Source organism: Lynx canadensis, chromosome B3, assembly GCF_007474595.2.
Source record: "Lynx canadensis isolate LIC74 chromosome B3, mLynCan4.pri.v2, whole genome shotgun sequence".
In the NCBI taxonomy this organism is placed as follows: Eukaryota; Metazoa; Chordata; class Mammalia; order Carnivora; family Felidae; genus Lynx; species Lynx canadensis.
The window spans coordinates 31783456-31922858 of record NC_044308.2 but is presented as its reverse complement, the minus strand read 5'-3'; the positions used below and the strand labels follow the sequence as shown (position 1 = coordinate 31922858).

General features: G+C 52.5%; 4 protein-coding genes across 18 annotated transcripts; 3 read left to right on the top strand and 1 right to left on the bottom strand.

The window, feature by feature from the left end:
- Nucleotides 1–16559: 16559 nt before the first annotated feature.
- LOXL1 (lysyl oxidase like 1) lies at nucleotides 16560–38293 on the top strand. Its single transcript, XM_030317748.1, has 6 exons — nucleotides 16560–18090; nucleotides 31852–31960; nucleotides 34838–34975; nucleotides 35456–35612; nucleotides 36420–36515; nucleotides 38174–38293. The coding sequence occupies exons 1-6, from the start codon at nucleotides 16941–16943 to the stop codon at nucleotides 38291–38293; spliced, it is 1770 nt and encodes a 589-aa protein (XP_030173608.1). The 5' UTR covers nucleotides 16560–16940.
- Nucleotides 38294–59284: 20991 nt separating this feature from the next.
- On the bottom strand, nucleotides 59285–71123 carry STOML1 (stomatin like 1). 2 transcript variants are annotated; one of them, XM_030317747.1, is made up of 7 exons: nucleotides 71063–71123; nucleotides 67176–67282; nucleotides 66098–66247; nucleotides 65586–65789; nucleotides 61369–61564; nucleotides 60686–60898; nucleotides 59285–60212 (listed from the first exon to the last, which is right to left on the bottom strand). In XM_030317747.1, exons 3-7 carry the CDS (start codon nucleotides 66224–66226, stop codon nucleotides 60019–60021), a joined length of 936 nt encoding a protein of 311 aa, XP_030173607.1. In that variant the 5' UTR covers nucleotides 66227–66247; nucleotides 67176–67282; nucleotides 71063–71123; the 3' UTR covers nucleotides 59285–60018. The 2 variants fall into 2 exon arrangements, with proteins under 2 accessions (XP_030173607.1, XP_030173606.1); XM_030317746.1 differs by lacking the exon at nucleotides 71063–71123 and adding an exon at nucleotides 68772–68939.
- Nucleotides 64634–110177, top strand: PML (PML nuclear body scaffold). 13 transcript variants are annotated; one of them, XM_030317733.1, is made up of 10 exons: nucleotides 64634–64989; nucleotides 69345–69587; nucleotides 73612–74078; nucleotides 88257–88837; nucleotides 90065–90135; nucleotides 96248–96385; nucleotides 96780–97038; nucleotides 98093–98145; nucleotides 106415–106565; nucleotides 107626–110177. In XM_030317733.1, the coding sequence occupies exons 2-10, from the start codon at nucleotides 69465–69467 to the stop codon at nucleotides 108399–108401; spliced, it is 2619 nt and encodes an 872-aa protein (XP_030173593.1). In that variant the 5' UTR covers nucleotides 64634–64989; nucleotides 69345–69464; the 3' UTR covers nucleotides 108402–110177. The 13 variants fall into 13 exon arrangements, with proteins under 13 accessions (XP_030173593.1, XP_030173604.1, XP_030173603.1 ...); XM_030317732.1 differs by lacking the exons at nucleotides 64634–64989; nucleotides 69345–69587 and adding an exon at nucleotides 71233–71492; XM_030317736.1 differs by lacking the exons at nucleotides 64634–64989; nucleotides 69345–69587 and adding an exon at nucleotides 71237–71492 and having other exon boundaries at nucleotides 107631–107724.
- A 13891-nt stretch (nucleotides 110178–124068) lies between these two features.
- ISLR2 (immunoglobulin superfamily containing leucine rich repeat 2) lies at nucleotides 124069–130413 on the top strand. 2 transcript variants are annotated; one of them, XM_030317726.1, is made up of 3 exons: nucleotides 124069–124521; nucleotides 125126–125232; nucleotides 126685–130413. In XM_030317726.1, exons 2-3 carry the CDS (start codon nucleotides 125136–125138, stop codon nucleotides 128934–128936), a joined length of 2349 nt encoding a protein of 782 aa, XP_030173586.1. In that variant the 5' UTR covers nucleotides 124069–124521; nucleotides 125126–125135; the 3' UTR covers nucleotides 128937–130413. The 2 variants fall into 2 exon arrangements, with proteins under 2 accessions (XP_030173586.1, XP_032449488.1); XM_032593597.1 differs by lacking the exon at nucleotides 124069–124521 and having other exon boundaries at nucleotides 124995–125232.
- Nucleotides 130414–139403: the final 8990 nt, after the last annotated feature.

Here is a 139403-nt window from a genome sequence, read left to right as displayed (position 1 = left end):
TGGGATGGTCAACCAGGATGACAAGGGTGAGCTTATAGCCAAGACCTACCTGGCCAAGACCTCCAGGGTTGGTAACCTCCCTTCCTGCAAAGTCATTCTTTGCCTGCCCCACAGTAGGACAGAAACTAGAATTATACTGCCTGCCCAGAAAATGGCTTTACTGGGATCTGTAAAATCAGTGGATTGTTATGGACAGAGTATCTGTCCCTATACCCTGATTCTGACCTTGGACGCTGCAGGGGCACCCACGAGGGCATTCGCGTATCTGTTAGCTCAGGGTGCGGCTCAGGGTGTAGGGGTGCAGACCTCAGGCTGACTGAAGCAGGAGGAATGGGCAGGGAGCCTCCAGCTGCACGCCCCCCCCCACCCCCCCACCCCCTGCCCTGGGCCAGCCTGCCTCTCTGCTCTCCCCTCCTGCACCAGGCCTGGGCCTTGGGTGTGTGAAGAGGCTTTGGCGCCCTCTGCTGAGGATAGCGCTGCCTGCAGTCTACAAGGGACCCAGCTAGAGCCCTTGTAGCAAACCCAGGTTTGGAGGGGGGGGGGGGGGGGGTGGACAGGGACAAGGAAACCACTCCCTCTAGTGCAGGACGAGGGAAAACCAGAACCTGGGTTCCTTCTACCCTCAAAGCCACCAGGATGGAGGGGCCGGCCACGCAGCCACTCCACCAACCACAGCAGGGGCTTCCCACAGAATCATCTCAGATGCTCCTAACCACCCTCTGAGACCTCACGGTGACGCAGCCAGGTCCCAGGGAGTTTCCCAGGCTCTGGCTGTGATGCCTGTAAGTCCACACAGTGGAACTACACCCCGGATCAGAAAGATTCTCCTTCCTTCTCTGGAAACACCAGGGCCCAGCCGTTCAGTCTGGGAGGCAGGAGAGCTTGACGGTGAAAAAGGGTGGGGTGGGGAGCCAGACAGACACGGGCAGAGTGCCAGGACAGCCCCTCACTAGCCACATGACCTTGGGCTCCTGACCTCTCCAAGCTGCGGGACCCTCATCCTCCGAATGGGTGTAAGTAATAGGGTTTCTGTGAGGAATAAAAGACATTTTTCATCCAGAGCACAGCCCAGGGCCTGGCACACAGTAAGCACACAGTAAACACCAGCTATGATTACTAGTTACATTATTGTTGTTTCCCTTGCCATAGGTCTCATGAGGCTGAAGGGCACAGTGTCATCAGAACCTCTAATGGGAGCCACGTCTTTGCAGGAGGCCAGCGTCAGACTGTCTGACGGACAGCAAGCCTCTTTCTCCCGGGATGGTCCTTCGCTGCTTCTCTGTGGAGCTGCCCTCCTGGGGCCAGGTTAACTGTCCAGGCCTCCTCTGGGGCCACTGGGAGTCAGTCCTGTCTTGTGGCGGAACCTCCAAACTCCAACGCTTGGAAGCTGTCAGTGGTGGTATTTTCTGCCCTGCGAGGAGACCAGTCTACAGTGAGAGGAAACAGCGAGGCTGGCCTGCAGCAGGAAGTAAAAAAGAAGGGGGCGCCTGGACGGTTTAGTGGGACTCTTGGTCAGACTCTTGGTTTCAGCTCGGGTCATGACCTCCCGGTTCAGTTCGTGAGTTCCAGCCCCGCATCGGGCCCCACACTGGGCTCCGGGCTGACACTGGGGAGCCTGCTTGGGATTCTCTAGCTCTCCCTCTCTCTCTGCCCCTCCTGCAGAGAGAGACAGCACTCTCAACTGTCAGACTCTTACTTAGAATCTGTGAGATGCTCCAGGACCCTTCCAATAAATCCCACTTCTGCTGAAGCTAGTGTGAACCAGGCTTCTGTCACTTGCAAGCAAAAGGGCAAGACGTCTCATCCACCCCCTCGGTCCCCTGCTGATGGCCTCTCTCCGTCCTCACTCACAGATGCTCCCATCCCACACCTCTGTGCCTGCCCCACCCTACAAGGTTCCAAAGCTCGGGGTTTTTTGGGTTTTTTTTTTTCCTTTTTATTGTTAAGAATGATTCTGTTCCCGTGTAATACATTTATTTGAGTCGCAGTTTGTTGAGGTATAAAATTGCTTTCTAACAGCCACCCTCCTCACCGCACTCGCACTGGGTCCTGCTCAAATCCCCTCTCCTGCTGGGTGGCAGGGCTCTCAATGACAAGGGCTGAGTGGCACAGCTCCCTGCCATTTTCCCCTATCAGAGCAGTCTGGTTTCTGTAACTGGACCCGAGAGCAGAGCCTGTTCATCCCCTCTAGGCACCCCCGCCTTTGCTCAGACAGAGTGCTGCCCCCCTAGCCGCAGGACCCAGAGCAAGGGGGATCCGGCTACACCCATCCTCCTGCCCTCTCTTCCGGGGATCTCTGGGACAGAGGGATGTGGAAGCAAATCTCACAAGACTGTCCTGTCCTGGGTGGATTGTCCCCTGCGTCTCTGGCTCCTCCAACTCATCCTCTGCTCAAAAGCTGGCTCCCTCTGGAGGGGCTGGGCACACCTTAAAGCCCTGCACGAGGTCTTTCTGGGCTGGGCACCAGCGTGTGGGCTTGAACCCAGCCACCTCACACCGCTCTCTCCACCTGCCATCTGTCTCCTCTTTCCCTTTTCCCTATTCAGCGTCACAGGGTCCGCAGACGCCCTCCGGGGGGGGAAGGACGTGCTGGTCTGCCTTACTCGAAATTCCCTGTGGCTTCAGGGAGAAAAGGCAGCCCTCCCCTCTGAAGAGGGGAGAGAGCAGCCTCTGCTACAAACCTTGCACCCCCCACAAGGCAGATGACTCCCCACCCCCTGCCCCGCCCCTTGCACTGGCTGTGGGAGGAGGTGATGGTTGATGAGAAAAGAGCCAGCACAGCCCCCCCCCCCCGCCCCTGCCCCGGGGCCAGCCCTGCTGAAGGGAGGTGTCCGCTCACTGGCAACGCCCTGAGTGTAAGGACACAGGCTCCCTAGTGTCTTTCATACACAGTTTTGGGTCTTAGCTGCATTCCAGAACAGAAGGAAAAGTCCCACGCAGCATCCTGTTGTGCTGGTGCAGGGCTCTCCTCCTGCCCAAATCCCAGCTGAATTGATCAAAAGAATATAAAGAAGGGAAAGCCTGTGTTGGCCGGGAAGCCAGGGAAGGCGCATCCCTAAGCCAGAGACGCCGGGGATCTGTGGGAAATGGGCAAGGTCCAGACTGAAGGGAGACCCCGAGGGCCGGTTCACAATTCCAGTTTCTGCAAAAGCAAAATTTCCCTCATGAGAAGCAAGTGGATGAGATCCTGACAGCATTGGCTGACTGCCCCTGGCTTCGGAGGGCAGGTGGGAAGCACGGGGATCTACAACGTCTGGGAGAAGCTCACTGAGAGGTCGGTGTGCACAGAGTTGCCAGGCCAAGTAGTTAAGCGGGGCAAGCTCCTCCCTGGATCAGTTTCCCCCGTGTTACCATACCTCTCCTGCCGTGCCAGGGTGGGCTCAAGCCTTGCGTTGGCTTCATCAGTTGCCTAGAAGAGGAGCCTAGCATACAGCTCGCCCTGGTGCACAGGCAAAGTTCCCCACTGCGCCTGCTCCCTGCCATGTCCACCCCTTTCCCTCAGCTAGATCCCTGAGCTCATCATGGCCCTGGGAAGCCTTGACCTGAGTAGGGAAAACCGTGTGTGCATGCACATTCACACACAGACACACATACAAACTCTGCAGCCCCGGAGACCCACATGTCAACTCAGGCAATTGGGGGGGGGGGAGGGACATATGTCACAGGCAATTTGTGTTCCCAGCCACCTGGTGACATGAGTTTGCGTTGACCAGCCCTTCAGCCTAAGCTATGACAAGACAATTGGAAAAATGTCCAGGTGGATGGTGAGCTAAAGACAAACTTCTTTCCCTCCTGTTTTGGGGAAAATAATAAGATTTTACAAAACACTCTTTTTTTAAGGAGGAATGAAAGCAAACACACACCCACACACACACACACACCCACATGCAAACACATGCTTGCAAAGCCTTTGGAAAGATTCTGTATCGTGAAGGGACAAGATCACGTCCCTCAAAAGGCAGAGAAAAATAATTCCTTTGAAAAAGGTTTATCACAGGGGCGCCTGGGTGGCGCAGTCGGTTGAGCGGCCGACTTCAGCCAGGTCACGATCTCGCAGTCCGTGAGTTCGAGCCCCGCGTCGGGCTCTGGGCTGATGGCTCGGAGCCTGGAGCCTGTTTCCGATTCTGTGTCTCCCTCTCTCTCTGCCCCTCCCCCGTTCATGCTCTGTCTCTCTCTGTCCCAAAAATGGATAAACGTTGAAAAAAAAAATTTAAAAAAAAAAAAAAAAAAAGAAAAAGGTTTATCACAGAAACATGAATAACTTTCAGGCCACATTCGCTTTGTACTCAGTTCATTTAATTAAAATGTGAACTCCAAGAAAGGAGAGTTGAAAACATGATGGAAAGAACGACGGGAGAAGGTTTGCGGGCTCAGAAGCAGGTGGAAATCCAAAGCAAACCATACAAGGAAAAGAAAGGCTATAAAGAAACCAAAAAGCAGCAGCGGAATTTAAAATTGCATTTGGATGGTGAAGAACGCACTGACACAGCCGCAAAGAGAATCCGTAAATGTGGCAGATAGGAGCGCTCTGAGAACGCACAGGGAAACCCAAAGGGAGAGACACATGGGAGAGAATGTAACAGACAGTGAGGCTCAAAGAAGAAACCAAACCAAAGCAGGAATCAAAGTAGAAAGGAGACAGCAATGCTCCTGAGCTGATGAAAAGCCTGCGCCTCTAAAGTTAAAAGGTTCCTTTTTATCTAAGTCTAATTAATAAAATGAAAGGCGTCCTTGGAAATACCACGCAGGATTTTGTCCATTTTAAGGGTAAAGAAATAATCCTATAAGCACCCATGTGGAAGGGAAAGATGTGGGGAACACCTACAACATTTCTGAAATTGTATAATCAGAAGAGAGATTCCGTGGAATGTCGGGAAGGACTTCTCTGCTGGAGAAAAGAGCCTTCTGCCATAAAACAAACATGGGAAATGCTGAATGAGACAAAAAAAAAAAGAGAGAGAGAGAAAATCCCAGACTGAGGCTGTCTCAGGGCTTTTAAATTGTTTGTGCATATTATTAGCAAGATTAGCAAGCACAGTTTTTTCACATTTATTTGATGATGAAACCCTTTTCCACTGACCGTGTGGCAAGCTGGACTACACTTCAGGAACTCCTTTTCTACAGAATTTTGAGAGATCACAGCTGTGACCTAAAATTGCAACAACCTGCCAGGGGCATTCGTACGTGAAGACAAGAGAGAAAGACTTTCGTACATACCAGAACTTAGGACACATCGTGGTCACTCGTGGCTTAGGTCACAGAACTTAGGTCACTCGTGGCTCCACCTTCTGTGGGGGAAACATATTCAGCCATGCACTCTTAGCAAGCATGAGAGGATCCAAATAAGCAAAATCATAGTGAACAACAAAAAAATCTGTATGGGGAAGCTGTTGTGTAAAAGACCTGGAAATGGATATTTAAAAGGTGTTAGGCACATGATTCTGCAGGGAAATGTGAGGCTCCAGTCACGGAAACTACATCCTTCCCTGCCTAGCCAATTGCATGCGGTGGGGGTTGGGGGGGGGTGCTGACCACACAAGCTGCATTTATCAGGCCAGGCTCAGGTCCTCCAGCTTTGGGCTGGGTTCTCACAGCAGGAGGCGTGGGCAGGAGCCTGGAGGGTGAGAGGAGACAAGCCTTAGTAGATCCTTCCTGCTCCCTCCCTACTTTAGTGCACTCTCTCTATGCACTGTCACCAGCTTCAGTGCCTGTGTGGATCTATCTCCCACCCTGTCCCCACGGCCCCGGGGATGGCAATGGCTCCTGGTCATTGCTAGTCTCTGGGTGTCTTGCCATCCCTTGTCTGTTCCCTTCACCTGATTCGCACTTCTGTAGGTAGTCCCTTCATTAAAGTCTCTTTATTTAAAACCATTTGGGGAGAATGTTTCATGCCAGGATGCTGACTCACACACTTCTCAATTCTTTTTGTAGAGCCAGAATAACCCTGTTATTAAAACCCAACAGGGTGCCTGGGTGGCTCAGTTGGTTAAGCATCTGACTTCAGCTCAAGTTAGAATCTCGTGGTTCTGTGAGTTCAAGCCCCTTGTTGGGCTCTGTGTTGACAGCTCAGAGCCTGGAGCCTGCTAAGGATTCCGTGTCTCCCCTGCTCCTGTCCTCCCTCTGCCTCTCTCTCAAAAATAAATAAACATTAAAAAAAATTAAAAACCTGACAAATGGCACCAAAGAAAGACAGAATGAATGAATGCATCATATACTAGTCTTATTTATATCAACGTAAAGTCCTAATAAAATTTTAATCAGATTAAGTGGAAAGTTTAAGTCCATGAGCAAACACTCCTGGAATGCATGGATGATGCTATGTTAGAAATGCAGTAGGGGCGCCTTGGTGGCTCAGTTGGTTGAGTGTCTTACTCTTGATTTCGGCTCAGGTCGTGATTTCACTATTTGTGAGATCAAGCCCCACATCAGGCTCCGTGCTGACAGTGCAGGGCCTCCTTGGGATTTTCTCTCTCTCTCTATCTCTCTCTCTCTCCCTCCCTCCCTCCCTCCCTCTTTCTCTGCCCCTCCCCTGCTTGGGCATGTGCTTTTTCTCTCTCTCTCTCAAAATAAATAAACTTAGAAAAAAGTTTAATTAAAAATATGCAGTAAGCTGATTAACCACAGCAATAGGTCAGACAAGAGAAAAATCATTTTATATGCCAAATAAATGTTTGGTAAATGTCAAGATCCATTCCTCATTTTCTTTTTAAAAAGCTCTAGTGAACTGGAAATTGAAGTGTACTTATTTCACATGATAAAAAATACTAACTCTCAAACCCATAGCCCGTGGCAAAAGAGTAGAATTCAAGAAGCATTCTCATTAAATATGGAGACAAGGCAAAGATTTTTACTGTCTTGTTATTCAACATTGTTCTAAAGATCTTAGTTAATGCAATTAGACGGGAAAAAATTATAATATTATTACATATCTGTAGATACAATGATCTTCTTGGAAAAACTAGGAAAAGAAATACAAAATACCAGAATAGAAGGGTGGCCAGACATAAAATAACTACAGAAAAGTTAATGTCTTTTCTACTACTAACCTGTTAGAAAATATGCACAGGGGCGCCTGGGTGGCTCGGTCAGTTAAGCATCTGACTCTTGATTTTGGCTCAGGTCATGATCACACAGTTCATGGGGCCGAGTGCTGCGTCAGGCTCTCTCTGCCCCTCCCCCACTCGTGAACATTCTCTCTCTCTCCCCCTCTCTCTCAAAATAAACCAATAAATATTTTTTTAAAAAGAAAATATGCACAAAAGATACTATATTAATTATCCATTGCTGCATAACAGATTACCCCGAAGCTTAGTGGTTTAAAACATTTAATATCTCGGGGCGCCTGGGTGGCTCAGTCGGTTGGGCGTCCGACTTCGGCTCAGGTCATGATCTCACGGTCTGTGAGTTCAAGCCCCGCATCAGGCTCTGGGCTGACAGCTCAGAGCCTGGAGCCTGTTTCGGATTCTGTGTCTCCCTCTCTCTCTGACCCTCCCCTGCTCATGCTCTGTCTCTCTCTGTCTCAAAGATGAATAAATGTTAAAGAAAATAAAATTAAAAAAAAAACATTTACTATCTCACAGCCACACCACATCTGGGTGTGGCTTAGCTGAGTTCTCGGTCTCAGGGTCTCTCACGAGGCTACAATCAAGTTTTTAGCCAGTGCTGTGGTCTCATCTGAAGGTTCACCTGGGGAAGTGCACTCAGGTGATTGCTGGCAGGATTCCATTCCTCATGGGTTGTTGGACTGAGGGCCTCAGTTCCTTGTTACTTGGTGGTCAGAAGCCACGCTCAGTTCCTTGCCACATGGGCTTCCCCTAAGGTGGCTCACGATGTGGCAGGTGGTTTCATCACAGCAGGCGGGTGAGAGGGCCAGAGAGAGTTGTAGCAAGACAAAGTCACAGTGTTTTATAACATAATCACAGAAGTACATCTCATCACATTTTGCCATGTTCTATTCATTAGAAGGCAGTCACTAGGTGGAACCCACATACAAGGGGAGAAGATCATACACGTGAGGACTTTCAAGGATCCTTGGGAGCCATTTCTGGAGCCACCAACCACAGACACACATTCTATATTTCGTGAAAAGAAGCACCAAACACACTCATCTATAAAATAAAACTTCACTGAAGAATAACAATAAAAGAGACCTTCACAGTAAAAAGAAACGCCATGTTTCTGGATGAAAACACTCAAATGGTACAAAGAAGTTGATCATCATTGAATTAATCTATACATTTTAGCCAATTCCAATTCCCAGAGGGATTGTTTCGTTTCTGTTTACTTTGGCAAAGAAAAAAAAATCTAGAGTTCATATAAATGACAACTGCAAAACATAATTTAAAAAAATAATAAAGGGGACTTGTCATAATTATTGCAATGGACAATATCAGTGCAAGAATGATCTGATAGGCCAATGGAACAGAATGGAAAGCCCAAACACATAAAATATATTCAGCATATGATTAAAAATGGCCTTTAGGGGCGCCTGGGTGGCGCAGTCGGTTAAGCGTCCGACTTCAGCCAGGTCACGATCTCGCGGTCCGTGAGTTCGAGCCCCGCGTCGGGCTCTGGGCTGATGGCTCGGAGCCTGGAGCCTGTTTCCGATTCTGTGTCTCCCTCTCTCTCTGCCGCTCCTCTGTTCATGCTCTGTCTCTCTCTGTCTCAAAAATAAATAAACATTTAAAAAAAAAATGGCCTTTAGATGACTCAAAAATGATTAATTCATTTATGATCCATATTGGGATAGTTGCTTAAGTTGTTTTAAAGCTATGTTCTTACTTCTCACCATACATGAAGACAAAATACACTAAAGGCTTAACAAATGAAATCATAACATCATGAAAGAAATTTTAATTGAAAATGTTTAGAGGGTGCCTGGGTGGCTCAGTCGCTTAAGCGTCCAACTCTTGATCTCAGCTCAGATTTTGATCTCACAATTGTGAATTCAACCCCAGCACTGGGCTCCACACTGGGCATAGAGCCTACTTTAAAAAAAAAAAAAAAAAAAAAAAAAGGATATATGAGACGCCTGGGTGGCTCAGTCGGTTAAGCGTCTGACTTTGGCTCAGGTCATGATCTCATAGTCTGTGAGTTCAAGCCCCATGTCAGGCTCTGTGCTGACAGCTCAGAGCCTGGAGCCTGCTTCGGATTCTGCGTCTCCCTCTCTCTCTGCCCCTCCCTTGCTCACATTCTGCCTCACTCTCTCTCAAAAATAAACATTACAAAAAAATTTTTTTTAATGTATATATTCTTGAAAGCAAAGGCCACACAACAATAAAGTCTGGGATCATAAGGTAAAATTAATAATTTGACAGCTTAAAAATGAAGTGCTTTGGCACATCAGCAAAGTATAAAAAATGCTGATGCAGGGTGCCTGGGTGGCTCAGCCAGTTAAGCATCCGACTCTAGATTTCAGCTCAGGTCATGATCTCACGGTTCGTGGGTTTGAGCTCCACGTAGGGCTCTGTGCTGACAGCTCAGAGCCTGGAGCCTGCTTCGGGTTCTGTGTCTCCCTCTCTCTGCCCCTCCCCCACTCATTCTCTCTCTCTCTCTCTCTCTCTCTCTCTCTCTCTCTGTCTCTCTCTCTCTCTCTCTCTCTCACACACACACACACACACACACATTAAATAAACATTTAAAAAAAGGCTCCCTCTCACAGGTAATCAAAGAAATGCAACTAAAAAAATACATTGATGTGTTTTTAACCTACCCAATGTTTAATGCTCTTTAATAAGATAGTACCCAGTGGCGATAAGAGCCAGGGCACTCTAGAGACAGCTGAGTAACTTGTTTCATAAACCTTAGAAATATTCAAACCCTTTCTCCAGAAATCCAGCTTCTAATAAATGAATCTGAGGAACTAATAATGCCTGATGCTTATTGTTTGTAAGCACCAGACTCTGTACTAAACACACCCTATATGTCACCTCATTTAAGTCCTTACCGTTATTCCCATTTGACAGAAAGAAAAAAGGCATAGTGAGTCCTGCAGCTCACAAAGGAGGGCTGGACCCAAACCCAGGCACTTGAGGCTACTACATAGCAGAGGCAGACAAAGGTTTACGTGCAAGGTTGCTTATTACAGCCTCGTTTATAAGAGCTAAGAAAGTAAAATGAAACCAACAAAGGGAGGTTACTAGTTAAATTATGATCTAAACATAGAATTCAGTCATCAAAAATCTTGTTGAAGAAAAATCATTTTAGATGTAGCCAAGTGCTGACATAAGTAGAACTTCAAGGAGCTTCCTGCCGGAAGTTGCCAGCTGCTGTGATGTTCCATTTCTCGATCTAGGTGGTAGTTCCATGGGTGTCTTCACTCTGGGATCGTTCACCAAACTTAACACTTTGCATGCTTTTCTGTGTGTACATTATAGTAAAAAAAATTTTTTTGAAAATTATTTATTTTGAGAGAGACAGAGAGAGAACAGGGGAGAGGCAGAGAAAAAGGGAGAGAGAGAACCCCAAGCAGGCTCCATGCTGTCAGCACAGAGCCCCATGTGGGGCTCTCATGTTCAGGATCATGACCTGAGCCAAGATCAAGAGTTGGATGCCTAACCAACTGAGCCACCTGGGTTCCCCTATAGTAAAACATTTTTAAGTTATTTTAAAAATGTTGTCAGATGCTTCTCCTCCTGGGGAACCCAGTCACGTCTATGGAGCTAGTCTTCTGGGGTCCCCAGAGTCCCTCTTGGTTCTGCAGGCATAAGGCTGGCAGCCACCAGCCTACTCCCTGGGGAGTTTGCTACCAAAGGAAGGAAGCGGATGGACAGAAGTTATGGCAATCCTTCCATCGGCACTTTACCTTCCATCTTGACCAGTGGGTCAGGATGCCCCAACTTAGACGCGAGTTCCCCCCGCCAGAGTGAAACTGGGGATCTGACTGCAGCCTCAAGATCCAGGTTCAGTCCTGAAGGGGAGGAGGGCTTAACAGGGGAGGCTGGAGCTAGCCCCAAACAGAGGCATCTAGAGGGAACAAAGTCTTGGCCACCTCTTCTTCTGGACAAGGAGGAGCTCCGGGGGTCAGTGTGAATGCTGAAAGGGGAAGCAGGTCGTGACGATTACCCTGACATGAGAAAATGGTCATCCAATATCGTTGCGTAAGCAAAGCAGGTTATAAAGCAATGTGTGCAGCATGATCTCAATTTTTTTAATGAAGGAAAAAGCCTGAAAGAGTGGTCACTCTAAAGAGTGGTTAGAGTGTAAGGTTTTTTTGTTTTTTTTTTTTTGATTTGTCTATATTCTAAATTTCCTGTAACTCATTTCTTTTGTAAACTGAAATAAAAAGCTATAGAATACGTGAAGGAGAGATTGCTAGCACCTTGCCTCCACTCCTCTTTCATAAGCTGTGACCCCTACTTCCAGGCCCCGGGTGGGCAAAACTAAACTCCTGGAGGGCTCCTGGGGTGGGGGGAGGGGTTGGGGGGAAAGGTGGTCCCACACACTAAACTACAGGAAACACCATCAGTGAAGAACCTTGTTTTGTTCAGTCCCGTGGCATACAGTAGGAGCTTAATCCATACCCATGACCACCACTAACCGCCTGCAAAGCTACACCCTTTGAGTAGAATCCCAGGCATCAGACTCACGCCTCAGAAGCGCACTGGAGTGCCGGGCCCTGGACACCTGCCCCAGAACACTGGCCTCCCCCCACCAGAGGGAAATAAGCAAACTGCATGAGCCCTAGGGAAAGCAGAAAGCGAGCCACCTCCCAAGGGTGAAGTCACACACAGAGTCACACATGGACAGAGACCATGGTTGGATGGAGAGACAGAAATTCTCTCGAAGGTCACAGAGAGTTGGCACAACGCCCTCGCCTCCACTGGGGGCTTGTCACTCTGGTCTTGTCTATTGTGTTGCCCTCACTAGATTGCTCTTTGGGGACCAGCCAGGTGAGGCTTCTGTCACCCCTGCCACCAGCCCGGGGCCTGGCCTTCAGCAGGTATGCAGGGGACATGCTGACAGAATGTGAAGATGAAGAGGGGCGCCTGGGTGGCTCAGTCGGTTAAGCATCCGACTTCGGCTCAGGTCATGATCTCACAGTTCGTGGGTTCGAGCCCCGCGTCGGCCTCTGTGCTGACGGCTCAGAGCCTGGTGCCTGCTTCGGATTCTGTGTCTCCCTCTCTCTCTGCCCCTCCCCTGCTCACACTCTGTCTCTCTCTCAAAAATAAAAAACTAAAAAAAAAAATGTGAAGATGAGTAGTTGGGAGACAAACTGGGCAGACAGAGACAGAGTGAGTGGGGAAGACAGACAAAAGGACAGACAGATGGAAGAGACCGCAGGCCACAGAAATGGAGATGGAGAAGGTAAATGAGTGAATGAATGAGTGAACAAATGAATGACAAGATGGGGGAAGGTGTGAAAAAAAAAGAAAAAAGCTAGAGAAACCCAGTGAGACCCAAATGAACAGGGGCAGGAAAATAAAAGCAGGGAGAGGAGAGGAGAGCGACTTCCCTCAGCCTTGCCAGGATGTTATTAGTCAGCATCATTGGGTTCCTTCCTCAGTTTCTCTCCTCAGGGTTTACAGGGCCGTAACCCAGGGGACTGGCACCCTGCTTGGTCTGGCTGGCTCTCTCCTTTGGGCAGGGGACTGTTAACCTCCTTCCCCCCCCCCCACTGCTTCCTGGCTGAGGTCCACCCCCCACCTTGACAGAAGGGGCTCTCCCGCTCAGCAGGCCCCAGACGGCAGTTTCTGCACAATCCCTTCACTGAGGAAGGCCCCGGGATGAGATCCCCTCTCTTCCTTCCTGGACTGAGGATCAGCTGGGCCTCTACCAGCTCCGGAGCCCTGGGCCAGAGGGGTCTGGGTGGGAACAGGCAAGGTTACCCATTCAGCAGGCCGCAGCCCCGCCTGCCTCTTGAGAAGGGGAGAAAGTCAGGAAAACCAGAAGATGGCCAGGCGGGTGGCTGAGGGGGATCTAGGGGGCTTCCTGCCTCCATGGAGACTTGCCTCTGTGCCCAGACTGTTATTTCAGCTCTGGTATTTCCAATTCCCCAGGGAACCACAGGGGAAGGGGCCCAGAGAGCTGGGAGGGAAAACCGAGTGGGAGGCGGCCAGGGCTACTGAATTCCCCTGGGTCCTAGAGAAGGATGGGTTCCTTCCCTCCCCCCACCCCCACCCCATCTGTCCCCCCCCCAAAGGTCCTGACCTCACCTCCCCCCCCCCCCCGCCCCCTGCTTCCGGACTTCTCCAGCGTTCCAGCCCTGAGGAGAGACACTCCAAACCAAAGGGCCCCAGTCCCCACCATGGGCCCCTCCCTTGGCCTGGCTCTGGGGACCAAAGCCCCCCTGCTTCCCCAACCATTGCGCCAGATGTGGCTGCTGGGGAGCGGAGAGCACAGGCCTCAGCTGGCAATGGTCACTCGGTGGTCCTCTCCCTGCAGAGTCAGCAAGTTCCGTGCCAGCTCGCCAGGCCTCCTCGTTCAGCACTTCCTTCAGCCCCCTTTCCAGAGGCAGCGCCATGTAGTTCGTGGTCCAAGGCTGGCTGGGCTGGGCCTTCTGTTCCCGATTCAACACAAATCCCATCAATGCCCTTTCCTGAGCTGCCCGCCCAGGTGCCAGGGCCTGGGCTCAGCAGTCAGGGATCGCAGGGAGGAGGGGGAGACCTGGCCCTGCCCTGTGTGGGACACATCCCTACCCCCCAATCACAGAAACATTCGGACCCACAATGGGCCTCCTCGCCTCTACAAAGCAGTGAGGCGTCCCACACTCCGTCCCTTCTCTGTTCCCCTCTGCTGGTCAGGACTGACACTCTCTCACTCCTGCATGGATTTTCCAGAACCTGGAATTCCATCACAGGATCACGGGACACTAACTGCTCCATGAGAGAGCCCCAGCCACAGAGCAGCCCAACCCAGATCCAAGAGCATAGTAAGTGCTTAGCGAAATCATGCGCTCTCAACAAGCTTTCAGCCCTGCATCGCCAGCCCTCCGAGGTCCCTTGAGACTGGTTCCTAGTGCCAGGGACTGGTAACACGTCTCAACCGTATGGCTAGATCTTAAAAATGTGGGTGTGAATCCCAGCCTGTAAGGACAGGACCTAGACAGGAGCCCCCACCCCACCCCCTCAGGTCCAGACAGCTCAGCCCAGCCCAGCCTGGTGACTCAAGGCCTTCCCTGGAGCCAAGCTCTGCACCCTCTACAGCCCGCCCAGGTCTCTCTCAGAGGGCCACTCTGAAAGTTGCAGTCAAAGGATGCCAGGACACCTCCAGCTACTGAGGCAAGGCCTGGCCCTGGGGCTGGAGAGGGGGAGCCAGGCAGGCTCCCCTGGGCTCCCAGAGCTGCAGGAGATCCAGACAGGAAGGGAGAAGGAGGCTGAGGGAGGGAGTGGAGAGGAGGGAAGAAGAGGGGTGGCACTCAGCCCCAAACTAGGAAGGATGCTGAAGACAGATAAAAACAGGAAAGGGACAGAGAAAATGGGGGGAGGGGGAACACCCTCGGGAGGTGCCGAAGGAAGAAAATGGTGGCCGCGTGCCTGGCACTGTGCCTGGGGGACTTTTCATAATGTCATTTCATCCTACCAAATTGACCACGAGAAAGGTATCGTCACCCCCAAGAGACAGATGAAGGCTGAAGCTCTGAGTTTAACAGGCTTCTCCAGGGAATGGCCGAGGGCCGGGCCAGGTCCCCAGCAGGGTCACCCTAGGGACCCCAGCTCTCTGGTCTCTGCAGAGATGGCCAGCAGGGCCACAGCCCTGGCCCGGAGGACCTACGCAGAGGCCCAAGCTATGTTCCGAGCGGGGTTTATTCCAACAGAGCCTAACAGGAAACTTGGCTCCTCTGACTCACTCTGATCCGACCTTATTAAGAAAAAAAGGATCAGGAGCCAGCACTGGGTAGGGTTTCACGCCAAGAGCTGGCTCCGAGGCAGGGGCCAGCCGAGCACGATAGCCTGTGCCCTGATCTCCCCACAGCCCCCAAACGCCTGAGGCAGCCCCTGCACGCTGCCTGGCTCTAGAAGAGGGGTCCTGCCTTCTCCGCTCTTGGCTAGTGGGGCTCCCCTACCTCACAGCCATCCTCTGTCCACCCTCCATCCTTTCCCTTCCCTTCCCCTCCCTGACTGGGGGTACCCTGAGGCCTGTTTCCACTTCTCCTTCTCCTCCTCCTCTCCTGGCTCTGCTGCCCTTCTGGCTGGCGGGAGGGCCCTACAGGACCCCAGGGATTCCAAGCAGTTGGGGCCAGCACTGCAGGGGGCAGGCAGGAGGCAGGAAAGGCTTAACCCTCCAGGTCCCGGCCCCCAGTGAGCCTGGCTCGGCATCGGCATCATCAGGCTCGGTCCTGTCTGGAGTATGAAACCTAACCCCACGCGGGGTTGCTGAGGGGCCCATGTCCATCGGTTGCTGGCTGGATTAGGAGGGTAAACAGATGCCAGAAGTCACCTGAATCAAGCCCCACTCTGAGGCACAGCACAATGGGTGAATGAATGCTGGGGGCCAGGGCTCCAGGGCCCCCCCAGGAATGTCTACACGGGCCATCTTCCCCCAGGGGGGCTCTAGGAGTTTCCAAAGTAGAGGAGGATCTGCAGGGGCCAAGTTAAGGGCAAGTTCTTCCTAGGTGGTGTATAGGCACAGGAGGGAAATTTCTGCCCTTCAGTTCATGAGCAAAGTTGGAGAAGGCAGCCCAGAGGAGTCTTGCAGAGGGTGACTTCTTGGATGCTAAGACATTCAAACTTCTGGAACCTCCCAGCTCTGCTGTCCTCAGAGAGGACAGAGAAACTCCCAAAGCACTCTTGAGGACCATCTCGTCTCATTCTCCAGAGATCAGATGTGACAACTGGATCAGAATGGAGAAGAGAGAGGTTTGCCCAAGATGACCCAGCAACTTAATCACAGCAACGGGACCGGGCCTAGTTCCCCTGAATCCCTCTTTCTGCTTTTCTATGCTGACAGCACTTAAGGCCTCCTATCTCATGTCAAAGATAGCCCCTGGGTCTCGTTTTTAGCAACGTGCACACTCAGGTTATTGCCAGGCTATGTTGCCTCAAAAGACACAGAACCGAAACTTCGAGTGAGGTGATGCGTGGGAAGCTGACCTCTCCCAGGATTTCACAAGTTCTGCTCACCACAAGGGCATGCCCCCATTCTATAGACTGGGCGGGTAAGGCCCAAGAAGGAAAAAGCTAAAGCTCCAGCCCCTTTGTACTCAGCCCAAGGAACTGAAGTGCACCTGGGGTCCAAAATTCAGCATCTCCCCAAATAGCCCACCAACAAGGAGGGGGTCTCTTAGCACTGACTTCGGAGGAGGGGAGCTCTGGAGGTCCTGGGGAGAGGCTGGAGTGGACAGGAGTCAGGGGCTCAAGCCCAAAGAGACCAGCGATGCTGGGTCCAAAGCAGGGAGAAATGGCCATAGTGGTAGAGACACCCCAGCCTTGCTCCGCCTGCCAGGGCCCCACTTACAGACACACACCCCCAGAGGCTCCTTTCTACTCCCTGCTCCATTCCCTTCCTCAGAGGCAGGTCTGTGGCTTGGCTAGGAGCTCCAGGGACTGAGGGAGCACAGCAGCTGTGGGACAGGCAACATAGCTAAAAGCCGGCGGGCCATAGGGCCCCGCGGAGGAGGCCCCAGCAGGCGGACCAGGCTGCCCGAAACCTCCCAACGCTCCCAGCCTGTTGCTTATTCATTCAGAGTGGGAAAGCGCCAGCCCAGCGGCCAGCCAGTACCGGGCTGGCCATGTAAGGCCCCCAGGCAGTCCTGCCTGTCCGGTGCCCTGCAGAGAGCCTCGTGCAGCCCTGGGCACCGCCCCTGCCCTGCCCTGACCCCTTGGCCTCGAAATGCTGTCATCGGAGGAGCCGTCCCGCTCGGGACAAGGCCAGGATGGACAAAGCTAGAGCTGGGGCAGGCAAGGAGCCGTCCTGTCCTCGAGGCCGTGGGAAGAGAAGCACGTACAGGAGTACACTCCTGAGAGCCTCTCGGTCCACCAGGCCTCTGCAGAGGGGCCACCATGGCTGTAGCCCGAGCATGCTGGCAGCTGGGGGCCCTGGTGTGGGGCGCCTGCCTCTGCGTCCTGGTGCACGGGCAGGAGGCGCGGCAGGGGCAGGGCTCGGACCCGGGGCGCTGGCGGCAGCTGATTCAGTGGGAGAACAACGGGCAGGTGTACAGCCTGCTCAACTCCGGCTCAGAGTACGTGCCGGCCGGGCCCCAGCGCACCGACAGTAGCTCCCGGGTGCTGCTAGCCGGCGCACCCCAGGCCCCGCAGCGGCGCAGCCAAGGAGGCCCCCGGCGTCGGCAAGCCCCGTCGCTGCCCCTGCCAGGGCGCGTCGGCTCGGACACCGTGCGCGGCCAGGCGCGGCACCCGTTCGGCTTCGGCCAGGTGCCCGACAACTGGCGCGAGGTGGCCGTCGGGGACAGCACTGGCATGGCCCGGGTCCGCACCTCCGTCTCCCAGCAACGACACGGGGGCTCCGCCTCCTCGGTCTCGGCCTCGGCCTTCGCCACCACCTACCGCCAGCCGCCCTCCTTCCCTCAGCAGTTCCCCTACCCGCAGGCGCCCTTCGTCAGCCAGTACGAGACCTACGACCCCGCGTCGCGGACCTACGACCAGGGCTACGTGTACTACCGCGGCGGCGGCGGCGGTGGCGCGGGGGCGGCGGCCGTGGCCTCGGCGGGGGTCATCTACCCCTTCCAGCCGCGGGCGCGCTACGAGGAGTACGGCGGAGGCGAGGAGCAGCCCGAGTACCCGCCGCAGGCCTTCTACCCGGCCCCCGAGAGGCCCTACGCGCCGCCCCCGCCGCCGCCGCCGCCGCCGCCCGCCGACGGCCTGGATCGCCGCTACTCGCACAGCCTGTACCACGAGGGCACCGCCGGCTTCGAGCAGCCCTACCCCGACCCGGGCCCCGACGCGCCGCCCGCCGGCGGCGGCGCCTACGCCACCGACCCCCGCCTCGGCTGGTACCCGCCCTACGCCAACGTGCCGCCCGAGGCCTACGTCCCGCCGCGGGCCGTGGAGCCGCAGCCCCCGTTCCGCGTGCTGGAGCCGCCCTACCTGCCGGTGCGCAGCTCCGACGCGCCCCCGCCCGGTGGGGAGCGCGGCGGCGCGCAGCAGGGCCGCCTCAGCGTGGGCAGCGTGTACCGGCCCAACCAGAACGGCCGCGGTGAGTACCGTTCCGCGCCCCGCCGCCCACCCTCCGGGGGCACGATCGGTCACGGTCATGGCCGGCGGAACTGTTCCATGGGCCTCCCCTGAGCTAAGAAAGGAATTCCACAGCCACCGTGCGTCTCACCTCCCAACTTTCCCCGGGTCCTCTCATCGTTAGTGGCAGCATTTGACCAGGGAGGCCTGGGCTCTGACCCTGGCTTGATGGGTAGGGGCTGGAGGCCAGGCTTTGGGAGGAGGCACCTTCCGGACCTGGTTTGGGTCATCTGGGGACAAAGGGAAGGAGCCCTTCTCCCTGGCCCTCCCTCATTTCAATCAGGGCACCCTTGGAGATGCCCCTGGGCCAGCCACACAGGGTGAAGCAGGGAGCATCAACATCAGAAAACTTCGGGGTCAGCAGGGTCCTAGGGGATGCCCCTGGAGGTGTGGCAAGGTCCCAGGCACTAGCATCTGTGAGCTTGGCCTGGTTGAGCAGGAGGTTAGGGAGGAAGCCCTTCCCCTAGGCAAGAGTCCAGACTAGATGACAGGAGTTCCTTCAGAGGGACACAGCCAGGGCCAGACTAGAGAGGTAGTGAGGCATTGGCCTGGGTGCAAAATTTAAGGGGATGTCAAAAAACTCAGTAATCAAGAAAAGTAATATTTTAATGGCATTTTTAGATCAACAATAATGCAAACATTAAAAAAAACCTGTGATGAACAAAATATCCAGCTTTTAAGTAGAGTTAGTGGTGCCATGCCAAGCCCTATTGGAGCCTGAGGCAAACTGAAAGCTCAGAAATACTGATCCTGTCTTTATTTAAACTTTTGATGTTTTGTTCATCACAGATGTTTTGGCACTAGCTTTGGTTTTTAAAAGTATTGCCTCAAATACTACTCATCTTGGTTCCTGAGTGTTTTGGCGCCCAGGCCAGTGTCTCACTCGTTTCGCTCAGCTCACTCTAGTCCTGGGCGTGGGGGAGAGTCCTGGGAGGGAGCTGCCGGCAGGCCTCCCTTTTGGCATCTTTTGGGGGGAGAGGGGACGTGAAGACAGGACCTAGTCCAGGAAAGGCCCAAGCCGTCTGTACGTGAGAACACAGCGAAGGGGCAGATTTCCTTCTTCAGATGGACAACCAACTCCACACATGCTCTTAGCAGGCAGGCTGCTGTGGTGAGGGCCCACTTGTGGTCTGGCCAAGGTTAGCTGACTGTTGGCCCATCTTCTGCTGTCCTAGAATTCCCCCTTTCCGCCTCTGTAGCTGCCAGTCCAAAGTCAGCTTTGGTCAAGGTTTTCCATGCAGTCCCCTGTGTGTCCACATCGCAACCCTGGCCTGCCTCCTTGAGGCGGCAGTCGGTGCCCCGATTCTCTGCTCGGCGCTGAGGTCGCTGCTCGGGACTCACCAGGGGAGGGCTGAGCCCTGCAGGGCCCAGGGGCACAGGTACACCGCCCACCCCCCTCCGCCAGCCTTTGCTACTCTGGCTCTGTCAGCACTGGGACTGCTGTCTTGTCTCCAGCCACACTGACCTGGGTGAGAGGCTGCCTCTTGGGGGTGGAGGTAAGGTTTCTGTCTCCCTAGGGGCAGCTGGAGCCCAAGGCTAGGGGTGAGGAAGGTCCACACTGGTAGCGCCCACTCCTTCACATCCCTGGCATAGCACTCAAGTTGGGTGCTGAATCCCACTTTGAGAACCTGCAGGAGCTCAGGACAGGAGCTGGGGGCGGCGGGGGACTTCTGTGATGACGAACATCCTCCTGCCCAGCGTGGCCTCACACACAGCTGGTCCTCACCAGGACCATCCTGCAGCAGGGTGCTTCATTGTTGTGCCTCATTTGCTCCTAGAGCTCCTTGGAGGAGAGGTCATCCCATCTAGAGGAAGCTAAGCTTTCACGGTGGCTCTTCTTAGAATACACAACCTCAGAGTGGGGCTCAGCCAGAAGTGCCCCACTTTCTGGGCAGGGGAGAAAACTGAGACCTCAGATGCCATACAACTGCTGGCAGAGTCAGGCCTGGGACTCCCATCTGTGCTCCAAGCCAGTGTGTTTTCTAGGGCCCCCTCTTTGGCCTGACAGTTCTTAAAGTTCAGAGGCCACCGGCCAGGGCAAGGCCAAGTCTGGACTGGGGGTGCTTGACGCTTATCAGGGCCTCTGGTCTTGCTCTTGAGCCCCACAGTTCATTTGGGGTTAAAGACATTTCCCCCTGAAGGTAGACTACCAGGCTCCCAGTGTGCTGGTATGCATCCAATCCAGGCCGTGCTCTGGGGGAGGCATAGCATAGGGGACACATCAGTGCTATGGTTGGGCAGGCATTAGAGGGATGAGCTAGGGGGGCCCACACAAGGGGCCTCCCCAGTCAGGGGCTAGGGGCTCAGAGAGGACTTCCCGGAGGAGGAGGTACCCATGCATTGCTGCAAGCGATGGCCATCAGCATCCTCCAGGTGCTCCTTCCCCTAGTCATGGAGGGGATGGTGGGAGGGAGTTGGGGGGGAGGAGGGTACAGGCTAGTTTGGGGATCACTGAGAAGCCAAAGAGAGAACAGTACCTTCTCCCCGATCATTGGTTCCCCCTCCCCACCCTGCTAGGCCCAGACCATGGAAAATCCCAGTTAAGAGAAGGCCAAGCCTTGTGCTTGAGATCAGACCCCCAGGCCCGGTGTGGGAGTCCAGGGCAGATTCTCCGGGACTGACCTCATTCCTCCTGGCCACACACCCAGGGGTCTGAGGCTGGGTGCTGGCAGCCTGTGTGTGTGTGGGCGTGGATGTGTCCTCACAACACCAAACACATGTGCGCACCGCCCACGTCCCTCCATGTTTGGGCAGTTTCCAAGCGCCTGTCCAGAGCCCGGTTTATTCCTCTGGCGCCTTCACCCTCTTCCCTCCCACCCAGGGCTGGGGCTGCCCAGGCCTCCTGCAATCCCATTGTCTCTGACTCTGAAACTTGTAACTGAGAAGAAAACCAGGAAACAGAGGCCCAGAGAGGGTCACATACTTCGCCTGGCTCTCGGCAAATCCACGCAGAGGCCTGGAGGGTGACTGGTGGATTCCCAGGCCCAGCTGTGGCCCCTGCCTTTCCCTCCACCATGGCCAGGCCCTCCTCTCCCAGCCCCTTTTCTCTGCTCCTGCCTCCCCATAGCCTCAGCTTTTCTGAGCTGGTGGTCTTTGGGCTAAGCTGACTCCTGGTCCCAGAAAACCACAACTCTTCTCGCAGGGCTCCCCTTTCCAGTCCCGGCCTCATTCCCCGGCCCTGGCAACCCTGTGAAAGCAACATGGAGCCGCCTCCCTGGCCATTCTCCCGGGGCATCGCTGATGGCTGTGCCAGCCTTGCCTGGCGCCGTCCTCCGTCCCTGTCCTTGCATGGCCAATCAGAGCCCAGGAGGAAGCTGGGGCTGCTCTCAGCCTGTTCCTGGCCAGTCCCTCTACATGTGGGGCGGATAAATCCTTGCAGTGTTGACCATATTATTCTCCCGCTCGAGAGAGTTTTATAACTCCCGAAGGCCTTCAGAATAAAACTTAAATGCCTCAGCCTATTGCTCTAGAACCAGAGGCATCCCTTTCCTTTTCTCCTCCCTGTCTCACATCCCCACAGTCCCATGGGAACTGGGCTGCTCCTCAACCTGGATGTTTCACCTCTCTGCACACCCAGGGATGTTCCTAGGGTACTCCCCTCTCCATCTAGCGTCCTGCACTCAGGAAGCCAGACGGGGCCCCTTAGTCCCTGAGAGCAGCCCCAATGCCTGGCCCAGCCCCTACCCCCTCCCACGCCCCCCAGGCCACCTCCCGATCTCCAGGTCACCTCCCTACTTCCACAGGGCTTGGAGTAAATGCAGGGAAGGACAGAAGCAGACCTCTACCCAGAAAGTGTCCAGAGTTCAGGCCCCAAGGCAGGGAAGATAGTAACAACCCAGCCATTTGCTGAAGGGTACCCGCTGAGCTGGGTGGCTTAAATGTGCAATTTCATTCATTCTCACAGCCTCCTGGAAAGGTAGAGGTTATGCTCCTCTGGCACAGATGAGAAAACTGAGACCTAGGGAGGTCTCACAGCTGTGCCGCTGAGCCAGAATTCAAACCGAGCCCATCATCTCTGCCTTGCACGGAGATGACCCCAGGAGGACCCACACTCCACCTACGAGCGGGGGGTGGGGGTGGGGTGGGGGGCAGGGAGAGAGCCTGGGCCTCCTCCACCAGCTCTCTGGGCCTCAGTTCCTCCAACTGCAACCCGGGGACAGAGAATGGCACTAGCGTTTGTGGGCACTTAAACATCACCCTTCGTCATTCCCGCAGCAGCCCCACCAGCCAGCTACTGCTCTTTGCCCCGTCTCATAGATAAGGTGACAGGCTCATTTGCTAATTATCACACGACCTCTTAGTAGTGAAACCAGGATGGCGGTCCCATCCTGGGTTCTTAACGGCCATACGTAATTTTTTAAAATGTTATGTATTCTTGCTTATCCCGCACTCCTCATTTATCCACTCATTCATTTGGTACTTCAACAGAGATTTGACTGTCTGCTGTGTTCCAGGCACTGTGGTGACAGGGTGAGATGGGACAGTAGATCTGCAAGGCCCTGGACGCAAAGAGTCCCTTCTCGGCGTGGTGTCCACAAAGCCTTGCAATTCTCAGTGCAGATTCCAGGGCATTTATTTCACAAGCACTTCTGTCATGCTCACTAAGTGTCTTATACTCTTCCTGGAGCTTCAGGATTAGAGGCGCTGAATCCTCAGGACAACCCTGGGTATCATTCATCCCCATTTTGTAGATGAGTAAACTGAGGCCCTCAAAGGTTAAGTGACTTGTCCAAGGTCACATCACTGGTGACCGGTAGAGCCGGAATCACGGCTCAGCCTCCCTTCTTCCTTCCCTGAGGTTGCTTTGGGTGCTCCTTCAGGAAGAAATGGAGCCTTCAGGCCGAGGAAGCTGTTGTAAAGGCTCAGGCGAGCTGTGGCAACAGAGGGGCCTGGGTCCTCTTCCTGCTCCCTGTTTGGCAGTTGAAGGTCACTAGTGTCGGAACAAACAAGTTGTGTCCCAGGCAGCCTCGGCTCAGGCAGACTTCCTGTCTCCTCTGTTATCATCCAGTCGTAAGGCCACATCCTTTCTCCCCTGCTCTCAAACCCTCCATCCCTGCAAAAAGAGACAGTTCCTATTCTAAATAATAATAATAGCCGCTGATATTTCTTGAGCGCTGACTATGCCCCAGATACTATGCTAAGCATTTTGTTTCCTTTTTTTTTTTTTTTTTTTTTCTTTTTCATTTAATGCCCCCAGCAACCCTGTGAGGTAGAGAGTATTATCACCGCCATGGTGCAGACCAAGACTAGGCTAGAGAAGTTCACAGTCCCTCATCCAAGGACCCCAGCCGACTCTCTGGGAAGGGTACGGCTCCTTGTCCATTGTTTCTCTCAGGTCTACACCTCCTGGAAAGCCAAAATTTGGACGTCTGCCTCAAGTTCGCAGGCCCCACACAGCCTTCGAGCAGGGTGGGGCGTCATCAGAGCCTTACGGGCACCAGGCTGCGGCCACACTCGACCTGGGAGTTCTGGCCTCTTGTCCCCCCTCCTCCTTCTCCCCTAACCCCGGGGAGCCCCCATCTCAGTGTCCTCTCATCTCTGAAGGGGCCCCCCCACCCCCGCCAGCAGCCCCGGCCTGAGTCCACCCCACTCGTGTCCAAGCCGGGAACACATGGGAAACTCCCCAGGGCAGTGTTGGAATGGCAGGAGAGGAAGGGAGGGAGGAGGCGGGTGGGCCGCCCAGGCAGCCCACACCTGCTTCCAATTCCCGTGCCGGGCATTCCTGCGGAGCGGCAGTCGGCTCAGAGGCCGGAAGGAAAGGCTGGGTCTTGTCGCCTCCCCTGCTCTGACCTAACAGCCTCCTCGCCGCAGGCAGCCGGACCCAGAGGGCCTTTTTGTACGGATTCGGGATCACAGGGCTAGGGTTGGGTCCGGGTCCTCTCCCCCTTGCTGACGGGCACTCCGGAACTGGGCATTTTAGTGCCACCTAGAAATGAGGTGTCGGAACGCCAGAGCAGGAAGGGACTCGGGTGGGGAAGGCTTTGCCATCAGAGCCTCAGGAGACAACCCACCCTTCCTCCTGCTTGTAGACCAACTGGAACCATGAGTTTTCCAACCCCAAAGCTGATCTTTTGTCAAAAGAAAGGACTTTTGGAGTCAGTCCCAGCCTTTGCTTGGTAATGAAGTCTGCTGGTGCAGGCAGATGCTGCCAGACCCTGCAGGTACTGAGGCATGTGCTCGCCAGGGCACACAGGTGCCAGGCCCCGAGCTGGGTACAGAGAAGTCAGGGGTGCGTCAGACCCAGCCCTGTCCCCTCCGAGATCTCGGCCCAGCAGCCAGAAACCAGGCTACGGGGTGCAGGGGCCCAAGCCCACCGCTAGCTCACCCATGTCTGCAGCCCCCACCTGCCGTGCACCCACCCCCGGACCCACAGCTGGGTGGCAGGTTTCTCATGAGGAAACTCATCCATTCGAGAAATATTTATGGGTTGTCTTACTGCATGCTGGGCACGGTCTAGAGCCGGGTCTTCATTAGTGAAATGAAAGAGACAAAACCATTGCCTTTGTGGACATTATATTTTCATGCATGAACATAATAAATAGGTAAAGAATAGAATGTGGTGAGCACTGATAAGATCTGGAGGGGGAGGGGGGATGAGCAGGTTGCTGGTTAAGGTCGGCCTCAGGAAGGTGACTTTGGAGCAGAGACTTGAAAGAGGCGAATGAATGAAACACGCAGCAATCAGGAAGAGCGTTCCAGTAGAAGAAACAGCCAGTACAAAGGCCCTGAGGCAGGAATTCCTGGGGTGGGGGTAGGGGGGTTCAAGTGTGTTCCCGGTTTGCTCACAGCAGAGTAGCCCAGGAGTTAGGGGCGTGATAGGAGGCAGGTCAGAGAGGTAGCAGGACCCTGGAAGACACTGTGAGGACTTGGGCTTTTACTCTCTATCCGCTGGAGAGCTACTGCAGGCTTTGAGCTGATCAGTGACATTTAAACAAGGTCTCTGACCACTAGGCGGGGATGGGCAGTGGGGAGGCCGGCAAGAGGCTGACAGGAGGCTGGTATAGAGATCCGAGGCGGAGGTGACAGCGGCAGGCAGGGCGGGAACGATGGGGGGGGGGCGGGGAGTCAGATTCGGGATCTATTTTGGAGAGGGAGCTGATGGGGTTTCCTGATGGGCCGGATGTGGGGTGTAAGAGAAAGACAGGGGCCAGGCGTAAGACAAAGGCATGTAGCCTGCACAGCAAGGTCGCAGCTGCCATACGCTGAGATGCGAAGGCGGTGGCTGAGCAGGTTTTGTAAGAACGACGAAAGTTCAAGTCCCTGTGAAGGGTCTGAGGGGCAGGGAGGGGCCCAGGGGACAGAAGCACCCACAAAGACTTCTGGAGGTAGGGGCAGGGGGCACCCCGCCGACCTGCAGGGGAAGGGAGCGCAGCAGGGGCGGAGGCTGTGTTCACATGGAGTAGAGTGTGAGGGGGTGAGGCGTGCAGGGAGGCAGCAGAGGGAAAGGCGGCTGACCTCCCCAAAGGTGAATGTCCGCCTCCTGCCAGCTCAGCCCCAGCCCGTTCCCATTGTCACGCATCTGAACGCACAGCCCCAGATCCCCTCCTCGGAGTTGGGCCCTGCGGCAGGGAGGAGTGAGGACTGTCTTCTCCTAGTCGAGTGGGGGGCAGCAGACGTGAGCTGGCAGAGCGGTGGTCAGGACTGACAAGGTAGGCTTTGGGGCCTGAGGACTGTGTGCCCCTGCAAGGCTCTGGGTGCGTGTATAAGCCCGGAATTCCAAGACGAGACACCGTGGTGTCAGAGGCCAGGGGCAGAGGAGGTCAGGTTTGCTAGCGAGTTGCCTCCTGACCCTGCGGGCTATGAGATCTGAAAGGCCGGGTGAAGGCCACACCACAAAGGCCTCAGCTGCCACCCTGAGAAGTCTGGGCTTGATTCTGTAGGCAGTGGGGACCCACTGCAGGCTCTGGGCCTGGCTTTATGGCTCTCATGGCTCCTTCTCCCGGGCCGGGATCGCCCCTTCATGGTAGGATGTGGCGAACCCCACAGCCACCTCGCCGACCTGCTCGCCACACAGGGGTGGCACCACCGGACCAACCCTGACAATTTAATGTCCTGATTGTCAGATGATGATTTCACAGGGCTGGGAGCTGCCCGCCTCCACCCCGGAGGGCCTGTCAGCTCATCTCTGTGTGAGCTTGCTGCTTTCCCTACCTAAGGGCTCCTCTGGAGTCTGGCTGCTGAGCCAAAACATCCTGCTGCACACATATTTCACAACCCACTGACCGGTTCCTGCTGGACATTGTTTATCCTCCAGCCCCAGGCTCAAGAGATTAGGGCTATTTTGCATTCCACTTTCCTTCATCTGCTTCTTGTGAGCGGGAGGCCTGGGGAGGAAAGAGTTCAAAGGAGCTGAGGTTTATGGAACCCACAGAAAGGGGCAAGCCAAGAGGGAAACAGGTGAGGTGTGGGCAAGGGACAGGAATGTAACCACAGGCCCTCTGCACTGGGCAGCCTCCAGGAACCGCTGAGCAGGAGGGAACAGATTTCTCATGAAGCAGGAAGGATTTAGGTCAGACAGTGGGAGAATTTCCTGGCTGCTGAAGTATCGTCTGTAGAGGTTGTGAGAGGTCTTGGGCTCTTGCCCGAGGCTGGGGAATAGACCAAAGAGCTCCTGAAAAGTCTTTTAATCTCCAAGTGTTTTGGGAGCCATCAAACTGCTCATGGGCAGGTTAGGCTAGTGTGTCCATGGTCCAGATGGGGAAACTGAGCCTAAGGAAAGGGAAGGGACTGTACAATGGGGGATGGATGGGACGGCAAACTTGCCTTCGATGTCTTTCCAGAGAAGGTCCCAGCCAAGTCCTGCCAGGGAAGAGGGAGACAGGCCTCAGCTTCCCCCAGGCTGGCACGTAGGTCAGCGTGGGGTGGGGAGCGTGGCCGACTGTCCAGAGCACCTTGTGAAGGGGCCCTGGATGCCCACTCAGAAGAAGCTCCAGGGACGGAGCAGGAATGCAGAAGATCCTTATCCTCGGTTCTGTGTCTTCCCTGCCGTGGAGGGTCTGACGGGGTCCCCTCCAAGGCTGCCTGCAGCATGGCCTTGGGACCTGATTCACCTATGCCCAGCCCCTCCCCGGCCGAGCAGCAGCCCGGCTTCAGCTACCCCAAGGGCCTTTACTGCCCTCTGACTCAGTGTCCCTCTAACCCTGGCCCAGACCCTGGTGCAGCCTGAATCCCTATGTGCCCAACCCCCACAGTCAGCACATTGCTTCTGGGGAAGGGTGCCCAGGACTGGCCCAGAGCTCCAAAAGGCCTTGAGTAGGATGGAGAATGATCAGAGCTGGATAAATGGAGGCAATGAGGCCTGGAGAGGACCCTCGGGTCACGCAGAAAGTCTGTGACAGAATAGGGTAAGAGGCCAAGCTCCTGTCTGCCTCCTGGGAGCGGAAGGCAGGATGCTGTTGGTGACCAGGGACTCCTTGGGTAGCCTGGGCAGACTGTACAGCCACGCTTTCCATGGTTGGCCCCATCTTGGGTGTCCAACCCAGAAGACTGGCCATATTGGCCACGGAGGGTGCACACTGTGGAGTCCTATTTAGCAATGACAAATAATGAGCTAGGTAGATCTTAAAAGTTTATACATTGACTGAAAAATCAAGAAACAGGATGAGACTGTGAAACAATATCATTTATGTACTTTAAGGATACATACCCACCCCCAACACGGTGCAGATTTTATACAGAGACACAGATGTTCAGGGACATATCTGAAGGTCAGGGGTGATGATGAAGGTTAAAAAGAAATGTTATTCTGGGGCACCTGAGTGGCTCAGTCAGTTAAGCATCCAACTTCAGCTCAGGTCATGATCTCACAGCTTATGAGTTTGAGCCCCACCTGGGGCCCTGTGCTGACAGCTCTGAGGCTGGAGCCTGCTTCAGATTGTGTCTCCCTCTCTACTCCTCCCCCACTTGTGCTCTGTCTCTCTCTCTCTCAAAATAAATAACACTAAAAAATGTTATTCCAAAAGGGGGAGCCTTGTGTAACCAGCGATAATGGTTTGTTTGCTCCGAAATGAGAATTATGCTTAATTCAGTCTCTGCATTTAAAGAAATGGGGGTGTCTGGGAGAAGTTCCCACTGGAACCCACTCTATAGAATCTCCAGTGCTGGGTCCAAGGGTTGCATGATTCCATATATTCTGGATAAAAGGTTCCAGGCCCTCCTCAAAATTGTATCTCCACGACTGAGGGTTCTCCTGCCTTCCAAGTAAGCCTTACCCTCTCTCTAGAGACTTCCTTTTAAAACGCACACTTTTGGGGATGGGGGATAAGCACATGGTCCAGTTATAACTGTCTTTCACTCCACATTGGCCACCCTGCCTGGAGGGCCTGGTTGTACCCCATAAGCCAGAAAGGGCAGACCAGTCCCCTATTCCTGCACCCGCGAGCCCCCGCTTAAGCCTTCCCTCACCCCCTTGTGACAACACATGGGCTGCCCCCCAAGTCCCGGCCCTTGGGGGCTGAGATCTCAAGCCTACAGGTCTCACTGCTGATGGAATGCCTCCTGGGAGAGCAGGAGGAGAAGGAGGCATTGTTCCTTCCTAGAGAAACATGCCAGCTGAGGGAAGGGCCTGGGGTTCCCAGGGGATCCCCTCCTCTGAAAGGCATAGGGGGACCAAGCCTGAGCTCCCAAGGCTACTTTATTTTCCAGCAGCTTCCCCCAGTGTGACAGAGGTGGAGTATGGCCAGGGGAAGCCAGTTAGGGGAGTCACAGGACCCCTGTGATGATCAGAGATACAGAACAAAGAAGATAAAAATAATAGGAGTGATTCCATTAAGTTCTAGAAAAGGCATAACTGTCTAAGGTGATTGAAAAGCAGATCAATGGTTACTTGGGGTGGTTGGGGGAGGAAAGAACTTACTGGGAAAGGCAGGACAGAACTTTCAGGGATGATGGAAACAATAATTAGCTTGATGGTCGGGTAGTCACGCTGTGTATACCATTTGTCAAAACTTACCAACTGTGTATCTTAAATCTGCATTGACTGTGTAAGATTATACTTCAAAAAAGTTCATTGTATAAAAACAGTGATAAGTAGAGTCCTAGGAGGGGGTGGGGAGCTCCTCCTAGGGCTGCTGCAACTCACTGTGCCACCATGGGCAAATTCATTGCCCTCTCTGAGCCTTGGTTCCCTCCAGCACCTCCATGTGCCCTGGTGCCTTGCAAGGAACAGGGTAAAATATGAAGTGTTAAGCCACTAATCACTAAAGAAACTTGCCTGACAGAGGCCAATGGGACGGGGCAGTTAGTCAGCCCCAAAGCATGGTGGGTTGCCTGCTTAGGGGGTGAGTGGTACCCAGTGCAGAATCTGGAGGGAAGTAGACACAGTAAATACGATGACATCTAATTATAGATCAATACAGATCCAGCGGGGAGACAGGAGAAGTGTGTGAGCCTGGAATGTCACTGCCAGTCAAGGGAGACTTCTTGGAGCAGAAGGCACCCGTGTGAATCTGAGATTCCTCAACAGTAAGAGGAAGATGGTCACCTGTGGCCAGGGCCAGGGCTCAGATTGTGACCAGCAGCTCTGAGCTGTCTGTCCTTAGTCTTCCTCCGGAATCCCCACATGTAGATGCTACAGGTGCCCCTCCCCCCATGGCTTTGAAGTTTACAAAAAAAAAAAAAAACACCTCCACCCACTCAGTTATAACCAACAAGGATTAATGATGTCAAAGCAATTCCCTAAAAATGGTTGTGAGTACAGAGTTTTTAGTCCATAATCTTGAGGTTCCGAGTTGTTGATAGGTGTCAGACCTCAGTGTGTGGCCAAAATTAGGGCTCAGTCTAGGAGCAGGGTCGGGGCTCAGTCACAGTCCAGGAGTGGCACCAGCCCTCGCTGGCCCTGAGTACTTCTGGCCTCTTCCGTAGCTGGCTTTTCTAACTTCCCTGGACTGCACAGCCACTCCATGGAGTGGCCTAGAGAGGAAGGGTCGGGCCAGAAAAGCTTTGAGGAGCCATCTGTGCATTGTTTATTGAAACCGGGCCTGGGGTGGGGGAGGCAGGCCGTCTGGCGCCAAATACTGGATCTCGTGAGGCTTCAGGCCCAGCTAACCCACCCCCACATGTTGCTATGGGAAAGGCACTTTGATGATGGGGAGAGGGACCATTCCCGACTCCCTCACCTCCCCCGCCCCCCCCACCCCACCAGAGGCTTCCGGGGACCAGAGCGCAAGAACCAGCTTGGCACCGAGGTGGGCCCTCGCTTTGAGGGCCCTAGGATCCCTTGGGAAATGACTGCAGGCATTCCTGGAGCTTGAGTAATGGGACCTAGGCTGGCCAAGACGGCCCCCCCTCAGCCAGGAGCCACCTCATCCTCACCCACCCTTGTGCTCCAAGCTTCCTCTCCATTCCGAGTAGGTGAGATCACGCTGGCTGCCTGGACCAGGCTCCCGCATGAGGCCCAGGCCCAGGGTGAGCGGGGCTGGGGTCTGGAGCCCAAGGGAAGTGTGTGTGTGAGGGTCTGCCTCACCTTCGGGACCTGGAACCTGACAAGAGGGTTTTGGCAGCAAGAAGAGGGGCCGGAATCCGGTCTGTGTGACTCAAGTCCCCGTACCTTACTTGTCCCCCAAGAGCAGAGAGCTTGAAAGAAACTAAGCAACCTGTAGGCTCATGTCATTGCTTATCTGCCAGAATCCCCGAAGCCTGAGGGTGAGGGGACAAAGAGCCCCCGGCTCGCAAACCCTGAAGTCAGTGGCCAAGCTGGGATGGAGCTGAAGGCTTGGAGTGCCCCCTGCCCACCTCCTACCCCGCCCTGCCCCCACCACTCCCGCAGGCCCGGCACCAGATCAGATCTTTGCTTCTTTATTCCAGTGCGGAGATGGTCTAGACACCTGAGTTTGGTTTCTGCTAATTCCTAATTACGCTCCCTGGGACCAAGTTGTGCACAGAGGTGGGGGAGGTGCAGGGTGGACAGATCCCTGGCTGTAGCATGTCCCAGGTACAAGTGATCACAGGAGCTGAGCAGACTCCCGACTCCCTGGGTCCTGCAGGGGAGGAAGCCGGGCCCCTCAGGTTGCAGGCCAGAAGCTGCAGACAGGGGAGGGTGCGGTCAGGTCTGGGGGCCGATGGCAGGAAGAAAGGAATCCTGAAGAAGGTCGGGCTGGGCGCCCAGTCCGAGAATCCTGCCCTGTCAGCAGCTGCTCTGGGGATGGTTTTCCCACTAGCCCTTCCCTTCCTGTCCACCCCACTTGTGCAACCAGCACTTACCTGGCCCTGCCCCATGAGCTCTCTGGGACCCACCAGGGCTCTCCTGGTGGTTCAAGAAGAAAGCTGTCTGCAGACGGGGGCTGGGGTCCGGAGGCCTGGGGAACAAGGACAGGGAGGCAGTGTCCGGAAATTGCTTGCTTCAACTTAGTCCTGCCTCCAGGCCCTTGTTCGTGCTGGTCGCCCTGCCAAGAATACCCTTTCCTCTTCTCTAGCTCACCAAACCTTATCCTGCCTCCCAGACCTTGCTCACGTCCCAGCTCTTCCAGGGGGCGCTCAGAGGCTCCCACAGCATGGAGGTCCCCCACCTCTCTGGCCCACACCTGAGCCCAGGGGAAACAGTTCCAGTCACACCCCTGGCTCAGGTTGGGAGGCTTCCTGGAGGAGGCGACAGCCTGTGCAGAGGAAGGAGAACAGCAAAGGGTGCTTGGGGCTGGGGAGGTCTCTGGGCTTTAGCCATGGCCAGCCTGACACCCCTCGATGCCAACTCTTTCCCCCACCTCCATCTACCCTACTCCATCCCCAGGTCTCCCTGACTTGGTCCCGGACCCCAACTACGTGCAAGCATCCACTTATGTCCAGAGAGCCCACCTGTACTCTCTGCGCTGTGCTGCGGAGGAGAAGTGTCTGGCCAGGTAAGGAGGTGACGATGAAGCATGGAATGTCCGGACAGGCTCTGGGACTCACCCTGAGCCTGTGCTCATGCCAGCCAGGCTGCCTACAGTCTGAATGACCCTGGCCAAGCCTCTGAGCCTCTCAGGACCCTGACCTCTTCATCTGTGAGCCTTGCCTGCCCGCAGGGAGTCAGGAAGAGAAGGGAACAAGTGAGCATTTCTGTATAGGTCACTATACAAGGAACTTTACTGGGGCATTTAATCTTCACTCCAGCCCTGAAAGTATGAAGTCGCCCCAGGCGACTGGGGAGCAAAGAGGAACTAAAACTTTTCCGATCTGAGCTGCCTCACGAGAAGGTGCTCCCACAAGGACCCAGGGAAGTCCAATGGGGGAACGAGCCTTCAGGATAGAGGGCAGGAGTACAGAGCCCTCTCCAAGGAGGACAGGTGTGGCTCTCCAGCAGGGGCAGTGGGCGCGGGTGACAAAGGGGCCCCAGTTATGCGTGGCAGTAGAGAGACCGGGAAAGGAGACCAGTTTGCAAGAACCGGAAGGTGAGCACAGCCAACTCTCCATTATTCCTGGGCGTCTCTGCCTCCTGCAGCCCTTGCTTCTGAGTTTATTAATGGCGAATATTCTGTTCAAATACATACGCTTTGGGGACATCTCCCTGTGCTAAAAGAATCTGTTAGAGATTACATTGTCCTGACTCGTTTGTTGACATCTCTCTATGTTGAGAACATCTATTTTTCTTAATTACTTGCTGCCTCCCCCCCCCTTTGGAGTCTTTATTTACTTTCACTTTTCAGTATCTGGGAAGCCCTTTGGAATTTCCACATTTTCCCACTTACGGACTTGCTAGTGCACTGCCACTCAGTAGCTGACCACAAGGCCTTATCTGTCTGTCACGGGATAAGACGCTTACACCAGATTGTAACTTCACCCACCGCTTCCTAGGTCCAGAATGTCTTGCCCTTGATCGTGGGTGACCAAAAGCACGGAAAAACGAGACTGCGGATAAGGAGGTCCACTGTACCGCTCAGCTGGCCTGCCCAGTCAGGTCTGGTCTCCCCTCAGTTGTCCCTGGGAAGGGAGCATAATGATCGTGTTCCTGCTGTCACCAGTCCCTCCAGCAGTGAGCACCTGACAGCCTGCAAGGCAGTCCACTGAAGCTGAGTTTTGAGGAGTTTGAGTCAAAGCTAAATTATCATCCCATCTTCATGAAGCACCCTGTGGGCCCAGACCCGAGCTCCCAGATGGGCTGGGGAAGAGGCAGCCCGGCCCCCTGTCCTGGGCCACTGGAGAGCGGCCCCTCAGCCGCCCCGATGACAGGACCCAGTCACAGAGAGTGGGAGGAGAGCTGGCATGAGTGGCTCACGGTCAGAGGAGGAGAAAATGGTCAGAGGAGGAAAGGCCAGCAAGGGCCGAGGTGGCAGAGGAAGCTGGGCGCGGGGCACAAAGCTAGAAGAGCCAGCGGAACAGAGGCCTGGGATGGTGGGGCTCTCCGGGATCACGGGCGGGCAGTGTGGGCTGCAGGCAGGGCCCAGACCAGGGAGGGGACGGCTCCAAGTCTCACCGCGAGTTTGTGGCCAAGCCGGCCCTAGAACCTAGACCCTGATGGGTTCCCACGGTGTGCCGGGCTGAACAGAAGGGCAGGATTTAACTGAACAGAGGGAAGGAGGATGTTTTGTTCCAACCCAGACACAGACAGATTCCAAGCCTCCCCCAGACAAGGCCAAGGGCCTTACGTCCTGGCAGACAGGAGCCTGCACCGCCTGTTGTGCAGACATCCTCTCAGAGAGAGCTGATCCCCACAACTGGCCACCTCCTGCCTCTGGCTTTAGGACCCAGACCTTAATGAGTGCCAGGGGAGTGCCCCTGAGGCCGGCCTGGACGATTATCAGCAGTACTCTGACGAAGGGGGGGGAGCTCCAGTCAGCCCTTCTGCACGTGTGTCTCTGTCTGCCTCCCTCCCCTCGCTGCTGTCCCTCACGCCTCTCCTCCCCCTCCCTTTCTCTTTTCACAAAGCCCATGTCAGCTGGGAATTGGGGGTCAGCAAGCAAATTGTGAGCAGGCAGACTGCCTCAGACCTGTGCTCCCCAAACAGAAAAGGGCAGATCGTTGTTCCAGAAGCCACACTGTCAGGGAAAGGACCTAGTCACACCGACCTAGCTCAGAGGAGCATGTGGCATCAGGCTGTGCCATAGGCAGTGCTGTTAGAGCTCACAGGCCATCAAGGGTCTTCTTGGTGGGGCAATCAAGGCAGACTTCCTGGAGGAGGGAGCCTGTGTCACGCTTAGGAGGCTGGGTGAGTTCTGGGTCCGACGAACAGCACGGGCAAAAGTATAGATTAGCATGAGTGAAGTGCGTTTTTGAGAAACAGTGTCTGAAGCTGGAACCCAGGATGTGTGGGGGAGCAGCAGGGCAGACAGGAACGGGAAAGTGAAGAGACTCTGACATGGAAGAGCCCGAGCCTGTGTCTTAGTCCTGCACCTGAGACATGGCGTACCTTGGTCAGCAACCGGGGCCCCATCCAGAGGAGGGACCACTTATCAGAATCTCCTGGATGGGGCCATTCTTAAAAAGCCGTCCAGAGATATCGATAGGTCCCCCCGCCCCCAGAGGCTGTCCCCCACCGAGAGTTACCTGCAGATGAGATTGTCATCGCCAGACCAGACGCTGCTTTAGAAAGACTCCGCTGGCAGCTGCCGGCCACAGGGTGGAAGCCGCAAAGGAGGGTACAGCCAAGCCCGTGTGGTCAGGAGAGACGGGGAGAGACCTGAGCCCCAGCCTCAGTACAGGGAGTCAGTTGTGAGGACGGTCAGGGACGGGTCAGCTGGCTCTGGGCGTTGGTGACACGGCACCCAGCCCCACCCTGGTCCCCCACCCTGTCCCTGCAGCACGGCCTACACTCCCGAGGCCACTGACTACGACGTGCGGGTGCTACTCCGCTTCCCCCAGCGAGTGAAGAACCAGGGCGCCGCGGACTTCCTCCCGCACCGGCCACGGCACGCCTGGGAGTGGCACAGCTGTCACCAGTGAGTGGGGCCCTCTTCTCCCCCATGGGTGCCCGGGGAGGGGCAGGGGCTGGTGGGAGGGCCCGGGTGGGGCCCCTCCTCTCCCCCCCCCCCCCCCTGCATATGTGCTCAGGGAGGGGCAGGCGCTCCCGGGAGACATTTGCTGCCATGGATGCACCACTGGGGCAAGAGTTCCTTAGCAAAAGCTAGACTGCAGGAGGGGGACCTAGGAGGATCCGTCTTAGGGGACAGAAATGTCTAGAGTACGGGGAATTGCCCGAGGGAGGCTGGTACAGGTGGGAGCCCAAGAAGGACGCGAGGAATCCTGAGGGGGTGCCCTCCCAGGGGACCTGGCCAGGTGGGGAGGCCCAGAGACACTGCCCTGAGAGACACGGGGAACCAAGGAGCCCCAGGAGCCCAGACTGGTCAGGAGGCGGTGTCACAGGAAGCCCAGGGGTGACTAGGCCCCCTTCTTTCCCTCCTCTTGTCCTCTGCCCCCAGACATTACCACAGCATGGATGAGTTCAGCCACTACGACCTGCTGGATGCAGCCACAGGCAAGAAGGTAGCCGAGGGCCACAAGGCCAGCTTCTGCCTGGAGGACAGCACCTGTGACTTCGGCAACCTCAAGCGCTACGCATGCACCTCTCACACGCAGGTCTGGCCAGGCGAGGGCACCGCGGTGGGGACACGGGAGCATGGGGGTGAAGCCTGCCCAGGGGAGTGGGGCCAGGGGGGACCAGGGAGCAGAGAGCAATTTCCAGCTGGGCCAGGTTGAAGATGAGTCAGCGCCAAGGCTCCACTCAGCTCCGTCAGCGCAAGGGTCTTCTCACGGGTCATCAGGCCACCACAGGGCCCTGTGGGGGCCGCCCACCCCCCTCCCCTGCCTGGGCCCCTCCCTGCATTGCCTCCCAGGTGTGCTGCCCAAGGAGAGAAAGGAACATTGCAGCGAAACGTAGATGGCGTGGTGTTCCATTGCCTGGTCGTCCACCCAAATCCACCTTTCTATCAGTCTGTCCAAACATCCACCGAGTGTCTATCTGTCCTGCCCCTCTGTCTCTTCATCCAGTCCTCCATCCATCTCTCCAGCCATCCCCCTCCTTCAGTCCCTTCCACCTGGCTATTATACCTCCCTGTTGTCTCTCTGGTCCATCCACCCACTGGCTTCAGAAGGGACACACCCTGGGGCACCTGGGTGGTTAGGTCGGTTGAGCGTCTGACTCTTGATTTCAACACATGTCATGATCTCACGGTTCTTGGGTTTGAGCCCCGCACCCGGCTCTGGGACTCTCTCTTTCCCTCTCTCCCTCTCTCTCAAAAATAAAGAAATAAACTTTAAAAAAATTTAAAAAAAGAAGGGACACACCCACTCTGAACAGCTACCCCGGGCCAGAGGAAGGTGGGGCCAGACTGCTGGAAAGGCACAGGGTGGCACCCCAGCCTTGATCCTGTCCCCTCTTCCCAGGGCCTGAGCCCCGGCTGCTATGACACTTACAACGCGGACATCGATTGCCAGTGGATTGACATAACTGATGTGCAGCCCGGGAACTATGTCCTCAAGGTGGGCCTCCTGGTCTGGGCCACTCCCCCTACTATTGCTTGTGCTCAGTGCCCCTGCCTCTGGGATATGCTTTAGCCACTGGGGCACCCCCTCCTCCCCCAGCTGCTGAGGTGGCATCCTGGACATCAACCTGGAGTGGGGGTCTCCTCTTCCCCCTGGAGGCTCTTAGCCTCAGGCCGACAGAGCCTCTCTTTCCATAGAGACACCAAGGCACCTTTGGCCCAGGTGCGGTGATGCTACAGGAGGCAGTGACACTGTCTTCCCTAAGCGACAGAGGATTTGAAGTGCGGTGCACCCCCCTGTCTGCAGACAGGGCAGGCTTTGTGCCATCTGGAAGGGGACCCTGCCATTCTCTGAAGAGACCCTCCACTCCTCACAGTGACCCCTGCAAAGCCCAGGGCTCCTGTGACCAAGAGTCCCTTCTGGCCTGAACCCCTCCTGCAATGAATGCTACTCCAGAGCCACTTCCCTGGGGGTGGGGTGAGAGTGGGTAGAAAAGCATGTTAAGGACACACAGCCCCATGTGGTACATCCATGCAGGCTGTGCTGGGGCCGGGGCATCGAGGTCTCACCTGGGGAAGTCAAAGGTCAGCCTCCTCTGTGAAGGTGCAAAGCAAAGGTGGGGAACCATTCCACCAGGGCCCCTGGACCCGCAGCTCCACACCCCAGAGCAGCAAAGACAGAGCTGTGAGCAGTGACGATGGGCTTGGGAGGTGCTCTAACCTGCATGAACACAGCCTGCCGGGAAAGCTGCATTCAGAACACAGCAACCCGGAAGCCACTGGTTACAGTCCGGTCCCAAGCACCTCCCAGCAGGCTCAGAGGCCCCTCTGCTCAACTCACCCAGGGGCCAGGGTTCTTCTCTTTCCCTTGGTTCATCCACTCACCAGACATGTACGAAGGACCCTCTGAGTTCCAGGCACTAGGGACTGGAACCGCATAAGTAATGCACAATTCCTGCCCTTGGGGAGTGTAAAGGATTTAAAAGTAACATGTTCTTCCATGTTCTGCAAACATTAGTCTGGGTGTAGCCTACCCCAGTGAAGCGCCCCCTCCCCAGTTAATCCGACATTTAGAAAGCTTCCTATGTCCCAGTGGTTCTTCAGACAAAAGGCACGGGTGGGCCATCATCTCACTGAGCGTCAGGTTCTCCAGCTCCAGGGCGGGAGATGCCACCTGGCAGCAGACAACCCTTCCATCGGTCATGTAGACAGGCATGGGTGGTAACAGGGTGCCAGCCTCAGACTCAGGAGACCAGCCTTGGTATCCCTGCCCAGCCCCTGCCCCCCATTCACTGCTGTGTTCCCTGGGGCAGTGACTCAACCTCTCTGACCCTGAGTGCCCAGTGGAGGGCCCACCTGGCCCAGGCTCTGGCTCCGGGGAAGCTTCCCACATTCCTATAAGGGTGATCTGGCGATGTTTTCTTTGACCACGAGCTGTCTCTTCTTTCTCTCTTTCCATGTCTCTCCACCAGTGTGGCTCTCTCTCCGTATCTCTTGGTCTTGAGGGGTCTTCCTCCATCATCCTATATCCTTCTGTCGTCTGTCTCCTCCACGTCTGTCTGTCTGCGTCTCCGGGGCCGGGGCCTTCCCTAATGACCAGGTGAAATGCAGCCCCCTGACCAGGTCCCTTTGCCCTCTGCTCCCCTTCTTCTTCAGGTTCACGTGAACCCGAAGTATATTGTTTTGGAGTCTGACTTCACCAACAATGTGGTGAGATGCAACATTCACTATACAGGTCGCTATGTTTCTACAACAAACTGCAAGATTGTCCAGTAAGTGCACACCCCACCACCCTCCCCTCCCCAGCCCCTTTTCTACCCTTGAGGTCGGGGGCGGGGCGGGGGGGGGGGTGGCCAGGGAGCGGCAGGCAGGGCTGCATGAAATACACAAGATACCTTGTGCTTTGAGTCACCTTCCTAGCCAAACCCATCTGCGGCTGGGCCCAGCCCACAGGCTAAGCAGGAGGAGCCTCGTCCATGCCAGCCCCAGGCTGAGTGCTCGAGGTGGAAGCCGGGCCCTGGCGTGCTGATCTGGGGCCGGATTGTGTGGCTCCAGGTCGGAACCAGCAGGAGGCAGCATAATTGGGTGGAAGTCTGCAGTCCTGCCTCTGAGGCTTCCTCGCTCTGTGACCATTGGGCAGGTCGCCTCACCTCTCCGAACTACTTTTCGCAACTACAAAATACGCCCTTCCCCTGTAGGCTTGTGAGACTGAAAGATTGAAAGGCCTGATGTCTGCGGGTTGGAGAATCCTTCATAACGGTGCTCAGTGAATCGTTGGTGGCCTTATCAAGTGGATTGAGTTAAACAGCCCCGAGTTAGAACTGATACTGGCTGGAATGAGCTTTCATCCACGCCTGGGCCCAGTCGTAGGGGAAGCTGATGCACTCTGGCCCAAGCCTTTGGCGGGGTCCTCAGTTGCCACTTTGCCGAGGGACCCTCTGCTTACAAACTCACAAAGAAACCCCACCCCACCCATGTGAATTTAAAATGATCAGACCACAGCAACTCTTTTCCACTTAAAAACAAACCAACAAAAAGCCCAGGAGTTGCTTTAGTCCATCAGCTGGGTGACAAATGGCAGAGATTCCAAGGCCCAGAGAGTCAGCATATGCTTATCAATGATTCACAGGTATGAAGTTTAGCCTGTGACCAGGCTCAAGGCTCAGTGTGTGACCAGGGGCAGGGCTCAGTGTGTGACCAGGATTAGGGCTCAGTGTGTGACCAGGATTAGGGCTCAGTGTGTGACCAGGATTAGGGCTCAGTGTGTGACCAGGGTCAGGGCTCAGTGTGTGACCAGGATTAGGGCTCAGTGTGTGATCAGAGTCAGGGCCCATTTAGATACAGCCCTTTTGCCCTTGGCTGCTACCATTAAGCTAACTGTTCACACACACCACCCCCACCCCCACCCCCACTACACCACGTATGCTAAAAATGAGAACAGCAGCCTCTAGTTGAATACAGAGATCAGATTCCTCATAAATTGAATTTGATCAAAATTGTCAAGGTCACAGAGTCTGTCTAAAACAACTGACTCCTGCCCCATCCCTGGCAACTTGGCTCTCTCATAGGCCTGGGTTTCTGACCTCCTTCCTCCTCAGGGCCTCTCTTATTCAGCCATTCCCAGTTCAGGGGCCATCTCAGTGGTAGAGGGCCTCTGGGAAGCAATTCTGGGGAAGGAGAAAGAGGAAGGAAGGAAGGAAGGAAGGAAGGAAGGAAGGAAGGAAGGAAGGAAGGAAGGGGCACATAAGAAAAAAGGGGGTCGAGGGATACGCAGGGAAGCAGGGAGCCTGCATCCCTCTCTTGTCCTGCCTGCTGCTGGGAAAGGTGGATTGAAAAGCATCCCATTTTCCGGTGATGCCATGAGCTAGGCCCCTCAGCAGGGCAGACAGAGAAGCAGCCCCATGCACCCCTCCAGCTCCCCTGGGGCCTGCGGGCCAGGGAAGGCTGAGGCCCTTCTTTCCAAGCCCTTTACATAAGTGCTTGGAAAGGCTCAGGTCTTATTAGAGCGTCTCTGCTACCCTGACCGCAGGCGGGCGGCCGGGCCAGCGCACAGGAAGCCGGACGCAGTGTTCCCAGAAAGGCCATGGGACTGACGCCTGTGGGTTTCACTCATGTTTCTGAAAAGGAAGAAGGAGGCTTTTTTGAAAAGTACTGAGTTAGAAAAAAAAAAAAAAAAAAAAGTGTTTCCAGACAGTAGCAGCTCTACTAATGGCCTAGAAAACACTGTGGAACTCGGGGCATGGGGAGGGGGTGGTGCAGAGACCGCACCCTGGGTGGGTCGGTGAGTCCATGAAGCCCCTCTTCTTGAAGCTGGGGCCTCCCGTCCCAGGGTTCTGGGCTGTGGAAGGGGAGCCCTTAGCTTGGGAGGCAGAGGTGGGCTTGCTGACAGTCGAGTGAGGGGTCCTGCCCTGCAGCCTACCACTGCCCCGTTCTCTTTCTTTCCTTAGATCCTGATCTCGGAGAGGATGGACACATGGCCAATGTCCCCACTTCCCAAAGCCGGCCCGGCTCCCCAGGAAGCCTCCTGCCAGGACAGACCTGGCCCCGAGGGGCCCAGCCCCCACCCACGGGCAGGGGCAGCTGGAAGCCACAGGCATCCCTCCCTGCCGGCCTCAGGGAGCAAACGCAGACCGAAACCACAGGGATTCCGGATGCCAGGCCCAATTTTGTACTTAACTCTTCTCTACAACGTTATTTTGTCGATGGTTGGTTTTTATTTTTTGTATTTTGGCCTTACCACAGAGCAAGATTGCCCAGGCCCCGGGCTGAATAAAACAAGGTTTTTCTACTCTGTGGTTCTGCATGTGGCCTGCCGGCTGGACTGGCCAAAGCAAAGTTGGGCTCAGGGGACATCCTCGGGCTTCTTCCTTTCCCTAGCAGAATGTGGCAATGGCAGCCGCCACCTTCCAGGACCACAGCTTGACCAAGAGGGCATCCAGCCCAGTGTGGAAACCCCGTGGGTTTATCCCAAGGCCAAGCCCACAGTGTGGGAAGGGGCCCACATCCCTGAGAGAGGGGTCCTGGCAGGATGGGGTGGGCAGCTCTAGCCCACTCACCCCTCCTTGGGGTCTCCTTCCTCTGCCTCGCCTCCTCCTGCAGCCTCGCCATCCCCCCCCCCCCACTTTCTCCCACAGTCACTCACTCTTCCAGCCACCTACTGTCTTACTCACATACTGAGTTCCAACTGAATGCCGGGCCTGTGCCGGGGCTGAGCATCAGTCTTGCTCTGGGGCAGTTCACAGGGCAGGGAGGAGAGTGTTCACCACACCTAGTGAGACAGCCCCGGGGAGATGGCAGAAACTTCTGAAGGCAGGTGGCATCTCCCAGGAAGGGAAGGGACAAGAATCTACTTGGCCGAGGGGAGTCCGGGGGGGCAGGAAGAAGCAGAAGGAAGGCACCTCCCCTCTGTCCCTCCCACGAGCCCTTAGGCTGTCTAGGCTGGCCCCTGCCACCTGCTGCTGCTGCCGGCCTCCTTCTTTCCTAGGGGATTAACACTAGTGAGAAAGGGCAGGGCACTTGGTCCAAGAACCAGGGCTCTAGGGTCCAGGGCCAATTCTCCTGCTCACTGGCTGGGTGACATTGTGAAGGACATTGTGGAGAGGGAGGGCTTCTCGGAGCCACACAGTTCTAGAAGGGTCCTGGCCCCAGCCCACTGGAGTCCTTGGACCACTCCCCAGCCCAGTCAGCAGGACGGGGTGAAGCATGGCTGCACCCTCCCACCTTCCCCGACTGAGCCGTGAGAGGCTTCAACTCTCCCCTGGCACAGGGTGGGTGCTGAGACCCTGCCACTCTCGGTGAGGGGCTGGAGAAGCCTGTCATCCAGGGGTCCCCCCATTCTGCTGTATTTCTTGCCCACGTATGCCTCAGGGATGCTGTCTGATTCCAGCCCCACCCCTCTCCTTTCTAGGTGTCCCCAGGAGTGAGCAAGGGAGGTCTCAGACAAGGTCCCCAATTCCAGACAGAAGGACCCTATAAGGTAGAGTCAAAAGGCCCCAATTTCCAGGTCAGACGGCTGAAGTCCAGAATGCGAGCCTGTCTGAGGCCGCGGGTGAGTTCAAACCAGACCCAGTGCCGGAACCCATGCTCTAACCCAGGCCAGGGCCGCATGCCAGGTGTGTTCGGGGGGGGGTATATCTGTGCTTTCAGCTCAAGAAAGGCCCCTGGGATGCACAGTGCTCAGGGGCCGGGGGTTGCTGCTCTCCAGGGACCAGAGGGTTGAGGAGCATCACAGCAAGAGGAGCAGGATTGCCTTCCCCACCTGAGCCCGAAAGGGGTGATTGCCTGGAATCCTTCACATTCCAAGAAAACGCTATGGGGTTTGACCGGTCAGTGAGGTCCTCAGTGCCACACAGGGTCCCTCTTGGTCCCTGGCAATGCTTGCGTGCCCCACCTGAGCTCGGCAGTCAACCCCCTCCCAGGGGGGAAGAAGGGAGACCTGGTGGGTGAGCCATGACTCTCAGCACTTCCCTCCGGGGGTTCACAAAGCCGGAGGGTCTCCACCAGCACATCTAGGCACTCACATGCAGGAAGCCACCTAGGTTGCAAAGGGCGTCCCGGACACCTGCCCAGTACCCCCCACCCTGGGCTTGCTCAGCGCCCATGCAGAGAAGCTTATGACTCTCAGATGACGCTGTTAGAAACATCTCGAGGCACAATGGGCTTCCCTTCAGCCTCCTCTTAGGTCGAGGCCACAGAATGTTAGGTACTAACAATCTGGGATGGGCATGGCCGGAAAGCAGGAAGGACAGAGAGCAGACGCCATGCAAGTGGCAGGGGACCTGCCTGTGGCCCTAACTTTCCCTTCCGGTAGGCCCCCATCTCGCCATCTGTGCCCTAAGGGGCTGGGCTCCTAGGGCTCCAGTGCTGATCCTCATCTGCCAGCAAACTGGGCAGGAGAAGAGAAGAGAGGGGAGGGTGGGGAAGGGGAGGGAGAGGAGGAGAGGAGAGGTGACCCATGCAAAGCCCAGGCTGTGTGGGGACAGGCCTGGAGACTGCTGCTGGGCTCAGAGCAGGGCAGCCAAGGGAGAGATTGCAGCCTGGGGAGGGCCTGGGGCATCACTGGCCATGGGGGACACCACAGACAGAGGCCTGAAGCGGGGGCATCAGATGCCAAACCAGGTTGCATCTGGAACCTTCAGAAAGGCTGGCAGTCCGTAGGCCCTGGGCAGGGGGAGGTGTGGCTGGGTGGACCCTGGCCAGGGACGGGACCTCCGATGAAATCCCGCTAATGGGGCAGCTTGGACCCAGATCCCTCACCACCCCTGCCCCCCGCAACAATGAAATCCCGCTAATGGAGCTGCTCAGGCCCAGATCCCTCTGCTCACTAGTCACAGCCTCCATCCTCTCTCCACTCCCTCCCCAGAGGAACATAGTTCCACACCTGTTCCTTACCCAGGACAGCAGCACCTTTTTCGTTAGGGCAGGGCCTGGGAGAAAACATTACCGGTCCTGGCTCCCCCGGCTCCACAAAATTCCCACCTTTTTTGAGAAGCTACTTAGGCCTGTCTCATGGAAGCATCTGGTAACCACAGTGTGAACGGCAGAGCTGGTTCTGACGTTTAGGCGAGGAGCTTTTCCTCTGTAGAACTGACTCAAGAGAGAGCACTTTCATAGACTGCTCAGCAAGGGGCGGGGGAGGGGTGCTGTGAGGCTATTTACAGATTTCACGGAAAAAAAAAAGCCTCTGAACTTTGACCCTGAAGAGATGGGGCCCGGGGCCCAGCCCCTACCCCTCTGCATCGGAGGTCTCTCAGCCCGATCCGCAGCACCCACGGTGGCCCCAGGCCACATCTTACGCCTGGTGCCACCCCTCAGGCCAGCCTCCTGAGAGAGGTTCCTGTGGGGCCCTGCGGATTCCAGACTGAGTGAGGTTGATAGCACCTACCCCTCCAGCCTGGGGTGGGGGGCCCTACTTCCCAGCTCCCACCAGGTATCTCTTCCCCTTCGTGCCCACAAGAGGCCAAAGCCCCCTGGCTGCCCAACCACAGCTTCTGAGCCCTGTGGCCACTGATAGGGCCGGGCCCTCCCCAGCTGCTCCTCCCTATGGCTGCATCCGGGTACCTACAACAACCAAGGCACTTCTGGAAAGTGCCGCCCAGCATCCCCCAGACTGAATCATGCAGATGGTCCCCGTGGGCAAGGTTGGCACCAGCTGGCCAGGGAGAATGAGTGGTGGCGCCCGCACCCCAGGAAGCTCACTGGGGCCTGGGGGTATGGGTGAGGAGAGCAGCCAGAACCTGAGACCCAAGGGTGCACATGACACACGCCACCCTGGAAACTGTCGCGGAACTTTCTGAGAATGAAAAGGTCCCGAAAAGGCTTTAGCAGTGACACTCAAAATACTCAAGGCAAGGGAAGTAGGTATGGATTTGGGTTTCCATACTCCCTGGCTGTGTGGAATCACTTCTATTTTTTTAATTCTTCAAAATGAAATTTAGTTTTGAGCCGCTGGCTACTGGGTGGGAAATCCGATGTCCTGAGTCGGTTTACTTTAGGGGTTTCAAAAGGCCCAGAACAACAGGGAGGGGCCCTGAGGTCTTCAGTCGGCGGCAGGCAGCACCCGCTGGCCCACTGACAACTCCCCAGGGAGGGCATCCCTGCTTCCTGCAAGGCTGGGCACAAGGACCCCACGCAGCCATGTCCCTTGAGGTCCACCACACCCCCCAGGGCACTGCCCAGGCAGGACACTGTCCTTGCTACTAGCAGAGGGATAGCCCATCTCTCGGTCGTGGGGGAGGGGGTGGGGGAGGGGAGGTCTCCCATCCCCCTTCCTCTGCCGGCTTCCACCATGTCCTCCCTAATCCCTCCCTCTTTTCCTCTTCCTCTTTGGGGCAACCTTCCCTCACCCCCATGGTGTGTGCCTGGGTTCACGAAGCCACTTCGATCACGAAGCCAAGGGCTTGGGGAAGCACAAGCAACTTCTGGGGGTGGGGCAGGGGAGGAGAAAAAGGGCAGGAGGACATCAGTCATGATAATAATGGGGGGGCGCCTGAGTGGCTCAGTTGGTTAAGTGTCCCACCTTGACTCAGGTCATGGTCTCTCCGTCTGTGAGTTCGAGCCCCGCATCGGGCTCTGTGCTGACAGCTCCGAGCCTGGAGCCTGCTTTGGATTCTGTGTCCCCCAATCTCTCTGCCCTTCCCCCTTTTGCACTCTGTCTCTCTAAGATAAACATTAATCAAATAAATTAATAAAAAAATTGAAATGATAATGATGGCTAACGTCTGGAACACAGCCATGTGCCAGGCTCTGCTCTAAATGCTATACAAATGTTAGTCTTTACTCCTCACAATGACCCTATAAAGGCAGCACTGTTATTATTCCCATTCTGCAGATGGGGAAGCTGAGGCATGGAGAGGCCATGTGACTTGTCCCACTGTCCCCCAGCTAGTAAATAAGAGAGCCAGGATTCCAATGCAGGCACATTTCTGGAGATGGGGGCGTGGCTTCCACCAGATCCTCAAAGACATCTGGGACCAGACCCAAAGCCATATGCCTGTGCTTTGAAGCACAGCCAGACCACTGTTCAAACCTTCATCTCCTTCCTCTGCAACTCTCTGGAATCATGACTCCTGGAAACAACAGTTCAAAAAGTGGCTGGGAGAAGGAAAGCAAAATTCCTCTTAGAAGTCGTATAAATCACACTTAGATCGCTCTTTATGGGAAGTGGCACCTGGGTGGCTCAGTCGGTTGAGCGTCCCACTTGGGCTCAGGTCATGATCTCATGGTCTGTGAGTTCAAGCCCTGCATCAGGCTCACCACTCAGTGCGGAGCCCGCTTCGGATCCTCTGTCCCCCTCTCTCTGCCCCTCCCCCCATTCACGCTCTCTGTCTCTCTCTCTCAAAAATAAATAAAAAGCATTAAAAACAAATTTTTTTTAAAGGAGGGTGCCTGGGTGTCTCCGTTGGTTATAAGCATCCGACTTCGGCTCAAAGCCAAACCAGCCGGCGTTGAGCTCTGTGCTGACGGCTCAGAGCCTGGAACCTGCTTCAGATTCTGTGTCTCCCTCTCTCTCTGCCCCTCCCCTGCTCACGCTCTGTCTCTCTCTCTCTCTCAAAAATAAACATTAAAATAAATAAATAAATAAATAAATAAATAAATAGAATGCTTATAAGGTAGGGGCTAATTAAAATAGACAAGTCATTGGGGCGCCTGGGTGGCTCAGTCGGTTGAGCGTCTGACTCTTGATTTTCATCTCAGGTCATAATCCCAGGGTCGTGGAATCGAGCCCTGCGTTGTGCTCTGCACTGAGCGTGGAGCCTGCTTGAGATTCTCTCTCTCTCCCTCTGTCCCTCTCCCTGGCTCATGTGCATTTTCTCTCTCTCTCTCTCTCTCTCTCTCTCTCTCTCTCAAAATAAAAACAAAATACATTTAAGAAAATAAAATAGGCAAGCCATCAACTAGTCCAGTCAAGAAATATAACAACACAAAATACGAGATTAGAAAGGGAATGTTAACACAGCCATGGCGATTATTTTTGAAATTTAAGAGAACAGTACATACAACTCCACGCTTATTAATTAGTGTTTCAACATTGAATAATAATATTCTAGGAATATATTTGCAAGTTGCCAAAATTGGCTCCGTGAGTGAAAGGCCAGTCACCGCAGAAGAAATTTTACAAGCTGTCGTCCCTAAAAAAGACACCACCGGTAGAGCGTTTTAGAATGAGTTATTTCAAACGAGAGGAGGAGGTCATTTCTAGGCTAGACTTTTCCAGAGCATATGGGGGAAACGACAGAGAGATTTTATGCCTCTGAATTGGTTTTATGAAGCTAACATAATCCTGACACAGAAATCTGACAAAGATCACCGTGTCACCCTGCCCGCCCTCATGATGAATAACCACAGACCAGTTTTATTCTTGGCACTGGATACAAAGGTCCTAGAGCAGAACCCCGTATTACCGTGTTCTCTAATGCAGTCAGTGATGCCCACAGTTATCCAACACCGGGTGTTGGGCATGCTTTCCTGCACCCCTGCTCTGTGCTGGGACTAAACTGGACCCTAATATCTGGGTCCAAACAAAAGGGACCCAACATTCCCTTACACTCTTAACTGCCCCTCGCAGGATGCAGAGACAGGATGCAAAGCCCGCAGAAATACAAAAAGGCTACACTTGAATTACTGCTACTTGCTAGAAACTTGTGGTCGGCTGGAATACCCTGTGAGGTTGATAATTTGTCATTTCTTTTTCTTTGCGAGAAGCTCTTAGGTCTTTGCTTGTTTGCTTTTAAATAGGTTACGTCCTCTGCCTTCTCCCTGCTGGGCTTGGTAACATCTGATTAAATAATCAAGTCTTGATGGAATCCCCTCTTTGAGGTATCAATATACATACCCCCAAAAAACTTGGGGACAGTGCCTGTGGTGACTTGGGCAACCAAATCCTGGGCCCAAGGGATTTGATCCAGCTGGCAGTGCACCCACGCTGGACAAGAGGTGCGGGCCTTGGCCTCTGTCTGGGGTCCCAGCTGTCTGGGAGCTTCTTAGCCAGAAAACAAACTGTCACTGTACCTAGAGGCCACCAGAAGCCTGTTTACAGGCTATGTGACATCAAAGGCCACCTTGTTTCTGATTCACAGCAATTGTCTCTTTCACTTTTAAATTAATGCAGATATAGTAAGGAATAATTTACATACAGTGAAATTCACCCACTTTAGGTGTACTGTTTGATAAGTTTTGACAAGTATGTGCAGTTGTAAAACACACACACACACACACAATCAAGATATAAAATATTTCTATCACCTTGAAAGTTCTCTCATGCTTCCGTGTGGCCAATTTTCTACCCCCACCTCCAGCCCCTGGCAACCACTAATCCGTTTTCTGCCCCTATGGTTTTGCCTTTTCTAGAATCTTATATAAATGAAATTATATAGTGTATGGCCTTTTGTATGTCTTCTTTCACATAACATAATGCTTTTTTTTTTAATGTTTATTTATTTTTGAGAGACAGAGACAGAGTGCGAGCGAGGGAGAGACAGAGAGAGAGAGAGACACACACACAGAATCCAAAGCAGTCTCCAGGCTCCGAGCTGTCAGCACAGAGCCCCACGCGGGGCTCGAACTCACCAACCGTGAGATCATGACCTGAGCTGAAGTCTGATGCTCAACCGACTGAGCCACCCAGGTGCCCCAACATAATGCTTTTGAAATTCACCCATGCTGTCGCATGTATCAACAGCTTGGTCCTTTTTACTGCTGAGTGGTATTCCATCCCCTGGACCACAGTTTGTTTTTTCACTTACCAGAAGATGAATATTGGGGTCATTTCTAGTTTGGGGCCGTTATGAAGAAAACTGCTGTTATCATTCACATACGGATCTTTGAGTGGACACACATCTTCAGTTTTCTTGGGTAAACATCTAGGAATGAGGTTACTGAGTCATATGATACATGCGTGTTTGACCGTACAAGAAACTGCCAAACTGCTTTCCGAAGTCACTGTTGCTCTACAAAGTGGCTATTGCCAGAACTTTGTATTGTCTTTTTTTTTTTAAGCCATTCTAGTAGGTATGTAGTTGTATTTGGTATTTCATTGTTTTTAATTTTCCATACCCTAATGGCTAATAATGGTAAGCATCTGTTCATGTACATATTTTCCATCATATCTCATCTTTGATGAAGTCTCTCTTCAAATCCTTTGCCCATTTTTAAATGGCCTGTCTTATTATTGAGTTGGAAGACTTCTTTATCTATTCTGGATACAAGTTCTTTATCAGTTATGTGTTTTGCGAATATTTTCTCCCAATCTGGAGTTTGTATTTTCACTTTCTTCCTAGTACCTTTTGAAAAGCAGAAGTTTTTAATTTTAGTGAAAGCCAATACAATCTTTTTTTTATAAATGGATTGTACTGTTTGTTCTATCTAAGAAATCTCTATCTAAACTAGGTCACCCCAACATATTCTTCTACATTTTCTAATATAAACACGTAATGCTATCATTTCCTTCTAAGCAGTGCTTTAAACTCTGTCCCACAAATTTTGCCAGGTTGTGTGTTTTTTTTTTAATTTAATGAAAATATTTCCAATTACTTTCATGGTTTCTTCTTTGAATTATGAATTATTTAAAAATATATCGTTTAACTTCCAGATATCTGGGTATTTTCCTGGTATCTTTCAGTTATTGATTTATAGTTTTATTATGATGAGAGAACATACTTGTATGATTTTCATTATTTTTAATTTGTTGAGATTTGTTTTATGGCTCAGAATATGATCAATGTTGGTCCAGTTCCACGTGCTTCGAAAAGAATGTGTATTCCACTGTTGTTGGGTGGAGTGTCCTATAAATGTCAGTCGGGTTTAGTTGGTTAACAGTGTTATTTGAGTTATTCACATCCAGACTGATTTTCTGTCTACTCACTCGTTCTTTGAAGTATTCAGAGAGAAGTGGATCTGTCCATTTCTGCTTTCAGTTCTTTCAGTTGTAATTGTATGTATCCTGGGGGTCTGTTCTCCACCCTGAGGTTGGTTTTCCTCTTGATGAACTTGACCCATTTATCATTATGTGTTTTATTCCTGGAATTATTCTCTGTTCTGGGGTCTGCTTTGTCTTAGTATAGGCACTTGATCTTTCTTTGGATTGGTGTTTGCATGGCATGTCTGTTTTTCATTCTTTTGCTTTTAACCTAATATCTAGGTCTGTATATTTAGAGCAGGTTTCTTGGAGGCACAGCCTAGGGTTCGCGAGGGTCCCCCCCCCCCCCCCAGTGGTAGATTGCTGTTACTGTTTCTCCGCTCTCCCGGCCAGCCTCACAGAACCTGTGCACCTGGGACTCAGGGTTGGTCCTGGCAGTGTTCCTGACCCTCACCTCGTGTCTCTCGGTGGGACCTAGAAGAGAGGTTCCTGCACCTCCCAAAAGGCAAGAGGCGGCGTGGACTTTTATCCTCCCCAGAAACAGAGGATCTTAGTTTCTGCCTCTCCTCCAGCAGCCCTGGGATCAGAGTCGGCTGCGCCCCCAACCAGCCCCACCGGAAGTGGTTTATTAGAGACAACCTCCTGGAGAAACAGGAGACGCCGCAGGGACTGCCCTCCAGCCAATCACCTCCTGCACGTGCGGGGGGTGGGTGGGGGGGCGGTGTCTCTCCCCTCTCCTGCTCCTCCCACTCGGCCTTCCATCAGCTTCCTGGGAAAGGCGGGGCGCTCCCCCGCCCCCAACCTGAGCTCCCGAGGCCAACTGTCCTGTCGTTCCTAAGAGGCAATTTTCACTCTTTGGAGTTCAGTTCTCTTGGTCGCTCACAACGACCTCAGCTCTCTGGTGGGTTTTTAAACTTTCAGTTTGCAGATTATCTGGCTCTGTCTTGTTAGAAGTGACGTTCTCTTGTGGCTTTCTGCATCCCGAGAGAAAGCCGAACTCCTCTCTTTCGCTTTTAATACATGCAGATAGTCAAAGGGGTTTCCATGCCCTGAGTGTCCTCTGAGTGACTCCCCGGTGCCCATGGCCTCCAGTATCTCACTTCTCATTTCCCCACAGTGTGCGTTGTGTTTGCTGTCTCTGGCGTAACTGTCATTTAGTTGACATGAGCCCTTACCGCGTCCCAGCACTGCGCTAAGTTTCTTTCAAACCTTCCCTGACTCCTGTCTTTTCTCTCCCACCTACATCCAACCCATCAGGTTGATCCTGTGGCTCTGTCTTCAAAATATAACCAGTTCCTTTCAAAACTAAAAATGAACTTACCGACGGCCTGGCAATTGCATTTATCCTAGAGGCACGAAGACTTATTTTCACGGAGGAACTTGTCCACAAATGTTCCCAAGCAGCTTCATTTGCAATAGTGCAAACCTGGAAACTACCCAGATGTCCAAGCCTGGAAACTACCCAGGTGAGTTGTTAAACATACCCTGGTACCTCCCTGCCGTGGAACACTAGTTGGCAACAAAGGGGAATGAGCTAGTGTTACATGCAGCAATATGGATGAATCTCCAGGGAATTACATGGCATGAAAAAGCTGGTCTCAAAAGAATACATCCTGCATGATCCCACGTATGTAACAATTGTGGGTAACATAATTACAGGGCTGCATATTGGTGGCTGCTGGAGGTCAGGAATGGGAAGGGAGGGATGTGGCTAAAAATGGGTGACACAAGGGACCTCATGGCAATGGTACAGTTGGACATCTTGATTGTTGTGGTGGTTACTCCAGGCTCACACTGTGACAAAAATTAAATAGAGCTACATGCAAACGCACACAAGCGAGTCCACATAGAACCAGTGAAATCTGAGTAAATTACACTATGCCAATGTCAATTTGTTGTTTTTGCTACTGTGCTGGGGTTATGGGAGATGGAGAGGGGGGTGGGGGGACAGGTACATAGGACTTCTTTGTGCATTCCTTTGCAACCTCCTGTGAATCTATAATTACTTCAAAATAAAAAAAAAATACATATAGGGGCACCTGGGTGGCTCAGTGGGTTGAGCGTCCCAGTTCGGCTCAGGTCATGATCTCACAGTTCGTGAGTTTGAGCCCCGCATCAGGCTCTGTGCTGACAGCTTGGAGCCTGGAAACTGCTTTGCATTCTGTCTGTCTCTCTCTCTCTCTCTCTCTCTGCTCCTTCCCTACTCACATGCTGTCTCTCTCTCAAAAATAATTAATTAATTAATTAATTATTAATTAAAAAAACATATAGCCAGAATCCACCCCCTTCCAGTCACTTGCCCTGTTACCAGGTCGGTCCAAACCACTATCATCTCTTGGCTGGATTATTGCAACTGCCTCTTCATGGGTCTTCCCGCTTTTACATACAGCCTGTTCTCAAAAAGAGCAGCTTTTAAAATGGAAGGCGATTTCTGTCGTTTATAGAAATAAATGAAGACCAACCAAAGGAGAAAAGCAAAGGCTATTTATGGGAAGCCAGCTTTGGAAGGGAGTCAGCCACTGTCACTTATGTTCTGGCAGAGATTCAAAGGCAGGCAGGGGAGTGGGAAGGCTTGATGGTGGAAAATGGGGAAGCCTCAGGTGTGCCCCCAGTGAAGGCCATTGGCATAGGCAAGCTACAGGTGGGCTGACCAGAAGTCAGACATCCTGTGTGATTGGTTAGGAGTGCATGCTTGGCTTTTTCTGGTTGACTCTAAGTTGGAAGGAAGGACAAAAAGTAGGGGACCTGTCAGTTATGCATCAAGTTCTGACCATTTGGGGCCAGTTGTTACAGAAGCTATTGTTTGGCTTCCTGGATTGTCACCAGAGATAGCAGTCTGGCGTCTCAAAAACCCGACTCATGGCAGGCTGGCTTCCTGGCCTGGTTATCACAGAAAAGGGGGGTGGTTTCTGCAGGTTGCAGGTCAGACTTCTGTTTTTATATGTAGCCTGGCCATTGTCAGTTTGTAGATTCGGTCTCTCACATTCCTCTGCTAGAATTCTCCGGTGAGTCCCCATTGCACAGAGTCCTCACGATGGCCTACAAGGCCCTACATGACCTGGCCCCATTTTCCCCTCTAGCCTCATCCCCTCCTACTTTCCCCCAGTCTCCACGCCAGCCACACCTGACTGCCTTGCTGTTCTAGAATATCCCAGGCCCTCTCCCAAGGCATGTATGGCCCTTCTCACGTGCTTGGAGACCTGCATAAAAGTTGAAAGCCCTAGAAAAGCCCCAGCTCCCAAATGCAAAACATACAATAGCCCAAATTAATAAATGTTTAATGAAACGTCTACAAAATGTCATCGGTTGTTAATTTATGTCATTAATTCTGTCAACTTCTTTAATTATTAAATGTAGTATTCATAAGTATTTCATTACGTTTCGAAATAATTTGTAGATTAGATTTTTTAAAACTCTTCAAGCACTTCAAGAATGCAAGTGAATGCCCAAAGAGTGGAGAGAATTCACAGATAATTATAGTGTAAATGAATTACTCTTAGCCAAATAATTTCCAAGGCAGAGTTACAAAAATCACTTCGTATTATTTTAATTTTTTTTTTAACATTTATTACTGAGAGAGGAAGAGAGACAGAGCATGAGCATGGTGGGGGGCGGGCAGAGAGAGGAGGAGACACAGAAATCCGGAACAGGCTCCAGGCTCTGAGCTGTTAGCACAGAGCCCGATGCGGGGCTCAAACCCACAAACCTCGAGATCATGACCTGAGCCGAAGTCAGACGCTTAACTGACTGAGCCACCCAGGCGCCCCTCACTTCGTTTTATTTTAGAGTAAATGTGTTATATTTAATGTGGCAATTCTGTGCGTTTTAATAATTGATTTGGGGAGGAACTTTGAAAAGTGATAGTACTTCATCCTAGGAAGTTCTTAAAATGTTTAAGTTCTTAAAATTGTTCTTTGATACAATTAGCCCCATTTTACAGATTTAACTCTATGATCTGCAGTTTCCTGGTCACACTAGTCAACCTCCCCAATTTCTCCTGGCCAAGTCCTCCCCGCTTCCTACTCCAACACCACTCCCCCCACTCCCTACCCACTCTCTCCAACAAACCGACCCTGGCCTTTGGTACACATGATGTGTGTGTGTGTGTGTGTGTGGTCAGGCGAGGTGTACATTTCCCAGGCTCTGGTCCCCTCTTCATTTGCTTTCCACTCAGGTTGCATCACTGCCCCCTAAAATCCCTTTCCCCTTGAAAGCAGCTTCTGGATTAAAGAAACCAGCAATCTCCCAAATCGCCACCAGGTGGTGCCACAAGCTCACGCTTGGGCTTCTGTGGGCTCCCTTCTGAGAGAAGAGACAAGAGAGGCCCCTGGGTGTCGTCCCCAGTCCCCAGGCTTCTTCTCTGGGGTGACTCTGGCCCCTCCAGGGTGATCTGCATGGCTTTGTTTTCACCACTGTGGCAGGGCACAGCAGTTTGACTCCTCCCTCTCTGTCCTGGTCTCCCAACTTTGTTGTCTCTCCTTGTTCTTGTCTCCCTCTCCCTGTCTGTGCCTGTCTGTACCTCTCAGTCCCTTTCTCTCTCTCCCTCTCTCTCTCTCTCTCTTTCTGCCATCCATACCTAATATCTGCCTCAACATATCTAATACTACTCCACCTCATTCAACAAGTTAGTTTATTAAAAGTTTATCTTTGGGGCGCCTGGGTGGCTCAGTCGGTTAAGTGTCCGACTTCAGCTCAGGTCACGATCTCGCGCTCCGTGAGTTTGAGCCCCACATTGGGCTCTGGGCTGATGGCTCAGAGCCTGGAGCCTACTTCTGATTCTGTGTCTGCCCTCTCTCTCTGCCCCTCCCCCATTCATGCTCTGTTTCTCTGTGTCTCAAAAATAAATAAACGTTAAAAAAAAAAAGTTTATTTTTATTTATTTTGAGAGCGATAGAGAGCAAGTAGGATAGGGACAGAAAGAGAGGGTTACAGAATCCCAAGCAGGCTCTGTGCTATCAGCGCAGAGCCTGATGCAGGGCTCAAACTCATGTCGTTGTGAGATCATGACCTGAGCCGAAATCAAGAGTCGGACACTTAACCGACTGAGCTTCCCAGGTGCCCCAACAAGTGAGTTTTAAAAACCAGTGCGGCAGACATTGTCCCAGGCTCTGGAAAGTCAGTGAAGACAAGTCAGAGTCTCAGTCTAGGGGAATAGCTCCCGGTGAAGGAGGACTGTGGTAGCTGACCCCCTTTTATCCTCTGCTTTCTCCCTCCCCCCCCCCTTCCAAGAACTACTTACCGGAATGAGCCAGAAGTATTCTCCTCCCAGCTTTCATCCCTCCCATACACAAGTCTCCCCAAGGCCCACCTCTTCATCATTCTCATTGCAAGGTTTTGGGGGGACCCACCAGGGCCTTGATGTTTCAGCGACTGAGATCTTACCACCAGCCACTCCTACCCACGTGTTAGACCCAGGCTGCACGTGGGGCCAACTAGAGATTCTTTTTCACCTTCACCCAGATAATTACCCCATCCTTACTTTCTCCTTCTTTCTTCAGGGTAAGTGGTCACTCTGTCCACTGCTAATCCCCTCATCAGGCTCAGGTCCCATTCCCTCTCTTCCTCTAGGACCTCCCCGCCCCTCCCTCTTTCTCTCTTCTTACTGGATCTTTCCTCTCAGTGTAATAATCTCTCACTCCCATCTTCAAAGTACTCACCTCCATGCCAGCCAATGCAATTAGACAACAGAAAGCATCTCAAAGCCTTGAAAGGAGGAGATAAAGTTAACACTTGTAGGTGACTGGGTGCTGAAGATGAAGTGATCTAAATAGAAATACAGTTAAGTCAATGAGGCACTAGATTCCTACAGAGTAAATTGCATCCTGATCAGATATTAAAATGGAAGGAAAGACCTTGTTTATAGTAGTATCATAAAAGATAAAGTACTTTGGGATAGACTTAAGAAATGCTCAAGACCAATATGAAGAACATTGTAAAATTCCTGAAGAACACAGAAGACCTAAAAACATGCTGCGGTCATGGGGCAGTAGGCTCAATATCACAAAGATTGTGATTTTTGATGCGTTTCTTCACACATTTAATGCAATTCCAATAAAGATATCAACAAAAGAAGACATGTGCCCAATAAGCATATAAAAAGAGGCTCGACATCATCAGTCACACCCACTAGAATGGCTAACATTAAAAAGATGGACAATACCAAGTGTTGGCATGATCACTCTGGAGTTGGTTTGGCAGTTTCTTGACCCAGAAATTCTACTCCTCAGTGTTTACCCAAGTGAAACATATGTCCATACAGAGGCTTGTATATAGATGTTCAAAGGAGCTTTGTTTGATCATCAAAAATGGAAAACTACAAAGAAGTAAATTGTGCAGTTATCCACACAGTGGAAGGAGCATACAGGAAAAAGGTGCCACCCACAGATAGACATAATACAAATGACTCTCAGCAACACTACGGGGAGAGAAAGAAGCTAGACACGAGAGGGGAACGTGCTGTGTGATTCCATTTTGTATGAAGTTCTAGAAAAGTGGAATTTACTATTATTTTCTTTTAATGTTTATTATTTTTGAGAGAGAGAGAGAGAGGCAGAGTGCAAGCAGGGGAGGGGCAGAGAGAGAGGGAGAGAGAATCCGAAGCAGGCTCCAGGCTCTAGGCTCTGAGCTGTCAGCACAGAGCCCGATGCGGGGCTTGAACTCAGGAACCACGAGATCATGACCTGAGCCAAAGTCAGATGCTCAATGGACTGAGCCACCCAGGGTCCCCTAGAAAAGTGGAATTTAATCCATTGCAATAGAAAAGCAGATCAGTGGTGGCCTGGGAAAGGGATGGGGGAAAGGGGCATGGGGGAATTTGTGAGTTGATGGAAATGTTCTAGATCTTGATTGTGTTGGCTGATGGTTACACGGTGTTCACATTTGTCGAAACACATCAAGCACTACATTTAAAATGGGCGCATTCCATTATATTATACTTTTTTTTAAGTAATTGCTGGAGGAAGACAACAAAAATCCTGTGTTTTTTCTGGGACTGAAAATCCAAGTTAAAGAGCAGTAAACAATTGAACAATAATAAAAACTCCACACTGAGATGCAATATTTCACCTAACCAGATTGTTAAAAAATCCAAAAATTTAATAACACACTGTGTTGGCATGACTATGAGGAAAAGCACACTCTTACTCACTAATGATGAAAGTAAATTGGAACAACCCCTAGCAAGGGCATTTGGGTAATTTTTATTAAACTACAAATGCTTTGACCTAGGAATTTCCCTTCTGGAATTTTATCCTACAGATAAACTCAACCACACGCAAAATAGTGTATGTTAAAGATTATTATCCCAACGTTGTTTGGAATAGAAAAACACACAAAATAATCTAAATGTCCATCAATGTAGACAGATTAAATAAATTATGATACATCCCGTATTACGGAATCATATGTAACTACAAAACCCAGTGGGAAAAGTCTGTGTGTGCTATTATGAAAAGATCCTTAAGGTGTAATGTTAAGTGAATAAAGCAACATTATATTTGATGTTGCCATTTGTATTTTAAAAAGCCAGAGGGGTGCCTGAGTGGCTCAGCCGGTTGAGTGTCTGACTCTTGATTTCAGCTCAGGTCATGATCACAGGGTTGTGGGATAGAGCCCTGCACTGGGTTCCACGCTCAGCGTGGAGCCTGCTTGAGAGTCTCTTTCTCTCTCTCTCTCTCTCTTCTCCCCCACTTGAATTCTCTCTCTGAAATAAATAAATAAATAAATAAATAAATCTAGAGGCTAAAAACTTCTGGAAAAATAACCAAGAAACTAGCATCAGGGGATACCTGTTTGGAGGAAGGTGTGGGACACACATGGATGGAGTCAGGAGTATGAGGGACAATTTTAATAGTGTACCTTTTTAATCCTTAAAAAAATTTGGGGGGTGCCTGGGTGGCTCAGTCGGTTGAGCGTCTCTCAATTTCAGCTCAGGTCATGATCCCTGAGTCATTGGTTCGAGCCCCGCGTCAGGCTCTGCGCTGAGCGTGGAGCCTGCTTGGGATCTTAAGATTTTCTCTCTCCCTCTGCCCCTCTGCCCTGCTCACGATCTCTCGCTTAAAAAAAAAAAAAAAAAAAAAAAAATTTAAAAGTTAAAACGTTTTTTGAACGTGACAGTACTAGCTATTCAAAATTAACTTATTTTTTAAATGACATCAAAATAATACGTCAACATAAGTTATTTTAATTATTATTCACAAGGTTATCTTGAGGGGAAAAATGATATATGGCAAGTGTCTAGTTCAGTGCGGGGACATATTTGGTACAGTGTTACTATTTTTATTCCCCCTGCCCCCAAATCTCTGCACCCACCCACCCCCATACTTTAGGTTCCAGTTCCCCGAATCAGAGGCGCTCAGCTGCCTCCACCATCTGAGTCCTCAAGGGGGCTTTCTCCTCTGTGGAACGCTTTGCCCCTGTCTCTTTTCTTCTCTCACCCCTGCCCTGTGGCTGCAAGGGCATCACCTCCTCAGGGAAGCTTCCTCTGACGACACCTTCTCCCTCCCTCCTCACATCCTCCTCCCTCTCATAAGTGCCCCTTGTTTTCCCCTGGGGACTGGGGACTGTAAGGTCATGTCAGCCCTCTGAAGCCCAGGGTCCTTGAATCCATGGGCTCGCTTTCCTGGAGTGCTACCCTGGCCCAGGAATGAGTTCCCCTCAATAGGGGGAATTAATGGCAGGCCTTACCCCCCACCTATATAGACGTCCAAAAGTTTCTATTTCCTGTAAATGTTTTGTTGATCCTCACACATCCACAAAGAACACCTGAGTTTCAGTTTCTCCTCTAAGCTTTCCTGAGGAAGATGCCTGGGCTTTCCCATAAACTCTTGGTGCACTGTGTGCAGCAGTGGTGGAAGGAATAGGTAAATAGCTCACTCATGAAGCTCAAGGTCCGGCAAGGAGAGCAGGCACTTATGCAAGGGACAGTGACACAGTGGGGAAGGGCCACAATGACGGCCCCGAAGTGGAGAGGGGGCCCAGTCAAGAGCAGAGGCCCATGCCCCACCAGGCCTCAGGGGTGCCAGAAGGGTGGCTGACCGGGAGAGGAAGGATTCGAGGGAAGGCTTCTAACAGAGAGCCTGGCTAGCGGGGTGGCCTCCAGGTGAGGGGCAGCGGCAGAGCGGGGGCAACCAGCGGGGGCTCTGGCTCTCCAGGTTGGGGCCCTGTAGCTAAAACCTGAACCCGAAGGCCACGCAGTCTATGCTGGGAGGACTTACAGGAGGGAAAGGCAGGCACTGGCAGGAACCGAGGGGAAAACTGGATGGAGCCTGGTGCCAGGGGAGCTGGGTAGGGCCCCGAGGGGAAAGGCCTGGTGCCAGAGGACAAGCCTGAGGCTGCTCTCAAAAGGGGAGGTCCGGATTTCTGTGGGTTTTGTTTTTGTTTTTTTTTTTTCATAAGCCTTTCCAGGAAGTGAGATTCATTTCTTAGGGCTGAAGAAGTAAAAGGCCCCTTCTCTGGGGTCCCTGGGGTTTGGGCTGGACCACTGGAGCAGAAAGCCGGGCTGGGCTCCCGGGGCGAAAGCCCAGGCCAGGCCTCCAGGCCCAGTTCCTTCTGTTTCCTTCCTTTGTGCTGGTGGAGAACAGTGACCCGGTGTAACAAGAAGGGGAGCTGACAGGGGCTCCTGAATGTGATCAGAACCCCCACCCTGCCCCTCAGGAGGTTGTTTGCGGCACCAGCTCTGACACACCCATTCACTCTCTTTCCTGGCAAACTTCTACCCTAAAGAGGAACAGAGTGCCCAGCACCTGCCCCAGGGTCTTTGAAACCCTTGGCAGGAAGGGGAACTGTGGGTGGTTCAAGTGTACCTTGAGGGTGTGTCAGCCTCCAAACCCTCGTCCTTGCCCAGGGGGGGCAGCAGGGAAATGGCCTCTGGGAGCCCCCTAGCCCACCCCCGTGCCCCCACTTCTCTCCAATACATTGTAAACAGCACATTTATTGGTGGTTTGCAAACCTCTGGTAAAAAGCACAGAACAGCAGGGCTCTCCAACATGCTGCCCTGGGCCCCAGCCCGTCAAGCATGCAAGACAGAGCTGGTGGATTAGTCAAGACGTCTTCAGGAGCAGGGCCGGCGGCGGAACAGGCCCCAAGCTTTTCCATCCCCACCACCCAGCAGCCTGGGCCTAGGCTGCAACCAGGAAGGCAGGCCCAGCCCAACCCCCAAATCCCCGCCATGCAGTGACCTCTTGATGGCTGCCTTCCTTCTCCCCGACTCCACGTCTCTGATCCCCACTCTGGAGCTGGACCTGAGCCACATGCTTTGCTCCTTCACACTGGGACCAAACCAGTTATGGTCAAACTGTTTCTATGGGCCCTGCCTCTCCACTCAGGTAGCCAGCAGAGCGAAGCAGGCCTGGCTCTCTTGTCATCACACTGTGTACTCAGCTCGGGGCTGGGCACTCAGCAGGGGACCAGGACGGGCAAAGGCTTGTTCAGAAAACCACTGTAGGTGAGCAAGGCAGGGCAGCCTGACTTAGTCTCTCCCAGAGTCTGGTGTCTGCCAGCCTCCATTCATTGGCTCCTGGCTGGGGCTGAAACTTCTCAAGGCTTCAACAATCCAAGGTACAGCACCGGTGCCTCCTCCTCCCAGATGCCCCCCCTGGCTTGATGCCAGACTTGGGGCTGGGCTATGGACAGTCAGCCAAGGCTGCTACTTCAGGGCTCTGAGGACAGCCTCCAGCTTCATGGCCACGGCCAGGTCGCCCTTCACCTTTAGCCGCCCACTCATGTAGGCCCCCAGGGGCCGCAGCTCCCTGCACAGAAGGGCCCGCAGGTCTGCTTCAGCCATCTCCACCACCACATCAGGGATGCCGTCAGGCACCCCGTGTCCTACCCTCCCGTGCCCTGTGCAGGGAAAGAAAACGGAGTATTAGTAGAGGGACAACTATGCAGCAGGGGGAAGACGGGGTTAGCATGTCCCACTGGGGGGAGTGGAAAGTAGTAAAGTGTGCGGGTTCTAAGTGTGTGTGACCACTCAGGGCTTTAGCTTCTAAACTGGTGAAATAGGGATGCTGATCATCCCGAAATCAGAGGTTTGTGGCGAGAAGTAGCTGAGCTCACACGCCGCAATGCTCAGCAGAGAGCCTCATGTGCAGTGGGCCTGCACTGTGTGTGGGGCTCTTGGTGTAGGAAGCTCGGCTGTCTAGGTTGTCCCGCTGACCAGGACAGGGCAGGGAGACAAAGGCCCGGATAATCGCCGTCTGCGCATGGTGTCTGAGCCCCCGACTAAACTGTTGGCAGGAGCAGGGGGCAATTTAAAAAAGGACCACCGGGGTGGGAGGTGGGTGTGAAGGAGAGGGCGGGGAAGGCGGTGGCACCTGTAGTGAGGTCGAGGAAGTAGATGCTCTGGGTCCCGCTGGGCAGGAGGACGTTGAACTGGTAGCAGGCCCCGACCTGGCTGACCAGGGCCTCCGACAGGAAGGGCTGCAGGGCCGTCAGCAGCCCCTCGGCCACAGGCTGCTTCGGGCTGGGCCCGGCGCCGCCGTGAGGGGCAGGCAGCTCGACTTCGCTCACCATCTCCAAGGTGTCCGCTGGGCGTGGCCAACAGGGTTGGGGAAGGAGGCAGAGAGAAGAAAGTCAGTGTGCTGCCAAGGTCGGGACCAGTGTCACCTCTGTACCTCTCGTGGCAGTTTCCTCTTATATGCCCTTCAGGCCTGAGTTCAGCTTCCTCCTCTAAGAAGTAGCCCTTACGTTTTCAGCCTTAATCCCCAGAGCCTGTTTCTCAGCTACTCCAGCCCTGAAAGTCAAATTCTTTCCCAGGTGCGGTCACTTCCTGCCACAGAGGCTCCCGAAGGCCTCTACACACTCAGGTCCCTGGGCTCTTCTTGCTGCTTAGCTCGGTCCGCTTCACCAGCAGGGCTGGCTGAGCAGCTGGGCAGGGGTGCACTGCACACAGGTGCCAAACTCCGTAAGGGAACAAGCAGCCAAGCCGCGCCTGGGCAGGACACCAAGCTGAGAGCCTGGCTGAGCGCCGCCCAGTTCCTCCCCCGGGGCTCCTCACCTGGCCCTGGGGGTGGGGCACCTCCTGCCCCCGAGGACAGGCCTCCTCCCAGGAAGTGGAGGGCCAGCTGCTGGAGGGTGCTGTCTAGGCTGGACCCCGCTGGGCTGTCCTGGGGTGGCTGGAGCACAGCCTCCACTGCCAGTTCCACTCGGTCCACCTCCAGCCCCCAGGCCCTGGTCACATCGTTGATTTCCAGCTGGAAAAAAGTGTGGGCAGAAATGGAATTAAATCAACAAGCCTTTCTGGGAGCACCTTTTTTTTTGGCCCGGAGGCCCCCACAGCCTCCGGGGACAACTCCCTATGGGCCAAGCTCCTCCAGGGGACACAGGCTGAGAGCCGTTACAACCCAGCAGTGTGCAGCTGGTGGTAAGCAACCTGGAGAGGGCCTGAAGCCCTGGAGGTCCAGGGAGGGAGCATGGGTGCTGGTTGGAGGGGAGTCAAACCGGTGAAAGGGCCTAAGGGAAAGGAGGGCTGCAATGTTATGATTTGTAAGAAATATACATTTGATCATTTAAATCATCAAAATATTTCTATACATTTGGCCTGTTCCTGGCTCACAGCTCCTACAACCCTGGGAATTGCCTGTGAGAAAAGTGATAAAGGTGTCTTTGGTTCTGATAGCAAAGGTGATTTTGGACCCCACCCAAAGGTGGGGGCTGGCTGCCAGGAGGACCAACTATGTGACTGGAGAAATTGGAACTTTCAGTCCTCAGAAGCCTCCATAAAATCCCCAAGAGGACTGGGTTCCAGAGCTCCCAGGCTGGTGAACACCAGGAGGGTGGTAAGAATGGTGTGTCTGGGGAGGCCGTGGAAGCTCCATGCCCCTTCCCCAGACCTCACTCCGTGTATCTCTTTGGCTGTTGATTCATATATCTTATCGTATCTTTTAATAAACTGGCAAACATTAAGTGTTTCCCAGAGTTCTGGGAGCCGCTCTAGCAGAAGAACCCAGGAAGGTCACTGGAACCTCCAGTCTGTATCTGGTTGGTCATAAGCACTGTAATGGCCTGGGGCTTATGACTGGCATCTTTAGTGGGGAGTGGGGGGGCAGTCTTGTGGGACTGAGCCCTCAACCCATGGGGTGTGATGATGCTGTCTCCCAGTAGATAGTGTCAGAATTGAGCTGAATTCTTGGACATTCTACTGGTGTCTAAAAATTGCTTGGTGTTGTGTGGGTTCCCCCACATTGGAAATGGGTCCGGGAACCCCAAAAGGACTCTTCCAGGCAATGGGAACAGGATGTACAAAAGCCCAGACTGGAGAACCTGGAATGTGTGAGGAAGTGTGAGTAACCATAGGTGCATTAGGCTGGACCATCAGGTGTGGGCTGGGAGACTGGAGATAGCTGAGGGCTCAGGGTGGATTGCTCCGGTTCACTTGGATTTATTCTGACACGCAAGGAGCCCCAGAGAGGAGTTTAGCAGGGAGGCCATAGACTTGCTTGTTGGGAAGATCCTCCTGGCTGCTGTGTGGACACTGGATTGAAGGGGGCTGAAGGTGGAGGCATGGAGTCCAGGTAAGACATTGTTTCAAATTGCAGGCAGAAGCGATTCGGATCTGCTGTCAGGCAGAGATGTGGCTGTGCAGCCAAGGTACACAGAGGACAGAGCACAACTCTGGAAACTATATAAAGCTACAGCAAGACACTAGAGAAACAACCAGTAAGCTTGGTGGCTGCCTGGATGTGCAATGAGGGAAGGCAGTGAGGAGTCAGATTTCTGGTGTGGGCTCCCGTGTGGATCGTGAGTGTAGGTGTTCACCTAGACAGCAAGCACAGAGGGAGACACAGATTTGGAGGTGGCTAGGGGAGGGATGATAACTATGGAAGAGCCAAGTGTCCAACAGGGGATAAACTGGGGATAAATAGGGTCCCGGGCACAGGAGTAGGGCTAGAGCAGAGGATTGTAAATAGTGTCCAGAGGTAGCACAAAGCCCGGGTGGACGAGCTCTCCCAGGCCGTCCCAGACAAGAGGAGGCCAACGCCAGAAACTTGGAAACTGAAGGGCAGGAGAACAAGGAGTAACGCAGTGAGCTGGAAGCAAGGAGGACAAGCAGACTGTGGAATAGTGGAAGCCAAGGGAAGCAGAGGGTCTGAGAGTGAGAGGAGGAGGGTCCACAGAGTGAAAGGCTACTGCCAGGTGAAGCGAGCATAGGACTGAGAAACTCCCCAGAGCTAGCAGAAGGGGCTGTCTCTTTTAGGGGCCTGGAGGAAGCCTAAACTGAGGACCGGCTGCTGAAGGGCAGGGGAGAGGCAGGTGGGAGCCAGTAAGGGCTGGGGTGGTGGATGAGCCTTTGCCCACACAGAAAGGGGAGGAGGGAGGACTAGCGGAGGCAGGAGCTGAGCCCTGGGCCCAGAGCACTGCCCTGGCAGGGCGGAGTCTCTGAGGAAGCTGGCAGTGAAGCAGGGAAAATAGCACCTATGAAGAGGAGGTAGAAGGGGTGACGCTGGAGGTGCTGAAAGGGCTCTTGTCCTGGAGCATCTGCCCCTCCCCGCCCCCGGCCCCAGGAGCAAGAGGCGAGGCTGTGGCAGAGGGACAAGGGGTGGGTGGGCGGTGAAGGGGAAGCAATCGGCCTGCAGGAAGAGTGAGCAAGCAGCTAAGGGAGGGCCTGGCAAGGGACAGTGGGGAGCGTGCACCCCTCCAGGGGAGAAGTAGGCAAAAAGGCGAGTGGGAATGAGACATTTATGCCTGACCCAGGGCTTTGGGGAGGCATGCTGGGTTTCTCGGGATTTCGTTTTAACCACAGGCCCTGACCCTACTCTACCAGGCGCCAACTCAGTCCGGGCAACAGGCCCTAAATGACTAACATCCTGGTGTGGGACTGACTCCCCCAAACTGCCTCTCTTTGGCTTTGTTGCACAACATGCCTGGCTTTCTGGCTTCTTCCCCTACCCTGCTCCTGACAGCAATGACTGAGATCAGTTTTCTCCTCTGAAAAGCACGTTAAAATGGCATGTGGTTTCATAAATAAAAATTGTTATCAATTGTAGAAGATGGAGGTGTGGGGGGTGAGAGGGCAGGTGATCTGGCTCTAGGCCAGCTCTGCCCTTGACTGTGACTCTTAGAAGGCATCTCAAATAGTTTCTGAGCCCTGGGCGCCTGGGTGGCCCAGTCACTTAAGCGTCTGACTTTGGCTCAGGTCATGATCTCGGGGTCTGTGAGTTCAAGCCGCACATTGGGCTCTGTGCTGACAGCTCAGAGCCTGCAGCCTGCTTCGGTTTCTGTGTCTTCCCTCTCTCTGTCCCTCCCATGCTCATGCTCTCTCTCTCTCAAAAATTAACATCAAAAAAAAAAAAAAAAAGTTTCTGAGCCTTTAGTTTCCTCCCTCCAAAATGAAACAGTAATAATAGGCCCTCTCGCAGCAAAATGTAAAGCAGAGCTATGCTTGGGCAGGCAAAGGGGCTTGTAAACTAGAAAATGCCCTGCATGTGACAGCTGCGGTCACCATCACAGTAGGATTTCCTGAGGAGTTTCACTCACGTGGTTGATTCACTTCCTGAAGGGACTGGCATTACCCCACCCCTCCTGTCCTCTCACCCCAAGTCCCCGGGGTAAAACAGAGCCAAGGGGAACAAGGGGAAACCTCATCCACGGTCCACCGGGACACGGGACAAAGCACAAGGTAAGCATGGGGAGCAGGGGACGTGCTGCCACATGTGTATTCACTTCCACCCCATCTTGCCATAGAAGGGACATGAGGGGAATTCTGGTATAGATAATTACTCACACATGGAGAAGAGGCAGGAAAAAGGTCCCCAGGTCCCGACGTCCCTTTGTTCTGTCCTGAACAAGGAACACAAGGCCCCCAAAATGCACATGCTGCACACGAGCACAGAAGTCCCCAGAAGGTGACTGGCAGGAGGCCTGCTCCTTTCACCTTCCCGCCTGCCTGTGAGGCGCAGTGTGGTCATGGCAGTGCCCGCAGGGCACGGCACGGTAAAACCCCAGCAGTGAGGCAGGACCCAGGAATCTCTGGCAGGCCACTCCCCTCCAGGGCCCCTTTGCCTCTTTAAGATGGGCTCGCCCAAGACCACTCTGGTCTGCACCCGTCTTCTGTTCCTCAACTCACAGTCCCACCCAGACCACCGGCTCTTCAAAAGTTAGGACATATGGTAAACTGAGGCCCAGAGCGATCTGGTGCTTTGCTCAAAGTGCCCTGGCAGGCAGAGCCAGGCCCATGTGCCCACCACTGACCTCTACCCTGTGAGAGCTGCCTACCAGGAGCTGGTCGCTGATCTTGAGCTTCTCCATCTGGATCTCCCGCAGAGGCCTCTTGAGCAGGGCCTTGGTCATGGCATTCTGGGCTGTCATGCGCGTGGCTGCGTTCAGGTCCTTCACAGTCATCACAGATAGTACCGGGTCCCAGATGCGGAACTGGACGTCGGCCCCCACAGACAGCACAGCCCCATCCTTAGAGGCCAACTATTGGGGGAGGACGTGAGACAGGGGACACTCAAAGGGCTAGGGCTGCAGGCAGGTCAGGCCCACTGAGACCACCCAGCTTGACCCACCCGCGTGGGACCTAGCTCCTGAAGGGGAAAATCATGTCCCCAAGTGCATGGTGTTAGGTACACGAAGCAAGGATATCCTTCCAACCTCCATCCTCGACTTTCTGGTCACTCCCCCGACCCCACCCCTGATGGCTACTCATACACCAAGGTGCCGCTCCCACAATACATTCTGCACAAGCCCCCACTCCCTCTGTCCAGGGGAGCCGAGAAGCCCCTCACCTTGCAGGGAGGGACATTGAAAGCTCGTGTCCTCAAGTCCACCCGCTGAAAGGAGTCAATGAAGGGCAGGAGCAGAACCATGCCAGGCCCTTGAGGGGTGCGGATCCTGCCCAGTCGAAACACTATCATCCGCTCATAGGTGGGCACAATCTGTTCACGAGAACGAGGGAAAGGGGTGAAAATGCTGAGTGTAGGCAGGCAACAACGTCCGGCAGGGTCCCTCCCTCGCCTCTCTCTTCCCTTGCTTTGGCTGGTGTCAGTTATCCTTAGATCTTTTTAGAAGAGAAAACCAAGGCTCTGAGAGGTTAAATGCCTTACTCAAAAATCTCAGAGCCCCCGAGTGAAACAGGCAGGATTTGGATGTAGTTCTGAATGACTCCAACCCCAAGCAAAGGGCTTTCCCAATTTCAGAAGTAAATATGTCCAAACTGAGAAATGAAGGCCCAGAGAGGCAAAGTGACATGCCCAAGGTCACACAGTAGTTGTTTCAGTGGCAGTTTTAGGACCAGGATTTAGGACCTTCTAAGGCTTCCTTCCAGACCACACCAAACCCAAAGGCTTTCCAGAAAAGTTGACTATTATTGCCTAGGGTCACACAAAGAGCAAGGCCTTCCTGGGCTTCCACCTTCACTGCAGCTCTCAGATGTGATCCTTAACTATAGTTCATCTTTTTTCCCTCTACACGAGCCCTGTTGAGAACCAGGCCTGAATTCCTACTACTCATTACCTGCTGGGCCAAGTTGAGTGTTTTTCATTTCAGATTTTAGCCTGACCCAAAGAAAGGAACGTATGGCAAAGATATCTGTGTGTACCATAAAGCCAGTGTCCAGACCCCAGGACTTGGGAAACTGGGAAGGCTTGTTGACCATTTACTGGCGCCCAGTATGTCTTTGGGCAAGTCTGAGCCTCACTTTCCTCATCTGAAAGATGCAAATGAACCATCCTTGACTAGCCCATTTCATCGAGGTGTGATAATGTAATATTTAGAGGAAGTGGACAGAGGATGGGGAATTCATCTAACAACGCCAAAGGTTTCAGTGCAGCCCAACCACCCTGAGGGTAACCCGGCCAGCCTTACCTTCAAGGCAAACCAGCCGGAAACAGGGAAGGTAATCAGCAGCAGCAAGAACCCCAGGAAACTGATGAGGCCATGGCAGAGGTAGGAAGGCCAGCTCTGGGGCGCATCTGGGGACAAGAGAGCAGAGGCGGTCAAGGAACGCCAACTGGTTCTGGCAGGATAGCGGCAGGCTGAATGAACTTGGTCAAGGGCACCTTTTGCCCACCTCCAACCACCCCCCCTTCACCTGCTCTTTCCTTTTCAGGGCTCTCCATTGCCTAATACTCCAGTATCTTTAACCAGATGCTAGTTAAGGATGTTCCCTCCTCCCACACATCAGAACTAATCTGTCTGAGTCCCGCTCCCACAAGGCCTAGTCTCTGCTAGGCAACAGCCATTAGATGTGAGAAGCCATCCATGTGACGCTCTCCTCTCTGGGTATCTGGACCAATTCCCTTGTCCGATATAGCCTTCCATCCATGTATAGCACAGAGCCAGGGGCACCTGGGCATCTGTACACACTGTGCTGGGTTGAACTGAATGCTGGTGGTATAAAACATTCCTCCTCTACCATCAGCCCCAGAAGCGTGCTTTCAGGGCCTCCTTTTGCAGATAATACCTTAGCCTAAAGGGATAAAGCATTAATGGCTCAACAGAAGCCATGGATGACAGGGAAGATGTTCTCTCTTCTCAGGCTCACCATGCACCCCCTTTAATGCCCTAAGGACTACTGAATGCTTCACTTGAAGCAGCTTCAGATGGGGTGTGGGAACTAGGAAGATAGGCTCATCTGAGACAGAGGCCCTGGCCCCTGGAGAACCAAGAGCCCAGAATGAAAAGTGGAGCTGAGAAAGCCCCAGAATCTAGGATGATTATCCTCTGCTCTCCTTCCCATGCCAAGGCTGGACAAGAGGCAGACAGGAGCCTCTGCTCAGACCTCCCAGGAACACCATGTCCTCTGGGCTCTCCAGGCCCCAGGATACTGCCTGGCTCTGACCCCTGTGGCTACTGCAGGAAAGAAACCCTGGGATAGGGTCAGCTATCATTACAGGAGGGTTCGGTTTTCAGACTGAGGCATGTGGGATCTGACCCTGGGCGGGCTAAGGGAAACACTCAAGGCTCTGGAGCAAAAGAGGACCAAAGCTGACACAACAGGCAGCTGAAGGCCTGCCTTTTTCTCCTGTCGCTATCCATCAGGAAACAGGTAGATGCTTAAGCTCAGGGCATCCAGAAGTAGTCACTGGGATGAAGATTCTGCCATTTCTCTGCCACCAAGTGCCCTTAGTGAGCTGGTGACCTCCTATGCCTAGACCCCGGGTTCTTTCTGGTCAAAATGGGGATTTGAAATCCCTTCCCAGGCTTAAAGGGCTGATAAGAGCCGAGAGGAGAAATCAGGGGGTGAGGCCTGTTAGAAAATAAGACGGCTCCGGGGCAACAGCCCAGCAGCCCTACGTGGGGGGCGGAGGAGCGCTAGCATCCCAACGCCCGGTCCAGGCCCTTCTCCACATCGTGGCCACTCTGTGCCTCCTCTTAGGGTGCGAGGGCACCAGACCGGCTGACTCCAGAGGGTGCCGGCCGGTCCCCGCCCCGGGTCCGCTGTGCTGGGCGGCCACTCACCGGCCCCCGGCCCCACGCCGCCCCGCTCCGGGGACAAGCAGCCCTTCTGCGAGCCCAGGAAGCCGAAGCTCGACTGCTGGAAACGGTCAAAGTCCCCCAAGGGCAGCGCCCGATACCCGGACCTGCCGAGCATGGCTCCTGACTGGGGCACGCCCCGCGCCCCCGCGCGGTGCCCGGCTAGCGCAGCCGGCCGCTCCCCAAGCCCGCCCCCGGCAGGCCGCCGCTTCCGGTTTCACGGGCCGCGACGCAGGAGGAGGCGGCTAGCTCGGCCGCGTTCCCGCCGTCGCACAGCGCCCCCTGCGCCGGGAGGACCGAACCCGCTGGAGCCCTGCCTCTCCGCTCTCGCCCGGCCTTGGAAAAGGAGCCGGAAGGCAAGGTGAACTCTGTGAGTGGGTTTTCAGAAGCCGAAGTTTAAAACTCCAGAATCAAGGAAATGCTACCAGCCTTCTCAGCACTCCCGCTGCAAACTCACATACTGAGGTGGCGGTGCGTGTGGGTGTGGGGGTGTCTTATCTAGAATTAGGGTTTCTTAAGGGTCTGGTGAGCAAATTATTCCTCCTTGTGTCCCCACAGCCCAGCAAGCAGTGCTCGGCACAGAATGGATCTCAGACTTGTTGAATGAAGCCGTAACCAGCTTGTTGTGGTCCAGGTGTGGCAGGAGGGCCTGAACTTTGGCACAAAAAGAGAAATTTCATGTGCAGACCTCAGGGAGTACAGCAGAGTGAGGAAGAAGGGGAGAGCATAAACCATCCTGGGGCAGGCCCTCCAGAGAGAGCATCACAGAGGTCCAGAAATGGCACACCCCTTGATCCAGAGGTAACTTGCCACTCCATGGCTCAAGAAAATCCAAATGCAAATGGTGAATTTACTCTGAGAAGCACTGATTTTCAACTTGGTGTTGGGGCGGGGTGTCTTTCAAAGTGAGCAAAGAGGGGGCTCAGTTGAGTAAGCATCCGGCTTCAGCTCAGGTCATGATCTTGAGGTTCATGGGTTCCGGCCCCACACTGGGCTCTGCGCTGACAGCTCAGAGCCCAGAGACTGCTTCAGATTCTGTGCATGTGTCTCCCTGGGCCCCTCCCCCACTCACACTCTGTCTCTCTCTCTCTCTCTCTCTCTGAAAAATAAATAAACATTAAAAAAAAGAGTAAGCAAAAAAAATAATACAACTTTCTTTGTCTCAGCCACATGCCAGTCCTGCCTCCTCAGGCCCTTCACACCCCAGCCATAGCCATGTCCCTTCTGCAGATGCTGCTTCACCATCTTTGGCTTGTCCTAGTTTGATGGCCTGGTTCTAAAGCCCTGGTGGGTACTGATCAGGCTGAAGGTTAGGGTAGGCCCCTGAGGCCTCTCACATAGTCCCTAGGAAGTTGGGTCTCCCCGCCATTCCGTTTCCGCCACGCACCCCAGATGATAAGCTTTACAAGAGCAAGATCCTATCACCATCCCTAGTCTGCTCCAAGCTGGAACTGAGCACAGAATTGTACACAGCAGGTGGCACAGTGGTTGGGATGGTTTGATGTTTGAAAGCCAGGGCCCTTGACCCAGTGAGGAGTTGTGCTTTCTCCCCTCACCAGCTGGGAGCTGGCACGCTTCTCCTTTGGCCAAGAGCTGATTTGCTCTCTCCTCGCTGTCTTCATATCTGCTCACCAGCTCTCCCCCTTGCCAGCCTGCCACCACTGCCTCAGACTCACCAGCCTTTCCAACTGCCACCCAAGGCATCATCCTGTCCCCCCTCATCTCCACTCAGTGTCCTCCCAGTGTCTCTAACTCAGATCCCTCCTTTGCATCCCACAGCCTTTGTCCTAGATCAGGCCACCTGTCCCGGTTGTCAGAGTGCCCGTCCCAGCATCCATGTTGGGTCATGTTCCTGGGTTCTAAACTCACTCTCTTGTTGCTCACAGAACTGGTCCATCTCCTTGGCTCTGATGCTGCCCATGCTGCCCATTTAAGAGGGGTCCCCTCTTAAATCTTAACATGACTCAAACAGGCTCTCCTGTGTCAAACCTCCATGCCTTTGCACGTGCTGTTCAAGTGTTCCCCCAGCCCCTAAGTCCTGGCGACCACCCACCCTCCTTCCCCGTTCCTTCAAGTGCCCGCCGAGTATCTCCTTTCCAGCCAGTCCCACTAGTGTATGAAAACCTCTGTTTGGGTAACTGCTCTTCCACTAGACCTGGGGTTCTCCCGAAGCTGGGCCACCTGTGGCTCATCTCTGTCTCCACCCCTTGGCCCTCCCTCAAAGCCGAGGGAGGGCGCTGCCTCCTTTCCAGCTCAGATCTGCTACATTCCCTTACCCCCAGGTCAGCCAACCGTCTTCTCCTCTCCTCCTCCATCCGTCCTCCGGCTCTGGGCGTGTCTTCAAATCCCCCAAGTCGGCCTCTCCGCCCCTAGAGCCGCCCCTCCGCCCCTAGAACCGCCCCTCCGCTCTGTCTCACTTCCTCTCGGGAGGCGGGTTCTCAGCGGGCGCCGCCCCTTACGGATAGACTCGGACGGGTACGGGAGACTTGGCCCTCTGGCGCCTGCTTCTCGTTCCGCTTCTCTTCCCGCCCCTCAAGCTCAAAACCCAGAATCGAAACTGTGCTGTGATCCATGCAGCGGGAGCCTGAACTCGCCCAATCTCCGGGTCCCCAGCAAGACCCCGCACTGCCCCCCACACCCACCATGCCTCCCCCGGAGTCCGTCTCCGAAGACCACCAGCCCAGCCCCAGCCACAGCCCCACGGAGGTACTACTGGGTTTGGGGAGATGGGGTTTAGGCTTTGTTGATTTGGTCAGTTGCGGGGAGAGGTGGGAAGGGAGAGGGCAACTTGGCCAAGCACCTCAAAGAGTGACACAGAGAGAAAAGCAGGCACTGGGTCCTGACCCTCTTGGCTGGGGTAGGGGTAAGTGAGACCAGGATGAGTTAGGGGAACCTCTCCAGGCTGTGATTCTCCAGGAGCAGGGGGCAAAATGACCACGCTGGCGCTTTGCCTCCTAAGCTCCTGCCTCAGATGAAGGTCCACAGGTTAGGGAGAATGGCAGGAGCAGCCCTACTGCGCAGGCCTCTGGAGCCAGGAACATGTCCCAGGTGTGGGAAAACCAAAACCCAAGTTCCCAGATCAGAAAGTGGGAAACTGGCCCGGATGAGAGAAGTGTCTTGGCTAAGGCCTCACAGCTCCTGTGGTGGTTTCTCCGCTAGGATACCTCCAGGATCCTTTTCTTGGAACACCCCTCGAGCACAGCCCCCGTCCACAAGGTCCTCCTCCTGGAAGCTTGCCTCAGTCTTCTCCCGGACAAATGCCCCAGCTCCCCTCCTCCCCCAAAGGAGCTACTTACATCACTTGCTCTATGTTCTTCCAGGCCCTTTGGCTCCCTTTCATGAAAGCATCTTCTTGCGGTAACTTTTATTATTTGCATTATTAAAACTAGGAGTAATACTACTTAATTATGAACACTCCTCACGTGCCAGGTACTGTTTTAAGCACTTTTTTTTTTTTTTTTTTTTTTTGTGTAAAATATCCATAACATAAAATTTACCATGTTTTTAAGGATTTATTTTTTTTTAACTTTTTAAATGTTTATTTTTGAGAGAGAGAGAGCAGGGGAAGGGCAGAGAGAGAGAGGGAGACACGGAATCCAAAGCAGGCTCCAGGCTCTGAGCTGTCAGCACAGAGCCCGATGCAGGGCTTAAACTCACAAACTGCGAGATCATGACCTGAGCCGAAGTCGGATGCTTAACGACTGAGCCACCCAGGCGCCCCTTAAGGATTTTATTTTTGTGAGTAATCTCTACACCTGACGTGGGGGTTGAATTTACAACCCTGAGATCAAGAGTTACATGCTCCAGCAACCGAGCCAGCCAGCTGCTCCAAAAATTTAACCATTTTTAAGTGTACCTTTCAGTGGTATTAAGTATATTCACAATGTTGTGTTACTATCACCACCCTCTATTTCCAGAATTCTTTCATCACCCCCAACAGAAACTGTACTCTTTAAGCAATAGCTCCTTATTGCCCCCTTTTCCCAGTTCCTGGTAACCACCAATCTACTTTCTGTTGCTATGACTTTGCCTAATTTAGAAAGTGGAACCATGCAATATTTGTCCCTTTGTGTTTGGCTTACTTGGCTTAGCGTAATGTCTTCAAGGTTCTCATCGCATGTATGAGAATTTTCTTCCTTTTTATTTTATTTAATTTTTAAGATTTTATATTTAAGCAACTTCTACACCGAGCATGGGGCTCAAACTCACAACCCTAGGATCAAGAGTCACATGCTCTACCAACTGAGCCAGCCAGGCACCCCCTTCCTTCCTTTTTAAAGCTGAATAATATTCCATTGCACATGTAGACACTTTTGTTTATCCATTCATCTATCAATGGACACTTGGGGTATTTCTGCCTTTTGGCTATTGTGCATAATGTGCCTAATGATGCTGGGAACATGGGTGTGCACGTAAGTATCTGTTCAGGTACTTGTTTTCAGTTCTTTGGGGAAATACATCTAGGAATGATATTTCTGAGTTTGTATGGTAGTTCTACGTTTACCTTTTTGAGGAGCCGCCAAACCATATTAAGCACTTTATACGATGTCATATGAGATACGCTTTAATGTATCTCCTTTCTAAACTGAGTTCCTTGAAGGCAGGGATTTATCCCATCCATCCGGGTATCTCAGGGCCTAGGGGATGCTCAGTAAACTGTGGAGGGAGAGCTGGAAGGTGTGAGTGAGTGGGGGAGGGGGGTACTGGTAAGCCTCGGTTTTGTATCATCCTGCCTGGAATGGGACTCTGTGCAGCCACAGGAGTGGGTGCGGTGGGTGGGGACTCCTGGATTTCAGGCCTCACCCCCACCTCTCTGGTCCCCCAGAAAGCCGTGGAGGAGGAGTTCGAGTTCCTGCGCTGCCAGGGCTGCCAGGTAGAAGCCAAGTGCCCCAAACTGCTGCCTTGTCTGCACACGCTGTGCTCGGGATGCCTGGGGGCGCCGGGCACGCAGTGCCCCATCTGCCAGGCGCCCGGGCCCGGAGGCTCTGACTCGCTGGCCCTGGATAACGTCTTCTTCGAGAGTCTGCAGCGGCGCCTGTCGGTGTACCGGCAGATCGTGGACGAGCAGGCACTCTGCACCCGTTGCAAAGAAACTGCCGACTTCTGGTGTTTCGAGTGTGAGCAGCTCCTCTGTGCCAAGTGCTTCGAGGCGCACCAGTGGTTCCTCAAGCACGAGGCCCGGCCCCTGGCAGAGCTCCGCAGCCAGTCGGTGCGTGAGTTCCTAGATGGCACGCGGAAGTCCAACAACATCTTCTGCTCCAACCCCAACCACCGCACCCCTATGCTGACTAGGTGAGCCGGCCGGCCCAGGGTGGGGTGGCACATCCAAGATACCGGTAGAAGGTGCAGGGAGCAGAGATCCAGAGAGGCACATAGCTGGGAACGTGAGATGAGGAGCTTCTAGGGTCCTGCAACTCAAAGTGTGGTCCTCAGACCGGCGGCATTTGTGCTGTGGCCATGGCCGCAATTTCTGTTATCTCCTACAAATGGGTAGTCATCGTTTCCAGTTCCCCCCGTAATCAATAAAGCTGCAGAGTCGGCTTTACAAATTCATCCAATAATTTCTTCAGGATAAATTTTGGAAATGCCATTGCTGGGTGAAGGGGTGTGAAAATTTTATACTTTGATACCTGTTACCAAACTGCCTTTAGAAAGTCTTACAGTGGAATTTTCCATATCACAGCCATGGAGTCAGGGTATACAGTTGGATTCTAGATGAGATGCAGGTAGTTCGTTTCTGTCCAAAAAGGCAAAACTATAACACCGTACTATCTCAGGATGTCTATTTCGAAAAAACCCTATCGAATCCAGTTAAAATTATTTTTATTAAACAGCACAGGATTTTAATTCAGTATTTTTGATAATACATTTGTATGTCAAAAAGTCACAAAATTTATAAAGAGAGGGGGCAAGTCTCCTTTCCACTCTGTCCCTGTCTGCTTAATTCCTACCATTTCTCTCTCCCTCCCTCCCCCATCCACAGTTAACCATTGTTACCAGTTTTGAATGTTTCCAGGGTTTCTTTGGGAGTATATGCACAGATAGATAGGGGTATATAGTCTTATACATTCTTATTTTCCCTCTTTTAGCCAACAAGGTGGCATATGAACGTGAACTCTCCCCACTCCCAATAGATTGCTTCTGTAAGATTCTGTAGATCCCTTGGGATCCGCAAAGTGAAGGTATTCTTTGCCCATAGGGAACACACTCAGAACTGCATCCCTCCTCACGGTGGCTTGCTTCCTGCTTGGACTTTTACCACCTGCACTACCAGAATGCATTTCCTGCAGGTTCCTCAGCAGACAGATAATATCAACTTGAATTTGGATTTCTTTGTTATTAAGATTCAGGTTTAGTGACTTTTTTATATGTTTATTGGCCATTGTTTTTTCTTCAATTGTGAATTGCCTATTTAGGTCCTTTACCTATTTGGTGTTTTTCCTTCCAGAAATAAGTCTCTTAAATTGCAAGAACCAGTAGCTGTGCAAGCGTTTTTCTCAGGTTGACTTTTGTCATTTCTTTTCCTAGGAGGTATTGTGTTTAAGTTTTTAGTTTTATAGAATCCAGTTCATCAGTCTCTTCCTTTACCGTGTCTGGCTTTAATCATACTAGGAAAGACTTTTTCCCCCTTCCAATGTTAAAAATACTTTCTTATATTCTATTTTAATAATCTCATGGTTTTGTGTTTATAATTAAATCTCTAATTTGTATGGAATTTATTTTTCCTGCATGGTATAAAGTAGGATTCTCACTTTGCTTTTCTCTCCAAATGGAAAGCTGGTTCTCTCAACAACTTTTATTGAATAATCCACTCTTGCCTTGATCTGAAATGCCCTCTAATGCTCTACTAAATAACCAAGTAATCATGAGTATGTTTGTAAATATCTGTTCTGGGCCAATGATCTGACTATTCCTTCGCTAATCCTTACTACTGTAGGGAATGCTGTAGCTAGCTTCATATTTGATAAGGCAAATTAAATTCCCATTCTTCCTCATTTTTGCTTTTCTTTTGTTCTTACAGTTATGTAATTTCAGAACCTACATATTCGTTGGGATTTTATTAAATCTGGGGGGAGTTGGCTTCATCTCTGTTTATATCTTTTGAGTTTTATAGTGCTATTGACATACTTCTTGAACTTTTAAATTATAGTTTAATTTATAATATTTAATAACCCTGTGAATGAAATATTTTCCATTATAATTTCTAGCTGGTCATCATTAACATGCTCTAGGCCTCCTGATTCATGTATATTGGTATTAGACTAGCCATCTGATTGAGCTCTTTCCTTTTTGTAAGGTTTTCTAATTGATTCTTTTGGATTTTCTAGGTAAACAATCATATCATCTGCAAATAATAAAAACCTTTTTCTCTCCAGTATTTATGCATATTTCCTCTTTGTAGCTTTGTTTCATTAGCTAGAACTGCCAGAACAATATTGAATACTGTGAAGAAGTGGTCAGGAAAGGCAACTTTATCTTATTCCTAGCTTTCATGAGAAAGTTTATGCATTCTAGTACACTGTTTATTATTGGCTTCCTTGGGTAACTTGACAAAATCACATTCAGAAAGTTGCCTCCCGCTTCTCTCTTACTACGAAGTTTTTTGTGGCTGCTATTTTGTTTTATTTTTAACTCGGGAATGGGTGTTCTTTGATTCTGTGAAGGTGTCCTTTTACCTTTCAGTGTGATGAATTATACAAAAGTATGTTTCTTTATGTTGAGCCGTTTTTTCAATTCCCAGGAGAAAAAACCCTATTGGGTCCTGATACTATTATTTTAATTCATAGCTAGATTCCATTTAATACTGTCTTATTTAGGCTATTATCTATATTTATAAATGTGATCAATTTTTATGAATATGTGTGATTTCTTTTACGTTTTTTGATACATTTTCTACTAATCTCCTTCAGTGAATTTGTAAGCTTGTTTGAACATGGTATACACACACATACACACACACGTAAATTGCTTAGCACAGTGCCTGGCACATATTAAGCACACAGTCAACGTTAAAATCCAGTTCCTATAATTTCTCTGTTCTGCTTTAGAACAATTCAAGAACATATGCAATTTGGGGTTTGTAGAAGTTTCTTGAGAAACTGAGACTGGTGCTTTTTTTGAAGAGTCAGGTTTTTTCCTTGGTACTGGTCTGTTTTGGATCTTGAGTCAGATTTTCTGAAAATCTGCCAGTTCATCCTAAGTTCTTTCATAATTAAAAAATTTCTTTTATACCTGTAACTATGCCCCCCTTTCTTATTTCTAAATAAGATGTTAGTGGCTTACAAGTGGTCCCACCTCTGATGTAGGGGTTGGGGTGGGTTTCTGTCCAGGTACAATGGGCAGGGCTGGTCCAGCCAAGAGCATAGGATTCCCATCCCTTGAGCAAGGTGGATGGTTTCAAAAACCTGATCATATTGCTTAAAAATCATACACAGACACTCACGATTCACACTGGTTTCACGATTTGCTAGCAGTTACTGGGAACACTCAACTTGTTTTTTCTGCACAAAACTTCAGTGCCATAAATAACCCACAGCTTTCTTCAGGTCACAGTGCGGTCACAAACCACTCTGTCCTTTGACACCGAGCTGATTTAGGACTCTGGTTGGGGAGCAGCACCACAGGTGGCTTTAAACTCAGAACTCAGCCTGGGAATGTCTGTCCTGGGCCACTGGCATTGATCCTGATCACCACTTCCACCACTGGCGTGGAGTCCTTTTTTTTTTTTTTTTTAACGTTTATTTATTTTTGAGAGACAGAGAGAGATAGAGCCCAAGCAGGGGAGGGGCAGAGAGAGGGAGACACAGAATCGGAAGCAGGCTCCAGGCTCCCAGCTGTCGGCACAGAGCCCGACGCAGGGCTCAAACCCACAAAGTGTGAGATCATGACTCGAGCTGAAATCGGGACGCCCAACCGACTGAGCCACCCAGGCGCCCTGCGTGGAGTACACTTCCTACTTCCTTCTATGTGGCACGCAGTCTGCTAGGTGCTAGGGTATAAATGTGAACAGATACGGCCCTGGCCCTCTGCGAGGTCGCCGTCTGGTGGAAGAACCAGATCTGCAACTAACCATCAAGGCTAGAAAGTGCCAGGAGGAAATCTGCTCACCCTGAGCTTGGATAATTGCCCTTTTCACACTGTCTTCTACCTTGCTATCTTACATGTTCCCTTGCCAGTATCCCCATGCGCACTGGGCTGACATCGGGATGTGTGCTCAGTCATTTGTTAAGGACAGAAAGCAGGAGGAGCGCAGGCCCAAAAGTGAGTCATCTTCGAAAAGGCATTGACTGGCGTATGCAGCTTCCAAGAAGGTGTCACATTTAGCCTGACACTTGAGAAAGGAGAAACGGCACTGGGGGCAGGACAGGGTGGACCAGGAAGCCTGTACAAAGGCAGAGGCACTAGTCAGTCGGCTGCATTTCAGGAATTGCAAGTAAAGGGTATGCCTGAAGGCAGGGGCTGGAAGAGGGAACTGGGGTCAGACATGGGAGGCTTAGAGGATTTAGAACTTTATCCTAAAATTTTAGGACATAGATTATTCTCAGCTTGTTCCTTTTTCGTGCATTTCACTCTTGTTTTACCAGTGAACAGTCTATAGAACACACTTTGAGAGGGACCCTATGGGGGGGCTCTGCTGGAAGCCCACTGATGGGTGTTAAGGCAGAGGGTGAGAGGGTCAGATTCTCTCCCTGCACTGTGGTTCTGTGAAGTGGGTAAGTTTGGGAGCCAGGAGACCCAGTATTTGTTTCTTTGGCTGCATACTTATTTCTATTTCACCCCATTCCATAAAGCATTTGAGGAGATTGACCACTGTGCTGTTGGGCATACGTACCTAGCAGAAACTGAAGCAAAGGAGCTGGACCAGGGGAAAGGGAGCCCCATTAGGAGACTGAGGCTGTGGTACAGATGGGGGTGAGGTCTGCAAGAATGCGGAGATGGAAGAATGGGGAAGGGGCCCAAATCTCACACCACCAGGGCCTGCCTCACCTGGAGTTAAAGGTGACCGCCAACCTTTCCATTTTTGGGATTGCTGGGGAGTGCCTTTTGCCCAATAGTAATATTGAGTCGAGGACAGCAGTTGGAACTGACTCCCATAGCTGGGTGTCAGATCCCAAAGCTTGGCCGGATGGGGTGGGGGAATTAATCCAGAGGCATCAAAGCTTATAGCCAGAAAGCATTTGGATTAGTTGAGTGGAAAAAACAAAAGATCTGTTAATCCAGTTTGAAAGGTGTGATGAGACCATAACCTGGGAAAAGAGTTCCCAAGGCCAGAAGTTGGAATGATTTCACAAGAGGACAGGGAGAAGCAGGCGGGACAGCCCAGGGGAAGGTTCAGGGCAGAGACAGACAGGTCTCAGTGGCAAAGCTGGGGACAAGGAAGGGAAGGGCTGCTAGCTGAGAAGGAAATGGAAAAGACATCCTCATGGACCTCATGGACTCCCCCTCAGGGCTGGGTGGGGGAAGAAGGCCAGATGCCACAGGTGCAAACTATGAGGAGCCCCCTTGCCCTCATGAACCAAGCAAGTGCCTCCTGAAATTCGTTTGCACGCTCGGTGTCCGGCTGGCCTCCTTGGCCCAGCCCTGTCTGGGGCCTTCCTGGTACCCTCTGTGAACTTATCAGTAAATTGCGTCTTCTTGGGGATTGATGATCTTACCGGGGTTGAAAGCTGACCCAGAAGCACCACATGGGCAAGCAGAAGGATGCTGCCAGGAGTTAGGGCACAAAGAATCCATTTCCAAGTTTTTCTATGAACTCACCCAGGGGACTTGTTTTCTGAGCCAAGCCAAGAGCAACTGCTTTTCCTTTCATGGGGGTGGGGGGCATGGAGCCCCAAGGTAGATTTGGTTGAATGCGTAGATAAGAGGGCCATGTGAAGTGTACCTTGAAGAGGTTTGTCTGTATGAGATACAACGAAAACAAACGTGTAAACTAGTAACAAATTTTTAGTCAGTCTCTTAAGCAAAAATGAATGAATGGCTTATGTAAGAAGTGAACAGGGTTGTGGCCAGCCTCTGACCCTACTTGATTAGATATTCATATTATGTCAACAGGGCCTGCTTTCTCTGTATTTCTTGTGACCCTTCTTTGCTCCAAGTCAGCCCCATTCACAGAAGGGTTTCTTCCTGTCGCTTGCCAGATGATTGCATCTCCAGAGGCCCTTGTACACACCCTCATTCTCAAATCCAGTGGGAGAGAGCAAGAATCCCTTCCCGGATTCTAAGCCTAGTCTGAGTATGTTTCTGATTGGATCAGACACCCATCCATGCAGGCGACAGGTTTGAAGCCAGCCTCAGATGAAGCTTCCCAACTCCTTAGAACCTGGGCAGTCCCTTTCCAGCAGGAGGTGTTTTCCCTTTTCCAACCTGGGCAGAGAATGGGCTCTTCTGGTTGGAGTATCCCTTTTATTAATACTTATCTGTCTTTTGAGATGTTTTTCCTGGGCTGTTATCTTAATTCTCATGCCTTCTTGAAAGATTCTTGAGGAAGAGAGAACTGTTCCCATTGTATACATGAGACAAGAAGCCAATGCATTAATGGGAGCTAACCCAACTGGGAGAACTTGTCTGAGCCAAGACCCAAATGGGGTAGAGGGTTTCCTGACTGCAAACCGTGTGTGTGTTTCCTGGCACTGCTGGCCACTACAGGCAGGCAGTCCTCAACTAACAACTGGGCTGAGTTGCAAAAAAGGATTCTGCAAGTTGCTTGTTTAGAACTCAAGAGTGTTTTTTTCCCTCAGAAGTGGATTATTAAAAGAAAGCGTGCTATTTAAGAAATGATAAATTTAATTTTCCTTAACTTTAGCAGAAGAAAAAGATACTGAAGAAAAATTTTACTGAAGTAAAATTAGACTTTACTAAACTTCAAAGAAATGTTTCTTCATTGTATAATGTTTCCTAAAATATCTAAGACTAAGCAAAAAAAAAAAATACTAAGACATTAAGAGGTTGTAGTTATTATAGTTTGGTTTTAATGAAACATTTCCATTTTAGACAATAGTAGCTAGAGTCTCTGCTGAAAAAGATCAGAATGGCCCACTCCCATCTATGTCTCTTGCTTCTATGTTAAAATGGCTCTCATGCATGGCCCTGGCCTTTGTACTTTAGCATTCGTTCCTATAAATTCTTTGTTTCAATTCAGCTCTTAATTGGATGGATGTTGTCAGTAAGCAGTCTAAATTCCTAGGATCTCTTAGTATTGAAAATGTCTATCAGTTGCTCTTCTGTTTGAATGATATCTTGGCTGGGTATAATATACCTGGGTTACACTGTTGCCTTTAGAATTTTGTAGACTTTGCTGCATAGTCTTTGAGCATCAAATGTTCATGAGGAGAGGTCTGAGGCCAAATTTATTTGCTTTTTCTGTCTTGATACCTAAAGATATTTTCATTCTTGAAGTTTATTAATTTAACCAAACTGTCTTGGTGTTGAGCATTTTGTATCCAATTCTGAAACCTGGCAGACTTCTTCAATCTAGAAATTCTCCTTATTACAGGGAAATTTTCTTACTCCTTCTCTTTTTTCCTCCTCATTGTACTCTTTTTTGCTCTATTGCCATTAGTATTCTAATGTATTAGTATTATTTCTTGGGTTTTTCTGATTCATAATCTTAACAGTATTACTATGATTTGGGGGGGGAGCTGATTTGTTTAATGACTCTTGAATGAGTAATGAAGATGATGATAAATCATTTTATACACATTGTAGTAAAAGTACTTGAGACTATCAAAATTGTTGCACGTAAGGATTTACTGCCTATTTTCTATTTTACCAGAGTCATTAACATTTAATGATTAACTTTAGTCTTTGAATTTTGTAACAAATTCTGCTTTGGCATCTCTTACAATTTGGATTTATTCTGCCAAAGCTGTTAGGCTTAGAAAAGCATTTCAAGATTGGTATAGACAAGTAGAAGAGCTGCCTTTTTATGCCATGTGTCACTTGACTGATAAACAGTGTTTATTGTTAACTTAATCAAATCATGTTTTTCTTATTCATGGCTTTAATTAACCGATTGTTTTAGCTACTTCCATCTCTTTTGCCATCTCATTTACTGAAATTAGATCAGATTTAAATAGTTTGTAGTCACTGTACTCATCTATGTGATAAACCTTGTCTTGCTGCCTTGCAACATTTCCTGGCGTGTAAATCCCTACTTCATCACTGTTCACTAACATTCAATATTGTATAATTGTAGTCCATTATGATAAAATGCAGTGAATTCCAAGTTCTCTAAAACTCTGTTCCAAAAATCAAATCTCCTTTATTAACATATAGCTTATGTGATGCTTTAAAAATGTCTTGCACTTGATACTGTTTTGACTATACTTCTGAGGGGGCTCATTGCAATGGTCCCAGCGTATGACGATCATCACATTTTAGAAATACCGTGTTGGTGGCACTGGGAAGGGTTGATTGGAAAGACCAGAGGCAGGGAAGCCTGTTAGGGGATATGCCAAAGGAGATAAGTTGTGATCGAGGCAAGAACAAAGGTGTGTAGCAATGGGAACTCATGTGACAGATTTAGGAACCAGGATTCTACCTCGGTCGTCTTTACATCCTAGTGCCATGCTCGTGCATAGTTGGTATTTACTATTTGTGGGGGGAGGGTAAATGAAGGTAGAATCAGCAAGAGTTAGTGATTTGTTGAAGTGGTTGGAGGGGGGCGCGTATCTGGCGTTCCCCCTTGGTCTCTGGCTTGAGTGGCCTTTCAGTGGGCCATAATGGACACGCCAGCCCTCTGTCTTGGGAGCAGGGACCTGCCTAGAAAAGAGTGGGGAAGGTAGATGCGTGATGGGCATTAAACGAGGGCAGTTGTCTTGATGGGCACTGGGTGTTGTATGTGAGTGTTGAACCACTGAATTCTACTCCTGAAACCAATATTGCATGGTATGTTAACTAACTAGAACTTACATGACAGTCTGAAGAAAAAAGAAAAGAGTGGGGAAGGAAAAGCACAAACTTTCTCTTCCTCATTCTTGGCTGTGGGGTTGGCATAAGATGGGTGTGAGAAACAGACAAAGCTTCCTCCTCTTACCTTTTCTCGCTGCTGCCTTTCTGGTGTCTTCCTCTCTGAGCCCTTAGGTTCTCCGATCTCTGTCACCACCTTCTCAACCAATGAAGAGTTGGAGGAGGGGAAGTCAATAGGAATAATGCTTTCGCTCTAAGTATCCCAGGCTCTGCAATTACCCATCTCTTCTCCTGGCTTCAGAAATCTTTCCTCAACTCTGTTTCCCAGCAGAGCAGGAAACCAGTCTGATTGAAAGCATTCATATTTGTATGTAAATGACACATGTATCCCTTTAATTGCCCTCTAGCCAATAATTTGAGTTTCCAAAGGAGGCTGTTCCTTTTGCTATTCCCTCAAAGTGAAAGCTCCCTGTCACTCTCTTGGAAGTGAGCATGGTAGAGTAGAGAGTTTTTCAGTTCCCATTCAGACCAGCCGGGCCCTGCCCTGGAGTCCTACTCTGGGGCCAGCTCTCCTCCACGGGTCCCATTTTCATAGGATTTTTGTTTCCTGGATTTCCCAGCCCTGTTTCTTAGAACAGCAGAAGTGGCATACCGCTCTGGTCTCAGCAGGAGGTGTGGCTACACTGGGCTGGCCTGACCCTAGTGGGAAGGGGACAGCCCAGAGACCACACTCAATATGATGTTTCCGTACTGTCTGAGGTTGAGAGGTTGACTTACCAACAGTAGGGCTAATATCCCTGCCGTGCAAACGTGTAGTTAATGCCTCCCCTTCTTGCATGGCTCCAGAATGTCCAATGTGTCGCTGGCACTGTGCAGGTGACTTCCCATACACCAGCCCATCTTTGTCCTTGCAACAGTCTATGAGAGGCATTCTTATTTATCCCCATTTTATAGACAGGGAAGTTAAGACTCGAGAGAAAGTATTTTACTCCAGGCCTTGTAGCTAGGAATCAGAAGGGCTCAGATTCAGGCCCCAGGCTGTCCACCTCCAGGACCCGTATCCTTCCTGCTGTCACATGGCCTCTGGCATGGCAATTTAAGACTTATAGGCAGCTTTCAGATAGGGAGACTGAGAACCCAGGAAACATGTTGAGGCTTCTAACTAAAATATTAACAACATAGTCAATTCACTGAACAGTCATAAAGGGACAAGCAAAACAATACATGTCAGGGAAGAAGAGAAAAGCTTTCTTATTCCTAGATGGAATGTTTTCTGAGGGTTCTCCATTGCCTCCTCTTTAAAGTCCAAACTCCTTCACTTAGAAGTGATTATGGAAATTTTGGGAAAATCTAAATAGATGAAAAGGGGGAGGGAGGGAGAAAGAAGTAACTCCCATCAATATAGACTGTTTACTCTCCTTCCTGCCGTCCCTATAATCACATAAACCAAACTGAACAGAAGCAGATAGTTCTGTAACTTGCTTTTCTCACGATAGGAAGTTGTGAATGTCTTTCCGAAAAATACAGTTTTGAATTTTTAGGTAGTCGCATCTGTTGAGTGTATGATTTCTTCCATTTCTTCAGTGGTTATAAGGTTATAAGATGACTACCATCATCAGTAGTCAACTGTCACACCTCTATGGTGTTATGGTTCGTAGTTAAGTCTGTGACCCACCGGAAATGGATTGCGGCATCACGTGTGAAACAAACCCTAATTTGCTTCTCTCCACCGCAGTAGCCGGTTTTCTCGATTCTGATTGTTGAGTGGAATTGTTTAATGTCCATTAGTGTGGGATGCTTTCTTTATTCTATAAAATATCACATTCTTATACGGATGCCAGGACCTAGATAAGTAATATCTGGTCTGTTCTGCTGATTTTCCTTCCTTTTTACTCTTGGACTAGTGCCACACACACTTCTTAAAATAATGGTAGTTCTATCCTATGTTATCTGGCAGAGAAGATTCCCCTTTCTGACACTGATTTCCCCAAAATTCCTTTTTTTCCCTTTAAGTTTATTTAGTAGAGAGAGAGAGAGCGTGCGCGAGTGGGGTCAGGGGGAGGGAAGGGACAGAGAGAGAGGGAGAGAGAGAATTCCAAGCAGGCTCCGCACTGCCAGCACAGAACCCAACATGGGGCTCGAACTCATGAACCTTGAGATCATGACCTGAGGAGAAACCAAGAGTTGGTAGCTTTTAACTGACTGAGCCACCCAGGTGCCCTTTCCCCAAAATTTCTTAACTATTTGATCTGTTTATTCTGTCCTGTGAAATTGACAATCCATTGGTGAAGTTTCAAACTCTCATCTGTAATTTGATTAAAAGTGCTTTAAACCTTTATCTGAACTTGAAGAGAATTGATATCGTGATATTTATTTAGTGTTTCCAGTTGGGGCCTTGAGACACTCTTCTGGTTTTTAGATTCTTTCTCAGTGGAATTCTTTTTTCCCCATGTATATATTTTTTGTTAGAAGTATGTCTACTTTTTTTTTTTTTTTTTGAGCATTTGAAAATTGTTGTTTGTGAATGAGAGCTTGGGAATTTTTTCCATAATTCTTTTCATTTGAATTGCTGGGATAGCATTCCACTGTATGGTTGTATCCTAATTTATGCAACTGTTTGCCTAGTGTGTTTCAATTCTTTGCCATTATGGACTGTGTTGCATTGTGCAGATGTTATTTTGTACATGTTGAGGTAGAGCTACAGAATAGATACGCAGAAGGGGGATTGTTGGGTCAGAGGATAAATACATTTGTGATTTTGATGGATATTGCCAAACTGCCCTCTGCAGAGTTATTAGTTCTTTTCATAATTGCTCAGCATTTCTTGTTAATGGTATCATTGGTGAGCGCTAATATCTCAGTCAGTTATAATGATCGCAGTCTTTGTTGAGAACATATATGTAGGACTTCTCTCATTTGATCCTCTATAGAATTCCCATATGAGGTGGGGGTTATCCCTGTTTTACAGATAGAAGATAGAGGCAAAAAGAGGTTAAGTGACTTGCTAAGGGCACAGAGCTGAGGTCAGATCCACAGTTGCCCTCTGCTTCAGTTGACCCTTACCTCAGTCACTGGCCCTGCCTCTTGGTGATGGGTCTCTGTTACTTAGATCAGATTTCCCCATGTTGGAGTTGCTGAGTGCTCTTGACCCAGTGGCAACTCTCATGCTTCCCTCACGCTCTGGGCTCTCCAGGAAACCTCAGCTAGCCTAGCATAAATCTCCTGTATTTGATCAAGAGGTTCGAGCTCTGAAGCCTTGCCCTCTTCGGTGGTCTGGGGAGGTTGAGAGCCGACAAAGCCGAGGACCAGTGCCTCGTGCCACAATTTTGGAGTCAGGTTGGCCAGCACAGTGTCTGCTGGCAGTTCCAGGACAAGTTAATCTTTAACTGAGGCCAAAGTGGCTCCAGCTAAGAGCCTCTCTCCTGGCCTCAGGTGGGCTGACTTATTATCATTGCTGTTGATAACAGATGATAGCAATATTTCTGGGGAAGTAACTAACAATATTTTCCTGGTAGTATTTGAAGAGGCAGCATTATAGCATTTCAGAGCATGGACTTGCGCCTGGCTGGCTGGGTTTTTATATTAGTTTCCTATTGCTGCTGTAACAAATTACCACAATTTGAAGAGCTTAAAACATTACACATTTGTTACTATGTACCTCTGGGGGTCAGAAGTCTGAACTGGGTCTCCCTGAGAGAAAATTAAGATGTTGGCGGGGCCATGTTCCTTCTGGAGGCTCTTGGCGAGAATCTATTTTCTTGCCTTTTCCAGTTCCTAGAAGCTGCCTGTATTCCTCGGTTCATGACCCCCTTCCATCTTTAAAGCCAGCAGGATAGCACGAGACCTCTGCTTCCATTATCACGTCTTCCTTCTCACACCTGCCTGCCTCCCCCTTTTCCTTATAAGGACCCTCGTAATTACACTAGGTCCACCTGGATAATCTTCCCATCCCAAGATCCTTAACTTAATCACATATACAAAGTCCTTTTTGCCATAGAAGTTAACATACTCCAGTTCTGGGAATTAGTACATTATTCTGCCTCCTACAGTTTGCCCTCTGGACTCTATCACTTACCAACTGTGATCCTGGACGAGTTATTGTACGTCTTGTTCAGTTTCCTCATCCTTAAAATGGGGATATAATAATTCCTACTCTGTAGGATTGTTAGGAGGATTAAAAGAGTGATATTTCTCAAATACTCATAATATTGTCTGATACATAATAAATGCTGTGCAAGTGCTAGCTAAAATATATTAAGTAAACGAAAATAATGCACACCCTTTGATTTAGCATTCCTATTTTTTGTAACCTATTTCATAGAAACAAAAGCATCCATGTGTTAGGCCACATAAAGCTTTATCCATATTGACAAAGTACAAATAGGAAATCACTAGAATGTCCATTAACAGGAGAATGACTGGATCAGTTGTGGTACAATGTGGAATTTAAGGGGGCTATAAAGAGAATACATTAGATCTATACTTATTAGACCTAGAGGAATGTCCTGAACAAAAGTTAAATTAGAGGAGGAAGCTACAAAGACATTACTCATGATCTTTTATAGCATGATCTTTTTTTTCTTTTTAAGAACATCAACCCACCAAAATTGTTGTAGATACTTGAGCCAATTATTTAACCACTGATTGTCTCCCTTTCTTCATCTGTGAAATGAGAACAGCAATAATTCTCCCCTCAGAAACTCTAGTGAGGATTATATGGGATGAAATGTAAAAGCACCTGGGTGGCTCTGTAGGTTAAAGCCTCTGACTCTGGATTTCGACTCAAGTCATGATCTCAGTTCATGAGTTCAGGCCCCTCCTTGGGCCCTGCACTGATAGTGTGGAGCCTACTTGGGATTCTCTCTTCCTCCCTCTCTGCCCCCACCCCCAACTGTCTATCTCAAAATAAATAAACTTTAATACCTTTTTTTAAAGTTTATATATTTTTGAGAGAGCAAGCGTATGTGCACGAGTGGGGGAGGGGTAGAGAGAGAGGGGACAGAGAATCCTCAAGCAGGCTCCGCGCTGTCAGGGCAAAGCCCGATTGCTGGCTTGAACTCACCAACCCCAAGATCATGACCGGAGCCGAAGTCAAAAGTCCAAGGCGTAACCTACTGAGCCATCCACGCACCATGCACCACGTACCTGGTAAACTTTAAAAAGAAAGGGGATGAAACGTATCAAGTCCTTAAAATCCTGCAAGCAGTCTGGATATTTGTGTAAAGTGGTTTGAGCAGACAGTTGTGGAAGGATGCACCCCAGTGCTCACCTGGTTGCCTCGGAGGCGGGGAAAGGAAATTCAGAAACGGTGTGGAGAGACAATCTGTGTACCTGTGCCTTGTTTCACGACTGGAGGCTAGCTGTTGTTACTTAAGTAACTTTTTTACGTTCTAATGCTCTATGGGTAGCTTGGAGACCACAAACTGAATGGAGAAAAGCACGAACCTAGGGACCTACCATGATTCAAAGTTTTGTAATTTTTGAAAAGGTGTTTAATAACAAAAACATAAAGGGGTTAGAAGCAGGAGAGCCCTAACTGAGGCCGGCCTTGTGTGTCTGCAGCATCTACTGCCGAGGCTGCTCCAAGCCGCTGTGCTGCTCGTGCGCGCTCCTGGATACCGGCCACAGCGAGCTCAAGTGCGACATCAGTGCGGAGATCCAGCAGCGGCAGGACGAGCTGGACGCCATGGCACAGGCGCTGCAGGAGCAGGAACGCGCCTTTGGCGCGGCGCACGCGCAGATGCACGCGGCTGTCAGCCAGTTGGGCCGCATGCGCGCAGACACCGAGGAGCTGATCCACGCGCGCGTGCGCCAGGTGGTAGCGCACGTGCTGGCCCAGGAGCAAGAGCTGCTGGAGGGAGTGAGCGCGCGGTACCAGCGAAGCTATGACGAGATCGCGGGCCAGCTGGGCCACCTGGAAGCGGTGCTGCAGCGCATCCGCGTGGGAGGCGCGCTGGTGCAGAGGATGAAGCGCTACGCCTCTGACCAGGAGGTGCTGGACATGCACGGCTTCCTGCGAGAGGCGCTCAGCCGCCTGCGCCAGGAGGAGCCCCAGAACCTGCAAGCCGCCGTGCGCACCGATGGCTTCGACGAATTCAAAGTGCGCTTGCAGGGACTCGTCTCCTGCATCACTCAGGCGACGGGTAAGCACCTGAGCCACCCTTGTGGCCGACCTGTTTACCATTTAAGGGCCTGTGCCTTGCTGTCGCTCCCTGGGGGAGACAGGGCAGAAAAGGAAGCCGTGGGTTTGTTTTTAGTTTTGTTTTTGTTTAAAGTCAGATTTGCTCACATCGTACATTCCAGAGCACAGGATGAGGAGGAGAGGAGGCCCTGACGTGTGTCTGCAGCCCTCCAGAGGGGTCACGTTTTACTAATTTACAGGGCCCTGTGGATTAGCTGTGATCTTGTGACCCTTGGAGAATTAAGAAACTACTAAGCTGAGAACCAGACACAGTATCATTTTAGCCCCAAAGGGATAACCACTTCAGGAAATTCTCTTAAGCCTCCTGTCTAGCAATAGAGAAGTCAACTGGAACGTGAGGTTAGAGCAGAAGGGGACTGAGAAAACCCCCTGGAGTGGTTGGGTGTTTACCAGAAACCATACTGCACCTCAGTGGAGGAGATGCTTCGCCTCCAGCATGGCCTGCTGTCTGGACCAGCTGCCTACCTTTGTGGGCCCTTGGGAAGTGGAGAGCAGACCAATTTGTGACCTCAGCAGTTGTCCAGTCCAACTGGGGCAAGATGGGAGCACATCACGTAGCTGGAGAATGAGGCAGTGCTTGGCTCTGCAGTCCAGATCCAGGAGTTGGAGCAGCTCTGTATGAGCTGGTGACGTCATCGGGGCTTTCAAGGGACGCCAAGGGGAGGGGGGTGCCCCAAAGAGCCTCCAAGGTGAGGAACTTTTAACAGCCCTTTGAGGAAATCTCTAGGCTCACATCTGAGCTCTGAATAGCTGGTGTGAGGATGCCCTTACTGGGAAAGAGGTGGGTGGCAACAATCTGAAGGCATCCGGGCAAGTGCCAGTGATGGGGGCTCAGTCACTCACGCCTGCCCTTGGAGCTGATGGCTGTGGGCTCATACCACCACACTGTGCCTCGGTGGCAGCCGAGAGATGGACAGAGATGCACCTGGGGTTTGCACTCTCTAATGCCACCCTCTCCCTTCTGGCTGGGTTCATGCTCACTGCAATCAGGGAACTCTCCTTCCAAATGACAGCCCCTCCATGGAGCTGCCCCAGTGTTGTGAGAGGCCCTGAAGAATGAGTCTCTAGGAAAAGCAGCAGAGACATTTCCTCTGTCACTGTCCCAGGCGAAGATGCCTCCCACCGGGGATGTCCCTGACTTGCCTGTGACCTTTTCTGTGTTCTCCAGATGCAGCTCTACACAGGAGGGCCAGCCCAGAGGCTTCCAGCACTCCCAGGGACTCTTCTGACATTGACCTGGTAAGATGGGTTGAGGTCTCAAGGGGAGGTGGTATGGTCCCACAGGTCAAACGGGTTCAGAGTTCCCCTGTGTCAGGAAGGAACCTGAGTCTTGTTGTCCCCTGTGTCTGCAGGCATTAGAGAGGGGAGAGTGCCCGAGAGGGACAGCAAGTGGCTGGACTGGAGCTTTCGGTGGGAAGGAGTAAAGGAAGGGCAGGTGAACTGGCTGGCTCTGAGATCTTAAATGCCAAAGTAGCACTTGATAGATTTGAGAGGGGTGAGAACCAGGGATGGACAGGAGGTGAAGAAAGCGGTCACTGGTGGGTGGCCCTGACAGATGGTGGTAGATGACATCTCCCTTACCCTGTCCCCCATCCTAGATATGTGAGCATTTTCCTGGAATCAACACGGAGGCCTTCCCCACTTCTCCCCCGCCCCCAACATGGTTCTTGGAGAGGAGAATGGGGCCAGGAGGCAGACCTCAGTCCCAGCAGGTTGGGTTTCATTGGTGTGATTTCAGGACCAGCATATATGCAAGAATCATAGTTTCTCAGGGTTGGGAGGTGTCCATACCCCTCTAACGTCGGCATTCCCTCTACAGCACCCTTGACCTATGGCTGTCTATACACACACACACCTCCCAAGGACAGGAAGCTCACTCATGCTTGAGACAGCCACCCCCATCTCTGGACTGCCCTTAGATTGCTTCCCTGGGAGAAAATGCAGTGGTACCCCTTTGGCTTGCCCTCTTAAGTGCTTGCACGCATGGCTCCTCTGGGATAAGCTTCCTGAGATCCTTCCTTGGACTAGGCGTCTGGTCTCCTCCACGTCCTGGTCATCTGGGTCTGCCTGTGTCTGCCTGTCAAAGGTGTGGGCCCAGGACTGATCAGACTTCCACAGAAATCAGGTCTTCTGGTGGTAGCGGTCAGGTGGCGAGCCTAGCTTTGTCATGCATGGCCATTGGGGGAGAGAGATTGTTGTAGGCAGAGGCAATCTGGAGAGACTTCCTGGAGAATGCAGGATTTAGGAAGTGAGAGTTTTAGAGCTAGGAGAGCGCATGGAGTCTAACCCTCTATTTTGCATAGGTTGAGGCCCAGAGAGGGTGACAACCCCAGGCCACATGACACAGCAAGCTAGGGATAGGATTAGAAGCAGACTCCTAACTGCTTTGGGTCCTGCATCCCCACATATGTAGCTTGAAAAGTAAAAAAGGACATTTTTATTATATTTTTGAAGTAATACAATCACACGGTCAGAAGTAAAAACATAGAATGATAAATATGTCAACTACACTTCGATTCTTAAAATCCATTGATTTGTACACTTACCATTTGTACATTTTACTGTATATAAATTGTACCTAAATTTTTTTTCAGATCCCCAGGTGATGATAATTTGTAGCTAAGTTGAGAACCAATGCTTTGAGGTGGGGGGACACCCCAACATCTCTCTGCACCCCGTTTCTCATTTGAGCTCTCCATTACTCAGCATCACAGAGATTTCTTGTGCAAACTAAGACTGTGTTTGTGCATATCCAATATTTTCACGTAACACCCTACATATGGCACCTTACTGCCCAAATCCTGCACATACAGTATCTGGATCTTAAAAAAGAAAGAAAGTAACATATCATGTCTCCCTCCCTTCTGGTCCCTATCTTTCCACTTCTTATGCCCATATACCTGTCTCTATTTCTTACATATCCTTCCCGAATTTCTTTATGTAATTACAAGCAAATATGATTACAGGTAATTCCATTTTCCATTCTGTTTTTGCACAAAGGTAGCATACTACCCTATGTTCATAGTATTACGCCCCAGGCTTTTTCACCCCACAAAGTATTCTGGAATTCTTACATTTTCAGTAGGTAGGTAGCTTCCTGATGTCTTTTTGTGTCTGCATAGCAGTCTAGTGAATGGATGTAGCATGTTTTATTTAGCCAGCTCCCTGTCAATGCATATTTAGGTTGTTTTGGTATCACAATGCTAGGATGAATAATGTCCCCCAAAGAAATCCTACGAATAGTTGGGGAAGGTGCCCCAGGTCCACAGAGCTCGGCTGTCTTCCACGTGCCAGTTGCTGGTTCATGAACAGCAAGAGACCCTGTACTATCTTGTATGAGGTCTAGGCATTCTTCCGGGTCTTTGTCTTTATGTGACCTCTCACCATTCGCTACTAAGTAGTTTGAACTTGGAACATCAGAAGAATGCTCTTTCTGCAAAGCCTCTTGCTTTCACTTTGGTAGTAGGCTGGAGGAGGGGGCAGGCAGGCCAGGGGAGCCGGGGGAAGGATGTCGTCTCACTCTGTGAGTGCAAAGGACTGGTGTAGCAGCTCCAGGGAGGCAGGCGTGGCCGGGCAGTCCCTGGAGAAAGTACGGTCGCTCAGCTATGCCAGGAGAAAGGCGACTCTCGGGCCCACGTCCCTGCCTTAGGAGGCAGGAGCTGGGCTTTCCACCCCAACACTGGATCCCTCTTGAAACTGTTGGTTTACTTTCATTTCAGTCATGTATCTGCACAGAGGTGACGAGAAAACACAGCAACAGCCTTAACTAGAACTCCCCAGCTTGGGGGCCATCTTTCTTCCATTTCCTCTAGACTCTTTGCATCATGACGTTATAATACTTGAATGGAAAAAAATAAAACATTTTAAAGCTACCAAACAACAAATTGGGCATCATGATTTTTTTTTTTTTTTTTTTTTAGGGAGCCTTCTTGTCTGTCCCCTGCTTCATTAACACGGGAGGGAGGGCATCATGGGTGGGACAGAGGCAGAGAGAGAATCCCAGGCCCACTTTCAGGGAGTTTGTTGCCCTTCTGGAAAGAGGGTCTTTCACATACCAGTGATTTGTACATCCAGACATGAAAGGACCTTTTTAACTTTTTAAACAAATTTTTTAATGGTGATAAAATATACATAACATAAAATTTACATAGAGGTGGAATTGCTGGATCATCTGGTAATTCTATTTTTAATTTTTTCAGGAGTCACTATGCAATTTCCATAGTTGGCCATGCCCTTATTTGTTCCCACCAACAGTGCACAGCGTTTCCAGTGTCTTTAAAAAAATTTTTTTTTTTTACATTTATTTGAGAGAGAGAGAGAGACAGAGCACAAGCTGGGGAGGGGCAGAGAGAGAAGGAGACCCAGAATCCGAAGCAGTCTCCAGGCTCTGAGCAAGTGTTCAGCGTAGAGCCCAATGCAGGGCTCAAACCCACGAACCATGAGATCATGACCTAAGCCGAAGTCAGTCACTTAACGGACTGAGCCACCCAGGCACCTCATGGGTTTCCAATTTCTTTACCTTCTCATCCATACTTTTTTCAATAATAGCCATCCTAATGGGTGTGATGTGGTTTAAATTTCTGACCACTACACATTATAAAGAAATATATTTTATATCTACGGTATATATATGTACACATGCATAACTGTAGCTAAAATGGAAGTTTTGCAAAATAAATTACCCTTGTTACATGGGTTTTCTGTTCTATTCTGCATAATTTAAAAAATGCTGGTTGTGACCCACTGGATTGCTTTCATGATTCACCAATGGGTCACAGACTATAGTCTGAAAAACATTGGTGTAGGGGCGCCTGGGTGGCTCAGTCAGATAAGTGTCTGACTTCCGCTCAGGTCATGATCTCACAGTACCTGGGTTCAAGCCCCACATCAGGCTCTGAGTTGACATTGTGGAGCTTGCTTGGGAGTCTCCCTCTCTCTCTCTGCCTCTCCTCCACTTGTGCTTTTCTCTCTCTCTCTCTCTCTCTCTCTCTCTCTCTCAAATAAATAAATAAACTTAAAAAAGTTTAAGGAGATTCTCCATTCTCTCCACTTCCCCCAGATACACTCTGATCCAGAGAGACAATTCTCCTCCCTTTATGTAAAGATGTTAAGAGAAAGAAACCCAGAGAGGGAGGGGAAAAGGAAGTCAGTCCGTTATAGCAATTGATTTGGGAGCCCACATCAAAGTGCTCGATACCAAGAAGCGCCCCACGTCGAGCTCCGGTCCCAGCACGATGGGGCCACGTGGGGCTTTCCCCCACCTGCCCCAGCCCAGGTTTGGCCAGCTAATTCCTGGGGTTCCCCTGTGAGGAAAGCCTATCCCTGGCTTCCTGATCTTAAAGTCCAGCTTCTGACTTGTCCAGCGTGGCTGTGCTCGAGGAAGCGCCCCCTCCAGCTGGGTGTTGTTTCCTTTCCCTCACCACACGGACCACTGCAAGCGCCTGCTCACGGTCATCTCCTGGGCACACACAGACTTGGAAGCAGCAAGGGGTCAGGATTGCAGGCAGGAGTGGCAGAGTCTGGGCCTCCCCTTTCGGAGGGACACTTCCCAGGTCACTCGTCACTTATTTTCAGTGAACTGCCCTACGGATGCTTCCGTTTCACACAGTATAGAGAAAAGCGGTGTGGGGGGGATGTAAGAGAGACAGTGACCAGGAAAGAGAACCACCAGTTCAAAGACACTACACTCAAACCCTGGTCCAGACCCTCATTAGGTATATGACCTTGGGAAATCAGTCACTTCACCTCTGTGCCTCCTACCCTTCTCTGTAGATTGGCAATAATCACAGGATGGTCCCTATTTCGTTATTTTAACTATAATTGTTTTTATTGTGGTAAAATTCATCTAGGAAAATTCTGTTTTAACTATTTTCGAGTATACAGTTCAGTGACATTGCACCCTCCGAATCTTGTACAGCCACCCCACCCATCTAGTTCCCAAATATTCCCATTACCCCGAAAGGAAACCTTGTCCCCATGACGCGGCCACTCCACATCTGCCCCGCCCCCACCCCCACTCCAGCTTCCAGTCTGCTTTCTGTCTCTATGCGCTCAGCTCTTGTGGATATGTCACATAAATGGAGCCGCACAACATGTATTCTTTTGTGGCTGGCTTCTTTTCACTTAGTGTAATGTGTTCAAAGTTCATCCATGTTGACGTACGGAACTTCATGCCTTTAAAAAAATTTTTTTTTAACGTTTATTTATTTTTGAGAGAGTGAGAAAGCATGAGCCGGGGAGGGGCAGATAAAGGGGGAGACACAGAATCCAAAGCGGGCTCCAGGCTCCGAGCTGTCAGCACAGAGCCCGACGCGGGGCTCAAACTCACAACTGCGAGATCATGACCTGAGCTGAACAAAGTCTGACACTTAGCCGACGGAGCCACCCAGGTGCCCCGACTTCATGCCTTTTTATGGCTGGATAAAATTCTACTGTATGACTGTCTGACATTTGGGCTGTTTAGACATTTGGCTGATGTCTCAGAGGCTGGTAGACCTTTGGGTTGTGTGTACCTTTTGGCTGTCGTGAATAGGGCTGGTGTGAACATTTGTGTGCAGGTTTCTGTTTGAACATCTGTTTTCAGTCCTTTGGGTACATGCCTAGGAGAAGACTTGTTGGATCATATGGGAATTCTGTGTTTAACTTTTTGAAGAACCAGCCCAAGTCCGTTTTGGGGTGGGTTTATGTATAGTTAGCACTATGCCTGGCTCAGAGTGGCAATAAAAACTGTATTTAGCATCATTATCATCAGTGGCACTTACTAAGTGCTGGGTGCTCTTCTAGGCACTTTACTTGTGGTAACACATTTCATCCACGGTATCCTGTGAGACAGATGTTAATATTATTCCCATTTCACAGAGGGGGACTGAGGGCTGAGGGGTTTTAAGGGATTTGGCCAAGGTGTGTAATTGTTCTGACCCAGGGGGAGTTAAGGCCCAGGGGCAGAGGGAAGGTCACAGGGAGGTTCCCTGGAAGGGTTTCAGCTCAGTGGAAGGGTGTCCTCACTGTTACAGCTCTGCAGCTGTAGAGGAATTGCTGCCACCAGGAGCAAGCGCTTTGTTAACCCGGAGCTAGCTGTCAAGCAAACCTTTAGGCGCTGTTGGTCCCGTGTAATCTCAGCAGTCACCTTCTGGCTCTGTTAGGATGCACAGGAATTGAAGTGCCCCTGGATGCCAGCACCTCAGGGTCAGAAGGAGGGTGTGAGGAGGACTCCTGGTCCCCGGGGGGCTCTGGACAGCCTGCACCTGTGGCTGGCTGAGGCCCTGGGGATTGGGCTGACCCCAGGCCTGGGGTCTCAGCCCTGGGCCTGCCACCCGCTCATTTCTGTCTCTCTTATTTCCGGACTTCGCAGCCAGAGGAGATGCAGAGGGCCCGGGCACAGGCCCCAGGGCCAGCTGAGACCCCAGTCATGGCTTTGGTACAGTCGGTGCCCGGGGTACACCCGGTGCCGATACATGCCTACTCCATCAAAGACGCCTCCTGCAGAGAGGTAAGGTTCTCCCTGCCCCCTGCCTCTGCACCTGGAGGCCCAGATCCCACCAGGCAGTCAGGTTCCCACCTGAGAAGCCAGGCCTTAGTCAGCACCTACGCTGTTCTCTCCGTTGCTCCTGGCTGCCCTGCCAGGAAGCTCCCCTGTAAGCGTGAGCCCCTCCAGGGCAGGCAGAGGCCAGCAGAGTCAGTGGTCAGCAGATGGCCAGTGTGCGTGGCAGCCCAGGGGTCTTCCTATGTGGAGAGAGACACGATCTGCGTGGCAGAGAGCAGAGGCGACAGCAGGAGCAAAGGGGGCGGGCCACAGGTCCCTGCCACCCAGGTTCACATCTCTGCCCACCACCCCAGCACCCCTGAAGGCTGCTAACCCGGCCTTGTGACTCCCCACCGCATAGGAGGTCTGCAGCCCAGTCACTCCCCAGAAGAGGAAGTCCTGCCAGACTGAGTGCCCCAGGAAGGCTATCAAGATGGAGTCTGAGGAGGAGAAGGAGACACGGCTGGCCCGGAGCTCCCCCGAGCAACCCAGGCCCAGCACCTCCAAGGCAGTCTCGCCACCCCACCTGGATGGGCCCTGCAGCCCTGAAAGCCCCATCATCGGAAACGAGGTCTTCCCGCCCAACAGCAACCACGTGACCGGCGAGTCTGGGGAGGCAGGTAAGGAAGTGGGTGGGCAGTGGAGGCTGAGGCCTACGTGCTGTCTTCCAGGGGCTGGGTAGGGTGGGACCCTTCCCCCAAATCCTCACCCCACCCGGGGAGCCCAAAGCCAACAGCATCCCCTGTGTGTCCTGCTCTCAGCTGCCACCAGATGGGGCAGGGAAAGCCCATGGTTTTCCTGGGGGATACGATTGGATACAGTTTACCGTGTGATTTGCTGGGATTCCAGTGTGGGGACCGTAAGAGGCTAAAACCCACAGTCTGTAGCCCCTTACCCGAACGCACCCATACAGCGCCCAGCACTGTGCCTCTGCACAAGGTGGGTCTCCCCAGGCAGTGTCTGTTGGTGAGTGCCTGGCATGCTCCCAGAGAGACCTTGGGTCAAGTCCACACCCATCACTTCCCAAATTTGTCTGCAAAGGCCACCTGGCTAAAGTACGTCATTTGTCCTAGATACCTTTTATGGACACCACCAAACTGGGAGTTCTTGGGCATGAGTTGAGGCCAACTGATAGAATTCTGGAATGGTCAAGACAGTTCTTCCTAGATCTGCTTCACCCAGAGGCCCCCTTTGTTTTCATTCTAGGTCTCAGACTGAGCCCTGATCCTGCTTGCACACTGAGCCCTGACCGACATTCCTTGCTCACAATGCTATTGGTAATCAAAAGGTTTTGATTAACCAAATATAAAGTAGCTTTTAATTCAAACATCTCAGCTCATGAGACAGAGTTGGAAAAAACCAATGTGCTTCTTTAGGATTGCAAAACAAACCAGGTGCTTTTTTGCCAAGCTGCCTGTGTAGGGAACAGATTCTGAATTCAGGACCAATAACTGAATTAAGTATTCACGTACAGGGCACAGTGGGCAGTGACGGAAAGCCTCTTTGAATAAACAGATCCATACTAGCACATTTGGTGAATGTTCACATCCCCCTCTATAGGGCACACATCGCCCACCCCATCCACTGGCCCACAGGGATTCTCACAGAACACCTGGGCCCCACTGAGTGGGCATCTTGGCAGGGCCTAATTCTGTCTCCTCTGCCCTGTTTCAGAGGAACGCGTCGTGGTGATCAGCAGCTCGGAAGACTCAGATGCCGAAAACTCGGTGAGTGGTCCAGAAGTTCAGCCCTGGACTCCTGCCTCCCCCCATTCCGGGTCCCAGGAGACCCAGCCGCAGCAGGTGACTCTTAGACTTGCCCTGCGCCTGGGGAGTTTTCCAGCGAGGCAGTGAGTTCTGTGCTGTCCTGAGGACAGTCTCCAAATGCCAGCTGCGGGCCTGAACCAGCCCAGCCCTCCCTCTATACCAGGGCAGGAGCCGTCAGTAACCATATATACTCTTCTGAAATGCTGAGAGAGTGCTTCCTTCCAGAGCCCTGTCTCTCTTCTGAACTAGCCAATGCCTTTGTCTGGAGCTTCCTTATGTTTTCTCTGACCTCTAAGTCCTCAATGAGGAGCGGGGGCAAGAACCCATTCCCCAGTTAATCACAGCCAGTGAGGGTCAGTGCAGGGGTGTGAGGGCACGGGCAGCACCGTACAGGGCCCAAACAGGCAAGCGTTCACTCGATAAGAAAGAACTTTAAAGGCATCCCACAATGGAATGAGTACCTTTGTGGATTGCACCCTTCTGTCCCTGGAGGTTGGTTAATGGAGGTGGGGAAAGGGGGGTTGAACAGAGGGAAAGGTTGGACTGGGTGCCTCTGAGGTCCCTTCCGGCCCTCAGTCTGAGGTTCTGTATTGGAAAGTGCATGGAGCGCATGGAGACCGCTGCACAACACTCCTCGCCAGCCCACCCCCTGCCAAGAGCACCAGGAGCATACCACCCCTGCCGGCCCCCCCGCCTGCCCCATGGCGCATGCCGCCCCCCGGCTTGGTCTCCCCAACATCCCGCCGAACAACCTGCAGTCCCTGAAGCCGATCCTCACAGCCAGCCCGCCAGTCACCGGGAGGACACTGCCGTCCGCAGCCGCCGCGGGACTAGCTTCCTGTCGCGTAGAGCACAGAGTACCCCCCGTCTTCACCGCGCCTTCCACTTGCCCCTCAAAGTGTATTATAACCCCATGTGGACGTGTCCTCCCCCCGCAGTCCAGGCCACCACCCCTGCTGCCACAGGGCCTCCCAGCCATCCTGCCGATCCCCAGGAGAGTCCCTGCCACCTCCAGAGGGCCATCAGTCAACGCGGCCGGGCACGGGGAGCAGTGCGCTCCCTCGGCCGCTCCTTCCGGGGCTCCCCCCACATAGCCCAGTGGCTCAACAGCTTCTTTGCCGTTCCTCTCTCTGTGGCTTCCCAGCTTGACACCTCTCTCAGGAAGGGTGGGGGGAGGCAGAGCACCCCAGACTCTTAGGACAGGATCTCCCCCTGGGAATTTTGACACCGCCCCCGTGGAGAACCCCGTCCAGGACCTCTGGAGGTGCCTCCAATTGCATTCCCAGCCCCCTGCCCTCGAGTTCTTCCCCCTACCCCCCACCAGCCTGGCCCCCCTCAGACAGGCCTCTGAGAACCCCTAGCACCTCCCTCTTCTGTAGCTGGTGGCCACCATCCTCCTGGAACCGCGTGGCCACTCGCTCACTTGGCTCCTGCTCCCCGGCCCTCCTGCACCCCACCACCCAGCCTGGCCCATTCGCTGAAGGCCCTGCACACAGTAGGCATTCTGTGCATCGTGGTCAAGGAGCGGACCAAGGAAGGAGCGGCTGCACAGACCCGTCAGGGAGACGTAAGCCCTCTTCACCTGAAAGGGCACGATTGAGATACAGGCTGCCCGCTCCTCACATCCCCAGGCCTCTTTGCCCCAAAATAGGAAGCTTTTGTCTCCCTTTGCCCCTCCAACTGCCCCATCCCACCACCCCGAGGCTTTCCGCTGGGCCTCTGCCAGGACCTAAGCCCATGAGGGCAGGGAATGTGTCGATCCCAGGACCTGGCAGATACGGCTGCTCAATAAATATTTGTTGAAAGATTGCCCTGGCAGCCCCTTCTTCCATGACCATCACATTCCCTGCTGGACTTAGCTCTTCTCTGCAGGCGGTTTTGTGTCCTCCCTGCACTGAAACTTGGTTCTCTGGTGGAGTTACCATGTCCCCTCTTTCCAACGCCCTGTGAGCATCAGAGTGGGGAGGCGGGTCAAGGCCTTCTGTGCCTCCTGGACTGTGTCGGTCCCACCATCTAGTCAGGTTCTCTGCGCCTTTCTTGAGGTGAACCCCACTTTCCCCAGATCATTTCACACCTCCTCTTGCCTCCCCCCACACAGGGGAGGCTCCAGCACCCGCCTCCCAGGTGGCCTCTCTTTAGCCAGGTCCAGCCTTCTTTCTGGGAGACTTCAACATCCAGCACCCTGGCCTCTCTGGGGTCTTTGCCCCACCCCACTGCAGCCACCAGCCCCACGGCCACCCCCTGGACCTCACCATACTGAAAGCTGGCCCGCAGGGACTCTGGCCACAGCTTCCTGCCCCTTGAGCTCACCGGTACTTCGAGGACCCCTGCCCTCCCTGTCCCAGCTCCTGTAGTAGCTCCAGCCACCCCTCCTCACCCTCCTCTCAGGTCTCTGTTCCTTTCCACCTTGTTCTTCCGGCTGCAGCCCATCTTTATGGTCTCAGCCTTGCCCATGGCCTCAGTTAGCGCCCACAGGCTGCTGGTGCCCGGCGCTCACTCCTGCTGCCAGACCAGGATAGCCAGTGGCCCTCCGACGTCTGCACTCGGGTGTCCCGTAGATCACTCGTCTCTCTTCCTCTCCTCTCCGTTAAGTCACACCGTCTGCCCGGCTACAGAAACCAAGGCCCCCCAGAGCCGCCCTGGATGCCCCTCTTTCGATTATTCTTCACCACCAGTCAATATTTCAGTCTTCCCTTTAAGCCATGTTCTAAATTCCTCTGAAATCTGGGCACTTCTTTCCATCCCCTAAACCTCATCAAACAAAACTGACCCTGGGTAGAGGTAGCAGTCTGGGATGGAAAGCTCGGGAAAGGATCGGAATGCCAGTAGTCTCACCAGACTTCACTTCAGTTGGGCGCAGAAACTGAAACCAGCACTGCTGGGGCTGGGGGGTGGGGTGTCAGTCTGATCCTCAGCTGTCAGTAGGGGGTCGCCAGGTTGTGTCTGAATTATTCCAGGAAGGAGGGAGTGTGTTTCAGGTGGTGAAGAGTTAAAACAATTAGAAGCACAGCTGCTCACCTGTGGAGACCAGGTCCGGAGTGGGGAGGGCTAGAGGACCACTGCTTTTGTGTTGGTATTCTTCAGTTCTTCAGACACACTTTCTTTTTTTTAAGTTTATGTACTTATTTGGAGAGAGAAAGAGAGCACAAGCAGGTGAGGGGCAGAGAAGGGCAGACGGAACCCCAAGCAGGTTCCAGGCCATCAGTGCACAGCCCGACGCGGGGCTGGAACTCACAAACCATGAGATCACGGCCTGAGCCGAGATCAAGAGTCAGGTGCTTAACCAACTGAGCCACCCAAGTGCCTCCAGACACACATTTTTTAAATTAACCATCATGTGTCCCAAGCTTTAAAAAACATCTATGCAAAAACAAAACAAATTAGGTCCCCTCCATGCGTTTCTCACCCACCTTCTGTGCTCCCTTCCAGACCCCTGGCACTCCCAGAGTACCCGCAGCGGCTTGGGTGGGGAGCAGGGCGACATCCGCAAGGTGCTCCGGGCTCCCACATACCCATGTCCTCTCCTGTCCGTGGCCTTCATCCCACCTCCCGTGTGTGGAAGTTGGCCTACGAAAAGAGCACATTTTCCAAGTGTCCCAGACTGCAGCTAGACACGCCTGGAGGCTCTGGTGCAGACCTGGCAAGGTGGGCAAGGCTCCGGGAGAGACGGCTGGTGCGGGAAGAGTGGTCTGTAAGAGCCCCTGCCGCTGCCGGAAGCGGTAGGGGCGCCACTCTTGGGTGGCGGGGCAAGACCCAGGCCTGACGGTGGAGGCCTGGGGTGAGGACTATCCTAGGAAATGAGGGTGGGTCAGCAGTGCCTCTGCCCTGGGCCCTGGGTTAGGGTCCAAGGCAGGAAAAGATAGGTGCTCTCAGCTACTCTTGTGACAGAGGACTCACCCCACTATCCGGCAGTAGCAAGACCAAGAGGAAGCAGGAGGGGACAGTCCCTGACTGCAGTGGCAGTGGTGACCAGCAGTAGGAGGAGGGGCCCGTGGGAAACGACCGATCCAGGGGAGGGGCTGGGATGCTGGTGAGTGTGTGTAACAGAAGATGGGAGCCCTGTCCCCCGAGGGCCTGGCGCAGGGGGCAGCAGGGGCCATAGGCTAGCTAACAGGATGGTCCGGCTCACGGACACGCATGAGGTACCGCGGGGCTTCCGGACGTTGCAAGAGCTGGGATTTTGTGTCTGCAAAAAAGGGCAATCTGTGTGCGTTGCCAAACTGACCCCAGCTGTTGTTTAAGAGTGGGTGCTTAGGAAGTCCCTCGGGAACTTGGGGACTCTTGATAAGAATTGATGTCGGGCACTGCAGAGACAACTTCAGGCGACTGGATGCCAAATATCAGAGTTCAGCTCCTGAGTGGCCGATGCCCAAACATGGAGTTAATCAGTAGGATGGTAGTTCTCTACCCTGGCTGCGCACTGGAATCTTGCGGGGTGGTGGGGGGGAGGTGGTTACCAACGACAGATTCCTGGGTGTCACTCCCCCTGCCCCAGAGATTGTAATTGAACTGGTCTGGGGTGCAACCTGGGCATCTGGATTTTTTGAGGCTGCTAATGCCCAGCCAAAAAAGAGAGAACCACCGGATGGGGGGACTCAGTTGTATATCTGTCATCTGTGTGTATCAGCCTTGAATGGGGGTGCCCTGTACATACTGGGATATGATCCGGCGGGGGCGAGGGGGTGCTGGATCTTCCCAGAGAGACCTAGACTTGGGGAAGGTGATTAAAATGTCAAGCCAGCCGTATGGGTGTGCTTGGTACGGCCATGCAGCCTGCCGCGTGGAGTGTGGAGGTGGAATGCCCTTGCCCTGCTAAGTTGATCTGTGTTGAATCCAAGTGAACTAAAGCTCACAAGCCAGATTGCACGTGTATCCTAGTTACATGTGGGTCCTGAGAAACTCCCAGGTCCCCTGTGGCTCGGTCTGAGCACACTTTTGCAGTCAAAGAAGTCCATTAACCAAGTATAATAAAGAAATGAATCCTGGGGCTCAGTCGGTTGGTTAAGCGGACGACTTTGGCTCAGGTCACAATCTCACAGTTTGTGAGTTCAAGCCCCTCCTCGGGCTCTGTGTTGACAGCTCAGAGCCTGGAGCCTGCTTCAGATTCCGTGTCTCCCTCTCTGCCCCAACCCCGCTCATGCTCTGTCTGTCTCTCTCTCTCTCTCTCTCTCTCTCTCAAAAATAAACATTTAAAAAAAAGAGAGAAATGAATCCTATTATTTACTTGCATCTTTTAAAGAATATTAAAGTGAGTTCTACTCCTCCAGCTCTTAGCAGAACATCTTCAATTCCTCTTCCTCTTTTTTTCACCTCCCATTGTGTCTGCTCCCTACTTCCTTGGAGCTTTCCCCACTTTTCACTTTCCAGGCCGAGCACACGGGCTCCAGTCCTCCCCACTCCATTGCCTTCTGCCACCATTCCTTTTCCCTTCCCAGGACATCTCAAGCCTTTTCCAGTAAAAGGCCCTTGCCTGGCTTGGGCCCGGGTCTCTGTGCCTCTCCGTCTACACTCTCCGCCCACACACTCGCCCAGCGGGTAGTGCTATGGGCATTGGAACATAGGGCTTCGGGTAGTGAGCAGGGGGCAGAAAGCCTTCCTGCCCCAGAGCCTCTCATGCTGATTGCCCTTTTGCTAAACCTGGGTCTTGAGAAAAGTCCTTTTTAAGCATGCGGGCACTTCCTGGCCACGTTGCTGGGACGTAAGGCAGGGAGAGGGAGTGGGGTTTACAGCTGGCTGGAGTTGAGTGGAAGGCGTGCTGGCAAGATCATCTCCGTGCAGTAGCCCCAAGGGTGAGGAAGGATCAGAAAGGAAGAGGAGTCAGAGCTGGAAGTTCCAGCCTTCTCTCCATTGACAAGCTCAGCAGAAAGGGCGTGTCCTTTTATTAAGGGAGCCACCAAGTTCTTCAGTAAGTTCAGGACAAAAGACATTCTGCCACTGTAAGAGAAAATGACCCCAGGGCAATGGGAGGGCGTAAAAATGAGATTCGGATGGCCATCATAAATGACCCTGGTTGGGGCTCCTGGGTGGCTCAGTTGGTTGAACAACTGACTCTTGATTTTGGCTCAGGTCGTGATCTCACAGTTGCAGGATCGAGCCCCACATAGGGCTCCATGTTGAACTGAGTGTCGAGCCTTCTTGGGATTCTCTCTCTCCCTCTCTCTGCCCCTTCCCCGCTCACACTCTCTGTCTCTCTCAAAAGAAGTAAATAAACTGTAAAAAAATAAACAACCTGGTAAGGAAATGGAGCTAGCCCAAAGATGCAGCTGTGTTGCTGTCCCGGGAGCTCAAGTCTTGAAAGAAGATATCCAAAGAGGTGACCAAGGCTCTAAGGCCTGAGAAGACATTCCAGAAGGAAGGAGGCAGGCGGAAGAACTCAGGGCCACTGCACGGGCTCTTGCAGTCATGCTGGGAGCCAAAAGAGGAAGGAAGATGAGACAGCTCCAGGTGCCGTGTCGGTGGGGACAGAGAGGCCTCAGCCAAAGGGACAGCTCTTCAGTCTGGGGGAGGACACAGCAAGGAGAGCCCAGCTCTTTCCACCACCCCAGGTGCCAGGGCAATGTCTGGAAGGTTGAAGATAAAAACCAGCTGGGTTTTCCCTCAAGGAAAGAAGGTGGAGTATCTGGTCTAGCAACTTCAAGGAAGATTCCCGGAGAAGGCTCCTCACAGGGAGGAAAGGGAGCCGCCACAGTGAGACAGAAGATGCAGAGCAACCCTTGCAAAATAAACCTTTGACGCGTGGCCGATCGAGGATCCAGATATGCGAGGCGTTTGACGAAGACTTTCATTGGGACCTTATGTATAGAATCCCCGAACTCCAGGCTTCTCTAAGCAAGACCAGCTCTAGACGGATTCATAGCGAATGTCTTTCTCTATCAGTGACCGGGAGGAAGCTGGTGAGCCTGGGGTAGGGCTATGAGAAGCCAATGAAGTGAAAATCGGCCACTCCTGGGGAAAACCAGCACATTTTACCTGTGGCTAGTAAGGACTTTGCTCTTGGCTGAAGTTTTGTAAAAATGTTTCACCTGGTGAATAAAACGGCCAAGGCCCATGCTTATTACCTGCCGAGCCAAGGACATTAGCCAGAGGCCAGCGTTCATCCTTGGAGGCTTCAGATAACCCCGGGTGAGGCAGTCTGTAAGTAGGAAAGACCCGAGGGCTGCTCTGGACTCTGTCTCAGCAGTACCCCCAGCTGGCCGTGTGATGTTGGCCACGTCCTTTCCCCCTGGTCTCTGGCTCACGTCCACAGGTGGCATTCACAGGAAGTTCTGAGCAGGCCTCCCGAGACATCGGCTGGCTTTGGCAGCTTTGCAGATGATGAGCCTCTACCGCCCTCTGTAGCCGCAGCCCCTTGGGGCTCACGGAGACAGAGCCCTTCCCCCACCCTGAGGCCTTTCAGATTTTTTGCCTTGGTGCTGGTGAGAACAGGGCCTTGGGTGCCCAGGCTAGAGGAGCCCCGGGCCTGAGGCTTCCCTAAGCAGCCGGCTCCTGGATGCTAAATGACAGAGGGCCTCCAGGCTTCGTGTGTCCACCCAGATGTGGCATTCCTGAGGCGAGCGGTCCCCCTAAGACACTGGAGCCTTGGCTGGCTATGGGGACAAGAAGAGCCAAGCTCCTGGCCCCTTCCAGAGAAACCTCAGGTTTGAGATGAGGCTCCTTCCTCCCGCCCCAAGAAGTGTTTCTTCTGAGTCTGTTCGGAGAGAAGGGAGCAGCAGACCCCTCCGGCCCTGCCCACCAGAGCACTGGCCCCTTCCCTGAGCTTCCAGACCCGGCGCTATGCGCCCATGTGCACACTCACACATGCTCACATTCCCACACACCTGTCAACATAGGTTCATAAATTCACACCCGATGTGCACACACACATCTGGCATTTGCATTCATTCCCATGCTCGTGCTTTCGCACACACTCGTCTGCGTGATCTCAGCCTTTCACCCCTACTCACAAACGTGTGGTTCCCACACGGCCCTCACACGTGCACATGCACACTGACATCCATTCATACGCACACATCCTCGTGCACACGCACTTGCTTAGACGGATATACACCTTCCCCTTCCCCTCTCTCCCACATGTGCGTGCGGATGCCCCCCCCCCCCACCATACCAGCTTGCTCCTGTTCCCACGTTCACATCACACACGCACACCGGCCCGTGGGCACATGCTCACCTTGCCAACACGCCCCCCTCTCGCCCTCCGGGCCCCTGACCTGTTGGTTTCTCTGTGTTGCAGTCCTCCCGGGAGCTGGACGACAGCAGCAGCGAGTCCAGTGACCTCCAACTGGAGGGTCCCAGCTCTCTGAGGGTCCTGGATGAGAGCCTCGCCGACCCCCAAGCAGAAGACAGGCCCCTGGTTTTCTTTGACCTCAAGATTGACAGTGAAAGTGGGTTCTCCAGTGGCCACCCCCACCCCTTTCTAGCTTAGTCTCTGAGCCTCCGAAGTAGGTGCAGGCAGAGCTATGTTCTGGGCCCGGGAGAGCCCAGAGCTCTGGCCAATGACTGCAGCCAGAGAGCAGGCAGTCCCTGAGTCCCAGCCTCCCCTGGGACTCCAGGTGTACACTTGGTTGTCTGAATAAGGACTTCCAGGGCCTGAAAGCATAAGGCAGGTGCATCCGTGAGCTCACCCCTGACCAGCGCTTCTCTAGAGACCTTTGGCAACACACTTGTAAACAGAACACGATGTGGGAAGTCACTGCTAGGAGGCCAGCGATCCAAGCAAGGCCTTAAGCTGTGGCTGCAGAATTCTGAGTACAGAGCTCATTCCACAGGGAGGCCGACAAAGCCCAGGTCACGGAGAAAGATGACCCCTTCTCCCAGAAGCCCCTCAACTCTCCACGGTGCTGACCCTGGCCTCGCAATGCCCTTCCCCGAACCAGAAGGCTCCGGCCTGCCCTGTGGCACAGACCCAGCATGGGGCCAGCCCAGCCAGACAGAAGTAGTGGGTTTTCCTAGGACAGGGGAGTCCTTCCCAGGCCTCACAGGGCAGCTGTGAGCCATGTTCTGAGTGGAGTAGTTTGGGCGGGTGTGCTGTCTGCCTGGGCTGGGAATGTCGGCTCAGTGACGATGGGATTGGAGGCTGGGGCAGGGGGGAGAGGATGCGGTGGAAACAACAAAGGGTCCCGAGTGTAGGCGGGTAAGGCTAACAGAAGCCGGACAGGAGGGACCTGGATCTAAACTGTTTGGCAAACTCTGGGGCTGGGGACAGGGGCAGGGGGGCAGGGGGGAGCTGGACTCCCACCAGGTGAGTAGGGGGTGTTTGGAAAGCAGCCCACCCTCCCCTTCTGACCCCTGTCCCCTTTGGAGCCAGCATAGAGCTGCATTTGGAGGCTGACGCTTGGGTCCTGCCAGCAGGCCCCGAGGTGGGGTCCTAGAGCTTCCACTGCTCCCGCCCTGGGCCCCCCACCCCGCCCCTGGGGCCTCACCTTGCCCTTCTCTCCTGCCCAGCCCAGAAGATTAGCCAGCTGGCAGCCGTGAACCGGGAGAGTGAGTTCCGCGTGCTCATCCAGCCCGAGGCCTTCTTCAGCATCTACTCCAAGGCCGTCTCCCTGGAGGTAGGGCTGCAGCACTTCCTTGGCTTCCTGGGCTCCATGCGCCGCCCCATCTTGGCCTGCTACAAGCTGTGGGGGCCCGGCCTCCCCAACTTCTTCCGGGCCCTGGAGGACATGAACAGGCTGTGGGAGTTTCAGGAGGTCATCTCGGGCTTCCTGGCCGCTCTGCCCCTCATCCGGGAGCGCGTGCCCAGGGCCAGCAGCTTCAAACTCAAGAGTCTGGCCAAGACCTACCTGGCGAGAAACATGAGCGAACGCAGCGCCCTGGCCGCCGTGCTGGCCATGCGAGACCTGTGCCGCCTCCTCGAGGTCTCCCCGGGCCCCCAGCTGGCCCAGCACGTCTACTCCTTCAGCAGCCTGCAGTGCTTTGCGTCCCTGCAGCCCCTGGTGCAGGCGGCCGCCCTGCTCCGGGCCGAGGCCCGCCTCTTGGCCCTCCACAACGTGAGCTTCACCGAGCTGCTGACCGCACACCGCCGTGACCCAGAGCGGGGCTTGAAGAAGTACAGCCGCTACCTGAGCCTGCAGACCACCTCGTCACCCCCCATGCAGCGCGCTGTCAACCTGCAGGCTCTGAGCAGCTACTTCAAAGGCCTGTCGGAGGAGGCCACCGTGGCACGGGCAGAAGGCATCGCTGGCCACAGCTTGGCAGAAAAGACGCCCCAACAGAGCTGAGAGGAGGCGATGACCGGCTTGGAATCTCAGGGGGGCCGAGAGGGATGAGGCCCCTGAGCAGGCCCCACCCATGACCGCATTTCCAGGCCCTGGGCCCCAGTACGCAGTTGTCATTTGGTCCAGAATCAGTTCTCCCGGACCAAATTCCCCTTCTCGAAAAGCCCCACAGAGAAGGTTCTAAGTCCAAGTCCTAATCCCCCAGGGGCCACCAAATCCCCATTCCGGCTTTGGGAGCACCAGTGGGTTGGTTCACCAGACACCTGGCCCCTCTCCTCCAGGAGCCAAAACCAGGGAGGTTTTACACAAAGAAGGCCCCCAGCCACCCAACTTGCCACCTCCACGAGTGTCCCTGCAGTTCCTCCCTGACCCCGGCCACTGCCCTGGGCGACCTGCCAACAGCCCCCGTGGACACTGCCTGCCACCCCACAGGCACCCAAAGTGCCTCTCAACCAAACCGCCATCATGAGTTTGGGTTTTCCCACCACCTGCCTGTCTGAAGGCCGGCTCCCTGGTCACTTCTCCTTTGGGGATAAAAATGCATTTTCATCCCCACGGGGCCTTGTGTCTGCAGAGACAGAATCTGCTGCCCCATGTCTGTCCCACCTTCCAGAGTCTGACCCTTCCAAGCTTGCTTCTTGCCTTCTGGCCACCCAGACGCCTCTCCTTTAGTCGGGCTTTTCTCTTTGGTCCTCAGGCCATCAGCCCCTCTCAGTGTGGCTTTTGCTCTCTCTGTACCGCCCCCCTCAGCCCCATTAGGAATGTCCTCTAGCCCAGGGCTGCCCGCCACACACACCGGGAGCCCTCAGCGTTGGCATCCCCTGAGAGTCGCTACGCCAGACCTCTGGGATCAGCATCTCTTAGGCGGGCCCAGCAAGCTGTTTTAGCACGTTCTCCAACTGGTTCTGATGCCCGCTAAGAACCAGTGCTCTGATAGACTGCTTCCCGAAAGAGCAGTCCTGGCCCCGACTGGGCACGTTCACTGTGACCTAGGAAATGACCCCTGGTGTCTCCACTGTAAAATGGGCCAATTGGCCCAGATGGGCTCAGAGCTCCCATTCCAGTTCCTCCATTCTGGGACTTTAGGCATGGACGGCAGCCACCGAGCCAGTGGACAAGGTGGTTTTCAACCTAAACCCTAGCTCTCAGCCCTAACCTAAGCTAAGGTCCTCAATCTGTGGTCACACCAGAGGGCAGCAGCAGAACACAGCAAGGTCAGGGCCTTCCCTCTGACTAGCAGAACCACTGTCCCTCCCCATCTCCTCTCCCTTCCCCCTCCCTTGGCTCCTGCCGCTGGGCCACAGCCCAGGGCCTCCTGCCCCTATTGCCTGAGCTTTCACAGGAGTGAAGTCTGTGTGCCCACATCTCAGCCCCCGTCCGCTGGGTGCCCTGGAGATAGATCCACGAAGGGATTACATGGGAACCAGCTACCACAGTGGGAGTGTCAACTCTAACCATGAGCTTTGACATGTTTAAAATAGCATTCGAGTGTAAAGTGAGTGCCGGCTCAAAAGCTGTGGGAACAGGCTGACGGGTGAGGGGACCCACCCTGGGCCCCAGCCTGGCTGTGCTGACCATCCTGGCAAATGCAAGGCAGCCCTTGGGCCACCACTCGTATTTTCTTCCCTCAGCCTCCCCCCGAACGAGGCAGTGCCCGCTGGTTTACACCCCTCCCGTGCTTGCCATCTGCAGATGTAGTTGACCACAGGTTTTATAACAAAGGGCTCTTCTGCCCTCTCTCCATTTATGCAGCCTTTAATAAAGATGTGAATGCTCAAAGTCTGAGGCACCAAACTCTGCTCAGCCCACCCGGGAGCCACTGAGCAGCTTCTTGTCTGTGTTAAAGCAGGGCGGGGAGCGGGGGTTGGTGGGGGGAGGTTCCCGAACATGGGGGAGTTGCACTTTGTGAAGTCCTGTCAGGGCTTAGCAGAGCCCAGAGCTCCTTGTTGCTCACATCTGTGAGCCCCTCCCCGCCCCCATTCCAAAAGAGAAGACCCAGGATGGGCCCGTCAGGGATCCTCTCCCAAAAGGAGAGGCACATGGAGGAAAAGAGGCGCCAGTTTCAAGAATTACCCTCTAGAGGGAGTCAGGAGCCAGAGACCAGCATCTGTAAGAACGTCACCTCTGCCCCCTGCCGGGTAATCTCACACCCCTGTTTGTGTCCCCAGAGTCACAGGTGGTAAAACCCTTAACAAGAGGGAGGGGAGCCCAGGATGTTAGCAATGTGTAATTAATGTGTCGCTGTCCGGGCTGTCTTGTCTGGGGTGTCCCAAATGGAATGCACGTTAGTACCTGCAGGGGTTCCCACGGCACAGGCCATCACCCGTAACCCCACCTACCTGGCCCAGATGACCAGATTCCAGCCCTGGAGTTTTAGCTTCTAAGAGCAAGTCCACATGTGTCCCCTGTGCTTCATCTTTGAATGCTATCTCAGATTCATCCATGTCAACTAACCATGAACTTGCTGGGCTGGAAGTCAGGGCACTGAGTTTTCAATTCTCACTCCATAACCTCTGACTGGTCTGGTATGTCAAACTCACTGAGGCTTGGGCTCCAACTCTATCCAATGGGACAGTACAGATCATTTTTACCTCACAGGCGTTTGCATGAACCAATGAGAGAATGTGCAAATAGCTTTTTAATATGTGAAGAACCACACAGGGACACCTGGGTGGCTCAGTCGGTTGAGCGTCCGACTTCGGCTCAGGTCATGATCTCACAGTTCATGGGCTCACGCCCCGCGTCGGGCTCTGTGCTGACAGCTCGGAGCCTGGAGCCTGCTTCGGATTCTGCATCTCCCTGTCTGCCCCTCCCAACCTCAAGAAGAAATAAACCTCAAAAACAATGTAATATGTGAAGAACCACACAAATATAAGATCTTATTTTACAGACAACCAACATGACAGCTTTACTGCTTCGTGAGTTATAAAAATGAACAGATATTAGATCTTAGCAAAAAAAATATACATGGGCTTGGCTTCAGGCAATACAGAACAAGATCTGGAACAGAGCAGACAATTGTAGGGGGTCCTAGGGTCCAAGGTAGTCAGGGGAGTCCACCTTGCAGTGGCTGACAAGTGGGTCGCTCTGTGTCCCCAACACAGCCAAATGGGGGATTTCAACCACACACACCTGAAGCAGAGAAACCAGCTCAGCCATGGCCAGTCCTGCCTGCTCCACGGCCTCCTTCTGAGATCCAAGGGCTCACACTCCCAGGAACATCATCACTCAGAAATCTGCTTGTGTATATATATATATATATATATATATATACACACACACACACACACACATATACATATATATATATGTATTATATATATGTATATATACATATATATGTATATATAATACATATATTATATATGTATTATATATGTATTATATATTATATAATATACATGTGTTATATATTATATATTATATAATATATGTATTATATATGTAATTATATAATATATATGTATAATGTATATATAATATATTATATATTATGTATATATTTAATTATATAATATAATATATTATGTATATATTTAATAATATATATTTAATAATAATATATAATATATAATATATTATATATATATTTAAGTTTATTTATTTTTGAGAGAGAGATCGCACACACACACGAGGAAGAGACAGAAAGAGAGGGAGACAGAGAATCCCAGGCAGGCTCCACACTATCAGCACAAAGCGCCACAAGGGGCTCGCACTCACAAACCGTGAGATCATGACCTGAGCCGAAACCCAGAGTAAGTTGCTCAACCGACTGAGCCACCCAGGAGCCCCTCAGAAATCCGCTTTAACTCCAAGCCTGCTCTTCCTTCTACCTGCACAACACCCGGCTGGTGCCTGGCCCTGCTGTCGCCCTCCCCCTTCCCTCCTCCTCCAGTCCCGATTGCCACACTTCATCCTTATTCCTCCCCCACACTCATTCTGACCCCTAGTCCCAACCCTGACAATTCTCCCTATCTCAGAGTTTACCCTTCACCCTACACCTCCTGCAAGGTTCCTGCATCCTCTGACTTCAGGCTTGTCTGCACCCCACACCCTAGGTGTCCCCAGCCCCTGAGTCTAGAGTAGAGGGGTCTTCTCTCACCTTTCTTCACTCCTCGCAGGGGAACTCGACAGTTAATGACACCAAAAGGCAAGTCAGAGAAAGTAGCACGTCCTGAACCCCGCCCAGAGGGAAGGGAGCCGAGCTAGAGCTGCTCCCAGATTCGGCCGGCAGGGGGCGCTGCAGCCCCGCCGGGCCTCGCAGTCAGGCTGGGCTCCACGTGGGTGGGGAATGAAGGTGCGTGGGGCTTGGGCTCCGAGCAGCTCAGTCTTTCCCTGAGCGCCCCACCCCTGCACTTCCGGTGGTATGGGAGGTAGCTTTAGGTGGATGGTGCGTGGAAAAACATTTCAAAAACGTTAACCATGTTGTGCTTCTGTTAACAGCTATTAGAAAAAAATATGACCAGCATATCAAGACCGTGATTTCTGGAATATAGATGTTCAGAATAACGCTAAACTGGGATTATTTAAAGGTCTAATTTAAGAACATATATTAGGTAACTACAATCTCAGAAGGAACACAGATTTAGCAAAACTTGTGTGGAAGGGAGGAACTTAATTTCGGGAAATACTGGTGGAATCAGGGTGAAGGTTATGGATGAGGGTTAGAGCTAAGGTTAGGGCCCAGGTTTGAACTGGGGTAGGGATGGGGTGGAGTTAGAAGTTGGGTGAGGCCTAAGGTTAGGATTTGGGGCTAATATCAAATTTAGGGGCATATTTGGTGATGAAGGTTAGCAGTGGAGTTAAGAATCAATAGCAAAGGAATTAGAATCACTCTTGAGGCTACAGGGATTTGTCACTTTAGCAGCTGAAGAGTCCATGAGACCGTGGACAGATGGGCAGGAGCTTCTGAGAACCCCTTCATACAGCACCCTAAGTGTGGTCTGCTTCCCTCCCCAGCATCCTCTTCTAGAAGCACCCCACAGGGGTTCCACCTGAGCTCACCGAACCCCAGGGATAGGGGAGGCACAGTGATGGTCCCATCCAGGACTGAGAGCCTCCAGCACAAGCAGGTGAATACTGCCCCCAGTTGACACAACCGGAAGGTAACTACGTGCTAAACACTATCTTCTCACTTAGCACAGGTAACCTCATGGAGCCTTCCCAGTAGCCCTCTGCCGTGACATCATCACCGTCTTTCTACAGATGAACACAGGGCGGGGGGGGGGGGGGGGCAGGAAGGTCATGCACCAGGCTCAAAGTCATTAAATTTGTATGTGGCAGAGTTGGGGTTTGCCCAGCAGGGCACCTGTGTCTAGACTGGCACCATCTGTGACCCGTGCCCATGAGGCTGCCTGCCGGGTGCACTGCCCTAACACTGGGGGTGGTGAGCAGCTCTCCGCCCTCTCCTTCCTGTACCCTCCTGGTCTGTTGGTCTCACAAGATGAAAAATTCAAGCTTCAGAAGGCTAATATCCCAACCTTCTGCTCCCAGTGCTTGAATTTATCCTAATTTTTTCTTTAAGGCCAGTGCTTCTCAAACCTTTCTCTCTCTTTTTTTTTATTTCTCCCATACAGAGCTTCTTTAAACATATTTTTTCCCAGTCATGACTCCCCCCCAATGAAATTTTAATACCATAGATACCCTGTAGTTTCCTCAGGATTCTCTACATTAAGAAATCACATCATCTGCAAATAGCAACAATGTTACTTCTTCCTTACGCACAGGTATGGTATATCTGTTTATGTACTGTGGTCCTTTGGAGGTCAGAAACCACTGAAATATCTAAAGTGGTTAATGTGCCCCTCTTGAGCCAATTTCCATCCTCTGTGGGTTGATATTTCTCCTGTTGAGAATGCATGATTCAGGGTAAGGCGCCAGCCCCGGTTACAATGCAGGTAAGAAGGCTTGGGGAGGAGGGTGGTATTAACCCCTCCTTGTGGCTCAGTTCACAGGTGGGAATGAGGTGGGAAAGGGCTGCAGGGAGATGGAAACAAACTTGAGCAAAGGTCTGTCTGGACACGCTTCCTTGGGTTAACCTCGGTCCCGACTGGGCCTAGTGGCTGAGTCTGGGGCTAGGGGGAAAATGGGGGCAGCACCATCATTTATTTTTGTGTTCGAATCCAGGTGTCTGCTCCAGACCCTTTGGATTTGAATTAAGCAGATGCCTATGGTGATCTATTGAGAGAAGGATCTAGAATTTCAACTGACTCCCCTTCTCAAAAAAACAAAACAGAAAGTTTAAAAGGTCTCTGCCCACCCTTACAAAATGCATTTGCTGACAAGTGAAGGGAAAATTCCTTCATTCTTGGCTCAAGGAACTTCCTTAAACTCAGCCCTGAGGAATTCTTTAAAGGCCAGCTGCCTGGACGATGCTAAAGTCAGTTTATAAATATAAATATCCCAAACTTGATAGCCAAGCAGATTACAAAAGCTAGCTAGCTAACCACAGAAATTTTCCACAAAGCTAGCCAGCCAAACAAGTGGGAGAGGAGATATTGTGAAACCCAGTCCACCTGTCTGATCGCCTGAAACTGTTGACCAGACTGAGCGCAGAGGGCCTGGGGATAGAATTTACCCTCGCAGACCCTCTTTTGGAGTTCTAGAGCCACCAAGCCCTGGCTGACACCAGGATGGACCGATTCCACAGCCAATTAGACCAACCAAGGAGGAGGCAGAGGATGGGTGAGGCTAGGCCCATGATGGGGCAGTCAGTGAGTCTGCTTGGGAGTGGGGAAGGGTGCAGGGTGTTGGTTAGGACACAGTCTTTGGAGGAACCTGATTCATAATCCTAGCTCTGCTGTGTGACCTTGGGCAAGCTACTTAGCCTCTGTGGCCTCATATGCAAATTGGGGGTGATAATACAGACTTCGAAAATGATAAGGATTAAATGAGATGATGTACATAAAGACTAAACTGTGAATGGGCAATGCTCAACAAAAAATAACTCTGTATCTCCAACGCCCTAGAGAAGGCACTGTTGCTGACCCCACAAAGCCCTGTGGGCTTCTTCCCTTCACTGCCTTCCCCTCCTCCTCCCCTCCTCCTCCTCTCCCCTCTCGGCCTTCCCCCTCCCCTCCTCCCTTCCCCTTTCAGGCACCTCCCCCTCCTCTCCTTCTTTCCCTCCCTTTTCTCCCTCTCCCTCTCCTTCTCCGGATGATTTCTAGTCCATTTAAGATCTGAGAGACCCTGTCCCCACTACTTCTCCCGAGAATTCTGTCTCCACCTCTCCAAGCCTCCACAACTGTCTCCTCTACCCCAACGGTGGGGTCACCCTGCAGATGGAAAGATGGAGGGATTTACTGCTGTCCCTTCCTTCCTCGGCCTGCACCTGGCTACCAGACACAGCCATCTGCAAGAAGGTCACATTGCAGCACCAGCAGAGATGTGGGTTGGACAGAAGAGGTCCTGGGAGAAGCAAATAAATACATCAAGTTTCCAGCTGGGGTTGGAGATAAGGGCTCAGGGAGATGAGGCTGAGGCGGTCCCTGGCTTCGCAGGGAAAACCTATTTGGGGGCACTTCAAAGAGGACACTGTGGAGCACTACAGGAGGGGGCTGTCTCTTCTGGGAGGCCACTGAGCATGCTTCTCCCTTTTAGATTTGGCAGGGACAGGCTGAGAGCAAGAATGTGACAGATCTAAGCTCCTGTCTCAGCTGAGACAGGCAGATGGAGAGAGAAACTGAAATGGAGAAGGGAGGGAGACTTTCCCAAAGTCCCCCAGAAAGTCAGTGGAAAAGCAGGGTCAGCCCCCTACTCCCTGGTCTCCCGCTCTGCACCCCCTTACACTGAATTGTGCCTGGCTGTTCCCAAGACATGGCCGTTAGAACTGGCCTTACCTGGGTGCAGAAATGGACATGGGCTCTCCTTCTTCCAAATCTCTGCCCCAGCCAGCTGCCTGGCAGGGCACAGCCTCCGTCTCTTCCAGACATGGGTAGGGTTCTGCTACTGGGGCCCATGAGCACTGGAGGGGGGTACAGGGGGCCAATACAGGAGACCTGAGTGCGGGCACGTTTCCCACCCAGAAACAGCCATCAGATAGGCCACATCTGCCTGAGAGTCCCAAGGGCCTCCTGCGAACCAGCAAGGTCAGCACTGGCCACCAAGCTCAGCCTGCCCTTGACCAGACTGCCCTGGGAGGACATCTCAGAGAAGTCGCATGCTGGGAGCATTTCCCAGTCCCACCTGCTGTGACCTCCTTCTTGGCCTGTGTTCCCTCCAATAAAATGAAGGGGCTGGAGTAGGGGACCTACAGGCCCCAAGCTCTGATGATCCGTGACTCTGGACAGCTCCCTGTCTATCCTTCCTCTAAGACAGGTGCGGGATCACAGACCTTCTAGCCTTGGCCCCAGGTGACCTGCTGGAGCAGACGGAGCCTGTCCTGGGATGCCAGAAGCCCTAAAGTTCACACACCTAAGGAGTCCTGAACATGCTGGGTGGTGGAGGGCGGAGACGGCGTCTGCCTGGTTCACAGCTGCACCGATGCCAAGCACAGCACCTGGCAACATCGAGGAGACTTCATTCCTATTTGTAGAATGAATGCTATAGCAGATCCATTTCTGTGTGCCCATCCCTTGGCTTCTGTGTCTTCTGAGAGCTCACATTAGGCCTGCCCTTGGGCTACTGGAGCTGACTTCCCACAGGCGAGAGAGAGAGAGAGAGAAAGAGAGAGAGAGAGAGAGAGAGAGAGAGAACCCTAAGTGCCTGGGGACAGCCCCCCCTAGGGGCAGCCCCTAGTCAATGTCTGACTGCTGTGCATCTATGGAGACCAGAGACGGAAGACCGAGCTTCCCTGCCTAAATCAGTACACGTACAAACTCTGATGTGTGACTTCTGCCTAGAGCTCCTTGGGATCAGGCTGAGGCTGCGACTTCCTGAAATCACACCCTGGCTTGGCTTCCTCCCCTTCCTCTCCTGCTTCCCTTCTCCCCTGCCAGTTTCTGTGAAGAAATTTCCACAATCCACGGCCTGTGCGTGAATCTTGGTCTCAGCTCTGCTTTCGGAAGCCATCTCCAAAAACAAACGAAGAGCCTGTTGACAGTGAGACTGAAGATAGCAGGAAATTCCGTTTATTCTATGCTGCCACGTGCACTATCGTGCGCTGTTCCGGCTTTGATGGGGACGGTAGATGAGAAGGCTCTGGGCGACCCCCCCAGGAGTTTTCAGCCTGGAGGATAAAGGAGGAGGAGCCCCAACCCCCACCCCAGCCCTGCCCCTTGGGGTCTCCAACGCGCAGCTCAGGTGGGTCTCAGAATACGTGCTCACCGTGACCTCTCTCCACTGATGGCACCAGGCAATGGAGAACTCGGGGCTGCAGAGCAGAGAGAAGTAGCCAGAACCGCAAGAAGGGTTGTGTCTTCCTTCCACATGACCCCACCAGTCAGAGAGCCCCTGGCAGCCTTGGCCATTTCTTCCTGGGCCTATGCACCAGGCTCCCGAAATATTCAGTGATCAGATTTCATCTCTAATGATGTTGCACACACACGCGCGCGCACACACATCCCCTGAATCTGACTATGTGCAGGGCCTTCAAGATACGTTTCATAGTGAGAGGACTCCCCCTGCCCTCAGAGCAATGCACAACAGTTTGGGGGAAAGGGTTTACTCCTGGGCCCAAGTGTGCTGATGACCATGTTGATGAGTCAGCTGCAGTGTGGTGGGAGGGAAAAGAAGCCACCCAGGGTCATGAGGAAGAGGGCAAGCATTGGTCCCCAGACTTTCCAAAGGAAGCCCTGGCAGAGGCCCCCTAGATGCTCCAACTCAACCTGCAAACTGGCTTCTTCTAAAGCCACAGAATCCAAGAGCCAGCACCTCAGAGGGCAGCAGCAGTTGAAGGGCCCCCCGAGTACGTCCAGCCCACTCTCCTACCTTCGCAAGCACAGAGACCTGAAGAAGAGAGGACAGGAGTTGCTTAAGGTCACACAATCGAGTTTGTGAAGCTGGAAGCTTTGCACCGCTTCCACATTCTTCCTAAGGCCAGGGTACAATTCGTCCTCCTGTTTTCCACCGCGACAGTAAAGTGCCACTCTTCTCCGCCATGGGACCGGGTGACATGTTCAGTCATGTGAAGTCATGTAGGAACATCTTTGAGTTCATAAACATCTCCTGCTCATAAATATCCAACTGAAGACTCAAGCTTCTACTGCTCCCAAAATAGCTTTGGATCCCAGCACAGGCATTTCCAAGAACAAATTTTTATCCTTTCAAGAATTCTGTGAAAGCAAAGAATTCTCTAGTTTGTATGTATACCCACCCAAGAGAGCTCCCTCATCCTGGTCACACACTGGGCCCTGATCGTGGTCACAGATGGTAGACATAGACTGGTCTAACCTCCAGATAAGGTGTCGAATATGGTTTAATGTCTAATATGGTTTATTACAAGTATGGTCCATTTCAGCTCAATTCCTTTTGACACAATAGTAGATTACTTTGATCACGCAACTCCCCAGCACTTTTACTTAAAGGGGATTGCTCACCTGTGGATAATCTTGGGATCGACTCCTCAACATCTATTTCCGGGCTAGATGATTACTCTGAGCCAATCAATTCAATTCCCTTTACCAGTGATCATTTTATCAGTTGGGAAGGCCTGAGCCAACAGCTGTCCATAAGGCCTAAGGAGAGGCTGTGGCTTCTAGAAGGAGAACCCAGTTTCTCTATTCCACTAGTCTGTTACCACTGAGCATGTTACCCCAGCTGCTGCGGAAGCCCTCCAAGGGCACCAAGGAACACAAGTCTCAAGCAGAAGCCCTGTTAAGGCTGGCAGAGGAGAGGGACTGAGTCTGGGCCACCGAATCAACCAGCCCTAAAGCCAGCCCTCCCTCCTTGTGAGATGATACACATACAGTTTTTAAAACACTTTGAGGGCGCCTGGGTGGCGCAGTCGGTTAAGCGTCCGACTTCAGCCAGGTCACGATCTCGCGGTCCGTGAGTTCGAGCCCCGCGTCGGGCTCTGTGCTGACAGCTTGGAGCCTGGAGCCTGTTTCCGATTCTGTGTCTCCCTCTCTCTCTGCCCCTCCCCCGTTCATGCTCTGTCTCTCTGTGTCCCAAAAATAAATAAAAAATGTTGAAAAAAAAATTAAAAAAAAAAATTAAAACACTTTGAGATGAGACGTTTATTATCCGCAGATGGAAGTCCTCCCTTTCCCTGCTTCACCCTATTGCGGAGGCCCAAGACCCCCCACGCTGGGGAGAACCAGTCCTGCCTGGGCTGGTAGAATAGCTAAGCATGCTGCCTCCTCCAGGCAGGAGATCCCCATCTTTACAGAGACAAGCACAGGCCCAGCTAATTACAGGAGATGCCACTGGAAGGGCCTCGCCAGCACGTTAGGCTAATTTCATGAAAGCACTAGGAGGAAGGTCGTGGACCGGATCCCAGATTATTAATAATGTCGAGCCGCATCTGAACCATTCAGGGAATTCCTCCCAGTTGCCTCCAGCAAACTGCCACAGGTTGCTACTTTCCTCTGAAATCAACAGTCTTCCCATATGCAAATGTAGATTTTTTTTTTTTGTTTTTCCCTAGAAAATAATTAAAGTCACAGAGCCCAATAAATACTTAAACAGATTGTGGTTTTAATTAAAAACCTTCCACCAGGGCTGCAGCTGCTGGTCTCTCTTTCCAAACAGGCACACTGGTGACAGCTACAGGCATCAGAATCCGAGTTTTAAGTATCTGAGATGAGACTAGACATCTTTACAAATGGCAGTAGTAATTCTGATCGCTACCTATGCCATGGTATGTAGGGGGGGCAGGGAGTAGAGAGACATTTGGGGGCTGCTTCTCCCTGTGGGGGAGGCAGGAAGGACACAAGCACGTAGGGGCGTGTGGAGCAGACATCTCTTCATACTTGTACCCAACTCTGGAAGACAATAATGATGGCTAATGTTGTAAAAAATAATAGCTCATTTCTGAGTGTTATCTAAGTGCCAGGTACTCAGTGACTCCTTTAATCCTCAGGGCAACCCAATAATGTAGATATTCTTATTTATAGCCCCTTTTCCTCCTGAGGCACAGAGAGGTTAAGTAACTTGGCCAAGGTCACACAGCTAGTACGTGGTGGAGTCTGATGCTAATACCTTTCCTCCTAACCACCACACAGAGTGTGCAAGAAGGGAAGGAGAGAGAGAAGGTGGGAGGGGGCATTATAAACAGGGACTGGCTTCCCAGAAAGGTGAGCTCTCTGCTGGCAATTAGAAAGAGAAAGCAGCTTCTTGGGAAGAGAGGTAAGAACATATTGGCAGGCAAGGGGACAGACTAGTAGCTGAAAGATGGGAGTGGGGAGTGTTCTGGAGATTCTGGCTGGAGTGCAGCTGTGGGAGGGATCCCCTGAGGCCGCTATGCTGCGGGTAGGTGATGCCCTTCTGGGCCCTGGTTTTCTGACTTTCCGAGACCTTCCCACATCCCTTAAATCACCCACATGCCTCCCTAAATACAGGGGCACGTACAACTCTCAATGCAGTTGGAATGGAAGCGTTTGCACAATGTTACCTGTCCTGAACATTTCATTAAACATCTATTACTTCCCACTTCGTAGTTTTCTTTCTCCTCTTAGAGCCAATAGATTTTCTTTTTCAGATCTCGGACATTTTAGGCCCAGATAAAGTCATAAGACTTAAGGACTGTGCTCTAGAGCCCTCCTACGAGGGGCTTTCTCAGAGAGAAAGCGCTCACCCTGCCCAGGGTGTGTGTGCTGGGGGTGGGGGTGGGGGCGCTGTCCGCGAGGGAGGCGTACAGGACGGTTTCCTCCCAGAACTAAGAGCATCGGTTCGTGCCAGGACCTACTCCTTACACGAGTATTCAAAGGGTGCCTATTGTGCCCTGGGTGCCGGAAACACAATGGGGTGCGAAGCGGGGGCTGTGTCCGTGTTGGGCAGGGGAGAGGAGGTTGCAGATTCCGGGGACATAGACTGGGTGGGCATGAGAAGGAAAGCTTCGGTGCCTTCGGTAAGCGTTGCCCCACTCCGGCACACTGCGCCTCGGGACCACCGAACCCGGGACAGAACACGTCTTAGCGCAGGGCTCCAGCCTCCGCGCTCCCGGCGCAGGCCTCCGGCCGCCCTTGCCCCAGCCTCTGCACCGGCCAGCGGTGTGCGGCAGGGGGCGCTCACGAACCAGGCCTGGGACAGAAACCAAAAGGGGACAGAGCCTGGAGAGCGACTGCGGGGATCCACTGGGTTTCAACCCACCCCACCCTCCGGACCCTCCGGGTCCGCAAAGTCAAAATTAGAAGTCGGTTCGCAAAAATTTGCCCGGAGCCACAGCTCTTGGCCCCTGCGTCTGTCTAGGGTCTGGACCCCAACCTGGTCAAAAACCTTGAGCCTGGATTCTACAGATTCCGATTCTGGGCCCTCTCCTCTGGCGGCTTAGAACCTTGAAATCCCTCCTTCACCCACACCGACTTCCACGCACCTGATTAGGTGCCTGTTTCTTTAACGATCAAAGACGTGGGCGGCGGCGGCGGGGGTGGTGTGTTCGCTCCCGGTTCCCCAGCCCCTCAGTAACTGTACCATTATTAACAGTATAGACATCAGACCTGCTCCTGCGCGCCCGGGCGGCGCCGGGCGAAACGCGCTGTCCTCTCCTAGCTGAGCCCGGAGGCTGATCCTGGAGTCGTGGCTCCAACCCCAGGCCTCGGCGGACTTTGCCAGGGCAGGCCCTGGGCGCTCCGGGGTCGAAGGCGGGGGTAAGGGTTGTCTTTCCCCCCGGGTAGGCTCGGGGAACAAAAGCGCTTGCTGGAGAGTGGGCGGGAGTCGCAGGGGCCCGCGGGAGTCTGCGCCCTCGCCTGGGTGGCCACCACATCCTTAGGCGCCCTCCTGGCCCCTGGAGCCCTGTCTCTCTGCCAAATTCTCCGGGCTTCTGCATCCCTGGCAAGTGAGCCAAGGAAAAGGGGTCTTATTTGGCCCGTGGGCCCCGTAGGTTCCTGGGACGCTGGAGGGGCGGGTCCCTGCGGTCCTGGGAAGCTCTCCGCAGAGAATAAGCGAGCCCATTCTCCCTTCTACTCTCCAGTCTCTTGTCTTCCAGTCCATCAGCGCTTCCAAATTGTCCCTTGCCCACCTGCCTACCTGTCCGCCTCCTCGACGAAGGCATAAAGAACCAGAAAAAGAGGTGAAAACTGGGCCGGGGGTCCACAAGCTCTGCGCCTCCGAGTCGCAGCCTCGGTCCCCGCCTCTAGGGCAGGCGCCCCTCCCCCCCCCCGCCCCCGCCCCCGCCCCCGCCCGAGGAAGTCTCCAGGACCCGCCATCCCGGGCCTGCCTCTCCCTCCTCGCTACTGGTCCCTCGCCTCCCAGACCCCTCTTCTAGGACCGAGGCTCCCAGAACCGCCCCCTCAGCGTTCCCAATCCGCCCCCCACCCACCCCTTGCTCTGCAGACAAAGAGGTTGTGCCTGGCCAGCCAGCCGCGCCACTCCCTGGCCCAACCGCAGGGACTCATCCCCAGACTAGGGGGCCGTCGCAGTGTCCACCGCAGGGTCAAGGTGCCCTCACCCTCCCACCCTCCTTGAAGACACCTCCCTTCTCAGAGCTCCCCTGTGTCCTCCCCCTAGGTCGTCCGTGGGGACCACAGACCCAAGGAAGTGGAGTGAAGTTCTGGGTTCTAAATTCTGATCTGTACGAGCTGTGCTGGTCCCAGCCCGCTACGCCGCCAGCAGCGGCCGCAAGAGTAAGAGAGAGGGAGGGATGCGGAGTAGGCGTGCGCCAGTCCGTTCATATTTAATTTACAAAGGATCCTCGGAACGCCCGGTCGGGTGGTCTCTTTAGCTGCAGCGCTCCTCGTGCGTCTCTCTTCCCCACTTCCCTAGCTCATTAAAATGCTCAACACTCAAATCAGAAGATTGATCTCCTCAGAGGCCCCAAACCCGCGCCATCGACCCACCGCCAGAGAACCCTACGGCCCGAGGTGCGGGCTTGGGGGCCGCTGTGCCCTGAGAGCTCAATGTCTACAGAAAGGACCGGGGAAAGAGGCGGGGGTGGGGTGGGGGGGCGTTTGCGTGTCTCCGGGAGCCTGTTTCCCTTCCCCTTTACTCGATTCTGGCCAGCAACTCTGTCTCCAGGGCTGCTATGGGCAGTGCGGGAGACACACATCGAGTTTCAGCCAAATGCCTCGACATTCCTGCGCCTCCGCCTCCTCGTCGCTAAAAGAAATGTCGGGGTTTCGCCAGAGACAGGGAGCGAGAGTCGGGAACAGCGAGTATTCGAATCTGCCGAGGCCGGCTGTTGTGTGAGGGTGTGAGACATGCTGGCGGTGGCGGGCCGCGGAGGCATCGGAGGATAGTGTGTGGGGTTGACGGCGCGTTTGGTGGTGAGGCTGTGAAGATGTTGGCGAGGGAGGGACGGGGAGAGAGAGCCTCGGGCCTTAAGTACCCAGCCCACACTGCTCTGGAGGAGCGGACGTTTTGTAACCATCCCTTTCGGTGGTGCCTCGGTCTGCCGCACCCGGTGCCCCATTCGCCTGTGGCTGGCAAGACCTGAGGGCGAGGCGCGTGGGTGCGCCCAGGCCAGCCTTCTGCGGAGGCAGAGGCTGATACCGCACACCCGCCGCACCCCGCGGGGCGCACAGGCAGGCGTGTGGGGCTGTGGGCTTCAAGCGCTGGTTTTGCTACAAAAGATGAGACTTAAAGAGTAGGGCTTAAGAGGCTGGGCAGGGTGGCGGTGGGCTGGGGAGGAGGCTTCGCTTCCCCGTGCGCCCCGCGGGGTCGTGCGTTCCAGTCTTCAGGTTGGACTGGTGGGGGGCGGGGGAGACCAGGGCTTGCATCCACCCAGATCCTGGCAAAAATAGCAGGGAGGGTGAGGCGCTCTGCTAACACTATCAATTATGCATCGTGTTGAACGTGGCTTCGGGGAGGAGGCTGCTAGTGGGGAGGGGAGTGCGGGAAGGAAGGGTCCGCGCGAGCCCGGCTGCGCGCAGCTCAGCGGGTCCCTACTCACTCCTGGTCTGTCTGTGCCACAGCCCGCATTTGCAAAAAGAGTTTAAAGGCAAAGACACGCCCCCCCCCCTCAGTCGTGCCTCTTGCCTTCCCCCAAATTCCTCAAAGATGGTTTGTCTCACGTGTTGCGGGGCGTAAAAGCGGCTCGCGTTCAATTAGCAGCGAAGCTCACCGGCCCTGGCGGGACCCGCGAGTGAGGGTGAGTGAACGTGAATGTGTGTGCGCGCGGGAGGGGGAGAGGGTGAGTGTCCCGCGTGAAGGCGTGCCTTTGAAAATGAGTGTGAACGCAAGGACGGCTCAACACATTGACTCGGTTATTATTACAGGATGAGGGACAATTCTAACATGTGAAGGTCGACTGGGCGGAGGGTGTGAAGGTCTGCGTGTGTCTGTACGAATGTGTTTGAACCTGGGGGGGGCGGTGTGATTAGGCACAGGGACAATGCCTGCAAGATGTGTAAGTGCGGAGGGACGCGGGTTATGCGTGTGCGGTGAACTGGGAAGAGCCCAGACGAGGGCGGTGGGTGTGGGGGCGCCCCTTGAGACCAACGCGTCTCAGCCTCGGGGAGAGCCTCTAAGGTTTTAACAAATGTGGGCGATGCGGGAGGCGGGAGAGGCTGTGCGCGTCCCTGCTGCGCCCGGGAGCGCGCGAGGACTCTGTTCAGTCTGCGGCCAGACAGACCTGGTGGGGGGTGGGGGGTGGGGGAAACAGACGCGAAAGGGAAACTGAAGCAGGACCTCAGGGCCCGGGCAGTCCCCACAATTACCTGTCCCTTTCTCTGCCCCTCCCCTGTCTTCCACAGCCAGCAACAGATGTGGAAAGCGCCCTTGGGCAATCGTCTGGGCGCCGAGACATCAGTCTGGAGAAGGGGTTGCAGCCCGAGGGCAGCGCGCAGAGAGTCAGCAGCGGGTAAGCCGCGGGGACCGCCCCACAAGCTCGACCCCGGTGTGGGCAGATCCCGCCTAGGGTGCCATACCCCGCTGGCGCTGTCAGGGGGAGTCCACGGAGGGGTGGGGAGGGGCCCTCTCCCCGGACCAAAGGCGGCGTGGGGAACCTGGGTTCCTAAGGACGGGAGGGTGGGAGGGGCTCTGCCCAACCTGCCAGGAGCCCTAGAGAGGAGCTGGAGGGGGGGGGGCGGCGGGGGGCGGGGTGGTCTGCGTTAAGTGGGTTTGTGTGGCTGGGGATAAGAAGGTTTTTGTTGGGCGGGGAGGGGTTGCTCAGGCATCGTGGAGCTGCAGAAAAGGGGCGGAATCCTACACCCTCTCCTACTTCCTTAGCTAGTGGCAGCCCCCATGACCTGTCGGTTGGGGACCCCAATGCCCTCTGGGAGCCGCCTCGCCTGCGTTCTTCCGGGATGGGAAAGGGAATCTTTAGTGACATCCCCCTCAATGCTCAAGGTCCCTGCCTGGGGGAGGATCTCCTTCCTCAGTCGGAAGTTGACATAGCAACCTCGGCTGGCCCCTCCAGGGAGTTGCAGTCCAGGGCAGGCTGCTTTGGTGTCTGACGGAGGGGGGGGGGGCTGTGAGTCTGCTGCCAGGGGTCCCATCTCCTGCCACCCACCGCAAGTTGTGGGCCTTGCCCATCCGCTGGGATTTCAGTCTCAGTGGAGGGCTTTTGTGCGCAAGTGCGCGCCTGTGTCCCTGAGTGTGGGTCAGTTCGTGTGAGGACATGTGTCCTTGTGTCTGTCAGCTCCCACAATGAACAGGAAAGCACGCAAGGGAAAACGCTGTCCTGATGTTAAAGTTCAGCTGAAAGAACAATGAGGTCTCCAGAGTATAGTGTGTCCATGTCTTTGTGTTTTTGTGCTAGGAAATGTGTTGTGAACCCTGTAAAAGTTTGCAGTTGGATGGCGGTGCCCCAGCGTGTGTTTGTATTGTTGTGTGCTGTCTGGGTGTGTGCGCGAGAGTGCTGTGCGTGGGACAAAGAGTTGGAGGAAGGACCACAGGTCATGGACAAAAATACCTTCTCTGTGTATCCTCCTCACGGGGTTAAACGAAGGCTCAGAAACACATGGGGCCAGGGTAGAGACCAGAGCAGACAGACAGGTGAGCTGCAGAGCCTCTGGAAGGACCACTGCTAGACTGAACGAGCAAGTAGGGGGGTGGAAAGCGAGGCATAAATCCGCTGGAAACGGAAATCAGGGCCCTGAGAGAGCATGCATTGAATCCTGAGATTTCCATTGAGCCCCATTCGTGTGGGAGAGAGACTCCTGAGCACAGAGGAGATTACCGGAAACCCAGGGCCTGCCCTAGATGGGTTTGCGGAGGCAGCGCTTAAAAGGGGAGGAAAGCTGGGGCTCTTAAGTCACCTTCTCCCCTCTTCCCCCCCCCCCCCCCCCCCCCCCCCGGCTTCCATCTGCAGGATCCGCGATGGTGCGCCTGCGGGCTCTGTGGATGGCCTGGGCTCTGCTAGGAGGGGCCGCAGCTTGCCCAGAGCCGTGCGCCTGCGTGGACAAGTATGCACACCAGTTCGCCGACTGCGCCTACAAGGAGCTGCGCGAGGTGCCAGAAGGACTGCCGGCCAACGTGACCACGCTTAGTCTGTCGGCCAACAAGATCACCGTGCTGCGGCGTGGGGCCTTCGCCGACGTCACGCAGGTCACGTCGCTGTGGCTGGCGCACAATGAGGTGCGCACGGTGGAGCCGGGCGCGCTGGCGGTGCTGAGCCAGCTCAAGAACCTCGACCTAAGCCACAACCTCATATCCAGCTTCCCGTGGAGCGACCTCCGTAACCTGAGCGCGCTGCAGCTGCTCAAAATGAACCACAACCGCTTGGGCTCGCTGCCCCGGGACGCACTGGGTGCGCTGCCCGACCTGCGCTCCCTGCGCATCAACAACAACCGCCTTCGTACCCTGGCCCCTGGCACCTTCGACGCGCTAAGCGCGCTGTCACATCTGCAACTCTATCACAACCCCTTCCACTGCGGTTGCAGCCTTGTGTGGCTGCAGGCCTGGGCCGCAAGCACCAGGGTTTCGTTACCCGAGCCCGACTCCATCGCGTGCGCCTCGCCTCCCGCGCTGCAGGGGGTGCCGGTGCACCGCCTGCCCGCCCTGTCCTGTGCACCACCCAGCGTGCGTCTAAGTGCTGAACCACCGCCTGAGGCACCGGACAGCCCCTGGCCCGCGGGCCTAGCGCTCCTGCTACACTGCTTCGCGGAAGGACATCCCACGCCCCGCCTGCAATGGCAACTTCAGATCCCGGGTGGCACCGTGGTCTTAGAGCCTCCGGTCCAGAGCGGGGAGGACTATGCGGATGGGGCGGAAGACGGGGAGGAGGAAGGAGATGGGGACGGGCCAACGCAGACGGAGGCCCCAATCCCGACTCCAGCACCCGCTTGGCCCGCACCCCCAGCTAACCCACGCTTCCTGGCCCTCACAAACGGTTCCCTATTGGTTCCGCTCCTGAGTGCCAAGGAAGCAGGTGTCTACACCTGCCGTGCCTACAATGAGCTGGGTGCCAACTCCACGTCACTACGCGTGGCAGTGGCGGCTTCTGGGCCCCCAAAACACGCTCCTGGCTCTGGGGGAGACTCTGATGGGCAGACCCCTACTTCTGAGCGCAAGTCCACAGCCAAAGGCCGGGGCAACAGCGTCCTACCCTCCAAACCCGAGGGCAAAATCAAAGGCCCAGGCCTGGTCCGGGTTAGCATCCTGGGCGAGACGGAGGCGGGGCCGGAGGAGGAGGAGGAGGCAGGTGAGGGAGAGGAGGCAGAAGACCAGGTCTCTGCAGATCCGGTGGAGGAGCAACGCTGTGGCCACGGGGACCCCTCGCGGTACGTGTCCAACCACGCATTCAATCAGAGCGCAGAGCTCAAGCAGCACGTCTTTGAGCTGGGCGTCATCGCGCTGGACGTGGCGGAGCGTGAGGCTCGGGTGCAGCTGACGCCGCTGGCGGCGCGCTGGGGGTCTGGGCCCAGCGGGGCTGGGGGAGCCGGGCAGCCGGGGCGGCGGCCGCTGCGCCTGCTCTACTTGTGCCCAGCGGGGGGCGGCGCAGCTGTACAGTGGTCGCGAGTGGAGGAGGGCGTCAACGCCTATTGGTTCCGCGGCCTTCGGCCTGGCACCAACTACTCAGTGTGCCTGGCGCTGGCAGGCGAGGCCTGCCACGTGCAAGTGGTGTTTGCCACCAAGAAGGAGTTGCCCTCGCTGCTGGTTATCGTGGCGGTGAGCGTGTTCCTCCTGGTGCTGGCCACCGTGCCCCTGCTGGGCGCCGCCTGCTGCCATCTGCTGGCCAAACACCCGGGTAAGCCCTATCGTCTTATACTGCGGCCCCAGGCCCCTGACCCCATGGAGAAACGCATAGCCGCAGACTTTGACCCCCGTGCGTCCTACCTCGAGTCCGAGAAAAGCTACCCGGCAGGCGGTGAGGCAGACGTCGTGGAGCCCGAGGAGACTCCCGGGGAGGGCCTTGATGAAGATGCGGAGCAGGGGGACCCAGGTGGGGACCTGCAGAGGGAGGAGAGCCTGGCGGCCTGCTCGCTGGTGGAGTCCCAGTCCAAGGCCAACCAAGAGGAGTTCGAGGCGGGCTCTGAATACAGTGATCGGCTGCCCCTGGGCGCCGAGGCGGTCAACATCGCCCAGGAGATTAATGGCAACTACAGGCAGACGGCAGGCTGAACCCCCAGCCTGACTGGCCCGCCCATTCCCATCCCCCACCTTGGGTACCTGGGAGCTGAAGCCTAGGGCTGGCAGGACGTAATCCTCCCCACCCCCCACCCGCAACCTTCACTTACTCCGCCCCTTTACCAGACCCAACCTTCACTACTGGGGACTTCTAGTGGGGAGTGGGCGACTTCAGCAGTCCCAGGCCACCCACTACTGTCATTGTCCTTGTGGGTTCAGTTCCATTACCACCGCAAGCACGGTTACTAGCTCTACCCACGGACTGTGAAGCGAAATCCACACCTCTCCATTCCCACCGCAATTGTTATCTGCGAAATCTGCTCTGCAGCCTGCCCCACCGTGGGCTCTGGAACCAGAGGAAACGGGAGAAGACGTTGGGAACATCCGGTGGTAACGCTGTGGCAGGGAGTCATTCTGGGACCCTCAGCAGATGTCCCTTTCGTGGACCGCTGTAGGGTCCTGCCTGGACCCCTACTCCGCCCTTTCCGGGGTGCACGTCCCAGAAGTCAGGACTCCGTAGCAACTCCCTAGTTTTAGTTTCAAAGCCCCCTTCTGACTCGGAAACAAACCTGTCTGTTCCCCCCCCCCCCAATCCGCTTCTGATCAGCTGGAGCCAAGCCCGGTGCCTGGGGCGCCTTTCAGCTGCGCACTCTGATTTTCATATTTTCGTTTTTTGTTTTTTTCCAAAGGACAACGACACTCCGGGTCTGGTGCTAACACTCCCTTCCCAGCCTCTGGGAAAATTGGGTGTGTGTGAGAGGAGGGGGGGCGGGAAATCCGTTTTCTCTCTTCCTCTCTGCTAACTTAAGCGCCGCGGAACCGCCCTCCCTTTTAATGAGGAGAGTGTGGGCTTGGTCCCGGGTGAATTTCGTTGTGGGTGAGTTGGGGGTTTCGGAGATCCAAGCACTCGACAGCTCCGCTTCCGCTGCTGCACGTGGCCCAGACCTCTGTTCGACGAGGCGGGGGCAGGGGTGGGGGAGTGTGACAAAGGAAGCCCACTGCGGCCTCCTGGACGCGGTCTGTCTTAAGCGCTTGCACCCTGTTTCGCACAAAGCTGGCGTGTGACAGCGCAGCGGGATCCGGATGGAGAAAAGCCCCTAGGTCCTCCAGTCTCCCCGCCCCGCCCCTCCTTCCACAGGAACAGTTTTTGCCTGGCGTATAGTCCTAGACGAGCGTGCTCTGTAGGAGAAGTCTGTGTTCTGTAAAGTGTGACCGTGTAGTGTAGGGGGGCGGGCGGGCAGGCAGGTGGGCGGAGAGGGAGGGGATGGGAGGGTGGACACGGCGCGGCGACTGGGGCGGGGGGTACTTTTTTCGTTCTTGAAGGAACGCGTCGGGATTGGGTTTGGGGGGTTCGGGCGTCGAGACCGCCCCTGTCCACGAAGCGCAGCACAAGTGCGGCCCGGGGCGGAGTAGCCCCCCTGGAGCCCGCGCCCTTTTCTAAAGGCGTCTGTATGTAAACAGTCAATAAAACAATCGATTTGAACTGGGCTCGGTGACTCTTTGTCGCGGGACAGTGGAAGGAAGCCTGGGGGGGGGGGTGCTGCTGGAGGAAACCGCAGAAGGAAGGAGCCCCTGGATCCTCTCACTGGGATCCTTTGTGTGATTGCCTGTCGGTTTGACTGTCCTGTGATTTTGCCAGGTTCTACACCCGGCGCCTGCTCTTTCTTGGTGCCTCCAACTCCGGGATGGAGGGGGAGAAACCACGTGGGATGGGGGAGGCTGGAAATGAGTGGAGAGGGCTTGCGGGGAGGGTGGGGTGGGTCTCTGCAGACTGAACAGGAGGGAGCCCCGGGGTGTGTGCATGAGGGTGTTGTGCAGGTGCAAAATCCTCCATGGGTTGACACTTTTACTAGGATGGGGTGTGGTTGTGCGTGTGTGAGAGAGAGAGATTGATAGAGAGAGAGGACTGTCTCATTTCTGTCTCAACTCCAGTCCCTCAGTTCTCTGAGAAGCCAGTGGGGGCATTCCCAGGGGCCAGACTGCTGTGGCTGGCACAAAAGAAGTCACAAATAACGCAAACTACAGAGCAGGCAGACGGTGGAGAGCAGAAAAGGGGAAACCAGGCAGGATTGGTTGCACAGGACAAGTTGGCACCTTTAGTGGAGGAGCCGTGTGTGCATTGCCAAGTGCATGCCGTGGGTGTGCGTGCGTTTGGGGAGGGGGTCCTCAGTGAACGATGGACAACTGACAAGGTCCGTGAGTCTCTCGGGGTGGGTTGAGGTGGGTGCACATGTAGAATCAGGGTTGAAACCACACTGATTTTATAGTCCTAGAAATGAGGCTTCTTGTGTGGAGAACAGGGGAAGAAACAGAGGGATCAAGAGTGCGTGTTGTGCTCCTGACCAGCCTACAGTCCTGGGGTTGGGCTGACTGTGTTTCAGCTGAATCTCAACCCCCGACACCCGCCCACCCCAAACAGGGAGTGGCCAGGAAGGGAGGTGTAAGAGGAAAGGAAGAGTTCTTTCAGCTTCTCTGTTCTTTTAGCTTCCGATCTCTTTTCCTCCGTCACCCTCTCTGTGAGTATTAAGTCTTCCTAATTGGACCAGTCTAGGCTGGGGACTGGGCCCAGGTCCAGACACCCTGTCTCCCATCCTAGCCTGTCTCCTGGCAGAGGCTGTGGCTGAGATACTTCCCAGGGCCAGAGCCCTGATTGCCCGCTCAGACTGGCAAACCTGTGTCCGAGAAAAATTCCTCTCTGAAGAGTGACAGCTCGAGAGCCCTGCCCCTGCACCTCACCCCACTGTGTCAGAGACGCCCCTCAGAAATACAATCTTTTATTGTAAAAGCTTTGTTCTACTTGAAAATGCTGCCTTTGAGCAGGGGGCAGGGACTGGCCCAATTTCTATAACTGGTTCAGGAATCCACCCACATGATTGCGTTTGGCAGAGGCCTGACTGGGCGGATGAGTGCTTAGCAGTTTTGGTCTAACCCGATCCTTTGGTCATGGGTATGGAGGGAGAGGGAAAAGAAGGGATCCTTCCTGCCCTCTCTGTCTGAGGATTGGGGGTTTTCCTGCAGATCCCCTAGGATCCTTAGTGCCCCAGAGGATGTGCCGAGTGGCTGAGAGTTCTGCCCCTCCTTTGTCCTGGGCCAGGCTTCCTACTGGATGAACATATGCTGCTCAGCTGGGCCTTGTGCTCTCAGGGCCAGGCCAGGCCTGAAGTCTCAGCTCTCAGGACAGAAATAGGTGGGTGCTGGAGGTGGAGGGCCAGGGTGCTGTGACTCTGTTGACTGCCCGTCAGGATACCAGCGCCCTTAGGCTCTTACCAGCTTCTCTCTGTACTAACTCGGCACAGGAGCAGAATGGTTTCCAGCCTCTGGCCTTCCTTCCCGTCTCTTTCAAATTTTATTTCCATTTCCTCCCCATCTCTCTTCTCTGTTCTCTTTTTTTTTTCTTCTTCTCCCTGATTTCTTCCTCAGAGAGTCTCATAAAATCCCAGGGTTGGAAGGGACCCTGAAGACTTGCCTATTTGAGGCTCAATTCTTTTCTACAGAGCCCTCATCGGGTGGTTGCAGGACCTCCACTCGTGCTTATCCAGAAATGAGTGTGGTGTCTAAATGGCGTGTCTGCGCCGATCAGATGAGGGTCCCTGAATGTGGGATGATGATCGGGTGGCACCCAGTGGTGCGGGAGGCGAAAAGAATCCACCTGAGGCAGAACAGAGGAGATAGAAGTTTATTGAACACACTGCAAGGGAGCTGTGGACAGGACCGCAGAAGAGAGGCTGCAAGGAGGCCGTGGGTGTGGCTGTTTTTAAAGAGGGAAGATGAGGGGGTGCCTGGGTGGCTCAGTCGCTTGGGCATCCGACTTCGGCTCAGGTCATGATCTCGCAGTTCGTGAGTCCGAGTCCTGCGTCGGGCTCTGTGCTGACAGCTCGGAGCCTGGAGCCTGCTTCGGATTCTGTGTCTCCCTCTCTCTCTGTCTCTCAAAAAATGAATAAACGTTAGAAAAAAATTAAAAAAAAAAAAGAGGGAAGATGAGGAGGTAGGACCATGTATGGAATTTTCCCTTTTGGGTAACTGTGTCATTTAGGGCCTATGGATATTTTGAGGTGGGTCACCTGATGGGCCTGTCTGTATTCACCCAGAGGGTCTCTGTGGGCCCTTTCTACCTTCCATTGCTCAAGCCTGTTGGCCTAAAAGGGGCCTCTACGTGGGAAGCTCACTACTCACTCTCTCCCCCCAAGACACCAACTGTCGAGCAATGTAAAGTGTGTTCCTCCCTTATTTCCACCCCTCAGGCCTGCCTCTGCCACTGCCTGGTCCCTGTGAGAAACCACAGAGGTTGCAGGTATAATACCCACCTCCACCCCGCGCTCCAAGGGTTGTAACGCTTTCCATCCAACGCAGATTTTTTAAAAAAAATTTTTAATGTTTTTTTATTTATTTTTGAGACAGAGAGAGACAGAGCATGAACGGGGGAGGGTCAGAGAGAGAGGGAGACACACAATCTGAAGCAGGCTCCAGGCTCTGAGCGGTCAGCACAGAGCCCGATGCGGGGCTCGAACTCACGACCGTGAGATCATGACCTGAGCCGAAGTCGGATGCTCAACCGACTGAGCCACCCAAGCGCCCCCAGATTTTTTTTTTTGAGTGTCTCCACCTACTGTGCTAGCTTAGTCCTCTCTCCTGTGTGTTTTGTGATAAAACTTACCTGGATGCGACGTGGGAATGGGGTCCAATAAGTTGGGGAGTGTGTGTGTGAGCGTGTGTAAGCGTGTACTGGGGACACCTGGAAAATGCTCAGAAAATGCAATATGACAGCAGTAGCCTTGGAACTCAGAGCAATTTATCAGGAACAGTAATTCTTTGAGCTACAGAAACCAGATGCCCAGGATGTGGCCTTGAAGCAGATTGGAAACCTGTCTGCAGAAAGGTGATTTGAAGGGAGGGCCCTCCTCCCCAAGTGTCTCCTAAAGATCAGCTGGAATGAGAACCCTCTTGAAGATCGTTAGAGAAAGTCCATTAATACAAAAAGACAAAGGGAGGCAGGGCTGCTTTGAGGAAGAAGCAGGCAGTGCAGGGCAGGGGTGGTAGTGGGGTGGGGGTAGGGGTTCAGTGTTTCCTGATATTGTGTTTGGAATGCAGTCCTCTACCCACGACATTGGAATAACAACCACAACTAAAGCTAACATTTCTAAAGATTAGTTGAGTTAGTAAATGTTTGGACAGTGACTCCCTGGTGGGGAGGCTGAACTTGATTTTCCCTCCTCCATCTCAGGGCAAAGCACTTTGGTAGGTAAAGGAAAGGGGGTGGCATCTTGTTATGGCTGTCTTCTTGCCCCAGATTCCTTAGTATGAGAGCCCCAGTTACGATATACTCTGCAGGGAAAGAGGGCTCTTCTGCATAACAGGAGGCATCATCTGCAGAGAAAGAACCATGATGGTTGAGCCACTGAGCAGGAGAAACTCTGAGACCTTTACCTTTCAGGGATGAAGTACATTCTCTGCCGAATAAGCCCAACTCAGGGACTAGGACGTAGGAAAGGTCCCATGCAGAGGCCATAAACTGTGAAGTCTGACCTACCAAATACCTTTACCTTGTAAATCGCCGACATAAAGATATTGACAAGAGCAATTCTGTTGGAAAATTGGGGATGGAGCAAGGAGAGCCATTTCAGCTGTAATGTGTCAATTAATTGATTGCATTTGCAACGCACCCACCCACACATATGTGTTCGATGACAAGATTTTGCCTTAGGACTCAATAGAGAATAACACACTGAAAACGGGAGATCTGCTGTGACTGGCATATAAAAGAGATTGAATTAGAAAATGTCTTACAGTATTAGCATTTAATTCAAAATATGGCCAGTGTTCCTAATGAGACTTGATATGGGTTTTTTAAAAAAGCCATCCCAAGACCCCATGATGGGCAGAAAATAAAACCAACTCGTTGGGTTAAATTAGTTGGAAAGACTTTGTATCATCCCTTGGTTGAATAAGTAATTTAGGTAATTTGAAGATGATATGATTTTTTAAATTGTGCTAATTGCACGTGCTTTGTCTGGACATGTGAATGTGAGTTTAATAATTAAGTTTCAGCCCGCATGGAATAAGGAGAATAAATGTTTACATTTTTATCAACTGTTTACTGCTTAAACATGTCCCCTTGTGGATTAGGAGTTAATTTGGTTTTGGCAAATTAGATGTACTTTCTCTTAGCAACATTCTAGCAAACTGGTTCTTAAATTGAGTCTAAAAGCCATTCAAGGCGTCCAGCCATCTGAGAGAAAAACTGCCACAATCATACACATCAGAAAGGAACTTCATAAGAATTGATCAGTGTTGAAATAGGGAAAGAACGGGAATGGAGATTATCAATTTTTCTTTTAATAGAAGGGGCTTATTATGTATTTAGACAGGCTAAACATGCTAATGGTCACCAAATAAATATTTAGTTAAAATTAATTGAAATTATATTAAATTAATATTAATAATACCACCAACAACTAACATTTATTAAAAGCTTGCCGTATTTCAGGCACATACTATGGAATTTATAAGCATTCTTTTATTAATCCTTACAATGATCCTGTGCAGTAATAATATTATTATTCCAATTTAGGCAAAGAAAACAAAGAACAGAGAGGGTTAGTAATTTGCTGAAGGTCACATAGCTGTTGGTTTGCAGGGCTGAGGTTTGTATTTTGATTGTCTGACTCCAACAGAGCTCTTCGCCACAAAGCCAAACCTTCTTCTGATACCTCTATGAATCAATTTAAGTGAAGGATAATATATTTCATATATTGTTAAATTTGCTGCCGATTATGAAGTTCGTCTAGAAAGAGTTTCTCTTGCCCTCTCTTATATCTCAGAATAGCAAAATTTTCCCCAATTATAAAAGTTTTATGCGTGATTTTTTTAAGTTTATTTATTTATTTAAAAAAAAATTTTTTTTTTCAACGTTTATTTATTTTTGGGACAGAGAGAGACAGAGCATGAACGGGCGAGGGGCAGAGAGAGAGGCAGACACAGAATCGGAAACAGGCTCCAGGCTCTGAGCCATCAGCCCAGAGCCCGACGCGGGGCTCGAACTCACAGACTGCAAGATCACGACCCGGCTGAAGTCGGACGCTTAACCGACTGTGCCACCCAGGCGCCCCAAGTTTATTTATTTATTTTGAGGCAGGGAGAGGGAGAGCATGAGATTCCCAAGCAGGCTCTGCGTCATCAGCACAGAACCCAAAGAGGGGCTTGAACTCATGAACCATGAGATCCTGACGTGAGCGGAAATCAATAGTCAGATGGATGCTCGACCAACGGAGCCACCCAGGCGCCCCTAAAAGTTATGCGTGATTAAATGTAAATGGGTATGGCCACTTTGGAAAAACATTTGCCACTATACTAAGGTGAAGGATACGTTATCACTCATGGCTCAGCAATTTTGCTCTTGGGCTGGTACCCAATAGAAGCGAGCGCTTATGCCCAGCAAAAGACAAATGACTCTTTCGGTGGACACAAGGGCAAGAATGTTGGTAATGGCTTTATTTGTAATACCCCAAATTGAAAGTAACCCACGTATCTGCCGAGAGCAGAATGGGGGAAAAAACTGTGTTATATTCATATAATAGGACACCAGACAGCAATGAAAAAAACCAAACGACAACTACATACGACCGCATGGATGTCTTAATGTTGAGTGAAGAAGCCAGGCACAAAAGAATGTGTAATGTGTGATTTCAAGGCAGGCAAAATTAATTTTTGGTGAAAGAAGTCAGAATAGCGTTGGACGGTACTGACCAGGATTAGAGAGGGTGCTCAAAAGAGTGTTCTGAGGTGCTGGAAATGTTCTCTGTCTTGCTCTGGGTGGCAGTTTCATGGGTGTATACATATGTAAAAATTATTCAAACCATATGTTTAAGATTTGTGCACTTTATTGTACTTGTTATACTTCAATTGTTAAAAATGGAAAAATAACATAGGGCGCCTGGGTGGCTCAGTCGGTTGAGCGTCCAACTTCAGCTCAGGTCATGATCTCACGGTTTGTGGGTTCGAGCCCCGTGTCGGGCTCTGTGCTGACAGCTCAGAGCCTGGAGCCTGTTTGGGATTGTGTGTGTGTGTGTGTGTGTGTGTATGTGTCTCTTTGCCCCTCCCTCGCTCACACTCTGTCTCTGTCTCTCTCAAAGATAGGTAAACATTAAAAGAAATTTTTAATGGAAAAATAACCCCAGGAAATAAAGCAACCAAGTAATATGTACTCAGCATAGAACTGTACTGTCCAAGGGCTCCTGGGTGGCTCAGTCGTTTAAGCGTCCGACTCTTGTTTTCAGCTCAGGTGACAATCTCACAGTGGTGAGATCAAGCCCCACATAGGGCTCTGCGCTGACAGCGTGGAGCCTGCTTGGGGTTGTTTTCAGCCCCTGCCTTGCTTGCGCTCTCTCTCTTTTTCTCTCTCTCTCTCTCAAAATAAATAAATAAACTTAAAAAAAAAAAGAAGTGTACTGTCCAATACAGTAGCCACTAGCCAGTGTGGTTATTTAAATTTAAATTTTAATTAACCGAAATGGGATAAGATTGAAAATGTAGTTCCTCAATCACGCTAGCCACATTTCAGGTGCTCAGTAGACACACATGGCTAGTGGCTACTATATATTGAGCATCAGAGATACAGAACATTTTTATCACCACAGGAAGTTCTACTGGTGGTATTGGTATAGAAAAATAAAAACCACAAAAGTGTGTAGAAAAAATAATCTGTTACTTAGATAAACCCCATCCAATGAAAACCAGAGTTAACATTTTATATTCCTCTCAGTCTCTTTCTTCAGAAGTTTTACTGAATTACACGAGTAGCATATTCTTATCCTAAGATAATCAAATACTGATTAACGGAAACTTCCTTGACCACCAACCTGCAATCCCAGAGCTCTCCCCAGTGGTAATCACTCTTACCAGGGTAGCATGTATCTTTTCAGACCAATTTTGCCCGCATTTATAAATATGCACGTATCTGTATGGAAATAGAAGCGGTGTCATTAACACCGCCCCAGTCTAGGCAGCTTCCATCTGGTTCAGTTTAGCCTCCCCAAGTGTATGTGAAGGGTGTTATCTCCGCCATCCGTACCCCACCAGGGGCCTAGGACTCTACTCCCCTTCATCTGGCCCAATGTGGTCCTGGGATATTGCAAGAACTGATGTCACCGGGGACAAGACAGACAGGGGACGAGGCACAGTCTCCGTGCAAGGCTGACAGGTGCTATTCCTGTTGGGTGCTCCTGGAGCACGGTGCTGACTGTAAAAATTAAGTGATTTACCCCATACTGACCGTATGGAGAGCTAACCTGTGGCCCAGGGCCAGCCCAATGGTGATGCTTGCTTAGGGTGAAGTCTGGGAGGTGTGTGGGCATGACTCAGCTCCCCCTAGAAACTCACACAAAGGTCTTTGGCTGCTTTCACACCACAGTGGAACACATATAACTCTTTTGTGAGGTTACCCAGAATCCTGCTGGTACCAACATAATAATTTTCTCTCTGAGTAGCACTGCAGGGACTGATGGCACGGGCTCCCTCTGACTCAGACCGATACAACTCCCCATGTTTACTTTTTGAGTTCAGTCCTTAATTCATTAATTTTTAAACTTTATTCATTTTAATGTATGCCTTTATAGCTATTAATGTCCCCTTAAGTGCCATTTTAGCAGCATGCCCCAAGTTTTGGTACGTAGTGTTTGCATTGTCATTTAGTTTTAAATATTTTATTTCATGAGATTTGTTCTTTGATTCATGAATTATTTAGACACATGCTTTTAAATTTCCAAATGTATGTGCTTTTTTCCCCTGCCACTTTTGTTTTTGAAACTAATTCAGTTGTATTGTCAGAGAATATGGACTGGATGTTATTGGTTATTGGTTATTAAATCTTGTTCTGGGGAATAGCATGTAGTTAATTTTTGTGAATGTTTATGTATGTTTGAAAAGAATGTTTGCTCCTGAATTGGGTTCTTGATTATATGTTCACTAGGTCAAGTTTGCTAATTTTATTGTTTATATCTTCAATTTTTTGTTCTGCTCTCTCTAATAATTTCTGAGGAAAGTGTGTTCAAATCTCCTTCCATGATTGTGGATTTGTCTATTTTTCCTTGTCATTTTGCTCGTTTTGCACTGTATATATATTTAAAAAAATTTTTAATGCTTATTCATTTTTGAAAGAGAGAGAGAGAGAGCATGTGCAAGCAGGGGAGAGGCAGAGAGGGGGACAGAGGATCCAAAGCAGGCTTTGTGCTGACAGCAGAGAGCCTGCCACAGGGTCAAACTCACAAACTACGAGATCATGACCTGAGCCAAAATCAGACGCTTAACCGACTGAGCTGCCCAGGTACCCCTTCAGGTCTATTTTTATTGAAGTATAACATACATATGGAAAAGTATTTTCACAAAGAGAAAACATGTACAACCAGCACTCAGAGCACCAAAAAAATGATGAGTACCATCATCATTCGTGTTCCCTTCCCTCACTCT

What these genes read in the sequence shown, in the direction of transcription:
- STOML1 (XM_030317746.1), bottom strand. Translation starts at nt 68,904, where the DNA reads ATGCTCGGCAGGTCCGGGTATCGGGCGCTGCCCTTGGGGGACTTTGAC. An exon ending in AGATCAGCGACCAGCTCCTG is followed by an intron (nt 61,565 to 65,585) that starts GTAGGCAGCTCT and finishes ACTTTTTTCCAG; the next exon opens with CTGGAAATCAACGATGTGAC. An exon ending in CTTCCTCGACCTCACTACAG is followed by an intron (nt 60,213 to 60,685) that starts GTGCCACCGCCT and finishes TTCCCTGCACAG; the next exon opens with GGCACGGGAGGGTAGGACAC.
- PML (XM_030317732.1), top strand. Translation starts at nt 71,358, where the DNA reads ATGCAGCGGGAGCCTGAACTCGCCCAATCTCCGGGTCCCCAGCAAGAC. An exon ending in CGGCGAGTCTGGGGAGGCAG is followed by an intron (nt 97,039 to 98,092) that starts GTAAGGAAGTGG and finishes GCCCTGTTTCAG; the next exon opens with AGGAACGCGTCGTGGTGATC. An exon ending in CCTCAAGATTGACAGTGAAA is followed by an intron (nt 106,566 to 107,625) that starts GTGGGTTCTCCA and finishes TCTCCTGCCCAG; the next exon opens with CCCAGAAGATTAGCCAGCTG.
- ISLR2 (XM_030317726.1), top strand. Translation starts at nt 125,136, where the DNA reads ATGTGGAAAGCGCCCTTGGGCAATCGTCTGGGCGCCGAGACATCAGTC. An exon ending in GCGCAGAGAGTCAGCAGCGG is followed by an intron (nt 125,233 to 126,684) that starts GTAAGCCGCGGG and finishes TTCCATCTGCAG; the next exon opens with GATCCGCGATGGTGCGCCTG.
- LOXL1 (XM_030317748.1), top strand. Translation starts at nt 16,941, where the DNA reads ATGGCTGTAGCCCGAGCATGCTGGCAGCTGGGGGCCCTGGTGTGGGGC. An exon ending in GCCCAACCAGAACGGCCGCG is followed by an intron (nt 18,091 to 31,851) that starts GTGAGTACCGTT and finishes CTCCATCCCCAG; the next exon opens with GTCTCCCTGACTTGGTCCCG. An exon ending in CCGGGAACTATGTCCTCAAG is followed by an intron (nt 36,516 to 38,173) that starts GTGGGCCTCCTG and finishes CTTCTTCTTCAG; the next exon opens with GTTCACGTGAACCCGAAGTA.